The 144,179-nt window shown below is 32.9% G+C and overlaps 9 protein-coding genes and 1 long non-coding RNA gene across 14 annotated transcripts in view; 5 read left to right on the forward strand and 5 right to left on the reverse strand.

The window, feature by feature from the left end:
* LOC127256089 (uncharacterized) overlaps positions 1 to 2,140 on the reverse strand; it is a 3,363-nt gene extending 1,223 nt beyond the window's left edge. The window contains exon 1 of the mRNA XM_051281921.1: positions 1 to 2,140. This exon is cut by the window's left edge and continues 1,223 nt beyond it. Coding sequence (XP_051137878.1) covers positions 1 to 2,140 — 2,140 coding nt within the window.
* A 14,037-nt stretch (positions 2,141 to 16,177) lies between these two features.
* On the reverse strand, positions 16,178 to 17,365 carry LOC127256442 (uncharacterized). 2 transcript variants are annotated; one of them, XR_007839852.1, is made up of 3 exons: positions 17,037 to 17,365; positions 16,630 to 16,742; positions 16,178 to 16,422 (listed from the first exon to the last, which is right to left on the reverse strand). It is a non-coding gene; the product is annotated as an uncharacterized LOC127256442 (long non-coding RNA). The 2 variants fall into 2 exon arrangements; XR_007839851.1 differs by having other exon boundaries at positions 16,976 to 17,365.
* Positions 17,366 to 20,580: 3,215 nt separating this feature from the next.
* On the forward strand, positions 20,581 to 25,161 carry LOC127256331 (B3 domain-containing protein At4g34400-like). Its single transcript, XM_051282298.1, has 4 exons — positions 20,581 to 20,810; positions 22,694 to 23,393; positions 23,798 to 23,970; positions 24,707 to 25,161. Exons 1-4 carry the CDS (start codon positions 20,742 to 20,744, stop codon positions 24,968 to 24,970), a joined length of 1,206 nt encoding a protein of 401 aa, XP_051138255.1. The 5' UTR covers positions 20,581 to 20,741; the 3' UTR covers positions 24,971 to 25,161.
* A 20,222-nt stretch (positions 25,162 to 45,383) lies between these two features.
* On the forward strand, positions 45,384 to 47,479 carry LOC127256112 (mitochondrial import receptor subunit TOM5 homolog). Of its 2 annotated transcripts, none has more exons than XM_051281949.1 (3): positions 45,384 to 45,420; positions 46,354 to 46,473; positions 47,212 to 47,479. In XM_051281949.1, exons 2-3 carry the CDS (start codon positions 46,387 to 46,389, stop codon positions 47,287 to 47,289), a joined length of 165 nt encoding a protein of 54 aa, XP_051137906.1. In that variant the 5' UTR covers positions 45,384 to 45,420; positions 46,354 to 46,386; the 3' UTR covers positions 47,290 to 47,479. The 2 variants fall into 2 exon arrangements, with proteins under 2 accessions (XP_051137906.1, XP_051137905.1); XM_051281948.1 differs by lacking the exon at positions 45,384 to 45,420 and adding an exon at positions 45,489 to 45,638.
* Positions 47,480 to 49,009: 1,530 nt separating this feature from the next.
* Positions 49,010 to 81,796, forward strand: LOC127256090 (glucan endo-1,3-beta-glucosidase-like). The gene is made up of 6 exons (XM_051281922.1): positions 49,010 to 50,250; positions 53,128 to 53,386; positions 65,337 to 65,443; positions 65,727 to 65,828; positions 65,948 to 66,013; positions 81,518 to 81,796. The coding sequence occupies exons 1-6, from the start codon at positions 49,171 to 49,173 to the stop codon at positions 81,794 to 81,796; spliced, it is 1,893 nt and encodes a 630-aa protein (XP_051137879.1). The 5' UTR covers positions 49,010 to 49,170.
* A 5,038-nt stretch (positions 81,797 to 86,834) lies between these two features.
* Positions 86,835 to 89,587, forward strand: LOC127256143 (ABC transporter G family member 6-like). The gene is made up of 2 exons (XM_051281990.1): positions 86,835 to 86,916; positions 87,085 to 89,587. Exon 2 carries the CDS (start codon positions 87,131 to 87,133, stop codon positions 89,321 to 89,323), a length of 2,193 nt encoding a protein of 730 aa, XP_051137947.1. The 5' UTR covers positions 86,835 to 86,916; positions 87,085 to 87,130; the 3' UTR covers positions 89,324 to 89,587.
* Positions 89,588 to 112,368: 22,781 nt separating this feature from the next.
* Positions 112,369 to 113,209, forward strand: LOC127256092 (uncharacterized). Its single transcript, XM_051281923.1, has 2 exons — positions 112,369 to 112,539; positions 112,742 to 113,209. The coding sequence occupies exons 1-2, from the start codon at positions 112,369 to 112,371 to the stop codon at positions 113,207 to 113,209; spliced, it is 639 nt and encodes a 212-aa protein (XP_051137880.1).
* A 4,280-nt stretch (positions 113,210 to 117,489) lies between these two features.
* On the reverse strand, positions 117,490 to 120,968 carry LOC127256260 (uncharacterized). Its single transcript, XM_051282163.1, has 3 exons — positions 120,721 to 120,968; positions 118,680 to 120,448; positions 117,490 to 118,156 (listed from the first exon to the last, which is right to left on the reverse strand). The coding sequence occupies exons 2-3, from the start codon at positions 120,267 to 120,269 to the stop codon at positions 117,779 to 117,781; spliced, it is 1,968 nt and encodes a 655-aa protein (XP_051138120.1). The 5' UTR covers positions 120,270 to 120,448; positions 120,721 to 120,968; the 3' UTR covers positions 117,490 to 117,778.
* An 11,816-nt stretch (positions 120,969 to 132,784) lies between these two features.
* LOC127256105 (uncharacterized) lies at positions 132,785 to 136,129 on the reverse strand. Of its 2 annotated transcripts, XM_051281939.1 has the most exons (3): positions 135,631 to 136,129; positions 133,530 to 135,544; positions 132,785 to 133,349 (listed from the first exon to the last, which is right to left on the reverse strand). In XM_051281939.1, exons 2-3 carry the CDS (start codon positions 135,054 to 135,056, stop codon positions 132,987 to 132,989), a joined length of 1,890 nt encoding a protein of 629 aa, XP_051137896.1. In that variant the 5' UTR covers positions 135,057 to 135,544; positions 135,631 to 136,129; the 3' UTR covers positions 132,785 to 132,986. The 2 variants fall into 2 exon arrangements, with proteins under 2 accessions (XP_051137896.1, XP_051137895.1); XM_051281938.1 differs by having other exon boundaries at positions 133,530 to 136,129.
* Positions 136,130 to 137,382: 1,253 nt separating this feature from the next.
* LOC127256410 (diphthine--ammonia ligase) overlaps positions 137,383 to 144,179 on the reverse strand; it is an 8,049-nt gene continuing 1,252 nt past the window's right edge. Inside the window, exons 4-13 of one of the 2 annotated variants that reach the window (XM_051282416.1) lie at positions 143,922 to 144,001; positions 143,223 to 143,448; positions 143,076 to 143,108; positions 142,669 to 142,751; positions 142,521 to 142,593; positions 142,048 to 142,393; positions 141,649 to 141,980; positions 140,171 to 140,514; positions 139,590 to 139,944; positions 137,383 to 138,203 (exon numbers count right to left, since the gene is read on the reverse strand). In XM_051282416.1, the coding sequence (XP_051138373.1) occupies positions 137,988 to 138,203; positions 139,590 to 139,944; positions 140,171 to 140,514; positions 141,649 to 141,980; positions 142,048 to 142,393; positions 142,521 to 142,593; positions 142,669 to 142,751; positions 143,076 to 143,108; positions 143,223 to 143,448; positions 143,922 to 144,001 (2,088 nt within the window). In that variant the 3' untranslated portion in view covers positions 137,383 to 137,987. The remainder of the gene's footprint in view (positions 138,204 to 139,589; positions 139,945 to 140,170; positions 140,515 to 141,648; positions 141,981 to 142,047; positions 142,394 to 142,520; positions 142,594 to 142,668; positions 142,752 to 143,075; positions 143,109 to 143,222; positions 143,449 to 143,921; positions 144,002 to 144,179) is intronic. The other variant, XM_051282415.1, reaches the window with a different exon arrangement.

Raw genomic sequence — 144,179 nt, forward strand, 5'->3', positions numbered from 1 at the left:
AATCTAACATTGGTTGCCGCCAATCTTCTTCTTCTTCTTCAATTTCAAACACCTCGATGAGGTGATTTACTTCTTTTTCAACACATTCTTCTTCTTCATACTTGCAGGAATCCACCCAAACTTTGCGTATCGGAATATACACCTGTTGATCCGGGATGGATAGAGTCGATGCCAATTTAGCCAGAGCGTCAGCTTGCCCATTCTCTTTCCTTGGGACATATTCAATAGAGACATCCCCGAGTAACTCAATGAGTGCCTTAGCATACTTTAAGTAAGGCATTAGTTCTGGTTTCTTCACTTCAAACTCTCCAGTGATTTGATTTACAACCAGCTTGGAATCCCCGTATACTTGAAGTTGGCGTTGCTTGATATCTACCGCCATTTTTAGGCCGAGGATGAGTGCTTGATACTCAGCCACATTATTTGAACACTTTTCTTTTAAGGCAAAAGAGTATGGAAGGACTTCTCCTTGTGATGTGACAAATATTACTCCGGCTCCAGCTCCATTTTTGTGTGATGAGCCGTCAAAATACATTTTCCATGGTGGGGTGATTTCGAGAAAAAGCGCGTCTTCATCAGGGAAGTCGTCAGACAACTCCCACTCAGCGGGGATGGGATGATCAGCAAGGAAGTCAGCCAATATTTGTCCTTTTACAGCTTTCTGTGGTACATATATGATTTCGAATTGTTGCAGCTGCAGGTACCACCTCGCGAGTCGATCAGAAAGGACAGGCTTTGACATGACATATTTCAAGGGATTTGCTTTGGACACCAACCGGATAGTGTGCGCTTGGAAGTAATGCTTCAACTTTTTTATGGCGAAGATGAGCGCCAAGCATATCTTTTCCACCGGTGAATAGTTTAGTTCATTTGGTGTCATCATTCTGCTGAGGTAGTAAAGGGCATTTTCTTTCCTTTTATTGGCTTCCTGTGCTAACAAGGCTCCAACTGAACGCTCTTGTGCAGCGATGTAAAGCGTCAACGGATGTTCAGGAATTGGGGCTGTCAGCACTGGTGGCTTTGTCAAGTAGTCTTTGATACTTTGGAATGCCTTCTTGCATGCTTCATCCCAATGGAAAGGCACTCCCTTCTTCATGATTCGGCTGAAAGGTTGACATCGTCCAGCGAGGTTAGAGATAAATCTTCTTATATATGCTAATTTTCCTTGTAAGCTTTTTAGCTCGTGGATGTTACGAGGCTCAGGCATTTTTGTGATGGCATCTATCTTTGCCTGTTCAATCTCAATTCCACGACTATGGACAATGAATCCGAGGAATTTTCCGGAGGTGACTCCAAAAGCGCACTTGAGAGGATTCATTTTTAATTGGTAGCGCCTCAACCTTTCAAAAACCTTTCTTAAGTCTTGCAGGTGATCTTCTTTTCTCTTGGATTTGACAACCAAGTCGTCAACATAGCACTCTACATTTTTGTGTAGCATGTCATCAAAGATCTTTTGCATTGCTCTTTGGTAGGTTGCCCCAGCATTTTTCAATCCGAAAGGCATAACTTTGTAACAGTAGATACCTTTCGGTGTACGAAAGGCGGTTAACTCTTCGTCTTCAGGTGCCATACGAATTTGGTTATATCCAGATGATCCATCCATAAAAGAAAGCGCTTCATGTCCTGTCGTTGCATCAATCATCAATTCAGTTATGGGTAAAGGAAAATCATCTTTTGGGCATGCTTCGTTTAAATCTCGGAAATCCACACAAACTCGGATTTGTCCATTCTTTTTCTTTACAGGCACGATGTTGGAAATCCATTGGGGGTATTTGACTTCCCGGATGAACCCCACTTCAATGAGTTTGTTGACTTCATTTTCAATTTGAGGGATGAGTTCAGGACGGAATCTTCGTTGCGCTTGCTTCACAGAGCGAGCTCCTTTCTTCACACCTAGATGGTGGACCGCAACTTTCGGGTCTAAGCCGGGCATTTCTTTATATGACCAAGCGAAGACATCTTGGAATTCGTTGAGAAGTCGGATGTAGGCATTCATATCATCCTCACCCAGCTCTTTGTTGACATAGACAGGTCTTAGGTGATCTTCATTTCCCAAGTTGACTTCTTCTAACTCGTCCACTGCAGCTTTGATCCCTTCTTCAAGCGCGGCGGGTGCATTTCCTGCATCTTCTTCAATCATTGTTTCTTCTCCCCCTTCAGTGATGTAGCAGGATGATGCAACACTTTCTTCATTATCTTCTTTGGGTTTGGTGAAGACAACGGTTTGCTATTTAGCCTTTAAAACTTTACCGCAATGTATCGTCATTTTTGTTTGACGCGTCATGCGGGATGGAAAGCGGCTCTTGATTTCTTCATCCATCTCCACATATTTTGTTGATGTGGAATTCGTCTTGTTTTTCTCTTTATTGATCTTTGGTCCTAACCTTGTGAAGACAGAAGGTTTTAGCCTCTCGAAAACCGATACTCTTGCATTCTTCCCCTTTTGAGGTGAATTGGAAGACAATGTCTCGCTTTCGGTGATATGATGATTTGCAGCCCTTTTGATAGCGATGCGTACGGGAGCTTGTGGCATGTACCCAAGACCAGCCCTCGAACCTTGGGTTGTCTGTGGTGGTAACCTTCCCAGCAGTGATTCCTCATTTGGATTATATCCAGCTTTTGTGAGAAGTTTGTAGGCTTTTGGGCCAAAGCTTTTGTCCTTTTGCAATCGCATAGCCTCTATTTTTTCTTCTTTTCCATTCCTTGTCTGTGATGGGGAGATTGGGTTGAGTGGGGTCTTCGGAAGAGTCAAATCTTTCAGAGGCTCAACTAATGAGTCTGCAGAACCTGAGGCAAGTGTTTTTTCTTTATCTCTTAAGTTTGCCCCCAAGTTTGGTTGTGGTGCTTTGACATCTTCATGTACCTTGGATTTTTTTGCTTCTGTAGAGAAATATTTGGCGTCCGCAAAGTGTGACTCGGCTTCTTCATATGGCTTTGTGTCTCCAAGAACTTTCTTTGTCATTCCATTTTGAGTGTATTTGAAGCATTGGTGCCACGTTGATGGAACTACACCATTCTCATGTATCCATGGTCTTCCCAAAAGAACGTTGAAAGATGTCTTTGCGTCTATCACGTAGAACAAAGGGTTAGTTTCCATTTCATCGATTAAGAGTCTCAATCTTATGGTGCCAAGTGCTCTTTGCCCCTCTTGATTGTATCCATGTATTGTCATACGACTCTCGAACAACTGATCTACTGGTATTCCCAATTTTTGCAATGTGTATAGAGGAAGGACATTGACTGCAGCTCCTCCGTCTAAGAATATCCGGTTAATCCTTTGTTCATGGATATAACCCACGACCAGTAATGGACGATTATGGGGTTTGGATCCTAACACCAAATCTTCATCAATGAAAGTTATCGTGGCACATTCTTCACTCGATTTGTCTCTGATCGCCTTGCCACCTTTCTCGGTAGTGAGACAATATGATTCTTTGTCTTTTATGTCAACTTCGAGAGACCCGAACGTGATTGAAGTGACATTAACAGAAACAGAATCGTCTTCAAGGGTGATCTTTCCTTCATGAGCCAACTCCATGACTTTGTCTTTAAAGATGAAACAGTTATGGATGGGATGTCCTACGACACGATGGTATTTGCAATATCTTGGGTCATCAACCTTTCCAGCTTCCTCCGGTCTTTTTGAATTCGGAAGTTCAATGAGGTTTTCTCTGAGTAGATCGTCAAAGATTCCCGAGACATCAGAATCCAGGAAAGGATAAGTTTTGGATTGCAACTCTTTAAGGGTTGGCCTTGGCGGTCTTTCTGTCTGAGTTGATTGTCTTTTCCTTGCAACTTCCTTTTCTTTACTTTGGATCTTCATAGGTGCTTTGGTCGTCGCTTTTATGGCCAAGGCTTCTTTTCCAAAAGACTTGATAGGGGCGTTGTTCCCCTTCTTTGCGGCATCATATCTTTCGTATCTTTTTGCTTTTGAAGATTCTTGAACTGGTGGTCCGTGCATCCCGCTTGAAGCCATACTTAACTCCATGTCATGAGCGCGGGTAGCAAGTTCTTCGAAAGTGTGGGGTCGGATCCCTTGCAGGATGTATTTCAACCCCCAGTGCATTCCTTGGACGCACATCTCTATACCGGAGGCCTCAGACAACCGGTCTTTGCAGTTCAAGCTCAAACTCCTCCAGCGGTTGATGTAGTCGATTGCTGGTTCATCTTTCCATTGACGAGTATTGGTGAGTTCTGTCATACTGACGGTCCTTTTTGTGCTGTAGAACCGGTTCAAGAACTCGTACTCCAACTGCTCCCAACTGTCGATGGAACCAGCCTCCAGGTCGATATACCAGTCGAAGGCGTTGCCTTTTAATGACCGTACGAACTGCTTTACCAAGAGATCGCCATATGTCCCAGCGTTGTTGCATGTTTCCATGAAGTGTGCCACATGCTGTTTTGGGTTGCCTTTGCCATCAAATTGTTGGAACTTTGGTGGTTGATATCCCAACGGCATCTTGAGGGCGTCGATCCTTGAAGTGTAAGGCTTGGCATACATATTTGTTGGCCTTGAACTTCCTTCAAACTCCCTTTTGAGAGCTCCTTTGATATACTCGTCAAGTTGGGATAGATGGATGAAAGAGTCAGATGATGCTTGAAACGGCATTAGTCCCGCCATTTTTTCTTTACCGTGGCGTTGATCCATGGATGTTTCTGCTTCATTTTGGGCCTCCGAAGCATTCTGGTTGGTTGGTTCCGGCTTGTCCAATTTTGCAAGTAGTTTTGCGATGACATTGTCTTGTTGCTGCATGTGTTGAGACATCCCTTCAACAACTTTGGCCAGTGCAACAAGTTGGTCTTCTAAGTTTGAGGCGTTCGTGGTCATCACTGGGGCATAACTCGATGCAGTCGAACGAGTTGCAACTTCTTGAGGGGTGCCCGGTGCGGAGGTACTCTTGAAGATTTCGTCCTCCTCATAGAGTGAGTTTTGCTCTGTGATTTTCGGATGGGCATCCTCGGAAAATGACAGTACTCTTTTAGCCATACTTCGTGTCATCACTCCAGCATTCATTGAAGCACTTGAGGTTCTTGATGTAGTAGCAGCGACTCCTTTGGCGGTGGCGGCTAGAGCAGTAGCTTTTGACACGGCATTGGAAGTCTTGATTTTGTAAGAAGCCATTGATCTTTTGAGAATTCGACGGAAAGAGAGATGAAACGTAGAGTCGTCCCACTGGGCGTGCCAAAAATCTGTAGACAAAAAAATTGTGTTATATTTTTATAAACACAAAATTTGTACAAATTATATTTGTATTTAAATTTAATGCGGGTCCTATTCTCTATTCGGATCCTTTGATTCTCTCTCCGGGTCGATCCATTTTTCCAATTTGGATTTGGGTGGCTTCTTTGATCCGAAGGGATTTTGGTTTTCGGTTTGACTTCGCCGGCTTTTGAAGGACTTTGGTATCCATGTTGGCGATTTTGATCGTCGGCTTCGGATTGATGCCTCCTTTGGATGATCCGACGGAATTTGATCTTTGAGGGAGAGATTTAGTGCTCCATAACGCTTTTGGCGGCGTGTCCCTTTGACTTTTGGATCGAAGAGGGCCTGGTTTGCGCCTTTTATGAAGAACGCGACGAACATCTTCAAGCTTTGGGAGCGACTTTGGAGGCTCTTCCTTGGCTTTGATGGATTCCTCGATAGCTTTGAGAGATTTGATCCTTCCTCCGGCTCGGACATACGACGAAGAACGTTAACTTCATTGATTCGTCAACCAATATTGGATCATTTGTCCAAATCGGTGACTTTTCGACGAAGAACGCTTCGAAGGACACGAAGAACAATGAAGAACATTGCAGAGAGTCTAGAGAGACTTACCCTTGCGCGAGTCTTCAAATGAACTTCGGTGTCTAAATGAATTGGCCAAGGCTCCTATTTATAGGGGAGGGTGGCATTGGCTTCCTTTTCGGATGGTGCTACGTGGATGGAAAGATTTTATAATCTTTCCTTTTCCCTCGGATGCCGTTTTCCATTTTTGACGGATTTGATTATGCACCTTCCTTTCTCGTCAAAATCTTTGTATCATTGCCTTTTTTGGAAGATATTAATTTATATACTTCCTTTATTGACAAGATCTTTATATCATTGCCTTGTTTGGAAGATATTAATTTATATACTTCCTTTATTGACAAGATTAATTTATTTTGCTGCCAAATTTATTATGGCTCTATTTATGCACGTAATATTTGTACGATATCTTCCATTTTAAGCAGATTTTGCATTAATGGTTGATATTTATTGTACAAAAATTAACATATGTGCATAATTAAATACCATATATTTATTTTATTGGAATTTTATTTTCTTCCAAAATACATGATATTTAATTGATTTTAGACATATATTTTTAGTGTCTACACCTAGCAATTACCTCATTCCCTCCTACTCAAGTTGAGGTGATTTTGGAGTAAGTTTTATACATTCTTCTTCTTCACCTTAAACTTCGATTTCATCGCATATGTGCATTATTTTAAGTTATTTCGTTTATTTAAATCACGGATTACTGTTTTCAAACCATATTCATATTCTTCATGATTTTATGTTCATTTTGACATATTATATGAGTTATTTGAAAGTCACATAAAGTTTATATGATTTTCTAAAGTTATACACTCATTTTCTTGACAGAAAAACATTACAAAGTGCTCGACGGATTTTTTGTAACTTTTAAATTTTATTTTCACACTTCTAATTTATTTAAATGTGTATATTTGTGTTACCTTTAATTAGAGACCAAGTTTGTTCCATTTGGATATAAAATGAATTTTATATAAATTTTTAAAGTAACACATTCTATTTCTTGACGAATGATCCATTTAGTATATTTAACTTCTATTCTATTCTTTTTGGAACTTCCTTTTTGGGTTTTTGATTAATTTTGAATATAGATATATATTTTATCTTTTATTAGAGACCAAGTTTGTCCCATTTGGGTGAAAAATAGATTTTTAGTGATTTTTATAATACAACTGCTCTATTTTTCCGAAGTGAACGGACCAGTTGACTTAAGATGATATTCTGGATGTAGTTCAAATTAATAATTCCAACTTTGGACTTTGAAATATAATTTAGGAATGTTAGCTTTGATTTGGCACTAGTTTCATAATGTTTGAGCCAACGATGAATTTATGGTGAATTTTATAATATATGCGCTAAATTTGAGTAAGTTGATTGATCGAATTTGATGATTAGGTGAAGTCCGACCGAACCAAGTCCCACGAGTCGGTGGTAGTAGAGTTGGTAGCTCCCCCTAAGTAAGGTAAGTGGTTGAATCATGCATATTTGAAATAGGACATTATAATTATATCTTCTTATGTGATACGTGGTGAACTTGCTATTAAGAATTGATAATTTGTGTATATCGTGAATTTGGCTAGACTTAGCCGTTGATTGGAAAGTCGATTATTAATTTGTGTATACCGTGGATTTGGCTACACTTAGCTGTTGATTGGCAAGTCGATTTAAGAAATTGTATAAGCCATAGATTTTGTTAGACTTAGCCGTTGATTGGAAAGTCGATTGATAAATTGTATAAGCAGTAAATTTGGCTAGATTTAACCGTTGATTGGCAAGTCGATTATAAATTGTGTGCCGTGGATTTGGCTAGACTTAGCCGTTGATTGGCTAATTGATTGATAAATTGTATAAGCCGTGAAATTTTGCTAGACTTAGCCGTTGATTGGCAAGTTGATTGATAAATTGGATAAGCCGTAGATTTGGCTAGACTTAGCCGTTGATTGGCAAGTTGATTATTAATTTGTGTATGCCATGGATTTGGCTAGAGTTAGCCGTTGATTGGCAAGTCGATTGATAAATTGTATAAGCCGTAGATTTGGCTAGACTTAGCCGTTGATTGGCAAGTCGACTATAAATTTTATGCCGTGGATTTGGCTAGACTTAGCCGTCGATTGGCAAGTTGATTGATAAATTGTATAACAGCAATTGATTGGCAAGTCAATTGATAAATTATATAAGCTGTAGATTTTGCTAGACTTAGTAGTTGATTGGCAAGTCAATTGGTAAATTGTGTAAGTTGTGGATTTGACGCAAGTCAATTGATAAATTTTGATAGCCATTAAACTATTTTGGGAAGTTAATTAATAATTGTGTGAACTGTTAATTTGGCTAAACTTAGCGGTTACTTGGCAAGTTGGTTGATCAATTGAGTGATGCATGAATTTTAGATAGTTGTAGTTGTTGGTTTTCTAACGCTTATTGTTGGTAATTTATTTCATACATTGTATATTTAGTTTCTTACTTAATTCTTATTCATGTTACTATTTTCTTCTATACATAGTTGAAATCTAGATATTCATGACTTGATGCATCATAGGGATGGACTATTATAAAGCATGCATGACCTTCTACAATTGTATATTTTAAAGTAAATGTGGGTACTGAAAAAAATATTTTATGACTTCCGCAAAACAAAATGCTTGTACTTATTTTTTTATTATGTTAGCCTTGACATTGAGATACGGCACGTCTATATGTGTTGTTGTTTCGGTGTCGGCGTGTGACTCTCCCATAGAATTTTTGGGGTGTTACAGTTAAATATGTTACAATACTTCTGCATTATTAATAATTATATATTATTTATTAATATTAAATTTTATTTTATAAAAATATAGTAATAACTTATTATATTTATAAAATTTGTGTTTGATATAAATTTATATAATTATATATTTCAATAAAAAAATTATTCTATAGTTGTATCAAATCCATATAAATCCATAAAGAATTCAATCAATGCTGTAAAAATTTATGTAAATCAGTTACTAAAATCTATCAAACTTAAGCAAAAATTCATAAACTTTTTAAAATCCAAAAATATTCATTGAAATCTCAATTGAATACACCATCTTAGTCTCACAAATAGTTTTAATCATTTTATTCTACCGTTAAAAAACTAACAATGAAAGCTGAAGTTGACACAATGGCACTAACATGGCATTTGATATCGACCAAACACGATCATGTTTTACATAACACGTCTGTGTTCTAATTAAAATAACTGAATATACATTATGATTGTTAGATCTAAATTGGTTGAATTATACTGGATCGACGGTTAAAAATCGCCACTAACGTGCCGGGAAAATAAGTCGAACAAATCAAACACCGCTATTACCTCTGAGAAGACAACGTCCTCTGAATAGAATCCAGCTTCATCGCCGGAAAATCCTCCAAATCCGATAAGGAACGCTGCAAAGGAATCGTATAAATAATTAATTACTTAATTTAATAAATAAAATGTGTTATTTAACTACTCCCTCCGTCCCACTTAATTTGTCCATTATTTCTATTTTTGTCGTTCCACATAATTTGTGTTTTCCTTTTTGAAAATATAATTATACACTTTAATCACATTTTAACATTCATAATTTATATATATTTTTTTATTTTAATTAAACTAATTACTCACTAATTATAGAATACCTAAAACTCTATGTCTAATCTAAATGAGACAAATTAGTCGCAATAGAAGGAGTATTTAACTAATTGCAAATTCAAATCATTCAATGATAGCTAGAAACCCTAGTTTTCTAGTTTTCCACAATTCGATTGAGCACCTTAACTCTCCGTTTCCATGGCCGCCGGCCAGCCGGTCACAGGCTGTTCCTTCTAAGTCTAGACAAGTACAACAAAGGTGACATGGCAGAGCATTTCCCGGTAGAGGCGGAACCAGAGCGGGATGAGAGGGGGGCTAATTTTTCAAATTTCGAAATGAACATAATCTACTTATTATCCAATAATTTTATTAATAGAGTTATCATATTTCAAAAATTTTGCAAAATATCAACTTACCTACATATTACAAGATTAATTTTCTATTATATGAAATTGATAAATTATTTATTAAAAAAAAAAGCTCTTAAAAATATCATCTCCTATGCATTTACTTTAGAATTTTGTGAAAAATTATTATTATTATTATTTCTTACTTTTTTTGTTTATATTTATTTTTATAGCTATCAAACAATTATTATGGTATAATTTTTTTTATTATTTTTTAGCAATTCTTTAATTTATTTATTATTTTTTATATTATATATTATAAAATAAAAATAGAAAATTAAAAAAGGGGGTGGGGGAGGGGCCCCCTTGCTCGGCCCCTGTCTCCCGGCACACCCACGCAGGTCGCCAGCCACGTACAAAATACAATTGTAATTTTCATTGGAACATAGCTATTCGAAACACAGCCTTGCTTGGTCTACATCAGATGCCACATAAGTGCTCTTACGTTCATGTCAGTTTTCAACATTAGTTTGTAACGGTGAAACTAAATATAATTATAATTATTTGTAATGAAACTAAAATTGATAAAATTATGACAATGAGTTTTGATCTCAATGGAATCTTTTTATGATTTTTTTTTTCTTATTAATTATATAAAAGTTTAAAACTATGATATAAAAATAAAATATTACAATATAGTTTTACATAAAATGGCCGTGCATAACAACACATATTCTTTGCTACTTATGATAAATTATAGGCTCAAAGTTGATATGCTAAGAACAACAACAATGACCTATTTGTAAAGGCCAATTTTAGATTTTAGAGACTTTTATTGTGTCACTTGAAAAATACATTACACAATGAGTCATATTGCCTTGTGGAGTCGAAGAAACATCAACTCAAATTTTTTTTCTCAACATACACAAAAGTTTAGTAATAGATTTTTGTTGGCTGTCCATTTGATCAACACAACTCAAAAACCCATCTGCTACATATATATATATATATATATATATAAGAATTTGATGGAAAAGAAGAAGTTGGGGTAAAAGAAGAACTTGGTTAACCCTTCTCTCTCTTCCGACAAAATATAATTTTCTTTTAACGATGAAGTTGTTAAAGCTATTGTACAGTTTTAACCTAACATTCCCTCGAGATTAGAATAAAGCTTCAATATGCAATTATTTAGAGGCGTTTTTCACGTAGAGCATTTTCACTTATCAGAAAAAAATTACACGTACCATCTATTTTATAGTTTAAAATATTATTAATTTCTATTTACTAAAAAAGTACAAACATGTCCTTCATCCTCTTCTTCCTCCGACTGGAGATTTCTTTTTCTTCTTCTTTTAGGCGTTTCTTCGGACGCCTTGCCTTCTCAGTGATGGATGACACCGATTGTAGCATCATAACACGTGTTACAAATAATTAAACAAAGGAAAAAGAAAAAAAGCGCGCACACACACACATTTTATAATTTGATTGGCACACAAGATTTGAAAATTTGCGCCAAATGTGTTTTTATTATAATAGGAAAGATATATTTTTTAATGGAACAAAAAAAAAAATTCGTAAAAAAGATAATTTGAATTGAGACGGAAGAACTAAGGAGTATATTGTATAGTAACAAATTTTAATAACAATCGGATCTACATTTTTTGAATGTTAATCCAACATTTATTACTATCAGTTGTGTAACATTTACATTAATCAAAAAATCATCAAAACTATCAAATTTATATTTTCTAACCTTCAACATTAAGACAATCAACACAAACAAGTTTCAGCCTAACAACTGATGATGTGTCTTCAATAATTGAACGAGTTTCTCCAATATCTCAACCAATAATGAACAGTATTGTAACAAGAATTCACTATCATCAAAATATTGAATTTTTCGAAAACAAAATCTTTTAAATTTTTGAAGTGAAATTTTTTTGGATGTAATGTTTTGTATAAAATTTATATGTTGAAAATGAAACTTTTAGGAATGTTTTCTTTTTTTTTTAATGAAAGCCTATATATACATTATATATGTATATATATAGGATTTGTTTGAGTTTGATTTTAAATTGGATTTTGTGTTCGAGTTTTGATTTAAAAAATATTTAAATATGATATTTTATGAACTAAAATAGTATATTTTTATCGAGAATTATGGGAGTTGAATAACATTGATTTGTGTTAAAAACACAAACCACACACCCATATATTTCTCAAATTTGTCCAATCATTTTTTGATAGTGTATTTTATTCCTATAAAATGTATGATGTTTACCATTTTATCTATATTCATTCAAATGCCACATAATAGTTTATGAGACAAAACTACCAATTACTAATGAGTATAAACTAAAATAGGATCGCACAAAATGAGCAAAAAAAAAAAAAATTGAAAAAAAACAAAAGGATACTAATCAAGTTTGAATTTAAGAACTTTCAATAAAATTTTGATATTGAACTTAATTAATTAATTTGCATATTTATGCTAGGTGAGTAGAAAGGGTAATATTAAATTGGTGACGTGACTAAAGATTGTAAGAAAATAATGTAGCCACTACTTTTTATAGTGGCCTAACATGATAAAATATATTAGGTAAATCATCACTTTGAACCCATAATTTTGTAGTCATAAGTTTTTTAAAGTATTATCTAAGGTTGTGTTTGTTTATAAAATTTCTTTAAAAGTTTACTATTCATCCAATTTTTTCTTTTCAAAAATATCAAATCAAATACCTATGTTTTATTTTTTATGTTATGTTAAAAATTAATTTTACATTCAAAACATAAAATCAATACCTATTTATATTACATCAAACAACTATTCAAATTCAAAATTTTTACTATTCAAATCCCAAACCAAAATTCAATCTCCAAAACAAACACACCCTAATTTTGCATTACCATCTTTTTGCATAAGTTACTGTATTTTATTCGCTTTTGCATAGTGAAATTCAAAGATGGTGTGATTGTTACACAAAATTAAAGACAAAATAATAATTATAAATAAATAATAAGTGTCTGTAGTTTAAGCTATGACTTTTGTAAATTGGGTAAACTGTTTTTTTAGTCCCGTAATTAGACTCCCATATTATTTTAGTCTCGTAAGTGGAGCCTGTCGCAAACTAGTTTCATAAGTGAAGAATTTTCGCTGTTTTAGCCCTCCGGCGCCGGAGATGCCCGCGTGGCTCGCCGAAGGTGACGTGTCTGCAGATCAGCGACACCTGGCGGACACCTAGATTTTTTATTTTTTATTTTTCATTTTTCTAAATTTTTTTATAACTTATTTTAAATTTATTTTTAATTTTATTTGTATTTTTTTAATTTTTTTATTTGGTCCAATTAAAAAAAATAAAAAAAATAATAAATCCACGTGTCCGCCAGGTGTCGCTGACCTGGCGGGACACCTGGCGGACACGTCACCTCCCGCGAGCCACATGGGCGTCTCCGGCGCCGGAGGACTAAAATAACAAAAAATTTTCACTTATGAGACTAGTTTGCGACAGATTCCACTTACGAGACTAAAATGATAAGGGGGTCCAGTTACGGACTAAAAAAACAGTTTAACCTTGTAAATTATAAATTCAAAGATGGTCCATTATGTGATCCAACAGTTTAACCAATTTTTTAAAGTGTTTTTATTGGTTTAGATTAATATATTATGTACGTTTTTTTGTTGCTTGTATTTTTATTTGTATTTTACATACAGTCTTAACTAATAAAATCATTAATGAAACAATAACCTATATAAGACAACAAAAATAATTGGCTTACATTAATAATCATGGGACTTTACCTATCATTTTTCTATGCTAAAATATTAGATATATAGAGAGAGAATAAAAGCAAAAATAATATACCACTAGTCTATAGACGTTATTTTGGCGTAGAACAATGTTAACGTATATTGAGGCTCTTTTTGACGCCACAACTTTAATTGGCTCGAAAATCTATGTCATTATACTTAAATTCATATTAACGTGGTGGTACAATATTTTTTACATCAAAATAACCTTTATAAGATAATGTATGAAATGTAACCCCGATTTTCCATTAACTAAAAAAATCAAGATCGTCATAATATAGATAAAAAGTTGAAAGAATTTTAAAAGAGTTCAGGATATCAAAACAAAATAATACTTGTGCATCCTAATTGTAAAGCAAATATAGTTTTGTTGGGATATAAAGTCTGATTATATCCTAAAATTTAGGGATATGATTTGGATATTATATTCTAAATTTAGATATATGATTTGGATATTATTGGCATAAGTTTAGACTATAAATATCCATGCATTCTCACTTTAACATGTATCTGCGTACTTTATAATAAAATTTCTGGCTTGGCAGCGCCCCCAGACATATATCATTCTGATCGAACTGGGTTACTAAATTCTTGTGTACTTTTGTTCTTGTTGTCTCATCTTAATTCAATGGAATTTCTGTAACAAGAGATATTAAAGTCTAGTTCGTTGGTAGGGTGGATTGGGAGGCATAAGATATTTATTGTGGCTGTGGAAATCCCTTGTGATCTGCGGAGGTGTCTTGTGTCGAAAGTCTCCTGGCGGTGTTGGGTCGGTCCCGACAATTGTGGTAGGTCAGGCAGCAGGTCCCTTTGTGATAGGCGGTGCAAGGTGGGCAGAGAAGGATAAGGATTTCGGCAAACGCAACGGACGAGATATTCGATGTGCTCTCACATCAAGTAAGCCTTGGGTTTGTTTGTGGGAGTCAAGATAGATGATCGTCGTGCTGTCAAGGTATTCGATGTAATTGAACTTTGGTTTTTTTTAAGATGCAGATAGAAGATTACCTGTATGGTAAAGATCTAGAGGCGCCGTTGAAGGAGAAACCCGAAGATAAAGAAGATCGACAGGAAGACGATTGTGCGGTTCGACTAACCCTTTGGGAGAATGTCTCGACTGAATTTAGATCTGAGACAAAGTGAAAGGGTGAACATCAAGAATGGTCAAAGTTGAAGCCGAATAACAACAACAAGGAAGATGCAAGTCAAGTGGCATGTTGGAACTGCAAGGGGCACTTGAAACGACAGTGCAGGGCACCGGAGAAGGATTAGGATTTAGCAAATGCAACGGAGGAGATATCCAATACGTTGATTTTGAGCGTCTGCAGTCCAATTGAGTCATGGATTTTGGTCTCAAAAGTGTCATTCCACTCATGCACTGATTCGGGAATCACGGAATCAGGTAATTTTGGTGTTGTTTATCTTGCAGATGATGAGACACTAAAAATTGTAGGTAAATGGATGGTTCGAATTAGAACACCGAATGTTGGGGAGTGAAGACTGAATAACGTGAGACTTGTCCCGGGTCTCAATGGAATCTGATTTTCGTGGGACAATTGGATAAGGTAGGTTACTCAATTGTTTTAGAAACTAAGTCGTGGAAGGTAACTCAAGGATCCATTGTAGTGGCCCAAGGGAAAAGAGATGGAACTCTCTACATTATGAAAATCATGCAAGACGGAATCAGTTCTATGGCCATAAATAATGACAAAAATTTTTTTATGGCATTCTCATCTTGGACACATGAGCGAGAAGGGGATAGGGGAGCTCATCTCAAAGGAAAGAATGTCAGGTCTCAAGTCCGTCGATATTGGAGCATGCGAGGACTAGTTATTTGGGAAGCAACAAAAGGTGGCATTCTTAAAGGGTATGAAAGACCTGGAAAAGGAAAAATTGGAATTGGTTCATACGGACTTACCGGACTAGCTCCTGTATCGACCCTTGGAGGCGCATAGTACTACACCGTGTTCATTGACAACGTCATAAGGGGGGTATGAGTATATCTCCTTAAGCGTGAATATGATGCTTTTTGATACGTTTGAGAGGTGCAAAGCACATGCAGTGGGAGCAGTGAGCCGATTTATGAGCAATCCTGAAATGAAGAAATCTTGCATTTCACTACTTCAATAATTGTAATGGTTGCCTTCAAAGATTGGAACCTCACTCGGCTGTGATTCCAAGTTTGTTGGGTATGATAGATAGTAGAAGGATTTGCAGAAAAAAACAAATCACGTGCTGGACACTATCCTTTGAAGATAACTTCTTTATTTTCTCCAAAATCAAGTAAGGAATACATCCATATGTATAACCAAGAGACTTTCTAGAAAACTTCATAGGACTCTTGATTTACATGCTATTACTTCGGGGGTGTTATTAATATTGGCAATTATTAGAACTTAAAAATCATATTAATTATTTTGAAAGTTAAAAATTATTGTTTCAACAGCAGATGAGGTTCAGCCATGACCTTAAGAAGACTTCTCTGACTTGCAACCATATATTGCGAAATACGGGTAAGAATCATCTTTGTGCATTGCGCTACAGTGATGAATGACTGTATTGTTTGCTTTATTTCAACCAACCAATGCTTTTTGGTGGGGCAAATAGTTTTCCTTTATTTATTGCTTGGCAGACAATCCTTTTTTATTTGAAAATGTGTGAATTAGAACCAACAAAAGTCACATTCTTTTAAAGATGGAAAAAAAAAAAAAAAAAAAGAAGGCATCGATAGTTCATAGATAAGTAATTGAGAACCATGGTTGAATGACTCTAGAGCAGCTCCCATTACAATCCTCAATATTCCATGTATGGTGATGAGCTACAGAATTCCTTGCTAGATATTTTTCATTTCTATCCAAACTTTGTCCGCCTGAATCTGGAGACATTTCAAAGCAATTAAAGCATTTCAATTTTTATTAAAAATAGGACAGGGCATAAGTTTATCAAGTGAGGGTTGTCTTTAGGACATAAACAAAATGCAAACATGTAGTTTGAGTAGTTTAGAATAAATTGGAAAAAATTAAATCATCCCAAGTGTAGAAAATCTACAGAATGGCGATGGATATGGAAGGAAGATGGTTACCCCCATTTGCCATAGGAAGACAATGTACTGATTCATGTGTTTTTGCATCTTCAATCTCGTGAATGCTTTGATAGCCTCATTTTTCAGCTTGCTTCCCGACAGCACCATGTTTACTAAAAACACATGAAAAGGTAGCAGCAAATAAAAATCAATACATGGCCCTAATCCTGATTTAGATAATCCGTCCATCTCAATAAAATATATACATTTTGAAGAGAGAATTGAAATACAAATTGCAAACTTTTTATAACTTGACAAAAACAATAAAAATAATTTAAAAGAAGTTGAAGATAGCCTGTGTGGTTTCATATATCTACTTGAGCTTCAGGTGTTGGAAGACGATCACCTTTCCATTGGCGATCCACACCCAAGGGAAAATACAAAGGAAAGAGAAACAATAATCTTACTAATATTTAAAAAACCATAGTGAAAAATGACAATATCACATCGAATTCTCAGGGCAAAGTCCTTCTTGGAGTCATTGAGCAGTTCAGCAACTACGTTCAACAAATTAATAGAAAAGTAGGTCCTACAAGTACAAATTATTGACGTTAAAAACATATTCATCAGGTAATCCGAAACGCCACAATGCAAACATCTAAAATAATCACTAAGATGGGTTTATCGATATATATATATATATATTGATATAAAAGAATAAGAAAAATACGAACACAATGCCAATGAAAAGCTATCATTGGATTACAAACTTGTTGGAAAATAAAGATAATACAAATACCATGTGATCTCAAGCAAAGAGATTACAGAGATTAACATGCTACATAAGTAAGGCCAAGATCAGTCAAAGTAGATGAATTGTCACCATTACTGGTGGAAAGACTTTGTAGTTGGTAGTTTGTTAACTTGAAATTAAAGGTAACTGTTAAAACCTCTGTACAAAAATAAACAAATTAATGTCTAAAAAGAACACGAATTGGAGTAATATATAATATTTGTCTGTTATTTTTATTAATATTAACTATAGTATTGTAAAGCTGTTGTTCGGCTGTAAAACAAGGCATGGTACAACTGCCTTCTTGTTGCTCTAACGATAGTGAAATTTCAATTCCTAATGAGAATAGTTTAAGAATCCATGTAAGACTAATTGACAAAGATGTAAAATTAAATCTACACAATTATATATACAAAGGTGTTTTGTGTCCTAATTTGTAATCAAATCAAAATTTTCTCAGTTAACTGAAAGATTGATTTGGTTCAGTTTGGCCATTCGATTTGAATTTTTTGCTCACCACTCTTTTGTAAGTAGAATGAGTATACTTGTATTAGTACTAATGAGATTGTATAATAAAAAAGAAAAAAGTCAAAGAAAAAATTATATATATATTTCAAATTAATTTTTTTTAGATATTATGAGTGGCCCATATATTTTTTGTCAATCCAATTTTTTAACACTTTGCACTAGAATTATGACCCAATCCAGAAAATCCATTATTTACCGAGATCAAATCTCAGCCATTGCATCTAGAGATATGAAGTGAGCCGTTGGATATGATTGGGGTTGTATATATTTATATCTTATGTTGTGCATTACTCCTTTGAGAATGCTCAATCTCCCTTGATTTGCAACAATTCAAGCATTAGAGCATAGGTTTGGCAAACGACTGCTGATTGAGCACCCCAACTGAAAATTCCAATTCTTTGAGGAAAAAACTATGAATGTTGGAGTATGAAGATAAGGACGTTCAAATCGCAAGAATGTGAGACTTTGTTAAGTCCGGATACTTGGAGGAAGAACCTGCTGAAACGAGATTGAGGGAGAATAAAATAAGAATTACAAGGCGTTGTTTTTCATATAACAAGTAGTTAACGACTCAGTCTTTCCGAAGATTTCGACACCTTCAATAGTGAAAGAAGCATGGAACACCTTGAAAATGGCATCTCAAGGATCTGCAATGGTTCTTATTGTGAAGCTTCAAATTCTCAGATGCGATTTTGAAACTGGGCATATGAAGGAGAAACAATGCACGATTTTCTTACTAGAGTCTTTGACATTGTAAGTCAAATGAAGTCCAATATTGAAACAGTCAAAGATCAAAATATAGTTACAATAATTCTTACGAGTTTGACTCCCAAGTTTGATCATGTTGTTGCTGCTATTGAAGAGTCAAATGATTTAGACATATTTCTTTGATGAGTTGATGGGTTCATTGCAATCTAATTAAGCGAGGCTAAGCAAATCGGAAGAAAAATATGAAGAGAAAGCTTTTCATGTTTAGGGTGATTCATTGAAACAGAAAAATGAGCCGAAAGATGCAGACATTAGAGGACATGAAATATGTTGATACCAGGGTAGGACTGGTCCTAGGAATGCACACCTTAGTGATAGGAGCAATAACTACCGTGGAATAATTTACAATGCTATTACTGTAAAAGGTTTAGACATGTACAAGATGATTGTTCGAAGAGAGAAAAACAGGTTTCTTATGCAGAACAATGAGATGACAAACTCAAATTTTTTATGACCAGTTGAGGCGATACAACCACTTCTTATAATATATGCTTTTTGGATAGTGGTTATTCTAATCACGTGACAAGGTTAAAGTCATTGTTTAAGGAGCTTGACAACACTTAAAATTACAAGTGAGGCTCGGAGATGATAAACATGTACAATTTGAGGTCAGAGGCATCACTGAAGTCATGAATAATTGGGGTAATTTAAAGCTCTTTTATGATGTTTACTTTGTTCCTAAGTTGACTCAAAATTTATTGAGTGTTGGGCAACTAATTGATACCGGATAACCCATCTTATTACAAATCTTCATGTCTGATTAGACATAAAAAATCTGGTCAAGTGATTTCCAGTATTCATATGAAACCAAACAATTATTTCAACTTGAGGTGTCGAAAGTTGACGAATGCATACTTTCTGTCAAAGTAGCATGCGAGTCTAAATTGTGGCATTTACGGTATGGGCATTTAAATATAAATGGTTTGAAATTGTTGAGTCAAAAGAATATGGTTTATAGCCTACCTAAAATTGAATATTTGAAGTTATATGAGGTCTATGTTATTGGAAAACAAAGAAAGAGATTTTTTTCCGTAGGAATTTCTAGATTTGCATCTACTACCTTGAGCTTATACATGAAATTTCGGTAGAACCAATGAAAACAAAACCTCTCAGCGGGAGCAAATGGCCTATCGACCGGATCCCATCGGAAGATTTTTCAATTCAATTATCGTTGATGGTGTTGATAGAGAACATTTCGGTTGAGAAAGATTATTAGAACTGCTTCCACTTGAACCATCAAAAGATACTTTTCTTTTTTAAAATTTCTCCATAAAGCATAAAACCTTATTTTATAAATGTTAAAAAAAAAGAAGTAGAAAATTATCAAAATCCATTATATATTTTAAATTTTATTCTAATTTAATAATAAATAACATAAACTCTCTTAATAAAAAAAATTAAAATAATTTAAATCGAAATAGAAAAAGAACAAATAATTTATGAATTAGAATCGAAATGAAAATAAAGTATAAGAAATCAATAATCTCGTCTAACCAAAGGGAAATCTTCAAAGATACTTAGATTGAACCGAAGAAAAAAGCAAGAGAGGGGGTCAATGCTAATGAGTTTGGGTTATTTGATTTATGCCCAATTTTTATATAAATAATATATATAATTAAATTAATTATATATTTTTACAATAATATAAAATAATAATACTGATATTAATAAAAAAATTATTGATAATATAAAATATAATAATATTTATTTTATATTTACTTTTTTATAATTAATTAGTTTAAAATTTCACTTTATTTGAGTCATTCATTGAATATGTATTGTTGGATTTGCATTTACTTTTCAAACATGACTTTTTGTAATAAATATATTTTATCTTAAAAATAACATCGGTCTTATCGATTAAAAATATTTTTTCTCTCTCTATATAAGTAGCAGTTTTCTGTCTTGATATATATACCCTATGTTCACACTTGAAGAAAGGAGATCTAAAATATATATTCCTTGACATTGTTACAAATTTTAATCTCCTTTGCTCTAAGGAGATTTGAGTTTCTTTCTATTTACTTGCGGGCCTTTAACGTTCTTTACTGTTCTTTCTCGTGGATCTAACAAAACTGAGGTCATGCCGATCAAAATGAAGTGTCCTGCCTTTTTCACGTTTTATTTTAAGAAAATCGGAAAAAGCAAACAGGTATGTGTATTTTCCATTTTATTTCATTCAATCTTGTTTTTCTATTGCAAACGAGTTTTAGATCTATAAATCTATGATTCAACCTACGCATCTAGAGATATCTTGAATTAAGTTTGGGTTTTAGGGTTTGTTTGGTTGATGAAGATATACTTTCTTGTTTTCTTGATATATTATTTGGGATCTTTTCAAAAGTTGCAGAAGGGAGCGTGAGTCTTGTTCATTGTTTTCGCCATCAATTTTGTATTTGATCTATGAATTTGAAATTCAATTTATACCTTTAAATATATGTCAAATGAAAGAGGAATTCTGGCATTTGTTAGCTTGATTCTTATTTTTCAATGTGTTATTTGCGATATTTTTTTAAACTTATACCAAGTTGATGTGATTTCGTTTTTATTTTCCTCATAAATTTAATATTTAAAATAAATTTTTTTATGGGCAAATCATTTGTAAGAAAGAACTTTCTAGATCCTCTCATTTTTTTTCTTTTATTTTTCATTTTAATTTATTTTAATACCAGTTGTATTTTGTTTCTCAGAGTATATACATTATTTCAACATTTTATATTTTATTCGTAATATAATTATAAAAGGAGTATAATATCCTCTTTATTTTTAGTTCATAAAATGACAATAAAACCCTTCATCCTTTTCTTTTTCCCTATCGGTTCTCTTTTTTGAATTGAATGGATTATGTTTTCTTCTTTGTTCACTTTCTTTCAATTGCAAGGATATTCAAAATAATTTTCTTTGTAAGCGAATGTAAGTCTTGATTTAAATTTCAGAATATAGTTTTGGCAAAATGATCCACAAAACCCTTTATTCCTTCACCTATACATCTCTTCAGTTCGGCTACGGTGCTAATATTAGCACGATATTAATTTTTTCAAATAACATTAAATTCCAAAGTTCAGGAAATAACGATTGAGAGTCTAAAAAGAACACATTTTAAATATACCATATGCTTTTATTTGATGGAGCATGTACAATATGGACTCTTGATTGATGTCTGAAAAAATTAAGAAGTTTAAATCAGCACCTCAAATGCCGCCCTCTATATATATATCACATAACTTTTATATATATATATATACGGTCAAATTCTCTGTCTTCCTTGGGCCGTTTTAATTTTTCTTATTTTTATTATTTTATTTTCAAGATTTTACCATACTTGTTCGGGTCATTAGGGATAAATTTTCTCACAAATTTTTTCTTTAAGAAAATAAATTTCATAGAATAGTTATCCTTGAATAATCATAAATAAAACCAATCGGGGAAATGCAATGACAGATCCGGACGGGCAAATATATATATATATATATAGGAGAACTGAAGAATAAACTTATATACTACTATTTTTACTACTGAGTTTTTCTTCTTCTTCTTCTTATTCTTTTTATGACTAAACTTATATACTTTTTTACTATTCTTTTTTTTTTTACCTTCCCTTCCTTTCATCATTATATCTTCAAGAACACATCAAAATAATTAGAATTTTTTTTACGGTGTTTAAATTTTAATATAAAGGTACACAATATTTTGTGATTGTATAGTACTTTTCATCTTGTGTTAGTTTGAGTTATGCATATTATATGCACATTTTATTTATACATGTGGCTTGTAAAATCAAATTTATAAAATACTCATACAATTATATTACGTATATATTTTTCAAGAATATCTTGAATAGTTGAATTTTAATCTTTATTTATTTTTTATTTTTTTAATAGTAAGTTAGATGTGATGTTTTGTGGGGTGAATAGTGTGTTTTTACCAAGAATAATGAAGAATGCATAATAATAAATGGAAAAAAAAAAAGAAAATCTTAAAGTAGACAGATATTAATATTGCATACTCTAACATGGAGCATATATCTTGCAACAGAGCATTCCGAATGAATTTATAACTCAGTTGGATGAACCGTTGCCGAAGGCAGTATGTCTACTTGGTCACTACAACATGCCATGGATTGCATCTGTGCAAAACGATGAGAATAAGTGGTGTTTGGTGAAAGGATGGAGTAAATTTGTGAAGGACATGAAGATTGAGGAGGGAGACTTTTTGTTGTTTGAATATTTTATTAGAGGGTTTTTCGATGTGAAGGTATTCGACCCTTCTGGGATGGAAAAGGTTATAGAAAAAAATTCATGGGAGACTACTAATAAGGACAATAAGACTGCTGATGAATGTGACTATAAAATAAAAGTAAGAAATTCTAACAATATTGATGAAGAAGTGGATCATTACGCAAAATGGGATCATTATTTTTATGATGAAGATGAGGCAACAAGAGTTCACGAGCAAACCAAGAAGGATGTTTGTGTGCCGGAAGATAATCTTCAACTGACTGAAGAAGGTCAGGAAGTCAATGAAGGGGCCGAGGGACATGTCCCCAAAGATAGTGTTGAAATGATCGAAGAAGATAATGAAGACGATGAAGAAGCCAATGAAATCGATCAAGAAAGCGATGAATATGAGCCTAGCGACGATGTTGAAGTGTCTGATGAATCTCTGCCTGTTGATAGTGTTGAAAGGACCGAAGAAATTCAAGAAGCAATTGAAGATACTAATGTTCAAAACATGGGTACTTTCGATACTCTTTTTTTTTTCAAATATTTAGCGATTGAATAATAGTACATAATCAATCCATTATAATAAACATGGATATTTTAAAATATTTTTTCTTATAACTACAAATAGTTTATTGGATATTTAATTTGATTTGTTTTTCAAACTGTCTCTTATAATATAATTTACTAAATAAAAAGATTTTTTGCATAATTTTGTTTTTTTTTTTTTTGTTATTTATTTATTTTCTTTCCAGTTAGATAGACTTCATTATGATGAAATTTATCAATTTCTTCAAGATATGTAGATTAACAATATGACGCAAATATTGTATTTACATTATATTTTGGAATATGAGAAGTCTCCATGTTCGATATAATGAAATGGCCATTTCATGGTTAATGCTGGTTTATTTCATAGATGAGACTTTAGAAAGAACAGTAAGAACAAGAGATCAGCAAGATTCACAAAGAAGATCGACGGACCTGCTTTCGCTGCGCTACGGAATAGATATTTTCAGGGCTGGTCTAGCTCCAAAACCTCAAAACCCTTACTTTGTCACGGGACTAATGGATAAACGAAAGGGCAATTTGGTAAGATTATGTAATTATATTTTTAATAAGTTATTCAATATTTAGTTGGCCGCAATATTTTCAATTGTTGTGTTTTGATACATGCAATGGTTTACAGAGATAGAAAAGGAGCTTTAGGTTGTAAGTAAATACTTTCGTAGTTTATAGGCAGTTGGTTTGTTTATTAGCTACAACTATTTTCATTACCATTTTTATTGGGAAGAACTAGGTATGGGAGTCAATACCTTACTATATGTATATACAGAGCATGATATACTACTACTTCAAAAGTGATTTGGTTGTGTTGTTTTAGCGTGTTACGAATAATGAGATTTTTTGTTTTTTGTTATAGTTATGGAAAATTAAGAAAATATTTCGAAAAATTATAATATTGTTTGGATAAAGTAATTTTTTTATATTTTTAAATAATTTTGCAAGAATAAATAGTATATTTTTATTAAAAAATGTGATTTTTTTTTTTTTTTTTTGGTGGGGAAGATAAAAGAGTAAACTATTTATTTTTCTTGTGTTTTTATTTCATTTTGGTTTTGATCTCATTTTCATATATGTGTTTATTTTATGTAAGAACTTTAGTTATTTATTGTTTGTGAATAATAGTATATTGTTGCATTGCTTGTTTTGTTTTGACATGTTCATCTTTTCCTATATTTTAGTACATAAATCAATATTGTCTTTAAATTATTGTTTCACTACTCTATATTATTGTATACATAACATTTATCTATTCTTGTCTCAGTTTGTTCCCAAAGATGTAGTGAAAGATAACGATGATATAGATTTTTCGAAAAAGGCGTATTTCATAGATCCAACGGGAAAGAGATTTGTGGCAAAATGTAAAAAATGGAAGGATGGAAGGGTCGCAATATCAGGAGGATGGAGAAAACTATGCAACTTGAATTTTATAGAGAAAGGTGATAGATGCATTTGCGAGCTCGTGGAGGGAGAAGACGAGCTAGTCATCCATGTTACTGTTGTTCGTGGCAATGATATTCGAGGATAAGTTGGAGATGTTATCTAGGAGGATGCAAAATTATTTTCGATTAACAACTATGATGCATAAGTTTTATATTGTTTAGACATCAAGAACTCTTTTAAAATTATTGCAACTTTCTATCTATATTATGACAGACTTGCTTTATTTTGTTCATGGAAAATCGGGATTATATCTCATACATTACCCTTTCTATATTACCACAGCTTTTGGAGCTAAGTTAAGTTGTGGCATATAAAAGAGCATTGATATAACTTAGCATGGTTGTGTGCCAGAAAATTTTTTATAGACTACTGCTATATTATTTCTACTTTTATTCTCTCTATATATATATATATATTATTTTTCAGCACAGGAAAATGGTAAGAAAAGTCTTACATTTGATTATTAATGTAAGTCAATTATTTTTGTTATGTAATTGGTACGTTATTGTTTCATTATTTATGTTATGAGTTAAGATTTGATGTAAAATACAAATAAAAATACAAGCAAAATAAATGTACATAATAGATAACTTGTGTTCAGGTGAAATCCTATAATTGAGTTTGAAACAAAATTTTCAAAAAGTGTATGCCAATGAAATTATAATATTGTTTTTTTTTTTTTAAGATATAACACATATTACAATTGAATGAGAGAAGCTTTTTGCAAGAGCATGAGACGATGCTACGATCGGTTTCATCATTGAGAATGTGTCCAGAGAAACGACCAAGAGAATATAAAAAAAAAAAAAAAAAATCCAATTGTGTGATGAAGAAGAGGATAAAAAGGGTGTGTATTTACTTTTCTGTAAAAATAAATAAATAATATTTGAAACTATGAAATAGCATATATATACAAAATTTGTATTCAAATTGAATTTCACTACAAAAAACATTAATTTGCGAAGGAAAAATTCCTCGCAAATCAAATTATTTCACTCGCTAAATCTATTAGTGAAGAAAAACGCAAAGGAATAAAATCCATCGCCATACATGTGGTAGCTAATCAGGATTCAAGGAAATATTCCTCGCAAAAATAACAATGGATTTTTCCAAGTGAATATTCTGTTGGAAATTTTTGCAAAGGAATTGTGTGAGCGAATAGTCACTACAAAAAAATAGTATATTTGTAACGGAATTTCGCTCCTAAAGTTCACGTAGCTAACGTAATTCTGTCCCTAATTTTGTCTCTAATATCATTAGTAACAGAAAAAGTTGATTTAAGAACGAAAAAATCTTGTTACAAAATTGATATTTTTTTATTGAGTCCTTCGCAAAATTCAATCTAGTATGGCCACTTTTCCTTCGCAAAATATTTTTCCATTGATTCGAATTTTCAAGGAAATGAATTCTTCCACAATAAAATAAAAATATATTTTTAAAATTTTTATTTTAAATCCTAAATGTAATAATTTATTAGAAGTCATAACATATTTTACAAACAATAAAATTTTAATATTAAAGAGTAAGTGTAAGAATAAAAAATATCTAATTTACCTATTATTACTTACAAAAATCTTTTTCTTCAAGCATTTTTTTGAAGCAAATTCATCAATTAAATCTTCGTAACCAATCGTATCCAAAATCTCGTTCTCATTTGCCACCAAAGCTAGTCCATTAAGTCTTTCATGTAACATAGACAACGCAAGTAAGATTAAAATAATTTTATTTTTGGAAAACTTCTTTCAACTGATGTAGTTGTTACTGGAATAGTTAATAATTTTAATTGAAAAACACTTTTGGTTATTTCGGAAACTACCTGTATGGTCCTTCTGAAAAAGTGTTTTTCAGCTTCAAAATTGCGTCTACATTTAGACAGAATTCAATGCAAACACATATAACGTGCTTCTTTTAAAAGTAAAAGCCAAAAGACCCTAGCAAAAGTCAATTGAAACAGGACTTTAAAATATGTTTTTAAATATTTCAAAAACTATATGTGAAAAAAATATATATTATATGGATATTATTTTGTTTATAGAGTAAAGTTTTATATGTAATGAATAAATAGAAATAAATATTTATTTATAATTAATATAAACTAATTTTATAAAATATGAAAAATTTTAGATGTATTTAAAAATATTTTATTATTGAGGAGTAAGATAGAAATATATTGGTTTTTAGTTGGTCTTACAAAATGTATGATGTATTTTTAAATGTAGTTAAAGATATTTGATAATTGAAGATAGAAATAGAACGATTTTGAATAGGTCATATGATAACAAGAAAGTTTGTTTTAGGCAATATTAGGGATTTTAGATGAATTAAAATTGGATTGGATACTTATTTCAATTGATCAGATATAGAATTTATGGAAGTGATGTTGTTATAAACTCTAAAATGTTATATCATAATTGATTTTATATTCTTTAATTGATGAGTTTCTAGGTCGAACACATGGACTTTAAGTCGTGAAATTAAACCAAGAAATACTTACTGAGTCTGGCTGAATCAGAAAACCAGTAAGGGTTGCTCTCTAGCAAGTGAGCCAAGAGCTGTAAAATGCCAAAAAATAAATAAAGCAGTAAAGATGAGCGGCAGCGGTAGTGAGCGGAGTGACCGTTTGCGAGCGGTGGATGCTTAGAATGCTTAGATGAGCAGAGTGGTAAGGATGGTGAGTGAGCAGCATATATGTTTACGAGGGATGATTGATGGTGATAATGGACATGTGAGCGATAGTAAAACTATGGATAGGATAAACATAGATGTTTGTGTGTGATCTATGCATTCTTTAATGGCTAGATTCTCATGGATGAAATGAGCATAAGATGAAGGTAAAACAGTGAAACATATATGTATAATGCGAAATGACAGAAGAAATGTATGTGATCATACTTGTTCATTAAAGTCATATTCTTGATTCTCTGGTACTTGACTATAAGGGATTTACAACAAAACTTCAATGACATCCAAATTTAGAACATTATAAGCAAGAAAAGCTACTGTCACTGGACGTTTCTGAGACCCAATAGACAAGTGTCAATGTCCAATTAATCATTCCAAAATATGTTTTATTAGTGGTTTTACCCTTATGATACCTCTCTTTAATCAAAATTGAGTTCAAATAAGTAATTAAGTAGGTCGAAAAGGCTCCCGCATACTTAACTACAATGAACTATCTAAAATCTATTAATGAATACAACACAAAATTAGAATTTGATAATAAATTATTCAGAAGAATTTTCCACAACAAGTGAAAATTCTAGACTTAAACAATTAAAAACATACTTGAATTTGGGAATGAAATTGCAAATGTAGAGATCATGATATTCATTTATCAACTATGAAAGCAGTGAATCTACATTAAAAAAATAGTAAGCAAAGCGATAACAAAAGCGATAAATTTTCCTACAAAAGCAACTAAAGTGGGTGGTTAGGGGATGAGAGAATCTCAACTCCCTCGACCTCCTCTAACTAAAAGAACTCCCTTACAGATTGGAGCTCTCAAAAATTGAATAGAGTAAAAAAAGCAAATAAAACACTTGGATGCAGAGTGTAGTGTATGGTGAGTTGTATATTTAAAAAAAAAATTGGTCCTATTTATAGAGTTTTTGGATCGGCAGTTGGCAAGAGTTGAACGGTTACCGAGCGGCAGTTGGAAGTAGTTGAAAGGCTATTGCAACCGTTGAGCAGTTACGCGGTTGATCAGTTGGAACTGCCCTAACTCCCAGCTCGCTCGCTCGCTTGTTGAACTGATACGGCCAGACACAGATCTTCCTTGCTTGCCATTCTAAACTTCGCTTAGTTGGAGGGCATCACCGCAACTAAAGCGGTATTGTCGTTGCTAGCCGGTAACTAAATGGCTAACTATTTGAAGATCAATACTTAGACAGACTTTGATACTTCAAGATCTTGCTCGTCAGCGATAGATGTTTGGCTGGACTGGCTCGGGCAAAAGCGGAAAGAGCATTGCTTGCCACAGATAATTGCACCATCGCTCGTCTTTCATACTTAGACAATTTCTGGGCTAGCATATCGCTTAAAAAGGCTAAAAACACCAATAATCTCCACAAGTGGATTTTCGATCATATCAAGCGAAACAAATCAATAAAATATGCCGTAAATCAGATATTGTGATACTTTTCACATAAAAATTCAAGAAATGCACAGTTTTATCAAGCAATAAATATGCTATTATTTGGAGTTAATACCATACCTAATGTCTGATATACTATGAAGTTAATTAATTTGATCTATATTTTTAAATATATTTTAAATTAATATAATTTACTATAAATATAAACATGTCAACTAAGATGGAACATACTAAAGTGAAAAATATGTCAATTGTGTTGGGACCGAGTGGAGGTGCCTATATAAATGATCTTCTCTTTGATTCTTCAACGCAAACTCAAACATTCAAACTCTTCCTCTTGTTATTCTCTCAAATCTTTATGGCCGTTCTTAATATTCCGTAAAGCCATCTTAGCCTTCTAGAAAAGCTCGATTCCTTTCTCATTTTTTTTCGTTATAGCTTTTGACTTATTGCGGTGCCATTTAGCCTGGAGACGAAATTTTTTTTACCTTTGTAGACAAAACATCATCATCAGAGACACTATTGAGATGTAATTTGTCTTGCGGGCTGAGGGTATCATCTACTCATCTTTATTTTATTTACAGTCATCCGCAACATATTCTTATTCTGCATAGCATATCCTCTACATATAGGACAAATTTTCTTTATTTATCAGCAGCATATAATCAACTCCAAGAAAGCATCACTAAATTTTGTTGCTAATTATTTTATTGTATTATTTATTTTTCTTTATTTTATTATGTTGCATTGTATTATTACTATTATTTTTCAGCAATCACAACACAAATTATATTATCATTTTCTAATATTGTATTGCGAGATGGCATACGAGCAAATATTTAATGTTGTTGAAGCTCTTGGAAATCTCACTATAGTCTTCATCAATGCTAATGGAATGACACAAATGCATGTTGATCCAACATTATAATATTCTCAATAGTTCACTCGTTATGACTCATTATGGGCTCATGGCATTTATATGGTGTATAAGACAACTTGGGTAATACTTATTATTTGATATAATGTAAATTATTAAATTAGGTTAGTCAACGGGCCATTTCAAAACAAGTTTAAGTAAAATATTTATTTTTGATCGGCTTATAGGAAATGGCATGGTAGATGGTTGTTATCGTTAAAAATGTGGAACATTTTATCATTTTGGCCATCATGTGTTCGATGAACATTTGTACTCCCTAGATCATTCATTATGGATGTGATGATAAAAAATAAAATAAAAAAATAAAAAAAATTACTAGAAAAGAAAGACTAAGTCATTTGAATTAATCCATATTGATGTGTATGACTTAAAATATATTTTATCGCCTTTGTTGACGATTGCACAAAATATTTCTCTTTATCTATTAAGAAAAAAAAAATGTTAAACAATTGAAGCCATAAAAAACTTCAAAAGTGAGATTGAAAATTAATTAAGTTGTAAAATAAAAAATGTTTGAAGTGATATAGATGGTGAGTATGTGCATTGTTTCAAGAATTATGTAACAAAAGTGTTGTAATTCAGTAGACAATGGCTCCTCCTTCACCTCAACTTAATGCCATTGTTGAAGGAAAGAATCGAACACTTAAAGAAATTATTAATGCTTTGTTGATCAGTTAAGGATCACCACAAAACTTATGCCGGAACGCAATACTAACTGCAAACTACATCCTAAAAAAATTCTACTTATAGATAAGGATATTAATCTTTACAAATTAGGGAAAATAAGAATTCGCTTATAAATATTTGAAAGTATGAGAGTGCATGATGAAAGTGGAAGTTCAGTCTCCTATGCAAGTAGCTATTGGCGTAAATTAGTGTATTGCATATTTATTGGGTATGCACTAAACAATAGTGTTTATTGTTTCATATTTCACAAATCGGACATTTAACCAAGGGAACTACAATAAACTAAAAGAATGTTGCGTTGTTTGACAATATCTACCCTTGTAACAAAAAGATCATCTCAACCAAACACCAGTAGATAAAGAACTATGAGGTGAGAAGAAAGAAATGGCTAATACTCGTGATTGAGAACTCTCATAACCTAGACATAACAAGGCATAAGAATTTAAAAATCTTTTGGTCTGCATTTTGTAAAGTACTTAACCAATTGTACAATATCTCAGCTAGCATGTTTAGTAAAAAAACTAAGTCAATACACTAGAAATTCAAATCACGAACATTGCAAAGTTCTAATAAAAGTCTCGAAATATCTGAAATTTTTTCTCGACTTTGGCATACAGTATACAAGATATCCTACAGTACATTAAGGTTACTATGATGCTAATTGAATATCGAATATAAAATACTCATTGTCTATGAGCGGATACGTAGTAACTATCGGGGATGAATCTGATTTTGAAAATTCACAACAACAAAAAACGTGTATTAGACGATCCACTATGGAATCGAAGTTTATCGCTTTAGATAAAGCTTTTTAAGAAGTCAAATGGCTTAAAAAATTCTTGGATGGTATTTCATATTAGTCTAAAACGAGACCTCCAGTAATGATTTACTATGATAGCCAAGTTGTGATAGCTTTGGCTAAAAACATAAATTACAATGATAAATCTTGACATTTCCGATGTAGACACAATTATGCAAGACATTTGATCATGAGTGTGGTTTTAACTATTGAGTATATGAATTCAATAGAAAATTTAGAAGATTCACTAACCAAAAGATTACATAGAAATAATACGTACAAACTACTAAAATCAATGGACTTGAAATACACAAGTTAGAGACAATTTCAGTGATAATATAACCAAATAACTTGGAGATTCCAAATGGTTCAATGGGAACACTGAGCTATAAAACTATGGCACGAATACTTCATCATCATTCCCTAAAAATCAACAAGTCTTAAGAAGTGCAAAAGTTTTAAGGTTGAGTCAATGACTCTTAACAATGTAAAAGTATAAGTTGAATGTTTTAAGATAGGAATAAATATGTAAGTGTGAAGTGTCATTCACTTGAAAGGAAAATACTTATGAATCTACAGATATGCTACGTGGCTGAAACAAATCAGAATGTTAAAACAAAATGAGGTAGAAATAGTGAAAATCGTTTTACTTTTGGGGACAAAACTTCATCACTGGAGCCACTACAAGGACGTAGTTTGTCTTGCGGGCATAGTAACATGGATAGGATCTATTCCATGATTCTAATCTCAATCCCAACAAAGAATCAATGCGAAAAAATCGAATAAACAAACTAGTGGATAAATTGAAATTAATTGACGAACACTTCTCTCGAGCACACATCTTCATGATTCCATACGAGTTGTTTGAGGCTTGCAAATACTTCTCCGTCTCTTACGCAAGTTGTATTCCGAACGCTCAAACAATAACCCTCTCGGTTGATTGGAATCTCTTCAATGAATGGTTGGACTCTATAAATATATGCTAAAAAGGCCTAATCTAATCTAAATATCAACAACTCACAACCTCTAAACAAACTAATGTCATTGAACATGTACGGGTCGCGGTTGGTCCGTCGACATTAGGGTTCGGGTCACTCGATACCGTATCATCCTCTCCCCCTTCAGTTGCCTTGTCCTTAAGGCTAGGCTCCACCTCGGTAGCAATATCATTGGCATGATCAAATAGACTTAAGTCGGCAACATTGAAGTTCGCGTTCACACCAAACTTAATGTGGTAGGCATTGTCGTTAATACACTCCAATATGCGAAATGGACCAGCTCCTAAGGGGAAAGTTTCTCATGCTGCAGCCCCAGAAAACGTTCTTTATGCAAGTGCACCTACACCCAATCACTAGGTTGAAATACCACACACTTCCTTCAGCGATTAGCATATTGTGCATACATCGTTGTTGCGTTGTCAATATTCTCCCGTAACTTGGCACGTATCTCCTTAATCGTTGTAGCGTGATTCCTATCATTAAAATCAAGTGCTCATTACTATATAGTGGCAAAACATCTGTAGGAGCTAAGGGGTTAAAACCATAAACTACCTCAAATTGAGACAAATGAGTAGTGGAGCTAACATGTCTATTATACGAAAAATCAACATGGTGAATGCACTCATCCTATGTCCGCCCATTATCATTTACCATAGCACATAACAGATTACCTAACGTGAAATTCACCGTTTCCGTTTGGCCATCTATTTGAGGGTGACACGTGGTAGAGAAAAGCAAATGCGTCCCAATTTCATGCCAAAGAATCTTCCAAAAATAGGACAAAAACTTCACATCCCGATCTGAAACAATGTTTTTGGAAGCCCATGCAATCTCACAATCTTCCGGAAAAACAACTTCGCCACATGAATCGCATCATTTATCTTTGCACAATGTATAAAGTGTGTCATTTTAGAAAACTTGTAAACCACTACAAAAATTAAATCTTTAGCACGCGATGTCCGGGGTAAACTAAGAACAAAATCCATAGAAATGTCCAACCAAGGTCCCTCCGGAGTGGGAAAATGAGTATACATACCATAGGGCTTCAAAGTAATCTTTGCCACTCTACAAGGAAGACACTAATCAACAAAAGAATCAACATATTTATGCATATGTGGCCAATAGAAATAAAGACTAAGAATATCAAAAGTAGCATGTCTTCCAAAATGTCTAAGCATTTGACTACCATGACTCTCCTCAATCAAAACATCTATAATGCTACATCTAGGAATTGACAACTTATCACCATGAAACAAATAAACATCATGGTTATAATAATCATCAAAACCATGCTTTTCACATTCCTAAATATATCATCAAAATCTACATCATGCTCATACAACTCACAAATATGGGCAAATCTAACCAAATGTGCACGAGTATGGTTAAGTATAACATACCTCTGAGATGGTGCATCAGCAACTACGTTCTTCTTCCCTTGTTTATACTTAATCACTTATGGAAATTGCTCAATAAAGTTTACCAACTAAGCATGACGTTGATTGAGTTGTTGTGCTCATGCAAATGCTTGAGGGTTATATGACCCGTGTGAATTACGAACTCCTTTGGCAGCAAGTAATGTTGCCAAACTCTCAAGGTTTGCACAACCGCATATAATTCCTTGTCGTATGTTGAATAATTCAGGGCTGCCCCATGAACCTTCTCACTATAGTATGCAATTGTTCATCCTTCTTGCAACAACACGGCAGCTATTCCAACTCCACTAGTATCACACTGAACTTCAAAAGCCCGCTTAAACTTTGGTAACGCCAAAACTGGAGCATGTGTCAAGCTATCCCGAAGCTTCTATGACTCGTCTCTTACTTAAAATGAACTTTCTTCTTCAAATGGGAGGTTAGTGGGGCTGCTATCATGCTAAAATGTGGGGAAAAAACACCTAAAGAATCCACACATCCCAACAAATCTCCGAACTTCAGCCACACTTGTGCATTTTTTTTCATTCTCGAATCACAGCAACCTTAGCTTGATCAACCTTAAGACCATCTACACTTACAACAAAGCCAAGGAAATAATTTCATTACTACAAAATATGCATTTCTTTAACGTACCATAAAATTTAGCATTTCTTAAAGTATCAAAAACCTGTGTAACATGCCCAAGATGATCCTCCAAATACGTATTGTAGACAAGTATGTCATCAAAGTATACCACAACAAACATTTCAATGAATTCTCTCAACACATGGTTCATCAATTGCATGAAATTGTTGGGCGTGTTTGTCAACCCGAATGGCATGACTACCCACGTACAACCCAAACTTGATTTTAAAGGTTGTTTTCAATTTGTCTCTCAGATGCATACGAATATGGTGGTAACCACGTTTCAAGTCAATCTTCGTGAACACCTGTGCTCCATGCAATTTGTCAGGCATATCATTCATTTTACAAATTGGATGCCGGTATTTCACAGTAATTGCTTTGACAGCCTTGCAATCAACACACATACGCCATAAGTTATCCTTTTTAGGAACAAGTAGAACAAGTACAACACAATCAAGAAGCTCTTGGATTTGTTTCCGAATTTCTTCACTTTCTTGTGGATTACACATATAAGTTAGCCTATTGGGAATGGAAACACCCGGTACAAAGTCAACATGATGTTCGATGCCTAGCAATGTTGTAAGCGAATGTAAGTTTGATTTACAATTCTGAATATAATTTTGGCAAAAAGATCCACAAAACCCTTATTGCTACGCCTGTATCAGTTCGGTTACGGTGCTAATTTGGGAAAATTAGCATGATATTGATTTTATCAAATAACGTCAATTCAAATGTTCAGAAAGCAACGATTAAGAGTCCGAAAAATATACATTTTAAATATATCATATGCTCTTATTTCAGCATGTGCAATATGGAGTCTTGATTGATGTCAGGAAAAATCACAGGCTGAAATCAACACCGCAATTGTCGTCCTCTCTTTATATATACTACATAAAACAAATCGAGGAAATGCAACGACGGAAGCACAGCCAACTATATATATATATATGTGAGAACAGAAGAATAAACTTATATACTATTTTTACTACTGATTTTTTCTTCTTTTTCTTTTTTTCTTTTTTTATTTCATCATTATATCCATGAAGAATAAAAAAATATATATATATTTTACTATTGTTTTTTACCTTCCCTTCACTTTATCATTACGTCTAGTTGAACACATCAAAATAATTAGAATTTTTTTTTACGGTATTTAAATTTTAATATAAAGATACACAATATTTTGTGATCGTACAATACTAGATTCATCTTGCATTAGTTAAAGTTATGCATAATTATTTAGACATGTGGCTGATAAATCAAATTTATAAAATGTTCATACAATTATATTAACTATATATTTGTCAAGAATATCTTGAATAGTTGAACTTTTATTTTTATTTATTTATTATTTTTTAACAGTGAGTTAGATGTGATGTTTTGTCGTGTGAATAGTTTGTTTTTACAAAGAATAGTGAAGAATGCATAAAAATAAATGGGAAAAAAATAACTTGAAGTAGACATATATTAATATTGCATACTCTAACATGTAGCATATACCTTGCAACAGAGCATTCTGAATGAATTAATAAGACAGTTGGATCAACCATTTCCAAAGGTAGTATATCTTCTTGGTCACTACAATAAGCTATGGACTGCATCTGTGCGAAACGATGAAGAGAAGTGGTGTTTGGCGGAATGATGGAGTAAATTTGTGAACGACATGAAGATTGAGGAGGGAGACTTTTTGTTGTTTGAATACTTTATTAGAGGGTATTTCGATGTGAAGGTATTCGACCCTTCTGGGATGAAAAAGGTTATAGAAAAATATTCATGGGAGACAAGGACAATAAGGCTACTGATGAATATGACAGTAAAAATATGTAAGAAATTCGAACAATATTGATGAAGAAGGGGATCATTATGCAAAATGGGATTATTATCTTTATGATGAAGATGAGGCAGCAAGAGTTCACGAGCAAACCATGAAAGATGTTTCTGTGCCGGAACATAATGTTCAAGTGACTGAAGAAGGTCAGGAAGTCAATGAAGTGGCCGAGGGACATGTGCCTGATGATAGTGTTGAAATGATCGAAGAAGATAATGAAGATAATGAATGAAATCGAAGAAGAAAGCGATGAATATGAGCCTAGCGATGATGTTGAAGTGACTGATGAATCTCTGCCTGTTGATAGTGTTGAAAGGACCGAAGAAATTCATGAAGCAATTGAAGATACTCATTTACAAAACATGGGTACATTAAATACTCTTTTTTTATTATTATTTCAAATATTTAGCGATTGAATAATAGTACGTAATCAATGCATCATAATAAACATGGATATTATAAAAACATTTTTTCTTGTAACTACAAATAGTTTATTGGATTTTTAATTTGATTTGCTTTTAAACTGTCTCTTAGAATATAATTTACTAAATAAAAATATTTCTTTGCAAAATTTATGTTTTGTTTCTTTTTTTATTATATATATATTTTATTTTTTTTTCAGTTAGATAGACTTCAGTATGATGAAATTTATCAATTTCTTTGTGATATGTAGATTGACGATATGACGCATATATTGTATTTACATTATGTTTTAGAATATGAGAAGTCTCCATGTTCGTTATAATGAAACGACAATTTCATGGTTAATGGTGGTTTATTTCATAGATGATGGCGATGGTGGGACTTTAGAAAGAATAGTAAGAACAAGAGATCGGCAAGATTTACAAAGAAGATCGAGGGACCTGCTTTCGCTGCACTATGGAATAAACATTTTCAGGGCTGGTCTAGCTCCAAAACCTCAAAACCCTTACTTTGTCACGGGAATAATGGATAAACGAAAGGGCAATTTGGTAAGATTTGATATTCAAAACAATTTCTTATGTAAGTATTTACTTAATAAGCTCTTCAATATTTTGTTGGCCGTAATTTTTTCTATTGTTGTGTTTGGATACATACAATGGTCTATAGAGAAGGAGCTTGAGGTTGTAAGAAAATACTTTTGTAGTTTATAGACAGGTTGTTTGAATATTAGCTACAACTTTTTTCATTACAATTCTCATTTGGAAGAACTAGGTGTGGGAGTGATACTCTACTATACACTTAGTGGAACAATGGCGCATATATATATATATATATATACATAAAGATAGATATATAAAACATGATATACTACTGATTTAAAAGTGATTTGGTTGTGTTGTTTTAGTGTGTTAGGAATAGTGAGAGTTTTTGTTATTATTTATTGACAATTAAGAAAATGTTTCGAAAAATTATAATATTGTTTGGATAAAGTAATTTGTTATATTTTTAAATAATTTTTCAAGAATAAATAGTATGTTTTTATTTTAAAAAAAAAGTGATACTTTTTTTGGTGGGGAAGATAAAAGAATAAACTAATTATTTTTCTTGTGTTTTTATTTCATTTTGGTTTTGATCTCATTTTCATTTATGGGTTTATTTTATGTAAGAACTTTAGTTCTTTATTGTTTGTGAATTACTATAGTATTGCACGGTTTGTTGTGTTTTGAAATATTCATCTTTTCCTATATTTTATTACATAAAATCTATATTGTCTTTAAATTATTATTTCAATACTCTATATTGTTGTATACATACCATTTTTCTTTTCTTGTCTCAGTTTGTTCCCAAAGATGTAGTGGAAGATAACGATGATATTGATTTTTTTAAAAAGGCATATTTCATAGATTCAACGGGAAGGAGATTAGTGGCAAAATGTAAACAAATGGAAGAACGGTCGCAATATCAGGAGGATGGAGAAAACTATGCACCTTAAACTATATAGAGAAAGATGATAAATGCATTTGCGAGCTCGTGGATGGAGAAGAAGAACTAGCCATCCATGTTACTATTGTTCGTGGCAATGATATTCGAGGATAAGTTAGAGATGTTATAATGAAGGATTCTGCAAACTCATTTATCATACAAAAAGCTAGGAGGATGCCAAACTATCTTTGATTTACAATTATGATGCGTAAGTTTTATATTTTTTAGACATCGAGAACTCTTTAAAATTCTTGCAACTTTCTATCTTTATTATGAAGGACTTGCTTTTGTTAGTTCATGGAAAATGGGGATTATATCTCATACCTTACCTATTAAAGTTATTATGGTGTAGAAGATATTGTACGTCTGTACCAAGTTAGTATCACTTTTAGTATATTAACACAGCTTTTGGAGCCAAGTTAAGTCGTGGTGTACAAAAGATCATTAAAATTACTTAGCATGGTTGTGTGACAATTTTATTTTTTTTTTAGACTACTGATATATTATTTCTATTCTATTCTCTATATATATTTTTTATTTTTTCAGCATAGAAAAATGGTAGGAAAAGTTGCACATAATTTGATTATTAATGTAAATAAATTATTTTTGTTATGTAATTTGGTAGGTTATTGTTTCATTATTTATGTTGTGAGTTAAGATTATATGTTGTAAAATACAAATAAAAGTACATGCAAAAAAAAATGTACATAATAGATAACATGTGTTTAGTTGAAATCCTATAATTGAGTTTGAAACTAAATTTTCAAAAATCCTATAAGTGAGAGAAGTGTTTTGATTTTGTGTTCATGTCTTTTGGTATGATTTAATAGGAGCATTTTAAGTTTAAATCGTGTCCAGATAATTTCTTCTGTATTTTAGGGTTTTTCAAAATACTTGTACTCATAGCTTTAAGAAATATATATTCTTAATTTTATCTATCCTAATTTTAAATATCTAAATAGTTTGGTCCTAAAACGTTACCCATCGTCATCCTTGCAATTTTCGGTATGTCATGACATTGCCACGCCAACAACTTCAATACCCGATGACCATTTCCACCAATTATTTTATATATATATAAATTTTGGGACTACTTTAATATATGATCTAGTTATGGTCTTAAAATGATGGAGTAAAAAAACACAAAGTTTTCCATTTCTTTTAAGTAATTTTGCCCCCACAAATACAAAATATTACAACAATGTCATTAACATAGTTGTTTTACATTACAAAAATCACATAAAAAATTATATTTTAATCCCCCTATTGTACTACCTATATACAAAACACTAATATTTCGAAACGAAAAAATAAATAAAATACATTGATGTCGGATGGAAGACATATCATATTTGAAATGCTAATTTATCGTTCGCATTTAATTTACTTGTACACCACATGGAACATGTATTCTTGACTTGTCATTTTTTAAAGATAAATGGAAAGTCTTTATTGACTTAATTAAGATATATATTTTAAAGTTGAAGATCATACCAAATTTCAAAATAGAGCATAGCAGTTCAATGTCTCAAATAAGGTGTATATCCCCCCTCTTTTGTCAATCCAAGCTAAATAAATTGGTAAAATATTCAAAATCGATATTAACCGTCATCATTTAATATCCAGAATTCTTTATATTCCCGACTTCAATTTAACTATCCTATATATACATTTTCATTTTCTACCACATTACCATTTTATACCATCTAATCCATGTCATATAACTAGATTTTATTTCATTATTTCTTTTTTTTTTTCATTTCCATCCACATTCATGTCTTCATTGTTGATGAATCATATAACTAGATTTTATTTCATTATTTCTTTTTTTTTTCATTTCCATCCACATTCATGTCTTCATTGTTGATGAATTCATATTTTGACACTAGAATTCATTTGCATAACGATTTCATCCTTTTTATTTAAATTCATTTCAGTAATCTTTGTCATATATAATCTATCCAATCAATTACCCTAATGATCAATATAATGAATTGATATTGAAATACAAGTGAATATTGAAACACCGAAACTTATATCATTACAAGCTACGAAAACATTGTATGGCTGGTACCATTGAATGCAATAGTTATTTTCATATAAAACAATCCAACTCAAGGTGTAGACATAACAAACACTAAAACCATGAAGAATCTTGATATGTTCAAAGAGTTTATACAATAATATCAATTGCGAAAAACCCTCAAATCTAATGAGGGAAAAGAAGGTTGGAGAGGATTGAAAATATCGAACATATCCGAATGTTAAAAGCATGATTGTATAAAAAAACAGGGATGTGCATTTGCATAACATTCTAGTTTGTCATTGTCAATCAAAAGTAAATAATAAATAGTAGGTTAGTACCTCTCCGGCGTACGATCTTGTCTCATGGATCATCTTAGTGTTATCGTTTTGTTCAGGTCAACTTCTATCGGGATCTCAATATTTTCTGCAACGGGGGTAGGTGGTTTGACCTCATTAGCCGTACTCCAATTATTTTGAGCTTAACTGCTCAGGCTCATGTTGGAAATATCCAACTCAATGATCTGTAATTTTTCCTACCTTCGGCACTTGACTTGTCCTTATACAAGACCTTCTCGTCAAAAATAACATCTCGAGCACGTAGGATCTCGCGAGCTCGTGGAGACATGTTGTGTTTCCGCTAAAAACAGGTATTTTTCAACTCCAGGTACCAGATTTGGAATGCTCAAGTACAATTTTATTCCTGTGTATGTACAACTTTGAGTTTGTATAGGTATAATTACCTTCTATTGTAGGTACAACCTTCTGCATACCATTTTTTAAATCGATTTTACTACCTTATAGTGCTCGATCAATATACATGTTCAAAATATTTTTTCTTGTGTTCCACATGAAAGGTGGAGATGAAAGTAGGTTTAGGGATTGTTAAGGCACATTTAACATGAAAAATGACGTTATATTGTTGATGATTTTTCTTGAATTTATGTATACATTAATATATAATTGTATATACAATACTTATAAACATCTTTCATGAATAGATATTTTTACATAAATATTTATATTTATACTTGACTGATATTTATAAACAACAAAATATACATTTATATACAATTAAAATTTTTATATTTACATATAATTTACACTTGACGTGAAAAAGGACATTATATTGTCGAAGTTTTTTTTTTTTGTAATTTATGAGATATATGCTCCTTCTTAAAGTATATGTACAGTCACATCCGAATACATTGGAACCCAAAAACATCATTTTTATCTTGAAGTACAAGTTTCTTCTAGTAGCCTATGCAGGTACAATTTTGAGCTTGTGCAGGTATAACTGTCTTCTATTGTAGGTGCAATTTTCCGCGTATCATTTTTTTTAGGCAGTTACAACATATATATATTTATGTATACATTAATATATATATATATTGTACATACAATATTTATAAATAATTTTTAGCAATAGATTTTTATTTACATTTATATTTACATTTATACTTAATTAATATTTATAAACAATATTTATATACAATTACAATTTTTATATTTACATATACATATATACTTGGCATGAAAAAGGATGTTGCATTGTCAAGATATTTTTCTAGTAATTTGTAGGATATGTGCTTCTTGTTAAAGTATACGTACGGTTGCATCTGATACAGTGGAAAAACAAAAAATTATCGAATTTGATCTCAAAGTACAAATACAAGCCTAGCGAGGGCCAAATGCAACATGATTCCTATGTACGTACAATTTCGAGCTTGTGTAGGTATAATATCTTCTATTGTAAGCATATTTTTTTGGGTGCTATTTTTTCGAGATAGTTACAATACATATATACATTTATATATACAATTGATATATGACGTAGACACAATATTTATAAATAGTTTTTACAAATAGATATTTATTTACATATATTTATATTTATATTTGACTAACATTTATAAATAACACTTACATATACATTTATATATAAAATTATAATATTTATATTTTACATATACATTTATATTTTTCATGAAAAATAGCATTGTATTTTAAAGAATTTTTCTTATAATTTTGGAGATAGGTGCTCCTTGTTGAGTATACATGTGGCACCCCGACCCGCAAGCCACGCAAAGCCGTGCGTGTCGGGATGTTGTAAACTAGCCCCACAGGTCAACACAAGTGTTTTCAGCACGCTTTTGTCCTTACTCACGCGCAGAGGCGGAACCAGAACTCGAATAGAGGAGGGGGCTAACTTTTTTTTTGAAAATTTGATATACCAAAAAATCAATATGATAAATGTATATATTAAAATCGTACATAAATTTTGGTACAATATCGATGTATACAATTTCATACCCAAATACTAAAATTTAAAATAATAATTCTAATATCAATATATTGAATTATTTGTATATACCGATATACCAAATACTAAAATACCGTACTTTGATATTTTTATAATAAATAAACAAATAAATAATTTTTAGTACAACAAAATTTATATAGCAAAATTTTAATATTTCTTTACTACAAAAAATTTAAAAATTCTATAAATAATAAAAATTAATTAAGGGGTGGGGTGGGGTGGGGTGGGGCCCCTTGCCCAAATGTAGGACTCCCAAAAAGAAAAGTTCACATTGTTGACACGAGTAATCTACTAAATCCATTTGACTTATATTCAACTTCGAATGGTCTGGCATCAGCTTGTCCATGAGAGTTGATCTAGCAATACGTATGGTTACATCCGAATATGGTGACAAAATCCAAAAATTTCGAATTTAATATCGAGATACAACTTTTTTCTAGTACATGTACAAACCTAGCGATGGCCAAGTGCAACATGATTCCTATGTAGGTAAAAAATTTAACTTGTGTAGGTACAACTGTCTTTTATTGTAGATACACTCTTCCGCGACTATTTTTTCGAGAAGGTTACAACATATATATACATTTGTGTATACATTAAAATATATAATTGTCTATACAGTATTTATAAATATTTTTTACGAATAGATATTTATTTACATTTATATTTTACTAATATTTACAAACAACACTTATATATATATACAATTATAATATTTACATTTACATATATTATTTACATTTGGCATGAAAAATGGCTTTGTATTGTTCAGGATTTTTCTTGTAATTTAGGAGATATCTGCTCCTTATTGAAGGAAAAGTCTTGTAGTACAGGTAGAAGACTAGCGAGGACCAAGTGCAATTTGATTTTTATATAGGTAGAACTTTTCGCTTATATAGGTACAATTGTATTCTATTGTAACTAAAAATGTTTTTAAAATTTATTGTATTGTGTTTCCGCGACCTTGCGGAAACATAGTATGTTTCTATGTGTCTGCAAGAAAAGTTTATCTCAGGTAAAAAAATACTTGTTTTCAACGGAAACCAAAGATGTTTACAGTCACCCGGGCCTGGTCACTGCAACCCCCTTACACACTTTTTTCATTGTTTTATTGGAATTACGATGATTTTCTTGTCGTCATTCTTTTTATACATTATTATATTGCTATAAAAAAATATCAACAATGTATTAGAATATATTAACCTTAAATCTCTTATAAAAAAATCAAATAAAGAGTATAAAATATACAAATAATTTACAATTTCAAGTGTAAAGAATACCCAATTGACGAGAGAAAAACCGATCTACGAATGTTTAGCAAAAACTTTATGCAAACCTGCGACCCAGTACGTGCGGGTTATGCTAGGTGAGAATGGTGGAACATTTTTTTTTTCTTTTGTTTGTTTGTTTAAGATTTGGAATCTAGGGGCATATAATTCTTTTGACATGATATGGGTATTTAAGTCTTTTTAATAATAATAAGAGTGAAATAAATTAGTAATTTAGAATAGAGAGTTAATGGAAAAAAAAATTAATAGTTGGGAGTTATAAAGAAATTGATTTTGATGGTGTTCGAGAAAGAGTTTTTTTTTAAGAGCTTTTAGATTCTTGAACAGCTTTTAGCTGTTTGACCAATCAAAAAGCTAATTTAGGTGTTTGGGAAATTAGTTTTTGAAATAGTTTTTTGGACCCAAAAAGTTAATTTCTGAAAAGTTAATTTCTGAAAAGTTAATTCACCCAGCGTTTTGGAAAAAGCTTTTTTATTTTAATTTCTGTTATTTCTTATGTACCCTTAAAATTTAATTAAAATTTTAGACCGAAACAGAAATGTATACGGCCGTGTAAAATTATACATGGTCGTGTAACAACATGGTCATGTATAATTATACATTGAAATATACATAGTCATGTAACAACATGACCTTGTAAAATTGTAAATGGCTGTGTAACAACATGACCATGTATAATTATACACTGAAATATACATGATCATGTAACAACATGACCGTGTATAATTGTACATAGTCATGTAACAACATGACCCTGTATAATTATACACTGAAATATACATGGCCATGTAACAACATGGCCGCGTATAATTGTATATGGTCGTATACTTTCCAGGTCAACTGCCACGTCACCTCGGTCATGTCTATGTCAGCAATTTCCATTATTTTTTTAACGGTAGGACCAAAATTGATTAAAATTGTTATAATTGGACCAAAATTGATTGAAATTGTTTATATTGGGACTAAAATTGATGAGTTTTTTATATTGGGACCAAAATTGATAAATTTTGGTTATATTGAGACCAAAATTGATGAGTTTTTTATATTGAAATTAAAATTGATAAATTTTGATTATATTGAAACTAAAATTGATTTTTTCCCTAAATAAAATTTGATAAATCTATCAAGACAAAAATTGAGTTTTTCTACATATAGCATTACACTCAGTCGAGCTGAACATCTTGGCTCCGCCGCTTAGTGGAGCCAAACTTATTAAAGAAAAATAAATATTTTTGTTTGAACATTAAAAATGACAAAATATATTTACGAGGTGGACCAGAGAAATATTATTTTTTATGTTGCAAAAGTAATTTTTGATATAAAAGATATCTTACATTAAAATAATAAACAAACAAATTTTACATTAAAATAATATTTAAACAAAATCGAACTAATTTCAAATAAAAAATCAAACAAATTCAAAAAATAGAGCATCAATAACCTAACCGAACCGGCAACTAAATAGACCAAAAAACGGCCCAAATTGTTTATTGGGCCAGCCCACTAGAATCCTAATCATATATATATGAAAAAGGTTTTGGGTTTCATTTTTAGGTTTCGGACGTCTGTTGGAAGAATTCGCTGGTCAGCATTGGTAATCTCCTCCGATCCAGTTTGAGCTTGTTTTCGTCTTCGTTGATATTGATTTTGCTTGCAGTTAGGTCGTTCATTTAATTCGACGATACATGTGAATTTGTCAACTGGTTTGAGCTTGATTTCGTCTTCTTTGGTGCAATTAGTTGGTTCGTTTGTATTCGGCCGTGTTTGTGAAATTTCTAAATTGTAGCTTAACAGAACTTGAGCTTCACAATGGTAGGGTTTTTTTTTTTGGTGCTATTGGTTAAGGAGCGTTGAGGAACTTAACATTAATCGTTATGACTGATAATTTCTTAATTTGTGCTATTAATGGTTTTGTGTTCCTCCGAAGTGAAGTTACTTGTTGCGAAGCAGAGTATATATGTTGTTCTGTAAGTGGCGTTTTCTCTAAACTGCAGTAATTACGATTTGTATTGCGCCGTGGGGTGTATTTGCAAAATGAATTTATGGATTGAGTTGTTTTTCTATGGCCAAATAGCCAATCGAGTTATTTTCTGTAGATAATGATTCTATATGTACTAAGGGAACCTCATTACTCATTAGTTTCCTTGAGATGGACAGAGTGTATTAAATTTAGTCTCACTTGCTTTTACATTTGCTGCTTTTGAGTTGAAGTTGATCTGTTTTGTGTGTTGAATTTGATTTTAGTTCTCCATTTAAAAAGCCCTAACGATTTGTTTTCTCCAAAGGTATTTATAAGAATTGATTGGTTACTGAACTCCTATGTTCTTGAAGAATGATTGAATATAAAAATTAAAACTTAGAATGATCATGTTATTTCATCATACTAACATCGATATATATTTTTTTGAGGTGCTTTGGCCAGAAGTTTATGTTCTGGAGTGTTTTTGTTTCGGGTGATTTCTGTTACTCGCTGATCCACTTCCAAACCAAAGCCCTAATTAATTAAACACTATTGTTTTGTCTGAAGCATAAGGACATACAAAAGGGGGGAGAAATTTCAATGGCGGACAAAGTGATCTCAGTGGAGAACATGAAAGCTTTTTGGCACTCTCAGGTCCATGATCCTGAGAAATGGGATCTCAATATGGTACTTGCCCTTTATTTTGTTCAATTGCTGCTTCTTGTTACCCATCTGCTCTGCTCTTTGTATTCTTGAATTCTTTCGGTCACAATTATTGATTATTGTTTTCTGATTGTTACTTTGATTTGCATCTGATTTTCTTTGGGCTTTACGTATGGCTGCAGAGGTTAGGATGTGTGGTGATTTGGCATCTCTGCTATATGTACACTGATATCGTTGAACATATAGTTGAATTTGGGATATCAGCAGGAAAACGATAATTCGTAGTTGAGGTGGATAATCAGAAATTAGTAGATGTGACATCAAACGATAACATTGCATTTTGAAACACATCATCGATGCAAGTAAAAGCAACCCCACAAGTTTCTTCATCCGCAAGGATACGTCTTTCCTGATTTCAATCTGCAACTTCACAGTAGATAAAGTTTTAGACCTCTAAACCTTGATATTGAGCATAGAGTAGAGATAACAATATCCCTAAGAAATATAGGGGAATTCTTTGTGTTCACCTAAATTGGATGATAAGTGTTAAAGGTATTAGTGTTTGTCGGGGATTTAAGATTTATAGTGAAAAACGTTTAATTTTATGGTTTTGGAGGGAAAAAAAATGGTGATGAATATCGATTTTGAAACCCCATTCAAAAAAGGATTCTTGGAGTGAGTTAAAAGATGTAGTTTGGTGCTTTGAGTTAGCCTATTTTATTTGCTCATACTTGATCGATCTTTCATTTCCGCTTACTGCAGAAACTACTTCGTGCACTCGGGCTTTTTGCTGGCTCCATTGTCTTAATGCGGCAGTATGGTGATATGATGGCCATATGAAAAATCATGTGCCCTGGTTTGCATTTTTTCATTTTTATTTTCCTTCTGCCCCTTGTCTCTCTGCTTTGACATAGATTCTACCATTTATTGAGAGGGTATTTGAAATTGTGATGAATCGTTGATTACTTTTTGGAATCTGCACCCTTTAACGATGATCCTTTTAGAATCTATACATCTTTTTGATTGTCGATGTGGTTTTGGTCGTGCTGAAAGGTACTCCTTACTTGCCATTGCTTTTACTCAGATTTTTGCTATAATGATGGTTACGATTGGTTCTTGATTCTTTTCATGAACTTTTTGTGTTAATTTAGCCCAAGAACTTTTTTTATATGTCCCAGCCTTAAGGGGAAATTTATATTAATAAATATCTTCGTGTATATCCAATTGTGTCTTTTATTTAATTCACTGCCAACTTTTGCAAATATCTAGGATATATTTCGCCAATAAGATAAATAAATCTTTAGATATATTTGAAATGTAGTTGCATCACATGAAGATGTACTAATTTATAAAACAGTTAAGAGTGTATTTTTTTGGGGTCGCGGTTTTAGCCTGCGAGCCGAGTTCAACTTGGTTCGATAACTCAGTTCTGACTTATAGAGATAAACGAGTTGAGTTCAAACAATTATTATTTCCGTAAAACTAGTAGCTTGATTGAATTAGTTAATAATTGTATATTTGTATTATTTTCTATATATTAATATAATATATATATTAGTTTTTATTTCAAAATTTACATTATTAATGAGACTTGAATACTTTATTACTCTCTCCGTTTCGGGGCACGGTTGGTATTTACTTTTTGCACGTGGATTTTTTAATATTAATATTATAATGGGTTGTAGTAAAAAAGACGAAAATATTCTTATTAGTATTGTGTAATATAAAAGTAATGGCATTTGTATAATATAGTGTAAATTGAAAGGTATTTATTATATTAGGTAGGTAGTACAATTATTAAATTAGGAAATAATAACTTAATTTTGAGATGGACGAAAATAGAATATGACGACTATAAATTGTGAATAGATTTAGATTTATTTAATTTTTATGTTTATTATATAATACTATATAACTTGAATAAAATTCAAGTCTAGTTCAAGCTTTGTCAGCTGTGCTTGAGTCTGAAATTGACCTTAATGAGTTGAATACTGATTGTCTTTATATTAAAATTAATTTTTAGTATAGTACTGAAAAATAGTTTGAGCGAGTTGAACTGTGTTTGTCTCTATCGTAAAATTAATTTTTAATATAATATTAAAAATAAAAAACTATGGGTTTGAACATATTGCCAATATTTAAATTAAACTTAATCATATAATTGATATATTATATAATAATAAATCATACTAGCTCTGTCTAAGAAGAAGAGGGATACGTTTACGTTTTGTACATACATTTTTTAATATTAGTATTATATTAATTTATATTGAAAATAACAAGAATGTCTCTATTAGATTGTGTGATATAAAAATAATGACATTTGTATGAAATATTGGAAATTGTAAAGGTATTAATTATGTAGGTAGATAGTACAATTACTGAAAATGATATTCTTATTTTGGGACTGACAAAAATGAAAAATAGTATCTTCTTATGGAACTGAAGGAGTATATGATTTTTCAAAATCTTAATAGAAGTAAATTAATTTATATTTTGAACATTTACATATTCATTATATAATAAAAATGTTATAATCAACACGAGATTTCTCAAATAAATGCCCAAAATATCCAAAAAATAGCTACCCTCAATCTTTGAGGATGTCCATATTTTCAGTTGTCAAAAGTTTCGAAAACCATTAGTATCTTCGCTTCCAATACACAAAAAATTTCATCTCACATTTCCCCCAAATTCCCTAAACAAACTTCAATTCCATAAATGGCCGTCTCCTTTTCTCACGGCGGCGCCGCCGCCGCCGCCGCACCGGCCCTTCTCCTTCTCCTCGCCGCTGCCATGACCACTGTTAATTCGATCGGCGTCAACTACGGTACCCTAGGCAACAACCTTCCTCCCCCCGCCCAAGTCGCCGCTTTCCTCAAATCCAAAACCACCGTTGACCGGATCAAAATCTTCGACACCAACCCCGACATCCTCCACGCATTCGCCGGTACCGATATACTCGTCGCCGTCACCGTCCGAAACAACGAGATCCCGAACCTCACCACCGTCCGCGGGGCCCGCCGTTGGCTCGCCGCCAATGTCAAGCCGTTCTACGCCCGAACAAAAATAAATTACGTCCTCGTCGGCAACGAGATCCTCCACTGGGGCCCGCAAACCCTCATCGACAACCTCGTCCCCGCCATGCGGGCGCTCCACAGAGCGCTCCGCCAGGAATCGATGGAGATGATCAAAATCACGACCGCGCACTCCCTCGGGATCCTCGAACCGAATGAGATCCCGAGCGCGACGGCGTTCCGCGCCGGGTGGGACCGGGCGGTGCTCGCGCCGATGCTACAATTCCACCTTGACACGAAGTCGCCGTTCACCGTCAACCCGTACCCGTTCTTCGGGTACGGCCCGGATAAGGCGGGCCTAGCCCTATTCCGGCCGAACCGAGGCTTCGTCGACCCGTTCACGAAACAAATTTACGACAACATGCTAGACATGCAGCTTGACGCCGTCTACTCGTCGATGACGAAACTCGGGTTTCCCGACGTCGAAATTGCGATCGGCGAGACCGGGTGGGCGTCGCTAGGGGAGTCCTACGAGGAGCCCAAGTGCTCGGTGGCTAACGCCGCGGCGTACAACGGCGGGCTCGTCAAAAAGTACGAGTCAGGAAAAGGGACACCATTGATGCCCCGGCGGAGCTTCGAGACGTATATTTTCGCGTTGTTTAACGAGAACGAGAAACCGGGATCGGCGGCGGAGCGAAATTTCGGGCTTTTTCAGCCAAATTTTAGTCCGGTATACGACATTGGGATCCTTAGGACAGGATTTGCAGCTCCTATGATGATCAAGGTAAGGATTCTTACTTGGAGTCTTTTAATTTCATTTCCTACGTTGATTTCGGATGATAATAATAAGGATGTGTTTGTTTGTATTTTTTATCTTGTTTTTTTCATTATATGCTTTATAGTACATTGATTAAGATCAAAAAGTGGTTGCTTTTTATAGTATTGCATTTTAAATTGTTATGAATTAATTTAGTACTAGTTGTTGGCATAATTCTAACATATTATATTACCACAAGTAATTATCATAAACCCTATTAGATATATGTCTTTTGAATTTTTAAGTTTTTAGAAAAAATTTGAAAAAAAAAAAAAGTGAAGAGTATTAGCGTAATGTTTTTTTTTTTTTATATATATATAAATATTTAATATAATATTTTTTTAAAAAATAGTATAGATGATCTAGTACCAAAACTTATTAAAAATATTTATCTAAACATAGCTTTTAGGTTCTGTTTATATATATTTATAAATAAGTTTTTATACTCTCTCCGTCAATTGAAGTTGCGGTTTACCTTTTACGGCTAAATTTTTTAATATTAATATTATATTGGATTGTAGTAAAATAGACACAAATAATATAATATAATATAAAAGTAATGACATTTATGTAATATTGTAAATTGGAAGGATATTTTTTTTTATCACGTTAGGTAGTATAATTATTAAAATATGAAATAATAATCTTGTTTTGGGATGGACGAAAATAGAAAATAACAATATTTCAATAGGAAGGAAAGAGTACTATTTATTTATAATATTATTTTAAAAATATTATACCCTTTCCGTCCATCCAAGAGTAAATTTTTCATTTTGTTATTTTAGTCAATTTTTTTTTAAAAAATAAAAATAAGTATCAATTAAATATCAAAATATATATACATTCTATTTTTTACATTTTTTTTAATTTTAATGTCAAGAGTAAAATAAATATTACACTACTCTAAATACTAATTTACTTTCGTTTCGCATGCAAAAGTCAAATCAGAAACTTACCCACCATAGATGAAGAGAGCATTAAATTTTTATATTATATCACATCAAAAACTTAATTTTTATTATTTTTTAATATTTCAAAAACTCAAATAAAAAAAAAAAAAAAAAAAAAAACTCAACTTAGTGAGGTTCATTCTACTCGTTTTAAAAAATAATACGCTCTCTTTTTGGAAAAATTATGTAATTTAGGTTGTATATGAATATTAAATATAATAATAATAATAATAATAATAATAATAATAATAATAATAATAATGATAATATATTTAATATTAAAATGGGATAAATAAAAAGTAAAATAAAAATATTATGAAAAATTCATTTAGGTATTAATAAAAAGGTTGTGGGGAAATTAAAAAATTAATGATAAATTGATTAATATTTATTAAAGTAAGAGTAATAAAATTATAGGTAGATAACATTATCTATTATGAATGAAATAAGTCTAAGTTTAGGGTAAAAAAATAATGATATGATTTTAGGTGAAAAAAAAAAACAATAAATTTCAACACAAATTTTTATTATTTGAATTTCATATTTTGTGACAATATATATATATTATTCTTTTCTAATAAAATATTATATAAAATACTCTCCCCGTTTCGGTGTTTCATTTACTATAAACACAAAATTTTAGGAAGGTATAATTAGCAAATAATTAAGAATATATTAGTAAAAATAATTATTGTATAATAAAATTAATTTTAAATTAATTAAGATAACTAATTAGTATAATTAAAATTTTAAATTTTAAATTGAGATTAAATGATATAATTCTTGTCCAGAAAAGGAAGTGACAGGATAAGTGATATACATAAAAATTGAAAGATGGACACGATAAGTGGGACGGGAAGAGGGTATTATATAAGTTCAAACCTCTTGAATTAATTGTGATTGAAAAATACACATTTACAATATTATTGGAAGATTTTTAATAGGTTGAATATTTTTAGATAAAATAAATATATAAATAAATGTAAAATTGATTAAATTTATAAATTAAAAATTATGTAATTGTTTTTAATAAATGGAAATGACATGTTTTTTTATAATAGACAAAAAATAAGAAAAGAAAAGAAAGAAAAACAGTAGAGATATGTGTTCTTTTGGCAAACTTTTCACTATTTCTATTATTTATAAAAAAAAAAAAAATTAAAAATATCAAATCAAATATCTATTTTTAATTTTTTTTATATTGTACTAAAAATTAATTTTATATTAAATATCACATCAATATCTATTTATATTATATCATATTACTATTCCAATTTAAAAGTTTTACTATTTAAATTTCAAGTGAAAATCCAAACTTCCAAACAAACGATAGATGAATGAATGTTGTGTTTGTTTGTTTGGGTGTTTCTCTGCACAATATATGTATGGGTAAAATTATAAACACCTTATGTATAATTTTTTTATATGCCTAAAATTCGATTATAATTGATTGCATGGAGTTGTGTATATATATATATATATATATATATTATTCTATAAAATTGGTGTTATTTTCTTGAAGTTTGATTTTAGTTTTTTTTTTTTTTAACAGTATTCGGAATATGTTATTTTATAAGATAAAATAATATATTTTCATAAAATAATCGCAATAATTGTACAATAAAAAAATTAAATCAAAATCCAGAAAAACACATCTAAAAGAACTCGACATTAGATATAAATGTTTATATCGAAGTAGAGTACTACAAATACCGGTTACCTTTTTACTTTTTTATTTTTTCAAAATGATACTATCCGAAACACTAATTAAATTCTTCGGAACTCTCAAACTAAATTTTCTACACAACAAATTTATAGTGTATCCCGTCAAAATCAAGTGATCATATACTAACACGTATTACGTATGTATGTGTGTATATATATATATGAGCAGCCGGCCGCAACATCAAGTAAAATGTGGTGTGTGGCGAAGGGAGAAGCTTCCAACGGCGCATTGCAGAAGAACATAGAGTATGCGTGTAGTCAATCCCAAGTCGATTGCCGGCCCATTCGACAAGGCGGCGCATGCTTCATTCCCAACACCGTGGAAGCGCACGCGTCCTTCGCAATGAACTCTTATTACCAAACGAGCGGGCGCAATAACTTCAACTGCGACTTCTCCGGCACGGCAATTCTCACTTCTACAAATCCTAGTATGTTTTCGTGTTTTCTTCTCTCTTGTGTGTTTGAATTAATACATGTCATTAATTTATTATTTTTTTACTATTCAATTTGCACGGATATTTTGTTGGGAATCGGCATGAGAATTAAAGAATAATACTCCTTCCGTCTTATAACTAAGTATCCATTTACTTTTTACGTGTTGATCTTTAGATATTAATTATTATATCAAAACGTATTACAAATCAAGGAAAAATTGCAAAAATATTTCTATTAGTGTATAAAAAATTATACAAATACAATGATATTTTTAATATTAAGTACAATGACGCAAAAGGTAAATGGATACCTTGTTATGGGACGGAGGGAGTAGTATTTAATTGAAAGTGGGTATAAAGTATAATGTAAAATACTAAATTACCTTTCTTTTTGAAGAGTTTTAGTAATAACCACGGATAGTTGTAAAAAAATATGAATAATTTTGTTGTAAAATAGGGACTACAATTACTAAAGAATAAAATATGACAATTGTTCTGTGACAGACAAAAATAGAAAAACAAAATAATTCTTTTGAAACCGCGAGAGTATTACGTATTACTAGAAACAAAACAAAAAAAAAAAAAAAGAAAATCTAAAACCAAAAGAAGAAGCAAATAATCATATAAAAATGCCTCATTATCTAACTTTTTGTTTTTTGTAACTACATTACGATGCATTTAGTAATATATACGTTATTGTTCCCAAGTTTCAAGGACCTTGGATGAAAGCAAAAAAATGAGAAAAATTGATTATTTTTATATAAACAATAAATATTTTATTTAGTTATTTATTTTAAAACATTTTATTATTACTTTTAATATTTTTTATTATATATTTATAATGGGCATGGATAAGGTGCTGGTGATTTGACCGGATCAACATATACTTTATTAATGATCAACATGTATTATACATATCTATAATATAATATATATATTATTATAACACACATATATTAAGATACGTATAAATATATATTTGTCATTCTTATAATATATGCTGATCCGATCAAATAAGTGTCATAATTCTGACTTGACCAAATCAACACAAATTTGAAGCCATTTATATATATTTATAACAAATATTTATTTTTTTTGTAATTCATGCAAATGCAAAGAAAAGTGTGGGCTATTCCTTTTACTATAGGATAAATTATATCAGTATTATTTGAAGATTTTATTCTAATACATGAATATTTTATATAAATATTATTACATAGTTCATTACTTTATTGGCTAAAAGAATCCAATAACATTTTATTTATGCATAAAGCAGGAGTTCTATGCATATTTTTTATACTTTAAAATGTATTATGTAATAAAATTTATACATAGTTCAATTTTTGAATTCTTTTAAAATGTATTATGTAACAAAATCCAAATCCCTAAAAAAACACAATCTAAATAGATGTTGAATGGTTGTATGATGTGATATAAATAGGTGTTGATGTGATGTTTTGAATATAAAATTAATTTTTAATATAATATAAACAATGAAAAATAGGTGTTTGATTTGATATTTTTTGGAGAAAAAAAAAATGAATAAATAGTGAATTTAATATCCAACCCCCCAAACAAACACACTTATTGATACGATTAGATTAATATATATATATATATATATTCACTTAAAATTTAAAAAACTCTAGGGTATTATAAAAAAAATATATTTTATATATTTCAATCTAAATTACTTAGTTTGTTTTATGAAATAATTTGAAGGGATAGTTTTTTACTTGAGGTACAGAGAATTGTGTATTTAATATAATAATAATGAATGTGTGTAATTTATTAATTTTTTAAAAATATATATAAAAAAAAAAACCAAAAGAAACACATTATTTAATTGCTTGTATTTTGACCTATTTCAATATTTTTTGTGTGTTAAGAAATAATAATATATTTGAACAGAAATATGTTTGACGTGAAATAAATAATATGATATTTTGAATAAACATCAAAATTATAAAATACTTAATATATTACATTAAAATAAATGTAGTATATAATATTTTTTAGGAAAAAAATAAATAAATCACCATAAATGCATAGTGTAGAAAAACACAACCACTTGTGCAAGTTCATGTATTTAAATTCGAACTCTCTTAGTAAAATTCATAGTTTTAAATATTGAAATTTTTTATAATTGGCTTAATGGTATTATATATATATATATATTGAGTTCGATTTTCATTGAACAGTAGTTTGAGTGTCATGTTGTATGGTATTTTTATAGAAAATTACAATGATTACTTAGTAAAAAAGTTGAAAAAAATTTGACAAAGTGAGAGTTAATCTGCCTAAATTTTTCAGATTATTTTCATTCAATATGTAATTACATTCTTAATATATATATATATATTTATTTATTTATTATCAAATGCATATTAAAATATATACACAAATTACATATCCTAATTTTTGCAATATATATATATATATATATATATATGCTTTTGATTCATATTGTCTTTGAAGGTACTGCTAACTGCCAATACCTTTCTTGATCAAATGCTGGAGAAAAATTTTGATTTTGAAGTCCCTCTCAGGTATGAAAATTTTTTATGGACATTGTTTTTTTTAATGCATTCTTTCAAGTTTTAATTTGGATTTTAACAATATAATACTCCCTCCGTCCGCACAATAAGTATACATTTATTTTTAGCACGAAGTTTAAGAAATAATAGTATTTTAATTACAGTGGGCAGGTAAAAGTAGTGTAATGACATTTTTGCCCTTACTTTTGGTATGAAAGTAATGATGTGATGTAAAGTAAGGGTATTTGTGGAAAAAAGTGGGTATTCAATAAAATGAATACTTTGTAATTTGACGTCCCAAAATAGAAATATGCATACTTTGTAGCTGGACGGAGGGAGTATGATTTTTCATTAAAAAATTTCATGATGTTTCAAATGAAAGTTTATACATTTCTTCCTAGGGTGTGTTTGTTTGGGAGTTTGGATTTTGAGTTGGGATTTGAATAGTAAAAATTTTGAATTTGAATAGTTGTAGGTGTTGATGTGATGTTTTGAATGTAAAATTGATTTTTAGCATAATATAAAAAATAAAAAATAGGTGTTTGATTTGATGTTTTTGAGAGAAAAAATAGGATGAATGCATAGTGTATTTAAAATCTAATCCCCCAAACAAAGATAATATGTTCAATAAAATTGCAAAATATAGATCTATATATGTTCTATTATGAGCATTATCACTTTTATTTAGTATGTTTCCACAACTTTTTGGTATTGCCAAAATAAGAAGGTACAAAATCAAGGCATTGTTGTGGAAAATTATTACATCCAAGATATATTCTATATCTATAAATAGTTAGGCGATGGTTACAAAGCCCATTGGGCGCAAATCACGTGTTGACATCACATAAAAGGATACAATATATATTATGTTATAAGATATTATATGTTGAGTTATACCATAACATATGTTGTATATTAAATATATTATTATACACTGTGCTGATAACACATTAATATATACTCAGATAATAAATCTACAATACATATATCTAAAATATACCCAAAAACACATACTAATACCTCATACAACATGTATGATCAGTTATATTTTTATATGTTATTTATAGTATTTGTATGGTGTTGATTGGTGGTGATAAATCCCCAATCACATTCTGAAGCGCTATAAATATGATAATTAAGTCTATTTTTTTTTTTTATTAATAAGTCTATCGTATCTGAGATTGATTTTTTTTTTTTAATTAAAATAAAAACTCAAAACTATAATACTACACATATAGACAAATACATCCGTGTGTGAAACTATTTGTTCTTTCGATGATTTATAAAGAAATATAATGTATAGTAAAAATAATGTAAGCATACAAATTGACGTTTAATGACAATTTAATCTCGTACAGTGCTAAGCTGATCCATGACTCCATCCTTCACTCGGACATCCAATGCGGCATCGACATCGTGAGAAGAAACCGAGGCAAAAACTCGTACCGAAGAAGCCGATGATAGAAAATAGGTAATAAGATTACTATGTTGGCGTAATTTTCCATGAAAGAAATTGATCGTTGATGGATAATAAATATGGGGTCCATGCGGTTGGGAAGGTTGATAAAATTACTATGTTGTTGCGAAAAGTCGAGACAATTAAATGAAGCATACGGCGGTTGGGAAGATTGATAAAATTATTATGTTGTTGCGAAAAGTTGAGACAATTAAATGAAGCATATGGCGGATAACAAGTTATGTAATTACTATTCTAGTGTGAAAATTAATAAGAAAAAAGCCTGATTGGAATGACAGGAAACATGTACTAACAAACGAGGTTAGGGCGTAGCTAAATATGCAATGAAATAATTAGAGCTGGCAAAAACTAATACAATATGATCATTCGACACAAATTTAACATAAAATAATTAGGTTTGGGTCAAATATTTGTGTTGAGATATTTTAGATTTAGATTTCATTTAATATTTATTTAGATTAGTTTTGATTGGTTTATTTAAAATTTGGTAAGTTTAGATTACGAATTGATTTTATCCATATGTTGGATTATTTTGTTTAGAGCCAGTCGAGTTTGTTTTATGGTGCGTATATATAGAACCTTATTTTGATGATTAATAATAATACAATTTTTGAGTTTTCATAAAATATTTCTAACAATTTGGATCTAATTATGTATACAAATTAATACGAACCCAATACTATAAAAAACGGATCGGATTAGGGGTGACGATCTGAACTCGAACCCGCCACGAAAACCCCATTATAATATATTAATATTAATTAATATATTTATTATATACAAAATAATTTAATTTAATACATTTTTTCAAAAAATTATTAATTTAAAATGATGAGCCCAACTCAAATATAATAATTTTAATATGTTTACTATTTATTGTGTAAGTGTGTGCAAGTATTTTTATTGACTTAGTGACTTTTAATTATCTTTTGGATTGAAAATATCATCGGACACTATCTCAAACCATCTCTAATTGAATTGTATACACCGTATTAGAATATAATATTTTACGTCAAATACCGAAATTAAAAATAAGTTTATAATTTTGCATTATAAATAAGTTCTATCTTTTTTTTTTAACAAAGAAAAAAAAATCAATATCAAATATATTTTTAATTAATTTTTCAACCATAAATTTTCAAATCAAACATCAAATTTTTATTATATATTACATTAAAATTTAATTTTAAAATTAAATGAATATTTATTTATATAATATTAAATATTTATTATTTTTATTATTCAAAATTTTAGCCCAATTTCTAAATTTACAATTAACAAATAATAAAACTAAAGATATTAGTAAGTTAATAAAATATAGTTAAGTTTTTTTAATTAGAAGTATTAGTTATTAATTATTATTATAATAGGAAAGTGAACTAATTTCATGAGACCCGCTAAAAAAAAAAAAATGGACTAATTTCGGGGAAGGAATGAAGTAATTTTTATTATATTACTACTTATTATATTAATTTTTTAAAATTGGTTTGAATTGTTAACATAATTTTATTATATATGTATATGCATTATTAATTTAACAAATTTAATGGAAAATAGCAATGAAATATAATGGATATTGAGAAGAATAATATCTCATCAACCAAGTGACTTGGGTTCAAATCTTTTCCATATCCTTTTTAATTAAATTTATATAGATATTTTTTTTATGTAATAGAAAATAAGAATTAATAAATTAGAATTTTCAATTAAAAATATATTTTTTTAAAAATTATGGTATAATTTGCTATTATATTTTACTTTTTTGAAATTATTATTATTTTTCACTAGTATATTTTGAAATTACTATTATTTTATTAAAACTTTAAAATAATATTAATAAATACTATCATATTATTTATCACTTCTTCTAATAATAATAATAATAATATATTTTTAAAAATCCATCAAAATCTCAGGAGAGATTTTATACTATATAGTTTTTTCATAACTTTCTATTAAAATTCAATAAAATCCATAAATATTTAAAATCTATGTATTGTTGAATACCGTAAAATTTTAAAAGACTTTTAAATGTTTGAATTGAATACCTTCCGATTTTAAAACACTTTCAAAAATCTGGATTGAATACACTCAAATTTTAAAAATCCAAAATCCAATAGAATCTTACAAAATCAAGAATGAATACACCCCTATAAGAGTCCGCACCTATATTCATCGTCTTTAATTTATCCAAATGAGCAATGCAAACAACGTAGGATAAGATCATTTCTAACTCATAATTATATTTTAGTAGGAGCTATAATACATATATCTATTTTGGTATGTCCTTCTGTAGTAACTACCTTTCATCATATTTTTTTATTTTTGAATGGTCAAAGAGTATTATCTCAATATTCCATTTTGGTATGTTTGTTTGAAAGTTTTGATTTTTTTTAATGGTAAAATTTTAAATTTGAATAGTTATTTAATGAAGTGGGGTTACATGCTGAATCAAATTATTCAGCACGAATGCTGAACGCATGAAACTTAATTATTTTATTTTATATAATTAAAATTTATTATTATTATAATCATGTAAATTAATTTTAATGAAGTTTAGCACCGGTGCTGAATTTTTTCATTCAGCACCGGATCTTCTCGGTTATTTAATACTCCCTTCGTTTCAAACACCCTGCAACATTTTCATTTTGGTATTTCCCAAACATTTTGCAATATTTCCAAAATATGAAATAATTAATTATACTTAATCTCTACCCCACACTTTATCCCCTCGCATCATCCAAATAAAAAAATAAAATATATATTTTTCTCTCCATCACATCACTTAATTTCTAAATTATCCTACTTAATACTACCCACCTAAAAACCCGTGCAAAAAACAAATGTTGCACCTTGTTTGAGACGAAGAGAGTATTATATAAACAATTTTGGATTTGCGGCCTTTAGTTACGGGCATGACTAAGCAACATTTTTTTTCCATTCTTTTTGTTTTTCTTTCTTTACATGTACACTTTGGATTTGTGCTCAAATAATATAAAAGCAATAGAAGTCCATCTAAACTATTAATATATGCATATCAAATATGCACGCAAAATGTAATGTATCGTCTAACTTGTAGTTTTGTATTTTGTTTTACTTATAACGTGGGAACTTGCAGCCGCTACCTGAAAGTGTGCACTGGGTAAACTTTCCGACCGAACCTAATACTCTGCAAAGCAGGCCCGACGGAAAAGTCACACTAGTCGAACCATGTGTGACAGGTGATTTTTATTTTTGTTGCTAGCATAAATAATTGCTGATGTTTTATCTTGTTCTTAAAATTTTAAATTTGTGTAGGACATTAATTATATATATATATATATATATATAAAGGGTAGTTAGGGTGTTGATTGAGATCAATCAATACATATCAATTATTTTTAAATATATAACTTTAGCTAAATCAATGTGTGTACTCATTGTTATCATGCACTCATAATTTCTACTACATAATATCCGTGTTATATTAATATATACATTGTGCTAAAATTGTGATATATATCGCGAATTACATCACCGTGTATTATGTGGATTGTTACCATGGGCGAACATTCATACCATACATTGGTGATATGTTAACATATATTTTGGGTTGAAATCAATCGCACAATGTCATGTGAATTATTATATAATACTTTCAATTCATATTATGCATTTATATTACGTGTTATGTGTTAATTACTTTAGTCAGAATTATAATTGTAATTATATAAATATATAATAAATTCCTCATCATTTGATGTCTAAAGAAAATAAAATATCATGCATGTTCACCTAACAAAATGTTTTGGTGCGATTTTTACATAAAATATAATATATACACATATTTACACAATATATAATATGAATATTTTATTCAGTCATAAAAAATAAATAATTCAATACAAAGTCTTATTTGTATATTATCGATACAATTTTTTTATATACTTAAGATAAAGAATACCTACACCAAATAAATACAAGGCGAACATTTCTCAATTTGTATTGAATTTAAAGGATTTGAATTTTTATTTAAATAATATTTAATATAATGTTATATAAATATCTCTTTCGTCTTTTATAATTATGACATGTTTCTTTGTTTTATACACAATTTATTTATAGGAAATAATTTTATTCATCTATAATTTTATTACTCATACTTTAACCAATAATAATCAATTTGTCACTACTTTTCCTATTTATCACATTATTTTTTCATCATTTCTCTTAATATTTTTTATATAATACTTCAATTTACTTTTTATTTATCATATTTTTATATTATTGTTTCTTAATCATTATTCCCAACCAAAGTGGCCTACTTAGCCCTAGGGAGGGAGATTTTTTTTTTCAAAAAGTAAAAGTTCAAATAGTAAAATCTATATAAAATTTAATGGATCTATATCTGTGCTGATCGAGTCAAATCAATTATGTTGATTTCTTCCATTCAACACATTTAAGCAAAATAAACGGTATATATTTGACAACAAATAATAATAATAATATAATATAATATAATATATAATACACTATATTACTTATTTCATTGTAATAAATATATTTATACATTATAGTACAATATATAAAAGAGAAGGATCATCCCTTAGATTAAATAATATTTCCTCCGTCTCTTTTGAAATGGACTCTTTAGGTTTTGTAGTAGATTAATAAATAATAGTATTTTTATTAGTTAGTTGAAGTGTGCAAGAGATTTTAATATTTTTGCCATTTGACTTTTTGAATAAAGTAATTATATGTATAATGGTATATTTGTAATTTAAGTAAAAGTTAAGGGTATTTTGATATTAGTGTATAATTATTTTTTCTAAAATAATAAAAAAAAAGTTACTTTAAAATGGAACAAACGAAAATGGTAAAAATAGTACTTTGAATTAAGACGATAATGAGTATATAATTATAGTATTTTATTATATTTATTAGGACAATTAATATTTAATTTATTCAGTACGGATCCTGAAATTATGATTTCTATCAGCTGATCCTCCTTCGCATATAACATGTACAGTGTGTTTGTTTGGAGGATTCTTTGATATTTTTATTATTCATCAAATTTATTTGTTTTTCAAAAATATCAAATCAAAAATTTATTTTTTATTTTTTATATTATATTAAAAATTAATTTTATACTATTTCAATTTAAAAGGTGTACTATTGAAATTCCAACTCAAAATCAAAACCCCAAACAAACGCACATGAATGCATTGTATAAAAGGATATATTGTCTCTCTTCCTATTAGGTGCTGACTGGGTGCCTAATAAACACAACCATGTTTGACTTCCCAAGTCAAAATAAATATGTCAACTCCTAATTAAAGAACAGGTCAACCAAAGAAGAGTGGGTAAACTCAGACAACAACAAAATCCATGCAGGAACGACAACTATCACAAATCGATGCAACCATGCAATTTGGTGTTCTTTTTTTTTTTTTTTTTTTTAATCTCAATCTCTTTTAATAATACATAAATATATAAAAAATTTATCTAATGTTTAAAATGGAATGTATAGAGTTTAAAATAAAATAATCACATGTGTTTTTATTTTTGTTTTGAATTATTTTGGTTGTTTTGGATTTGAAATATATATATATATATATTATATATAATGACTTATAATTTATTTTTATTTTTTAAAGTTGAGTTTTATTAATTATGGTTGGACAATAATTGTACAATAAATATTGATTAAATTGTAAATGGTAGGAAGAGAATTAGTGTGATAAAATATATATATATATATATAAGTAAAATATAAGTATATAATAATATAAGTCTGTTTGTTTAGTTTTTACTGTGGGATGTTTTATTTTTTATTTTTATTATTTTTTTGAGGTTAGTTGAATAAAGTTGATAATATAAAAAATAATATTTTTTTGTTAATTTTTTATAAAAATATATAATATAAATATTATATATATTGAAAATTATATTAAAAAAAAATACGAATTCATAACTTAAATTAAACACACCCTAAATTCACATAAAAGTAGTATACTGTTGGGATGCCTTGAATCTAGTGTTTCGACATTTGTTTTCATTTACTGATTTCGCTTAAATCGTACAATGTCAAACGGTATGGACTAGTTCCATATTTTATTTTGATTGTTGGACTTATTTTTTTGTCCAATTACCCATGTTTAATTTAAGTTATTATAAATATTTATTTTGATGTAATGTTAGGTGTCCAGTATTCTTTTAAACTCTGATAAGATTATTTTTCTTCTGCTTTTGTCTATCTATTCTTTTCTATTTTAGTATAATTGTGACAATATATATATATATATACACATAAATAAATGCAAACGGAATCAACTCTATCAAGTCTTACTATGTCTGCAGTTTTCAAATAGTAGATTCCTTTGATTCATCTTTCTTCTTTTTGTTTGGACTAAATACAAAAGTCAACCAGCCGACCCAGCCGCCCTTAGCTATTTTTTTGTCAGAAGAAGAAGACATTAGATTAGTTCAAACCAAAATACAAATTAAAAAAATAAAAAACTCACTTTTTTTTTTTCCTACAAGATCTACATTATTATTATTATTATTATTTAGAAATTATATAAAACTTCTTTATCTAAACAAAATAATATTGTGAAACTTTGTTTAGGAGATCTATGCAATTTTCACAAAAAATAAATCTTATACTCTCTCCGTCTCGGTGCAAGGCTGTCGTTTATGTTTTGCACTTAAATTTTTAAATATTAGTATTATAATGGATTGTAGTAAAAAAGACGAAAATGCCCCTATTAGTATTGTTTAATATAAAAGTAATGACATTTGTATAATATAGTATAAGTTGGAAGAGTATTTATTATGTTAAGTACGTAGTACAATTACTAAATTAAGAAATGATAACCTTATTTTGGGACGAACGAAAATGAAAAATGACAACTTTTCGATTGAACGGAGAGTATATACTTTCAAAATCGGAGAGTATATACTTTCAAAATCGTAGAAAGAATAATACAAATTTAAAAAATCAGTACTAAACAGTTTTGCTAATAGTAAAAGTATGGACTTTTTTTTTGTACTACAATAATTATAGTTTTCTTTATAAACATATTATTTTATCAAACAAAATATAACATGTAGTACTATTTTTGTAAAAATAAAAAAGTCGAAACTAAAAGAAAAATAAACTCTACTGTCAAAACCAAAATACATTATATTTATAATTTTGTTTGACTGTGGTTTGAAACTAATTTGAAATAGAATTTTGGCTTAAGTTTTTTAAAATAATATTTGATATGATGTTTTGTGAGATGAAATAATATTCCCCCCATCCCCTCTGAAGGTCATATTTATGTTTTCTGTCATTATATTTAACATTAAAAATATCCTTATTTTGTATAATTTTTTTGCAGAAACGACATTATATTACTATTAAAAGACACTAATAGAAGTATGTTTGATATTTTCCGTACTATATTTTGATATAATCATCAATATTCAAAATTAATATACAAAAAAATAAATGTGACCTTTAAAACAGAACAAAAAGTATACTTTTATTGAAAACCGTATCTAATAAATAGTATTGATTACGATCTGTAATCACAACCAACCAAACAGCTAATTTGTTTAGAAATAGAAACAATATGTTATTTTCAAGAAGCAAACTGCACTCGTCCATCCAGTATCCATTATTTTAACTTTGTGAGGTGTGTGTATTTATATGTATAATGTATGTATGTAAATACATATATATATATATATGAACAAGTACTCCATTCTTCATAACTAAAATTTCAGGAGCTAAAAGTGATCACACTGGTAACTATGTATTCCTCCATCAATTTCCCTATGGAAATTTGCATCATGATTTTATGCATATATACATATATATATATATATGTGTGTGTGTAAATTTCTTGCTTGAAGATGCTTTTTGTTTTTTTTTTTTTTTTTGAACTATGTCAATTTAAATCAGGATCATTGATGTCGAAACGAAGTTTTCTTGACCATGCCGGCCACCATAATCTCGTGCTCATCGATGACATATTGGCCCAACCGTGGAAAGCCCTAGTCGAACGTAGAGTATGATCATCAATTTCATTTTTTTGATCATAGTCAATATGTCCGAGTGTTTTCACTTCGATTTATTAACCATTTATATATATAACAGTTTGAACCTCAACCTCAACCTCAACCTCGGCCTCAAGTCATTGGAAGTGCAAGAAAGCGACCTTTAGAGGACTACAATGATGTCCGAAAACCAATGATATATACTAAGCTATATATGCTCGATCACAATCATATAGCATCAAAATTTTGTTGGATTCTTGATAAATCGCCATTTGGCTTATCTATGCTCATGCAGGTTTCGATTTCAGTTCCAATTCCAGTTCTAAAGTCGAGGAATCGCCAAAAATTAACAGACAAAATAACAAGTCTACAAAAGTTAGTTTCTCCTTATGGAAAGGTGGGATCGGGTCGAAACCTATAGACCTTTTTTGGCAAAAAAAAAATCGCTACGGCTATGTTGTGTCCGACTCTAAAGTCTAATTAAACTAAGGTTTCAATTCATCCATTCTTATGTAGACCGACACAGCCTCGGTGCTTCTCGAGGCTTCTATTTCGATCAAAGCCCTTCAAGATCAAATCAAGGTAATTTTCGCGCCTTAATTAAATGTATTATGTTCTAAGGGAAATAATGTGATATATTCTCGAGAAAATATTTATAAGGAACAAATTGTAATGAATATGTGTATACTTGATATTCGATTCGATTCAAATATGATTTGCTTAATTGCTTATGGGCCTAATTACTTGGATATAGGATATGGTATAAGTTGGGTATCAAATAATAAAACATGATCCAAATCCATGTTTAAGTTGGACTAATTATATCACAATATTCGAATATAAATATTAAGAAATAATAGTATTTTAATATAAAAATAAGATAAGTAAAAAATAAAATAAATGTATAATAGAAAATTTATTAAAGAATTAATAATAGAGTAAGGAGGTAGATTCGGATCAGGTGTCTGCGCTGATGGTTTGATTTAATAATTAAACATATTATTAAATAATTAATTATTAATTATATAATGTAATTATCATTACTCATCAAAACAGGTGTTGAATTTTTTAATTCAACACCTGATCCATTTCTATAGAGAAATGAGATAATCAGAAAAAGCAGTGGCAAATTGATTATATTTGTTAAAGTATAGATAATGAAATTGTGAGTAGATAAAGTTGTTTACTATAAATAAATTATACATAAGTTCAATAATAGTAAAATAAGTCATATGATTATCCTGGATGTAGAAAGTACTATTCTTTACATCAATGAAAAAATTGCATTAAATTATATCTATTGTTTAACATATTTGCTCATCTCAATGTAGAATATGCTTCGCGTGCAATTCAATCATTCCCTAAAAAACGAGGTAATAAAAAAGATGACTATCGTGAGTTATTAGATATCTTTCTTAATTATCATCTTCACGACGGCTTTGCTTTTACACATTAGCGACTGGGAGAAAGATTCGCGCTGAGAAGCATCGGCTTTTGCTTGGTTTCGACTACACTTTTCAAAGAATCAACTTGACCGGAAATTATTGGTTGGCATGGGAAGTTTTTCGACAAAAGAGCTGCCAAAAATTTCTTTACCAATATTTTACTTGTATGAAATTATTAAGAATTTTGTATTAGTGAAGTTTATTTATATTTTCAATTTTATTATAGTTTTTGGTTTTGCTTCTATTTTTCCATTGTTATTATGTGATTTCAAATTGAAATCAACTCTATTTACTTTATACAATTTTTAATAAAATATAATATTTCTTCTTACAAAATATTATATTTAAATATTATTTAAATAAATATTTAAATCAATATTTTATTTCAAATCAATTAATTCAAACTATAACCAAACAAATAGTCTAATTAAGATTTTATCATTTCTATTTATTTCTTTACACATAATTTATGCCTTTTTTTATCAAAGTAAATTTCAAAAAATATCGTCAATACTCAATTATCATTTTTATCTCGCAAAATATATCCTATACGTTTGCAAAAATCGTTATTTATGTCCTTTGACAGCGGGTGATGTTCACACAATTGCTGTCCCGCACGTGGCCACGCACGGTTAAAAAATAGAAATAGAACTTTCGTAAGTATGTGAGATATATTTTGTCAACTAGATGAATAAAAAATAAAATTGATAATTGAATGTACTTGGAGAATATTCTTTGTAATTTTTCCTTTTTTATCTTTATATATCTATTAATTTATAAAATTAATCAGATTAAATCGTATGATGCCAAAATGAACAAAAGTTACCTAAATTATCATTTTAATATATTTTAGACATTTTTTTTTTATTAACACACCCGCAAAAATACAAGAACATAAACATAGATAGATATGTAAACATTTTTTATATAATATGATAACAAATACTTTCTCAATTATAAATATATCAATAATAATAATATTATGATTAGTCCTTCGATGATGTTTGTTTAGTATTTTAATTTAAATATTTTTTTTTCTTTCTTTTTTTTTTATGTAATTATTGATATTAAAAAATAAATGTCTAAATTCAATTAAATATCATATTAATGACATGTCTTGCTTGGGGTCCGGGGGCGCAAAGTGGCCCCCGGCCGACGGTATGCAGTATTAGGTTTTAGAGTTAGTATTGAGCTGAGCTCGTATGATATATTTTCTTGGTTTATTTAAATAGACTTAGGGATACGAAATCTCTAATATGTAACATTGTCGTCGTGAATAAATTTTTTTTCCATTTTTGCCCGTGGATGTAGCCAACACGTTGTTGGTGAACCACATAAATTTGTGCATTTTTTTACGTTTTTTGTTTGTTATTAACCCTAATCCGTCACAACACATATATTTTGAAAGAAAATAAAATTTTAATAAAATAAATATATGGTATTTGATCATGTATATATATTAATTATTGTACAATAAATATCAATTATTAATGCAAATTTTTTTTTAAAATAAAAGATATCGTACAAATATCATTTGCATATATATAGTCATAATAAATTTGACAGTAAATTAAATAAATATTGTCTATAAATGAAGTATTATAATTAATATATTTCAAAAAAGAAAATAATATATAAAGATATTGAAGAGAAATGAATATCTGCAATTAAATCCTTAAAAAATTGAAAACAACATTCGATGAGAAACGAAGAATTACAAAATCTTCCCATCAGCCAATCAGAACGCGTCACGTGGCATCATCAAAAAAAGAAAGTCGAGTTTACCTCTCCTCTATAAGTAATGGTCAATTTATTTGAGACACCAACGTTCATTCAAAAACTCGAGCAAATGGATAAGTCTCTGGACTCTCTCTACGATGTTCTTCGTGTCCTTCGAAACGTTCTTCATCGAAAAATCTCCGATTTGGACAAATGATCCAATATTGGTCGACAAATCAATGAATTAACGTTTTTCGTCGTATGTCCAAGCCGGAGGGAAGATCAAATATTCAAAATTCGTTGAAGAATCCGTCAAAATCAAAGAAAAACCTTCAAAATTCAACCTAAAACTTTAAGACGTTCTCCGCGTTCTTTATCAAATCATCAAGTCGGCCCTCTTCAATCCAGTAATTAAAAAAAAAAAAAAAATCATTATAGAGCATCAAATCCACCCTTACAAAGATCAAGACCTCAAATTCATAAAAGAGTAGTCTTCAAATTCAAAGTCGATGATCAAATATATCTGCACAGAGACCAAAGTTCGAAAAAAATCCGTCAAAGAAACCGAATTAAAAATCAAATTCTTAAAAGCCTTTGAAAAAGCCTTCAAATCCAGGTTGAAAAATAAATCAACTCGAAAAGAGAATCAAAATACCCAAATATAAAATATGATCCACATCAATTCAAATTATATATATTGTATTTAAAAAATTAACACATTTTTTTGTTTAAAGTAAAATATAGATAATTGTGTCGGTTATATAGAAAATGACATTTTGTATTGAATGTTAATTTATACGAAGGATAAAACATATATATCAAGAGTAAAATATATATAGAGAATAATGTCTAAAAAAAATTGAGGAAACAAACCCTAAAGATTATATAAATTATCTACCACTACAATAAAATATCATTTTTGTAACGAAGTTTTTTTCTCCCTAAATTCACTTTTTCCGTTACTAATAAAATTAAAGACGGAATTAAGGATGAAATTACATTAACTATGTGAATTTTAGCGACAGAATTCCGTTATAAATATACTATATTTTTGTAGTGTACATAATTGAAATAAAGATGTTTTAATAAAATAAATAAATGAAGAAATAGGGAAACATGAGAAGGGCAAGGAGAAAGGGACAGTGGAAATAGCCATAATTATATTCATCTGTTATTATTAATTTTTAGTACTCTCTCCGTCCCGAAATTAAGTATCCATTTGTTTTTTCACGTAGTTTTAAAAATATTAATATTATATTAGGATATAGTAGGAATAAAGTATAAATGACTAAAATAATCTTATTAGTATGTGTAATATAAAGGTAATGGCATTTGTATAATATATTATAAATTGTAAAGGTATTTGTAATAGAAAATACAGTTACTAAAAAAAAATCAAAACTTTATTATGAGACAGACTAAAATAAAAAAATAAATACTTTATTATGAAACGGAGTGAATATATCAAATTTAATCCACATGCAAAGAAATGACAACATTAATGCCTCTTCTGTCACAAATATTTTATTATTAATATGTATTAATTTAAGATATCTTAAAATCAACACCATCTTACTTTAATTACACACATAAAAAAATATATATATATATCTAATTAGTTACAATATTTTTAACTAAAAATATTTTTTTTAGTTGAAACGTGTTATTGAGTATAAAAATTAAGTTTATCACTAAAAATAAATTATGCATTACAAAATTAATTATGTCACTAAAATATTTTTGTTAGAAAATTCTATTTTCATGTCAAAAAAGTTTTAGTTACAAAATTATTTTTCATAACTAATACCATTTGGTTAAAAAAGTCATACATATTTTGTTGCTAAACTCTTTTGTTATGAATTTTAATTTTATAGCAAAAGAACTTTATCTACGAAAATATTTCGTAGCTATATAAATTTTCTAATTTTCATTGTGAAAAATTTATTTCTTTTTACGAAAGTCATATTTTTCACCAAAGACCTTTACGAACGCAACATTCGCAAAAACATTTTTTTTATAAATTATCTTTTGCTAAGAATTATTTTTGTAGATAAATTTTAACTTTTTTTTTGTAGTGACTCTTAACTTTTATATAAATTAAAAATATATTATAACACGTATACATAAAGTATAAATAATTAAAATATCAAAATCATCTTGCTTACATTCACTAACAAATAAAATATTATTATTTTTTAATTTATTATAAAAATTAAATTTAATACTTTTATCCGACCGGAATAAGTATTATTTTCTTTTATAAAAATTTAAAAACAATAACAATTAATCAATTCAAATAATATCACAGCTTCTCAAAATAGTTTTGCAATTATCAATAACTAATAATTTTTCTTTAATATTTTTACCATTCTAAAATACAAATGTAAATACACAACCAAATTTTCCATTTTCCCTTTCTACATAAATAATTTAGAAAAGCATAAATCTAATAAAATAGGAACAACATTCCAACTTGTTCGAGCCTAGTTTACAGAGTATCAAGTTCGACCGAGGGTTTATTCAGTGCGCACTTTCGAATAGCGGCTGTGGATCCCAACGTTATCAAAAAAATTATAGATTGATTTATATGAATATATAAGTCATGTTACTGTTGAATGACAAGTTTTTCATTTTCTATTTCTAGAATACTTTTTATTTTTAATATCATTCAAAAACATTTTGAATCGATCAGTATTCGACCAATTATTGGTAATTCAAGATTTCATACTTTTAATAAATGAGAGATAAAAACAAAGAAATAAAAAATTATATCGAAGTCAAAATGCCATGAAAAAAGGTATTATTTTGTCCCATAAAATTAGCACAATTTTTTTTTTACACGTAATTTTTTTAATATTAGTATTAGATTAATTTATAGTGAAAAGAAAAAAAATACCCTTATAAAATTGTGTGATATAAAAGTAATAATATTTGTGTAATATATTGAAAGTTATAAGAGTATTAATTATGTTAGGTAGGTAATACAATTATTAGATTAGGAAATGATATCATTGTTTTAGAACAAACAAAAATGAAAAATGATATACTCCCCCTGTCCATTAAAATTAGCCCATTTGGGCTTGGCACGAGAATTAAGAAAAATAAATATTTTATTGAAAAAGTGACATGCAGTTAATGGTATTTTTGCAATTTTAGTTAAAAAGTAAAGTAAATGAAGAGATAATGTAATAAAGTTAGTTGTATTTGTTGTAAATAAATATTGAATGAAAGGTAATAATTAAATATTGATTTGTTGACTTTGCCAAAATTAATAATGGGATAAATTTAGTAGACAAACTAAAAAGAAAAGTAAGAATCAATTTGGTGGACGGATTGAGTATTTCTTATAGAACGGCGAGCGATTATCAAAATATACTGAAAAAATTAGTAAAAAAAAAACAAAAAAACAAACAAAAAAAAAACAATTATTTTTCTTAAACCACCAAATATTCACCCTTCCAATATTTCATGTATGTTTAATCTGCTCATAAATTTTTATTATTATGCTTTAAACCACAATATTTACCCTTTCAATACTCCTATTTTGAGCATTCCTGCAAATTTCAAAAATATTTTAATTATCTTCGAAACATTTGAACCTATTTGAATTAATCACGGAGATTCCGAGATTTTCATTACTCTTAGAAATTCCGAACCTATTTTAATTAGTTTTGGAACTTCCGAAGCTATTTCAATTCGTCTCAGAACATTCGAGCCTATTTTGATTAGTCTCAAAAATTCCAAACTTATTTTAATTAGTTTCGGAACTTCCGATCCTATTTTAATTAGTCTTAAAGATTCTGAAATCTTTATTAGTCTTAGAACTTCCGAATCTATTTTAATTTGTCTCAAAACTTCTGAACCTATTATCATTGATCTCGAAAGTTATGAACTTTTCTTAGTCTAAGAAATTTTGAGACCATTTGGAAATCCAAAGCTATTTTAATTAGTCTCGGAACTTCCGAACAAATTAAAGTTAGTTTTGAAAATTCGGAGCCTTTATTAGCTTTGAAAATTTTGAACATTTATTAGTCTCAAAACTTACGAACCTATTTTAATTAGTTTCGGAATTTTCCGAACCTATCAAATAATTTAAATTTACCCGCCACTACAAATTAACTAATTATAATTTTGATTTTATTTAGATATATTCTTCATCCATCTCAATTTAAAGTACCATTCTTACAATTTTCGTCCGTCTCACTTCAGAGTATCTCTTTTCTATTTAAAAAAAATTAATCATACACTAATATCAAAATACTCTTAACTTTGACTTACATTACAAATATATCAGTACACATATAATTACTTTATACATAAAGTCAAATGGCAAAAATATCAAAAATTCTTAGACATTTCCACTAATTAATAAAATATTATTATCTTTAAATCTAATACAAAACCCCAAAAGGTCAACTGAATTCGGACGGAGGGAATATATGTTTATAATTTATTTATTTGTAAAAATATATAAACAATATTCCATTTGTCTTAATTCAAAGTATTATTTTTACTATTTTTGTTTATCCCACTCAAAAATATTTTTTTCTTTTTTAGTAAAAATATTCATACACTAATACGAAAATATCATTAACTTTTATTTAAATTAAAAACGTATATTTACACATACAATTACTTTATACAAAAATTAAAAGGACAAAATTGTCAAAATCTCTTACATACTAAGTAATAAAATACTATTATTTTTAAATTCACTATAAAATTCCAAAGACTCATTTCAAAAGCGACGGGGGAAGTAATTAATTAAAGTGTTACAATATAAAAATAGTTTAAATTATAAATTTAATAATTAATTAAATTAAAGGTAAAAATACATTTTTTGTCATTTTTATTAACAAAATGTGAATTTTGATTTTAAATAGGAATTTTTGAATATTTATTATATATACTATTATTTTATTTTAATAGATAGTCTCGAAATTTAATGAGACTATAAAATAATTCAAAACTTAAAAACAAATTCGTCTAAACTACGTTTTTACTCCTGTTTCTCTTTCTCTTAGGGTGTGTTTGTTTGGGTGATTGGATTGAATTTACACTATTCATTCCATTTTTCTCTCCAAAAATATTAAATCAAATACTTATTTTTTTTTTTTATATTATAATAAAAATCAATTTTACATTCAAAATATTACATCAACACGTATTCATATCACATCATTCAACTATTCAAATTCAAAATTTTTACTATTTAAATCCCAACTCAAAATCCAAACCCCCAAACAAACACACCAGAAAATTCTATATTTTGATTTTTATTTCGTCATGTTTTGGAAATTTTTATAATGCAAAATTTAATATTAAATTTATTTATATATTAAATTGGCGGCTTTACCCCTCTTTCTCTTTCTTTCTCTTCTTCTCTGCCAACTTCTCCTCCTTCTTTGGCGGCGCCGGCGGAAGCTGCAGCGTCGTAGGCTGTTTCGTCTTCTTCTTCGGAGACGGTGGCGGCGGCGGATCAGCGGGGCAGTGGCGGAGGCTCTGGAGGGTATATATATATTTTCTTATAAAAAATTAATCTGCTTCAAAATTTTACAATTTAATTTGGATAGTCTTGAAATTTCTGAAACTATTTTGAATAAATAGCCTCGGAAATTCCGAGGTCAAATTAACCTCGAAAATTCTGAGTTATCCAAAATAGCTTCGAAAATTTCAATACTTTGCAAAACAGCTACGAAAAATTAGCTTTGGGTATCAATTTAGACAAATTTCAAAACTAATTTAAAATAGCTTCCGATGTAGTTTAAAATCCGAGCATTTTTTCCGAGACTAATGAAACAATTTATGGTAGTGGTAGTAATATATTTAGGTTTATGTATAATATATGATTTTATATTAAAAAAAAAAACTAAATTAATAATTTAGTGAATACTATAAAGACTATAAACAAAAATGTGATTTAAGTGGGACAATACTAAATAGAAAATGTATCTATTTAGGTGGGACTTAGGATGCGTTTGGTTGTTAATTAAAAATTATGGTTGAAAATTGAGTTGAATGAAATCAATTAAATTAATGTTTAATTTGTAATGTAAGTAGTTACTGCTGAAAGTGTTTATTCTGATAGACTGTCGAATTTTTGGCCTGTTGAACAAAAATTACGGTAAATTTTTCTGTTTATTTTTTTTTTTTAAAAAAAAAAAAAGTCTGAAATAAAATAATTGTGTTTCATACGAAAGAAATAAAAAAATAAAAAAAATTCAAAATGCAATAAAATAAGAATTGAATGCTTGATTAATGTGCATAAAAGGAAATTAGTGGTTTTCTATCAATTGTTCAATAATTGTCCTTTATCATGTTCCTATCGAGACCTTTACTTATTTTGTAAAACTGACCAATTAAGAGTAATCACAACGATCCATTTCTAGAATCTCTTTTATAATATTGTAGAGGTGTTTTTTTTGGGTGTTAAGTTAAAAATACAATACATAACAATACGATTTTAGAGGCCAAATCATAGTGTCAAAAGTCTACATTAGAGGTCTGATTGACTAGAGGCTCAGAGCCGACCGGTATATCCTCTGAGATGGCCGGACCCGAAGGCAAGTCCCGAAGGACCGTCTCAATGGAAGCCTTAAGCAGCACGTCTGTTGGCACTAAAGAGAATCTTGGTTGTGGTAAAGCCTCTTTGGACACGGACGGGGGAGATAGAGGCTTGATAGGGGAATTAGAGTCTTTCTTTAAATTCGAATGAGCAATCTCCTATAGGGCCTCACGAGAAGCCGCCTAATCGGAAAAAAAAAAAGAAAAAAGAAAAAAGTGTCATCTAGGAACCGCATCAGAAGTTTGTTTGGCCTCAACACCAAGGTGAAAGCGGGGAGCGAGATCAACAGAGGTTATCCTTCTCCAATCAAAGCCTTCCGGATTCTTTCTCAACCTACATCAGACTCAGCCGCTAAGCATAGGATCCATCCCTTCATGTAGGCAGCCAAGCAGATAGGGAACTCAATAGGAGGTTTAGAAGCGGAAGGAAAAGAAGTCATGAAAAACAAATGGGGATGAAAAGTAAACGGGTGGTCCAAAACAAAAGGACATGAGCTCAGTAGACGCGATCATCAAACTCTTTTGAGGAAGGCATTGTTGGACATGAGTACAAAATTACCCAATCGAGAAAGAGGCGCAGCTAGGCTCGAACAAGACCCAAGTCTTTAGAAATGACCAGAACCTCTCGAATGCGAAGCCTTCCAATCCGACGAACCTCATGTTGTCAGGTCCCTTCGGTTTCAAGAAAGGGTCCAACATGGCCTAGGGGGTGTCGGCAAAGTATGACATGCAAAAAAAAAAAAAACAAAAAAAACCAAATGATAAACTTAAATAGTAAAATGAAAAATTGAATCAACAACCAAATATATACAACCTAAAAACTTTACCAACAAACTATATTTTAAATTTTACCTTTGTTTCAAAGAAAGAAATAATATACATAAATTTATCAAAATTTAAATATTAATTTTAAAATTCAGGCTGGGCCAGACAAGACCCGATCTTCATGACCTGGGCACAGTCCGGTTCATTAGCGTCTCGGGCCATGCACGGTCTAAAAATTTTCGGGCCTATTTTTAGAGGCCCAAGCACGATTTTTTCGTGCCGTGCTCAGACCGTGCTTATTTTTGTCAGCCCTACTTGATCACATTGTTAGAATTTAAGGTGTAATATTAAAAAAGACCTATAGCTTGTCATAAATCAAAATTTTAGTTCCAATTGTTTGAGTTTTAAATTGAAATTTGAAACTGTAAAATTGAATTAGAACAATTTTTTTTTACGTAATATAAATAAATATTTCTTCAGTTCCATATAAAGTGTTAAAATTTTTTTTTGTTAATTTCATATAATTTGTTCTTTTTTTTAAAAAAAAATTAATTATACATTTTAATCACATTTTAAATTTTATAATTTATAATTTTTAAATTTTAATTAAATTATTTAATTATCTGAATCTTAATTTATAATTATTTTTATAATATAATAATTATTTTTATTAATACACATTTTAATTACTTACTATATATATTTTTTATAAATTCTTGTGTCTTAAAGTAATATTGACATCTCTAATGGGACGGAGAGAATATGTAATAATTTTTATATAAAGTTAATATTTTAATTTAATATAAAACTAAAAATAAAAAAAATAAAAAATAAAAATTTATTTGATATTTTTTAACAAAAAGAAACCAATACTCCCTTTGTCCCGCAACAAGGGTGGCGTTTGCTTTTTGCACGTATATTTTTTAATATTAGTATTATATTGGATTGTAGTAAAAAAGACAAAAATACCCCTACTAGTATGGTGTAATATAAAATTAATGACATTTGTGTAATATATTGTAAGTTGAAATGGTATTTATTATGTGAAGTAGGTAGTACAATTACTAAATTAGGAAATAGTAATTTTGTTTTGTGACTGACGAAAATGGAAAATGATAATCTTTCAATGAGACGGAAGCAATATATGAAATAATTTGGTAGAACCTTATTGATTAAAAAGTTTGAAACGTTAATGGCTCTTATTCATTTCCGAATTAAAACTATCAAAGTATCGATAAGAGTTTGGCCAATTTAGGATAGAACCTAGAACCAGGAATAGTAATAAAATCAATTAAAACTATTTTAAAAAATAAATCCTATGTGCATAATAAGCTGACAAAAAATAGGCATAATCTAAAAATTCAATTCAAATTTGTCATGAAAAAATCATATTTAGACTTAAGAAAAAATCATATTTAGACTTAAAAAAAAAAAAAAAATAGACTAAAAAATTTTCGAACCATAATTGATCCTCCCCAATTTCATAAATTAAATATATTTAAAATAAATTATTTTATAAATATATTAACAAATTAATATATATATATATATAAATAAAATAAAAATATAGTTCTAGAAATAATACGACGGACGGAAAAATATTATTTTTCATTTAGGATTATCCACATAAATAGGTTGTTTATTTATGTGAGTTATATATTGTTATGAAATTAATATATATGGTGAATTGGTAGTACATAAAATTATATGTTATATTATATCTTATATTAACATTTGTTACGTGGGTTATATAGCGTGATATATTGTATAATTTATTTATCGTACAATTGTACTGATGAAATCAGAATATATATATAATGTGCTATCAAAATATATGTTATATATTATATTAATACGTGCTATTTTTTTTATAAACATGTGCTGATTGAATTAAATAAACATGTACTACATATAACTATATAATGTATTGCATATAATTATATAATATGCTATCATGATATGTGTATATTATATTAATATTGCATGTAATTTATAATTCTTAAGTTATATTAGAACATCTCTTATAGTCATTACTTGTATCACATTGTCTCTTTTATTTCTCTCATCAACATCATTTTCACCTCAATATTCAAATTATTTCATTTATCACCCGTTATAATAAATCACCTTCAACTCATTACCTTTACTATTTTATAGATACACAATAATTTATTTATTTCTATATATTTTTATTATGTAATAATATACATAAACAACATATAAATAATTTATTTATCTATACATATTTCTATAATATTTTTTTAAACATGACCGTATATAATTGTACATTGAATTATACACGGACGTGTGACAACATGACCGTATATAATTATATATGGCCATGTTATGTTCCGGTCAGCTGCCACGTCAACCTCGTTACGTCTATGTCAACAATTTCCGTTATTTTTTTACGATAGAACCAAAATTGATTGAAATTGTTTATAATGAGACTAAAATTGATGAGTTTTTCATACTATGATCAAAATTGATAAATTTTGGTTATATTGGGACCATAATTGATTTTTTTCCTTCTTTTTATTTTTATAATAATTTAATTTATATATTACTTTTTATTAAATATATATTTTTGCTCTAATTAATTACCAAGTAAACATTCACATTCAACACTCAGCCGCCGCTTGCAGCAGGTTCTTTTGTCCTCTTTCTTTGTTTCCCGATTCTTTTCTTTATTCTTTCTTCTTTTCTCCTCCTTCTTCGCACTCCCCGCCACAGCCGCACTAAGTTCTTTCTGTATTTTCTTCTTTTTTCTCAATTATTTTATTTCTTCCTTCTTTTTTCCCCATCCTTCTTCACAGCCGAAGACGGTTCAAAATAACTCTTATTTATCTATTTATTTTCTCTTTTGATACAAATTGAAGTTGATATGATTTGGCTTAAATTTTACTCATTATGTCTGTTTCTAAGAGTCTCATTTACCTTTGAGTCATTGCACTTAATATTAAAAATATTTTTATATTTATATAATTTTTTACACAAATATCATTGTAATAGTGTTATAAGACACTAATATACGTATTTTTACCATTCTCTCTTAATTTGTATTACATTTTCATATAATAATTAATATTTAAATATCAACACGCAAAAAATAAATGAGATCATTAGAGCCGAACGAAAGTAGTATTTATTTTCTCTTCTGACACAAATTGAAGTGGATATGATTTGGCTTAAATTTTAGCATAGTGTGAGCCATAGCTCAGCTTTTTCAAAATATTGGGTTGGTTGATTTTTTTATGTGAATATTTATTATTTCTGTATAGAGTTTTGTGGATGGATCTCTTCCCGTGTTACTATCTAACACAATATACATATTGAATTTCAAGTTAATTTTTCATTACATTTAACTTATGAATTATGATGGAACCACAGGTTCAAACCGTAAATCGGCGGTTGAACCGGATGGGCAAGTTCTTATGTCATATTGATTTCTTAAATTTTTTGGTTGGGTAAAATAGAAGAAATCAATGGTGAGCAAAATCGATGGTGAGCAATTTACAACATTCTTGTCTTCGTTTGATTAATTCAGTTCTAAATTTGGGAATCGATTTCAAGGTTAATTTTTCTCCATTTTTGGTAGCCCTAAGAGCACAATAGAGTGATTAGTGGATTTAAAATAAATAAATAAATAAATATTCTAACATATTAGTTTCTAAAAGACTTGCAAATAAGGATGAAGACAACCGTGAAATAAGGTAGAACGAAGATACATTTAATAAAGTTAGAGAGTCATTTTAGTAAGTTCACAGAGATTTATAACTTTTTGGACCAAAAATCGTATTGAGGTGCGTGACATACACTCTCTGTTAAGTCCTAACATAGGGGGTTTTTCCTGCAACATTTTACAAATCACAAATAAATTTTTCTGGAGTTTTAAAATCAAGAAAGAGGTTTTTTTATCAAATTCATCAAATCACATGGGGGGTTTTTATATTTTTTTTGTCTATTTTATGTGATATTTTGTTAGAGTAAATAATACTATATTTTTATTGTAAATCAAAAGTGAACTTATTACATGAGGTCATGGATTAGACTTCTTCTGTGGGACCTAAGTCTTGATGCCGGACAAAAGTATTTTATATATAAATAATACTATAACATTGTTTATTTTAGAATATTTTTAATTTATTTATTTTTATTAAGAATAAAAATATATTATTATTTTTTGATAAAATATCATATCAAAATATATTACTCCCTCCGTTCTGACTATGGTGTCTACTTTACTTTAAACACGAGAATTTTTTAGAAGTATAATTACTAATAATTAGGAATATGTTAGTGAAAATAATAATTATATAATAAAAATAATTTTAGATTAAAATTAAGATAACTAATTATTCTAATTAAAATTTTAAAAATTATAAATTAAAAATTTAAAATGAGATTAAAGTGTATAATTTTTTTTTTCAAAAAAAAAAGTGACAAAGTAAGTAAGACAAACGAAAATAGAAAGATGGACACGGTAAATGGGACGGAGGAAGTAAAATTAAAATCTAGATAGAAACTTCGAAATTAAATACAATTAAATAAATTAAACGTTGTTGTACACATAATGACAACATGTAGAAGGTGTGGATGATTTAGTATGTAGCATATACGGGTTCATCTTGTGGTAAATCAACAGCCGCAACTTTCATTCTGCATCGCGGCTATAAATATGTACAAATGCAAATGGAATAAAAAGATCATCCTTTATCTTATCTCTTCCTCTACTTTATTGTTAATTCATAAATTCATATATAACATACATACTATTATAATATACACATTCCTACCTACTACAATATATATATATCTCTTGCCTATTTTATTTTTGGTAAGTTTTATTTGTATACTATCTATATTATCTATTTTCTATACTATGAGAAATTTTGCAAAATTTTCTTTTAAATCTCTATCTCTCACCGGTAATAATTTTCTGACTTGCTCCCTAAATGTAGAAATGCATCTGGTTTATATGGGCCTTGTTCATACAATTGCCAGCGAAAATACGACTACAAGCCAAGATCGGGCTAAGGCTATTATTTTTATTCGTCACCATCTGGACATTCCTTTACAGTCCGAATATTTGACGGTGAAAGATCCACTTGATTTGTGGAATGAAGTAAAGGAGAGATTTGGACATTTGAAATATATCACTCTCCCGAAAGCTCGACATGATTGGTTTAACCTGCGTTTGCAGAATTTTAAAACTGTTACAGCTATCCATCAGATTACATCTCAGTTGAAACTTTGTGGAGAAATTGTTACTGAGAATGATAAATTGGAAAAGACTTTATTTACCTTCCATGCTTTTAATGTTATGCTACAACAGCAGTATCGTAAGAAAAATTTTCAAAAGTACTCATAGCTCATTGCATGTCTTTTATTAACTGAGCAAAATAATGAGTTACTGATGAAAAATCATGAGCCCCAGCACACTGGTTCCAGTCCATTCCCTGAAGCGAACGTGACATTTTCTGAACGAGGTTGAGGACGTGGTAGAGGCCGTAGACGTAGTCGCGGTCGTGAGAGTCAACGCGGTCGATATACCCTTTACAATCACCACGGTTTTGACATTAACAAAAAGTAGAGTAAACCCCAATATGGGGATATAGCCGAAAAGGCTAAACAGAGAAAGAGACAAATCGACATTTGTAATCGGTGTGGCATTGAAGGTCATTGGGCCAATACCTGCAGAACAACCAAACACCTAGGCGAACTTTATCAAGCCTCACTGCAGAAAAAGGGAAAAGAGGTCGAGACTAATCACGTTGATAACAATGACGACCCTGATGATGATCTTCTGGATTACGACACAACGCATCTTGATATAGTGAATTTTCTTGTAGATCCAGCAAATCCCCAGTGATAGACATATTATGTCATTTTATATTATGCTATTTTATATTTTGTAATATTTAATTATCGCATATTACCTTTTTGCAATGCATTTTGTAATAGTTATATATGTCTTTATTAATACTGCATTTATTTATGTTTGAAGGTTAAATGGATGCCAATCGAAATTATGCAAATATGTGTTTCATTGACAGTGCAACGATACGTACTATATTGAAATACGAAAAATATTTCTCTCATTTGAAAAGGGGAATGATGAATATCAATACAATAAGTGGTAGTGCAAAATTAATTGAAGGCTCTGGAGAAGCCATTATATTTTTCCCCGTAGGGAAGAAAATTGTAATACAGTATGCACTGTTGGCCACTAAAGCTCGAAGAAATTTACCGAGCTTTCATGACATTCGGAAAAATGGTTGTCACATTGAAACTATGAGTGATACCGATAGTGAATTTTTATTGATTACCAATATCTTAATAAAAAAAAGTATCATTGAGAGATTACCCTATCTCTCTACTGGCTTATATTATATCAGATTAGGTGTTGTTGAAACACACCTTGCGGTAGATCAAAAGATTACCGATTTTCAGATATGGCATGATCGCCTTGAGCATCCTGACAGTATAATGATGAGGCGAATAATTGAGAATTTGCATGACCATTCATTAAAAGGTCAAAAAAGTGTTAAACTCAAATGAGTTAACATGTGTTGCCTGCACTCAGGAAAATTTGATAACCAGACCATTGCCAACTAAAGTAGGTATTGAATCACCTACATTTTTGGAAAGAATACACGGGGATATATCTGGACCTACATTTTATGGTGCTTATTGATGCATCTACCAGATGGTCTCATGTTTGTTTATTATCGACTCGAAATATGAGATTTGCGAGATTGCTTGCCCAAATTATTAAATTACGGGCACACTTCCCCGATAATCCAATTAAGACTATACGTCTAGATAATGTTGCTGAATCTACATCGAATGCATTTGATGATTATTGCATGTCGATTGGAATTAATGTAGAGCACCAAGTTGCTCATGTTCATACACAAAATGGTCTGGAAGAATCACTTATTAAAAGATTGAAATTGATTTCTAGACCAGTACTGATGAGGTCTATGTTGCCCATTTAAGCTTGGGTGCATCCAATCTTACATGCAGGAACACTCATAAGAATGAGACCAACAAGTTATCATAGTTATTCCCCTATGCAATTAGTATTTGGTCACGAACCAAATATATCTTATCTACGTATTTTTGGGTGTGTTGTTTATGTTCCTATTCCACCACCCAAACGTATAAAAATGGGTCCTTAATGTAGATTGAACATTTATGTCGGATATGAATCACTGTCAATTATAAAATATCTCGAGCCTATGACGGGTGATTTATTCAATGCAAGATTTGCATATTGTCATTTTGGCGAATCATATTTTCCGACATTTAGAGGAAGACATAATGAACCAAAAAGGGATATTAATTGGAAATCCCATTGAATTTTTGTGATCCTCGTACAAAGCAGTGTGAACTAGGTTCAACGCATTATAAATTTGCAAAATATTGCAAATCAGTTACCAGATGCATTCAATTACTCGAGTAAAGTCACTTGATCATATATTGAAGCTGCTAATGCTCCGGCTAAAATAATTGTCCCTGATGGACAAATTAGAAGTGCTAATAAATCAGTGAAACGCTTGAAACGTGGTGAACCACTGGTTTCAAAGACAAACATTCTAAAAAAAAAAAGATGAATTAAAGATGATAGTCATGAAAATATCAGCATTGACAGTGATAAACCTCAATCTAATGAGGAAGCCAACCATGAAATAATTGCTCTAGAATAGCACGATCTTGAAAAACATGATGAGATTATTGAAAACTCAATTAAATATGTTACTTCAAGAAAATGTTGGAACCGTAAAAAGACAATTATTGATAATGCCTTCGCATACAGTTTAGCACTTGATATACTGGAAGAAAATGAGGATCCAGAGCCAAAATCGGTTCATGAATTTCGACAAAGAAATGACTAGCCAAAATGGGAAAATACGGTTCAATCAGAGTTTGACTCATTAAGCAAAAAGGAGGTCTTCGGACCAATTGTTCAAACACCAAATTGTACAAAACCAGTTGAATACAAATGAGTGTTTGTACGAAAAATAAATGAACATAATGAAATTGTGAGAAATAAAGTCCGTTTTGTAGATCAGGGATTCTCACAAAGACCTGGAGTAGATTTTGATGAAACATACTCTCCGGTTGTTGATGGAATGACATTTAGATACCTTGTGAGCCTAGCAGTGCGAGAAAAGCTCGACATGCGTCTTTTAGACGTAGTTACTGTATATCTTTATGACTCTTTGGATACTGATATTTATATGAAAGTTCCTGATGGACTCAATATGCCTTAAGCATACAAATTAAGGCCAAATGAATCATATTTCATCAAATTTGAAAAGTCATTGTATGAACTTAAATAATCAGGGCGAATGTGGTATAATCGTCTTAATGAATGTTTAATAAAAAGAAGATTATATTAATGATCCAATATGCCCATGCTTTTTTATTAAGAAAAATTGATCAAATTTTGTCATTATTATAGTATATGTTGATGATCTCAATTTAATTGGAACTTCAGAAGAAATCCAACTTGCAGTTGAATATCTAAAGAAATGATTTGAGATCAAAGATTTTGGAAAGACAAAATATTGTCTGGGATTACAAGTCGATCATGTTAATAATGGAATATTTATCCATCAGTCCACATATACCCAAAAGGTATTAAAGCAATTTTATATGGATAAATCTCACTCTTTGAGTACACCAATGGTGGTCAGATCCCTTGATCCCAGTAAAGATCCATTTAGGCCAAGAGAAAAAAATGAAGAAATACTTGGCCCCAAGGTACCATATCTCAGCGATATTGGCGCATTAATGTACCTTTCAAATTGTACCAGACCAGATATATCTTTCTCAGTAAATCTACTGGTCAGGTTTAGTGCATCCCCCACAAAGCGTCATTGGAATGGTATCAAACACATTTTTCGTTATCTTTAGGGGACTCATGACCTAGGTTTATTTTATTCGAGTGAATCTCGAAATGAATTAATTGGTTATGTTGATGTTGGTTATCTGTCTGATCCACATAAAGAAAAATTTCAAACTTGTTATTTATTTACTTATGGTGAAACTGCAATCTCTTGGAGATCGAATAAACAGACGATAACAGCTACTTCTTCAAACCATGCTGAGATTTTAGCAATCCACAAAGCCAGTCGTGAATGCGTTTGGTTGAGGTCTATGACTCACCAAATTCAGAAAAATTGTGGCTTGATTAATGATAATTATTACCTCTTACAGTTTTGTTTGAAGATAATGCAGTTTGTTAGCTCAATTATAGGGGAAATATATTAAAAGCGATTGAACAAAACACATATCTCAGAAGTTCTTTTTCACTTAACATTCTTCAGAAAAATGGTGAAATTAATGTGCAGCAAATTCGATCGTCTGAAAATTTTGCAAATTTATTTACGAAGGCGCTACCGATTGCAACATTCAATAAACTGGTGCAAGAAATTGAAATGTGTCGAATGAACGACATCAAATAAAGTCCAAAACAGGGGAAGTACATTAATACAAGAATGATGTATTCTCTTTCCTTCATTATGATTTTTTTCCCACATAATTTTTTTTCATAGTAAAATTTTAACGAAGCACATTTTTCATATAAACCATCCAATGGGGAGTATTGTACACATAGTGACGTGTACAAGGTGTGGATAATTTAGTACATAGCATATACGTGTTCATCTTGTGGCAAATCAACAACCTCAACTTTCTTTCCGCATCGTGCCTATAAATATGTACAAATACAAATGGAATAAAAAGATCATTCTTTATCTTCTCTCTTCCCCTACTTTACTATTAATTCATAAATGCATATATAACATACATACTGCTCCCTCCGTCCCATCGGAAAGGTGACGTTTGTTTTTTGCACGTAGATTTTTGAATATTAGTATTATATTGGATTGTAGTAAAAAAGACAAAATACCCCTATTAATATGGTGTAATATAAAAGTAACGATATTTGTGTAATATATTGTAAGTTAAAAGGGTATTTATTATGTTAAGTAGGTAGTACAATCATTAAATTAGGAAATAGTAACTTTGTTTTGGGACGGATGAAAATAAAAAATAATAACCTTTCAATTGGACGGAGGGAGTATTATAATATAAACACATTCCTACCTACTACAATATATATATAAATATATGTATTGAATACTTACTAATTATATTATATTATTATATATAACAAATATAAATAGTTTAAAAATTATACATATATTTATAATATTTATTTCAAATATATATTGATAAAAACAAATAAAAAGACCAAAAAAGAAAGAAAAAGTGTGTTTTTTTAGCTAAAATTTTAAATTTTTATTATTTAAACTTCGTATTTTTTTTAAGGTAAAAATAAAAAAAAATAAAAATCTCCCAAAATATGTAGTCATATTTCAATGCCAAATTTAACACACTGTTTGGGTCTTGAATGTGGGTTCAGGTAGCCTATGCCCAGCCGGCCGTGATAAGGTTCCACGTCATTAAAAATATTAGTATAACTTATATACAAGATTGGCTTCTAAAAATCAAACAAACAAACCGTGAATAATTGTAATTTTATGGAGTAATACAGAAAATAGACACAACCTACAAAGAAAGAGAATTAAATATTTATAAATATAAAAGAGAAAAAAAAAAAAAAAAAAAGAGGTGGCAAGAATCCAGCGTGGATAGCCAAATTAGGAATAGAAATGAGCAGTAGACACCCTACAAGGGCAACGGCAAATACCAGTAGCAGTAGATAACCATCCATACCTAATTAATTGTACGCCGTCCAATGGCAACCCTCCACGTGGCGCATTAAAGTAAAACCAGGCGTGTAGATAAAAGATTAGGAAGTGTAGGTCACCTCTCTCCCCCTTTCCCCCCCAACATTTTCAATTCCTTAAAAACCTCCCTCCCTCCCTCCATCTCTTCCATCAACTTCACTTACTATTCTTCACACCCACAAATACAAATACAATCGTATTTTCCGACAACCTCGTCTGAGCTGAGGTGGGGTTTGCATTTTCATCTACATACATTCTCCACTGATTATTATTATTATTATTTTTTTCTTTTTCTTGATTCTTGTGCTGCTGTACAACCTTCCACCTAACTGTAACCAACTGGATATATTTATAATTGTATCTACTCTCACTCTCTCTCGTCTCGATTTTATAGGAATCTGCAAAAGTGGTTCTTCTTCCATTTCGATTGGTGGTTAATCATGTCGAGAGTTGTCGCCGACGATACGCCGCCGCGAGGGGACAGCTACCCGTTGCGGGATTTGGGTTCGGGTTTGGGTTTGGGTTCGGGTCTGTCGCCGACGCTGGGGCAGCTGCTGAAGTGCGTCGGAGATGTGAGGAAGGAGGTCGCCGGAGACGAGACACCGGTGCATCAAGTGGTGGAGATGGGCGACGCGGCGGTGGTGCCGCGGGCGGTGCCGTTTGTGCTGTCGTTTAATAACATTACGTACAGCGTGAAGGTTCGCCGGCGGGTTAATTTCTGCTTCGGGCGGCGGGCGGCGACGGCGACGGCGACGAAGACGATTCTGAATGACGTCTCCGGCGAGGCTCGCGACGGCGAGATTATGGCGGTTATGGGGGCGTCGGGGTCGGGGAAGTCGACGCTGATCGACGCGCTGGCGAATCGGATGGCGAAGGAGAGCTTGAAAGGGAGCATCACGCTCAACGGAGAACAGCTGGAGTCGCGGATGCAGAAGGTGATCTCAGCTTACGTGATGCAGGACGACCTGCTTTTTCCGATGCTGACGGTGGAGGAGACGCTCATGTTCGCGGCGGAGTTCCGGCTGCCGCGGACGCTGACGGCGGCGAAGAAGAAGCTGCGAGTGCAGGCGCTGATTGACCAATTGGGGCTGCGGAACGCCGCCAAGACGGTCATCGGAGACGAAGGCCACCGCGGCGTCTCCGGCGGGGAGCGCCGGCGAGTTTCGATCGGAATCGACATTATCCACGACCCGATACTGCTCTTCCTCGACGAGCCGACCTCCGGCCTCGACTCCACCAGCGCTTTCATGGTGGTCAAGGTGTTGCAGAGGATTGCACAGACCGGAAGCATCGTCATCATGTCGATTCATCAACCGAGCTACCGAATCCTCGGGTTGCTGGATCGGATGATCTTCCTGTCGCGGGGACAGACTGTTTACGGCGGCGCTCCGCCGGCGCTGCCGCAGTTCTTCGCCGACTTCGGCCACCCCATCCCCGACAACGACAACCGTACGGAATTCGCCCTCGACCTCATCCGCGAGCTCGAAGGCTCCGCCGGCGGCACCAAAAGCCTCGTCGAATTCAACAAAACATGGCAGTCAATGAAACGCGAAAATCAAAATCAAAATCAAATCCCTAATTTGACGAACCTGTCGCTGAAGGAAGCAATCAGCGCGAGCATTTCACGGGGGAAGCTCGTCTCCGGCGCCGCCGCAACAACGAACGGAGGAGCAAACACTCCGGCGTCGCTAGTCCCGACCTTCGTAAACCCTTCCTGGATAGAAATGGCGGTTCTATCAAAACGCTCCTTCACAAACTCGCGCCGAATGCCGGAGCTCTTCGGCGTCCGTCTCGGCGCGGTGATGGTGACCGGATTCATCCTAGCGACGATGTTCTGGCGGCTCGACAACTCCCCCAAAGGCGTCCAGGAGCGCCTCGGCTTCTTCGCTTTCGCCATGTCCACAACCTTCTACACCTGCGCCGACGCGCTACCGGTCTTCCTCCAGGAGCGGTACATCTTCATGAGAGAAACCGCGTACAACGCCTACCGCCGGAGCTCGTACGTGCTCTCCCACGCGCTCGTCTCCCTCCCGGCGCTGCTCTTCCTCTCCCTAACCTTCGCCGCCATAACTTTCTGGGCGGTAGGTCTGGACGGCAGCTTCGTCTTCTACTTCCTGATAATCTTCGCATCGTTTTGGGCGGGGAGCTCGTTCGTGACGTTCCTGTCAGGCGTGGTCCCCCACGTGATGCTAGGGTACACCATAGTGGTGGCGATTCTGGCCTACTTTCTGCTATTCAGCGGTTTCTTCATCAACCGCGACAGGATTCCGGCGTACTGGATCTGGTTCCACTACATATCGCTGGTGAAGTATCCGTACGAGGCGGTGCTGCAGAACGAGTTCGGAGATCCGGCGAAGTGCTTCGTGAGGGGGATACAGATCTTCGACAACACACCGCTGGGGGCGGTGCCGGCGGCGCTGAAGGAGAAGCTTCTGGAGAGCGTGAGCAGGTCGCTGGGGATGAGGATAACGCCGGCGACGTGCGTGACGACGGGGGCGGACATTTTGGAGCAGGAGGGGGTGGATGACGTGTCAATGTGGGGGTGCTTGTGGGTAACCGTCGCCTGGGGGTTCTTCTTCAGGGTGCTGTTCTACTTGTCGCTCTTGATGGGGAGTAAGAACAAGAGGAGGTAAATTTATTTAATAGTAATTATTATTAATTATAAATAGTGAAAATATATAAAAGTATATATAATGAAATATGAATAACACACACAAGAAGTTTTTCTGTATCTATTTTAATGGATATTGTTGTTGTTGTTGGTAAGTGGTAAGTGATATGATATAATTGTTGTTGTGGTTGTATACACTAATGACTGGGATTTTTGTTGCTTTATTAGCTCCAATCTTGCATGTATGTATTTTTATGTGCTTAGCTTGTTGAGATGACACAATGAATAGGGGTATGAAAATCTTAATTGTTTTGTTTCGGTGTAACATCGAATTTATAAATTTTATGGTTCGGTTATAACTTTCAAATTTTATTTCAGTTAAGTGAAATAATCAAATTTTAAGAGAAATAAAAGAAAATTTGAGTACTTTGGTTTGTAGCGTTAAATTCTTCAAAATAGGATATGATTTACAAAAAATTATTCAAAAAGTTTAGAGTTTATACCAAATCGAATTACATAAGAATTTTCAATCCTTTGCTCTATTCAACTGAGCTACCAGAACCACTTTCTTAAAGTCTATTTTCTTTATCGATTAGGGCCTGCTTGCCAGCCTCGCAAAGCTGCAAAATAAAGTATCAGTTCCTACACCACAAAAAAACTTGCAAAATGCAGTAGTTCGGTGAGTAGGGTCGTCTCCGCAGGGAATAATAATAATATTGAATATTCGGTTATCTAAAATTATACAATATATATAATGGGGGTTGAATTTATCACACTAAAATAAGAGAAAATAAATTCGCTCAACTAAATAAAATAAAATAAAATAAAATGCACAGCAGATTACCAAAGATGATTAGACTCTAGCATATGCATGAATTTTTCATTCGGGATATGAAATTTGATCATCGACTAAAAGTCAAATTCATCGACTAGTTGGATAAATTGGTTAAAGTTGATCTACACGCGTTCAAAACCAACCTTTCCTTACTTTTTCGATAGCTAAGGTACGACCGTTAGCTATTTTTCTAATCGAGAAAGAATCCTAGGTACGACTGTAGTTTTCTAACTCGACAGCAGTAAAAACTAGAAAGACCCAATTCAATTTAACAATCTCCTACGACGATTTGTTTAAAAACTTATTTTAATTCTTCCCTAGAGTATTCTTCTCTAGGTTGCTATGCTAATTGAAAAATTACACAATTTCGTATGTCAATCCCCAATATAGCTATGAAATACTAAATTGATACGGGCGCAATAATCAATTCAGGATTTCTAAACTCATCAATTAGAAAAATTAAAAATACCCAACATCGATGAACACCAATTTTAATCGAAACCAAGTCTCACAATTTCAATCCCGAAAATCAATTCATACCTACACTAGAAATGAAACTACTCGCAATCCATAGCAATTAAAAAAATAAAATAAATCAAAGAGTTCATCATGCCCTCAAGTTTAAAAATTGACAACAAACCAATTTTAGAAATGAAGAAAAATGGTGTCCGAAAGTTCTTCTGCGTTGCTCTCCAAAGTTCTCGTACGTAGTGTTCTTCCTTCGTTTCTCTTCTCTCTTAGAAATAGGTTGTAGGTGAGATCGTGGTAGAGAACGTGGTAGTTCCCTTCTCTTCTCCTCTTCAATTAAAAAAATCGTGTCTCTTCAAGTCCATCCCAAGATCCCCTTTGCACTTTAAACCAAAACAATTCTAAAATTGCTAATTAACCCCGGAGGACCTTTTGCAATTTTCATTTTTTTCTGCTTCGTGATCACGCTTAAGGACTTCCTGCGTTCTGCTTTTCTCTCCAATATGCCCAAAATTTGTCAACTCTTCAACGCCTAGTAGAAAGTTCAAAAACACATCATTAGGAGTATATATACAAACTTCGCATCCAAAAACCGTCTAAAATATAACAAAATATTTGTCTAATATCGCATATATCAACTCCCCCACACCTATCTCATGCTTGTCCTCAAGCATATATCCAAACCAAGAATTGAAATACTCACTAGCGCAAAAGTCACTCAACCATGCCACCAACTACGTCGGATTCAAAGCATACAAGAACCAACTAACCTCACTAAATGAGGAATTTATATAAGTAAAAGCTCTCACCCTTAAGTGTTTAGGCTATATTCACTCAATGCACATGAAGTAAACGACGAACCCCATAGGCTTGCAAGCAAATCAAATCAACTCCACAATTCATCAAGAAGTCAATGTTCATAATCAAAGATCTTAATAGAAGGTTTGTAATGGGGCTTTGGTTCTGGTAGGAAAAGGGAAATTAGTGGCTAATGGGACCGAGGAATTAATCTATCAATTCATCACATCAAAATGAACGTAATTCGCACTCATGTATGAATAAGAACAACATAACAAGAACAACACAATACTTCCCAAGATTTGATCAATGCAAGACAACATCATACTTACTTTTCTTTTCACGAGTCCCTTTTTTTTTTAGGACTCGGAATATTTTTTTCTCTTCTTTTTTTTTTTCACACAACCTCTTTTTTTTTTTTATAGGAGGTTGGTCAATGAAATGCTTTTGGCAAAAATATATATGAATTTATTATTGTGCCACATATACGAGAACTTCCAAATGCAACTATCGAATAATATACTGATAATATGCAACTCTAAATAATCTAATGTAATGAATAAAAGAACAATCCCTCGAATTTCCATGGGCTCAAGTAAACGTTCGGCTTATTCCAAGAAAAAGGCATATCGGCTTGGGTTAAATATGAACCAAGAAAATAAGATAATAACATTAAACTCAAACTTTGGTTCACTAGGGGATAATAGGGGTGAAGGTATGAAATTAAGGCAAACAAGGGTAAACCTAGTGCCTTATCATTTTAATCCCATCAATTCTCAATAAACGCGGAGTAAATAAGCATAAACAAGCAAGTTCTAGGTAGTCAAATACAACATATGTTCACACAATCCAAAAAAATTGAGCATATATGATATGTATAAGTGAATTTTCTCAAATAAGGCTCAAATAACTCACTTAAGGGTTTCTTGTTAGAAGGCTAAGCACACTCGTCATCTAACTTCATCAACAAACATGAAAAGATCCTAATAAACTAAGTAAAGCACAACAATCTCAGCTCGACATACACAAGATGACATGCAGGGAAGTATATCAAAATAAAGCATTATAGAGCATCAAAAGTTCTAATCTCCCCCCACACCTAATTGAGGCAATGTCCCTATTGCAAGAACAAAGATGAAATAAAGGAAAGAAGAAAATAAACTTCCCTGGAATAGGTGGGGGCGACCGGCCCGCTTAGGACCGGCTACGGGCGCGCAAAAGTTTTTCAATGGAGTCTAAATGTCCTTTTAGAGTCGCTTGTCTGGCTAAAATCGCATCAAGCTTGCCACAAAGGTCATTATTATCCTCATTCAGTATTTTAACATCAGATGCCAACGTCTGTAAAGTAAAGCCAGTGGCGGAGCGCGCAAGAGCACCATCCTCAGTAGAAGCAACGATAGGGAGTTCCTCTCGGTCATCATCAAACTGGACTACATCGCGATGGGACGGCCGACGCCACCGATTAACAAGGCGATATCCAGCATCATCTTTCACTACCATACCCATGCGGAACAATACCACCATATCCAAGTACTCGATTGGTCCCACTTTATGGAGGCGCCTCCTAGAAATAACAGAAGCATCAATACTAGGGAGAACACCCAAACTAATAGCAAGAGTAGTTATAAACGAGGCACCAATCAAATCTCTTTTTTTCTTAAAAACTTCACTAAACTGCACAGCCAACCAGTACCCAAGATTAACCCTAATGCCACTAGTCATGCACCATAGAAAGAAAAATTCAGTTTTAGTAACAATACTGGAGATACCCCTACGCCCGGATATAAATGAAGTAATAAAACACTGAATATAACGAAGGGCGGGGTCCTTCAGTCTACGGGCAGGCATATTATTGTCAAAACAAACTTTTCCATCAACAGAAAATTCACTCCATAATCTCTCGATTGAAACAGAAAAGGGCTCAACAAATGCACATGCAGCGGTACTGAAAGAATCATCCTCAAGCTCCTCGGAAGTCACAAAACCTAAATGTAAATTAAATTCTGCTAAAGAAAGCTTAAACACTTTACCAAGCAAACGGAATCTAATTACATCATTACATCAAATTGTTTAGGCAAGTCAAACACAAATGTAGAGAAGAACTCGAGGGCAAGTTCAATGAAACCAGGTTGTTGACAAGTAAATAAACAACTCCACCCAATGCTAGATATATAATCAAAAACAGCATCTTTAATGCCTAACTTCTCAAGTGTTTTAATGTGAATGCACTTACCCGAGAAAATGCTCTTAGTGCACAAAAGTTCGTACCTTGTCTGTTCCTCGGGTGTGAAAGAATGTAAATGGCCCCCAACTTGAGTTGGAGGCAACACTTAAACTGAGTTACCTTTTCGTGCCCGTGCATTGGTGGGTGCAAAAGTAGGAAAATCGACTGGAATTGTGGGCATTGTATTACCCGCATCTCTACCCTGCAACTGAGAAGATGTCTGTTCCCTCAGTGCCTGTTCCTTTGTTCTTTTGCATCCTCTCGTCTTTGAAATAGTCGACGACCACGTAGCTATTGGAACCCTTGCGGGAACCGAATCCGATGCCCGCACTTTAGTCATAATGCATGCACGCCAAAAAATTCAACAACTAAATAACAAGTCCTCAATTAACCCCAACACCAAAAATAATTTCACAACAAACATTCAAATATTATTTGACAATATCAATCACCCAATAATCTATATGCATCCACTTATCGATTGCATCAAACAACCTCTACGAAAATCGCCCAAATTAAAATTCTTCATCATCAACTTATTTTATATCATATCGAGGCAATAATCGATAGAGATTTCTCAAGAGAATGCAATATAGATTAAGAGTAAATGACTTCCCTGAAATTTCCACTGGTGACTCGCGGCTGATCGTCAGCGGCAGCGCAGAACAACCGTATAGCAGTAGTTTGAGATTGGGAGCAGCGCGCGACGGAGGAGGCTGCTACTGGCGGGCGGCTTCAGCGCGCCGACTTGGCGAAGGAGGCACGCTGAATTGGCGGACCGGAATCGGACAGATGGATAGTGGCTGGGCGACGGCTTAGGGGCAGCGAACTGGCGACTTCACGGACCGGCGTCTCGACTGGCGGAGGAGCAACGGCTGCGTGAACTGGTTCAGGGCGGAGCAAAGAGGGAGTCAGCGGCTTCTGCGAGAGAATGAGGGAGAACTGATTTGAATCAAGAGGTTGAAAGAAAAGAGAATAAAGAATTAGGATTAATTGGGTGTAATAATAATAATAATAATAATAATAATAATAATAATAATAAATATAAATATAATAATAATAATAATAATAATAATAATAATAATAATAATAATAATAAATATAGCAATAATAATAATAACGTATAACTATTATAGCAATATGGAAATAAAAAAATTAGGACTTAATTACTAAAAATAATAATTGTAGTTATAGAAACAATAATAAATATAGTAATAAATATCATAATAATTATAATTATAGATATAGTAATAAATATAATAATAAGAATAAATATACTAACTATAATAATAATAAATATAGAAACAAAATATATATATAATAAAATTAAATAAAATTATAAAATAAAAAAATAAAAAAAATAATAAATAATAAAATAATAAATATTTATAAAAATATTACGAGTATATATATATAAATAAAATAAAATAAAATTAATAACTTTTATAATATTTATTATAGAAATAAAAATAAATATACTAATATTAAATTTAATAATAATAATAATAAATATAATATATATAATAATTTCCCCAAAATAAACCTTCTTTGCACAATTTTTCAGAATATAAGACTTCATTATGCGTGATCACGCCTAAAGAAGTTGTACGTTCTGATTTCTTTAAAAAAAATTCCCTCTCATCAATCACAACACACTGGATGCGTGGCCACGCCTAAGAATCATTCTCATTCTGCTCCACTCAACCACAAAAATTTCACCTGTCATCAGATCACCAAAAACAAGGCATGAAATTGACTCCGAAACACAACAAAACTAAAAACACACAAAATAAAATTAAAACACTTGGGTTGCCTCCCAAGAAGCGCCTTTTGTTTATTGTCGTTGGCTCGACATAGCATCTTTTAAGCTAATCACGCGGCTCAAAGAGAACTACGCACTCCACTTCTTTGCTCTGGAACCCCTCATAGTAAAGTTTAAGACGATGCCCATTCACAACAAACCTCTTTTCCGTGCTTAGACTTTGAATCTCAACTGCACCATACGGAAAAACGTTAGTAATAAAAAACGGACCTATCCATCGAGAGCGAAGCTTACCTCGAAACAGTTTAAGTCGAGAATGATAGAGCAAAACTTTTTGGCCAACTTTGAATTCTTTCCTCAAAATATTATGATCATGAAATTTCTTACTTTTCTCTTTATAAATCATAGCATTCTCGTAAGCTTCGTTTCAAATCTCCTCCAACTCTTGCAACTGTAATTTCCTACATTCTTCAGCTTCACTCAAATTCATGTTACACTGTTTAATCGCCCAAAAAGCCCTATGTTCAAGTTCAACAGGTAAATGGCAAGGCTTACCAAAGACTAACCTGTAGGGCGACATCCCCAGTGGAGTTTTGTATGCAGTTCTGTATGCCCATAACGCATCCTCTAAGCGTAAACTCCAATCCTTCCTATCTGGCCTCACAATTTTCTCCAAAATTCTCTTTATCTCTTGATTGGAAACCTCTGCTTGCCCGTTTGTTTGCGGATGATATGACGTGGAGACTTTATAAAGAACTCCATACCTGCGAAACAACGCTGAAATGGTTTTGCTGCAAAAATGTGTGCCTCGATCACTTACTATTGCCCTAGGCATTCCAAAACGAGTGAAAATCAAAGATTTCAGGAAATCTGCAATAACCTTAGCATCGTTAGTTCGGGTAGCCTTTGCTTCCACCCACTTCGACACATAGTCAATAGCAAGTATGATATACAAAAAACCATGTGAAAATGGAAATGGACCCATAAAATCCATACCCCACACATCGAATACCTCAACAAACAACATCGGTGTTAGGGGCATTTGATTTCTAGCGGAAATATTGCCTATTCTTTGACATTTATCACATGCTTTGCAAAATTCATAAGCATCCTTAAATAATGTAGGCCAATAAAATCCACTATCGAGTATCTTTCTTGCAGTCCGTTGGGAGCCAAAATGACCTCCATATTCTAATGAATGACAAAATTTCAAAATGGACTCATATTCACTGTCTTCAACACAACGTCGAATAACTTGGTCCGCACATTGTTTCCATAAGTAGGGATCATCCCAAACATAGTTTTTCAGCTTGTCTTTCTTTGCTTTTGTCCATCCTGCTGGGAATTTATTAGTGACCAGATAGTTCACTAAATCAGCATACCAAGGAGAAGAAAAAGAAATCGCAAGTAATTGCTCATCCGGAAAATACTCCCTCGAATGTAATTCATCATGAACCATAGGAATACGACTTAAATGGTCAGCTACCAAATTTTTGCTTCCTTTTTTATCTCGAATCTCCACATCAAATTCTTGTAGGATTAATATCCATCGTATAAGCCTTGGCTTGCTTTCCTTTTTCGCCATTAGATACCTCAAAGCTGCATGGTCAGAAAATACAATTACTTTAGTACCCAGCAAGTAATATCTAATTTTTTCTAAAGCAAAAACAACGGGTAAGAGTTCTTTTTCAGTAGTGGAGTAGTTCAATTGGGCTCCATTGAGTGCTTTTGATGCATAGTAGATTGCCCATGGAATATTTCCACTTCTCTGTCCAAGTACAGCCCCCACTGCCGTGTCGCTTGCATCACACATAATCTCAAAAGGTAAATCCCAATTCGGTGGTTGAATGATGGGCGGTGATGTCAACAACTCTTTAATCTTGTCAAATGCCTTCTTACACTCTTCATCAAACTCAAATTGAACATCCTCTTGTAACAATCGGAAAAGAAGAGCAGCCACCTTCGAGAAATCTTTAATGAACCGACGATTAAATCCTGCATGCCCTAAAAATGAACGCAAATCCCTCACCAAAGTGGGATAGGGTAAAGCAGAGATAATATCAATCTTGGCTTTATCTACCTCTATTCCTTTTTATGAAACTAAATGTCCAAGAACTATTCCCTCTTCTACCATAAATTGACATTTTTCCCAATTCAACACTAATTTGGTTTCTTTACACCTTTTTAAAATCACTGTCAAATTGTCTAAACAAGTGTCAAAATCATCTTCTTATACACTGAAATCATCCATAAAAACCTCAATAATCTTACCTACGTATTCAGAAAATATGCTTACCATACACCACTGAAATGATGCAGGGGCATTGCACAAGCCAAATGGCATCCGCCTATAAGAAAAAGTGCCAAAAGGACATGTGAATATCGTCTTTTCTTGATCCTCTGGTGCGATGGCAATTTGAAAATAACCAGAAAAACCATCTAGGAAACAAAAATGAGACTTTCCCGCTAACCTCTCAACCATTTGATCAATGAAAGGTAATGAAAAATGATCTTTCTTTGTAACTGAATTTAGCTTACGGTAATCGATGCATTGACGCCAACCGGTTTGTTTCCGAACCGGTATCAACTTACCATCGTGGTCAGCCTCTATAGTAACTCCCGCCTTCTTGGGAACAACATGAATTGGACTTACCCATTGACTATCCGAAATTGGATAAATGATATCGGCATCCAAGAGCTTCAAGATCTCTTTCTTTACGACTTCCATCATAGCATGATTCAACCTCCTTTGAGCTTGCCTTATTGGCTTTGCATTTTCCTCAAGCACAATTTTGTGGGTACAAAGAAATGGGCTAATGCCCTTGATGTCAGCTAATGTCCATCCAATAGCCTCCTTGTGCTCTCTCAAAATTCGGATCAACTTTTCTTCTTGGCTAGAAGACAATGTAGCCGATATGATTACTGGTAATTTCTCTCCAACTCCTAAGAAGGCATATTTCAAGTTCGAGGGCAATGGTTTCATCTCCAAAGCCGGTGCCTGCACAATAGATGGCAACAACCCCTTATCAGATTTTGCTAAAACTGAATTAACCACAACATACCTTAATGGTTCATGCGGCAGAGATTGCAAAGCTAGAATCATTTATTCCAATGCACCACTTTTGGGAAATTCATCCATAGAGTTCATGTCCAAGCAGTTTGTGAGTGCAACCTCCAAGTCATCCTTTCCACTCAAGTCAAAGACTTCCTGCACATTTTGAGTAAGAACATCTACACAACACAAAGTATTAGGCTCCACAGGATATCCCATTGCATCAAAAATATTAAGATGAACTTTTACACCTTCGAACTCCATAGTCAGTGTCCATGTTTTAACATCAATCTTTGTTTGTGCGGTGCACATAAAAGGCCGTCCAAGCAAAATGGGGGAGGGATTAGGTGAATTGTCATCATGCATATCTAGAACATAGAAATCAACAGGGAATATTAACTCATTCGTGCACAAGAACATCCTCAATTATCCCTTCCGGGTAAGCGTTGGTTCTATCGGCAAGTTGAATTATTATCCCCGTTTCTTTCAAAGGCCCAATGTTCAAAGATTTAAAAATAGACTTAGGTATAACATTTATAGCTGCTCCTAAATCCAACATAGCCCTTTTAATTTCCATCTTACCTATTTTGCACGGGACTACAAACATACTTGGATCTCCGCACTTTTGTGGCAATTTCCTTTGCAGCACAGCAGACACAGTCTCTCCAGCTAGCACCTTTTCGTCCCCTCTCAACTTCTACTTCTTAGTACACAACTCCTTCAAAAATTTAGCATAACGGGGGACTTGCTTAATTGCATCAAGTAAAGGGATGCTTAGCTTTACTTTCTTAAACATCTCCATGATCTCTTTGTCTTTATCGCTTTTAGCCGGTTTCACTAACCTATGAGGAAATAGAGCACTATTAAGATTGGATTGAATAGAAGGATCAGAAATTACCTAATCAGTAGTCTTGTTCACTTCATGCTCAATCTCCTTCTCAATCTCCTCTTCACCTCTCTCTTTTTCAGTAATCACCTTCGAACCCTTCAGCTCCATACCACTCCTCAAGATCATTGAACTAACATTGCTCGGGTTCATGTGGGTTTGAGCTGGCAGCTTGCCTTTTTCCTTTTCTTTCATCTCACGCACCTCTTTCACGACTTGAGACATATGATCTTCCAAGTTCTTTATCCTTGTTCTCGTCTCTTGCTGAAATTGCAAAACATTAGAGGCAATTGTTTTCACCATATCATGCAAAGAGTTACCAGGAATGGGAGCTTGGTGCATAGTCCTTTGTTGCTGCTGCCGTGCTTGTGGTAGAAAACCCGGTGGTTGCTGTTGACCAAAGGATTGCTGATTCTGATTCCCATATCGAAAATTTGGGTAGTCTCGCTATCCCGGATTGTATGTGTTTGAATATGGATCATAAGCCCTTCTTGGTGCAAAACCTGCAGCATTCACTTCCACTTGTTCTCTTAGTGTGGGACAAGCATCCGTGGGATGCTCAACACTCCCACAAATTCCACACGGCTTCATTTAAGCATTACCTACAACAAGTTTCCTCACAAAAGCAGTTAGCTCATTCAATTGTTGTTGCATAGGAGAACTTACCTCAACAGCTTATTTCACTCCCACGACATCCCTCAACCCAAATTGTTGAGAGTTCATGCCCATATCATTCAACAATTCCCAAGCTTCTCTCGGAGTCTTATTCATTAAAGCGCCTCCACTGGCAGCATCGATGATCCTTCTATCAATAGAAGTTAGTCCTTCATAGAAATAGTGGATTAAAAGTTGCTCAAAAATTTGATGTTGGGGACATCGAGCAATTAATTTATTGAATCTATCCCAATACTCGTATAAGGACTCCCCTGATGCTTGTTTGATGCCACAAATCTCTTTTCGCAAATTCGCAACCCGGGATGCGGGAAAGAACTTCTCAAGAAATTTGCGCTTTATATCCATCCATGTGATAACACTTCCGGCCGGCAAGTTAAACAACCAATCTTTAGCTGCATCCTTCAAAGAGAATGGTAAAGCCCGGAGCTTTATTTGATCCTCAGTGACTCCCGGAGGTTTCATACTCGTACATACCACATCGAATTCCTGCAAGTGCTTGTGTGGTTCCTCCTCTGCCAAGCCATGAAAAGACGGCAATAAATGAATTAGTCCAGATTTAAGTTCAAATGCCGTATTATCAGCTATAGCAGGAAAAGTAATACAAAAAGGTTGCTGAATTAAGTCGGGAGCAGCTAGCTCCCTCAAGGTTCTTTGTGCCATTGGATTTATCAAAACTTCTTCAACTTCCTTGTGCTCTTCACCCTCGTCAGAACTAGAGGTATCCGTTAGTTGGATAGCTAAGTTAAGTCCCAGTGACTCAACTTCTTTCTCGGCCCTTTTTCGCTCTTTAGCTTCTTTCCGCAAACAATGTGCAGTTCTTTCAATCTCTGAATCAAAGATTAATTGACCTGTACGACTAGTTCGAGGCATAAACCATTAAGCAAATATTAGAGCTAAATAAATAAAAGAAACAACCAAATATCAAAAATCAAATTTCTATTCCCTGGCAACGGCGTCAAAATTGCTAGCCTCGTAAAGCTGCAAAATAAAGTATCAGTTCCTACACCACAAAAAAACTTGCAAAATGCAGTAGTTCGGTGAGTAGGGTTGTTTCCGCAGGGAATAATAATAATATTGAATATTCGGTTATCTAAATTATACAATATATATAATGGGGGGGTTGAATTTATCACACTAAAATAAAAGAAAATAAATTCGCTCAACTAAATAAAATATAATAAAATGCATGGCAGATTGCCAAAGATGATTAGACTCTAGCATAGGCATGAATTTTTCATTCAGGATATGAAATTTGATCATCGACTAAAAGTCAAATTCATCGACTAGTTGGATAAATTGGTTATAGTTGATCTACACGCGTTCACAACCAACCTTTCCTTACTTTTTCGATAGCTAAGGTACGACCGTTAGCTATTTCTCTAATCGGGAAAGAATCCTAGGTACGACCGTAGTTTTCTAACTCGACAACAGTAAAAACTAGAAATGCCCAATTTAATTTAACAAGCACCTACGAGGATTTGTTTAAAAACTGATTTTAATTCTTCCCTAGAGTGTTCTTCTCTAGGTTGCTATGCTAATTGGAAAATTACACAATTTCGTATGTCAATCCCCAATATAGCTAGGAAATACTAAATTGATACGTGCAATAATCAATTCAGGATTTCTAAACTCATCAATTAGAAGAATTAAAAATACCCAACATCGATAAACACCAATTTTAATCGAAACCAAGTCTCACAATTTCAATCCCGAAAATCAATTCATACGTACACTAGAAATGAAACTACTCGTAATCCATAGCAATTAAAAATATAAAATAAATCAAAGAGTTCATCATGCCTTCAAGTTTAAAAATAGATAACAAACCAATTCTAGAAATGAAGAAAAATGGTGCCCAGAAGTTCTTCTGCATTGCTCTCCAAAGTTCCCGTACGTAGTGTTCTTCATTCGCTTCTCTTCTCTCTCAGAAATAGGTTGTAGGTGAGATCGTGGTAGAGAACGTGGTAATCCTCTTCTCTTCTCCTCTTCAATTAAAAAAATCGTGTCTCTTCAAGTCCATCCCAAGATCCCCTTTGCACTTTAAACCAAATAAATCTAAAATTGCTAATTAACCCCGGAGGACCTTTTTGTAATTTTAATTTTTTTCTGCTTCGTGATCACGCTTAAGGACTTCCTGCATTCTTCTTTTCTCTCCAATATGCCCAAAATTTGCCAACTCCTCAACGCCTAGTAGAAAGTTCAAAAACACATCATTTGGAGCATATATACAAAATTCGCATAAAAAAACCGTTTAAAATATAGCAAAATATTTGTCTAATATCGCATATATCACTGCTTTACCACAAAAAACGTATGGAAAAAACCCTTGACTTTACTAAAATAATAGTTAGGGCTTTTCTAGCTTGTTTGTCAAGCTTTCAAGCAATTTTCTCAACTGTCGCCTAATCTCCTAACATGCTCAAGAACTGAGAGCTGCCCAGGGACTAGACAGCTGGAGCGAGCTTGCAACTAGAAAGAAGATAGGTCGGTCAAAGAAGAACAAAGCGCAATGGGCTCTCTGCTCCTAGTCACTAAGTAGTGCTATCTGATGGGACAAATGCTCGTAAAGTACGAATTATCCCCTTGTGTGAATCTAGTAGGAAACAATAACAATAGAATAATCACGCCGAAAAAGTAATGCAACTAATCAACAAGGACGCAAGCAATTTTACGTGGAAAACCTCCTCAATGTGAGGAGTAAAAACCACAGGATAGAAGTCCACAAAATCTCCACTATAATAATAATAAAAAAGGGGTACAAATTGTTCAACACAAAAATCAACCCAAGTTCCAACTCACAACATATAACACTAATCTTATCAACGAATATATGAGTGAAATATAAAACTCACAAACAGTACCCTTCCGTTCAGATCCAAATACTTGATGATCCAAATGTCTGATCACGATCTCCACCATTCTTAATTTACTCCACGATGTCCCTAACAACAAACTGCAAATTCCAGCCTGATCCAACAGTTAGATCTTCCGATTCGATATCAACACCGAAACTAGTTTGAAAGAATCCGAGAGGGAACAGAGCTCTCTGATCGTGTCTATATCATAACTTGTGATGTTATGATTCTGATCTCCACCGTTCAGAATGTAGAAATATGAGTGACAAACCTTCTGCGTAAATTTGGGGACAATCAGATGATTGGATATTCGTAGATCGTTGTTTCATCGAGACTGCGCACAGGGTGAGCAAAGTGGCAGCTGCACCTTTTTTCTTAACCACTGTCAAATACTAATCCACTCAATATCAAATTTATACCTAGGTTGATTATCTATATGTGAAGTTACCGAAATGCCCTTTCACATTAAGGAAAAATAAGTCAACAAATCTCCCTTTTTTCCGACTATGTGGAGCAATCCTCAATTCTGAATGACTATGTAGAGAGATTCGCCATCCCGGTGATCAATCTACAAACCTCAAGCTTCTCCCTTGGTAAAGATTTCGTCATCATGTCTACACCATTATCATCCGTATGAATATTTTCAAGTCTAATCAATTTATCACTGATACCATCTCTTATCCAATGATAAGGCACATCAATATGTTTCAATCTACCGTGAAAAGTAGAATTCTTTCTCAAATGAATAGCGCTTTGATTATCAAAAAGTACTAAGTACCTTTCTTGCTTGAACCCAAGCTCCTCCATAAATTTCTTCATCCACAACAACTCTTTACAAGCTTCAGTCACTGCGATATACTCTGCTTCAGTTGTAGAGAGTGCAACACATCTTTGCAACCTTGGTTGCCAAGATATAGCTCCACCGGAAAAATTTATCAGGTATCCTGAGATGGATTTCCTAGTATCCACATCAGCTGCCATGTCTGAATCCGTGTGGCCAACTAACAAAGGTTTTCCACCACCAAATGTAAGCCTTGAACTAGAAATGTCACGTAGATATCTCAATATCCACTTTACTGCATTCCAATGCTCCTTTCCTAGATTAGACATGTAGAGACTGACAACACCAACTGCATAAGCTATATCTGGCTTCGTGCATACAATCGCATATATCAAACTTCCAACAGTTGAAGCATAATGAACTCTTTTCTTCATTTCTTTCTCTTTATCTGTAGAAGGACTATGGTGAGCACCAAGCTTATAGTGAGTAGCAAGAGGAGAAATAACCACTTTAGCTTTGCTCAAATTGAACCTCTCAATAATTTTCTCAATGTAAGATTCTTGATATAACTGCAGTCTTCTGTTTGCTTTATCTCGGGAGATGTCGATGCCCAAAATTTTCTTGAATGATCCCAAATCCTTCATAGCAAAGGATTTGCTCAATTGCTTCTTTAATTTGTCAATTCTCAAAGCATTTTTGCCAACAATCAGAATATCATCAACATAAAGCAACAATATAATAAATCATCATACGAGAATCTCTGCACAAACACACAGTGATCAGAAGTAGTCTTATGGTAGTCTTGCTCCCCCATAACCAACTCAAATTTCTAATACCACAATCTAGTTGCTTGCTTCAAGCTGTAAAGACTTTTCTTTAGCTTACACACACAGTCTTCTTTCCCCTTTGCTTCAAAACCTTCAGGTTGCACCATGTAGATTTCTTTATCGAGTTCACCATGAAGAAAAGCCGTTTTTACATCCATCTGCTCAATCTCCAAATCATGACTGGCTACTAAGCCAAGCACAAAGTGAATTGAAGACATCTTAACAACCGAAGAGAATATTTAATCAAAATCAATCCTTTTCTTCTGTCTGAAACCCTTCAAAACTAGTCTGGCTTTGAATCGTGGTCGTGAAGTGTGCTCTTTTTGCTTCACTTTATACACCCATTTATTTTTCAAAGCATTCTTCCATTTTGGAAGCTTTACTAGTTCACACGTGTCATTCTCACGCAAAGACTTCATCTCTTCTTGCATAGCCTCCAACCACTCATTTTTGTGTGAGCTTTGTATTGTTTCTTCATAACACTCTGGTTCTCCCGAATCAGTCAAAAGTACATATTGATATAGATTATACAACTTAGAAGGTACATGAGCTCTGATGCTTCTTCTAAGTGGTTCTTGGGCTGGTTCCAGAACCACTGGCGGTAGTGTGTTTGTATCCTCTATTTTTTCAGAAGTGACATCATCACCACCAAAATTAGGCTGATCCTGATTCTCCTCATGACTCTCCTCGTGAACTTCCACTAGAGTGTGATTATGAAGGACTATATCCAAGTCTATCAAATCATTTTTGACTGCATGAGTTGATTTATTCATTTTTTCAATGTTCTTTATCGTCTGGTCCTTAACAATATAGCATCTCGACTTCTAATAAGTTTATTCCCCACTGGATCATAAAATTTATAGTCAAACTCATCTTGTCCATACCCGATAAATACACATTGTCGAGTCTTCATGTTCAATTTAGACCTTTTATCTTTGGGATGTGCACAAATGCTTTACATCTAAAGACCCGCAAATGATCATAGGAAACATCCTTCTCATACCAAACCCTATCTGGGACATCAAAGTTTAGTGGAACACATGGTGTAAGGTTTAAAACATGCACAACAGTACTTAAAGCCTCACCCCAAAAAGATGTAGACAAACCTGCTTCGAACAGCAAGCATCTTACTCTCTCGACTAGTGTTTTATTCATCCTTTCAGCAAGTCCATTCAACTGAGGAGTCTTTGGTGGAGTCTTTTGATGTCGAATGCCTTCCTTCTTGCAATACTCATCAAAAAGACCAATGTACTCCCCACCATTATCTGTTTTGATGCATCTCAACTTCTTCCTAGTATGCCTCTCAACCAAGGCCTGAAATTTCTTGAAGACATCAAGCACTTGATCTTTCGTCTTTAATGTGTAAGACCACGTCTTTCTTGAATGATCATCTATAAAAGTTACAAAATAGAGAGCACCTCCAAAAACAAATCCGGGCTAAGCCCAAAGCGGACAATATCATACTAGCGTTGAGTTGATCCAGTCCTAACAATGGTATCAGAGCCCGGTTATATGGTGAAGTGGACTGGGTGGCATTGGTTTACATGATTGTTATTGTATTCGTTTCTATTTTATTTCTTGTGGTGAATATGGAAACGAATACAAATAGAATGGTGAATCTTAATGGTTCAAACTATCATGTATGGAAGGAAAAAATGGAGGATCTTCTATATGTAAAAAATTTCTATCAACTAGTTTTCGAAACCGACAAGCTTGAGGATAAAAGTGATGCCAAATGGAATATCATGCATTGGAAAGTATGTGGTTACATTAGGCAGTGGGTGGATGATAATGTTTTGAACCATGTTAGCATAGAAACAAATGCACGGTCATTATGGGAGAAGTTGAAGCAATTATATGCAAGGAAAACTGGGAATAATAAATTATTCCTGATCAAGTAGTTGATGAATCTGAAATACAGAGACGACAGCCCTATGACTGATCACTTGAATTCATTTCAAGGCATCATTAACTGGCATTAATGAATATCAAGTTTGAAGATGAAGTATAAGGATTACGGTTGCTTGGTACATTGTCGGATTCGTGGGAGACTTTTAGGACATCTTTGTCAAATTCAACCCCTGATGGTACCATTACAATGAACTTGGTTAAGGGCAGCGTGTTAAATGAGGAAATGAGAAGAAAATCGCAAGGCTCTTATCAGTCAGAGGTTTTGGTCACTGAAAGAAGGGGAAGTATGCTCGATGTTGCCGGGCCAACAGGGCCGAGCTTTGTTCGTAAGGGCAAAACCACGTTAAGGACGATCTTCGAGCGAATATCGCTCAAGCCGCAACAACGGATGTCATAGATGGTATGTGGAGATACGCAGCAGAATGTGGGTCGCATGTGGGTTGTCTATGGCAAAAGACCTCGCTGGCTGTTGGTGAGCACAAAGAGAAGAGTACGCAGGAAAAGGTCGACGAAGCGACGCTGAGGCATACCGAGGGTGCAAGAGACAACGTCAGTGCACTTAAATAGCATCGCACGAGGGCGTTGCGACTTGAAGTGGGGGAGTATTGTCACGGGTTGACATTCATGCCTCAGGTTCTCGGCCATAGTCCGTCTCATGTGTGCGAGCCCCTATCCTGTACGGCTTATTGATGGCATATATCTTGGTGCAGGTACGTGTTCCGCATGAGTCTCATATATTTTATGGTATATATCGGGCGTATTGCGCACAGGGGACGGCTGGTCTAGGCCTCAGCGCAAGCGTGGCCTAAGCGCCGGGCGTGTCAGTTTCCGGACACATTACATATGGTATCAAAGCGGACCTTGACGTTGGTGGCGAAGGAAGCGACGAAGTGGGCATTGCTCCGGGAGCATGCCTGTGAGCACATCAAGGATGAGCACGTCCTAAGGGAACTGGACATTTCAGAGTGGAGTGCTCCCAGAGTTGGGGAGTACGCTCGACGTTGCTGAGCACGTCAAGGAAGAGCATGTCCTAAGGTAACTGGACATCCCAAAGATGAGAGATTTGTTGGTTGCAAACCCAAGTCCAACATGGGAAAATGTGAAAAAAAAATCCCACTTTATAATTCCCACATAAACTCCACTAGTGTGAGGCCTTTTGGACGAAGTCCAAAAACAAATCCGTGCGGGCTAATCCAAAAGCAGACAATATCATACTAGTGTTGAGTTCGCCCAGTCCTAACACTATTCTATCCTCCGGGGGACTCTACATTTTTTCTCTCACGCCCGCCTTACTTTACTTCGGATGCCGGAGGAAATGGGATTCGAACCCATGATACAATCTTTCTTGTATGTCAATTTAGGAAGCCAATGCCTTAAACCACTCAGCCATCCATCCAAGTTCTTGATCGGAATTTGATGTGCGTTTGGTTGCTTGTGATGTAGATTTGATGTAGAAAGGCTATCTGATTGATCAACAACCACCTAAGCTGTAGCGCGACAGCGTACGTATGCTTCTTCTATGGCCGAGACTCTTATCCAGATCTCTCACTCATTTCTTGGGCGACGCCTTCTTTTCTATGAATAGACCACCATTGTATGATGAACTTTCTAGTTTTCGCCTCCGACCTGAGAAAAGACACAGTCAAGCCAAGCCCTTACCCACTTGAATGGAATGAATATCGCCTTCATCAGGTCGAGAAGGGAGAAAGCTCGAAGAACCAGGCTTGCTTAGCAACCAAAGCTAGCTTACTAAGGCGAAGGAATTTGTCGTTGGTTTCAACTTTTTTACAAAGCGATAATCGATCAAATTTTAAAGTTCAGTTCAATTTGAACTAAATCAACCAAATGCACGCCCCTAACTATGAATATTGTTGAATGGATGTCGGATTTATATCACAACTTAAAGTATATGTATACCGCAGTGGTTGGTAATAATACATGTACCATAATTGATCTCGGGAATAAAATTATTGTATATGTTTGGAATGACAAATCAGCACGCGTAATATATACAAACAATATATATTGTGTGTGATAAAAATGTGTTGTTTGTTCATAATTACAAGTATTTTGTATAAGAGTATGTTGTTTGCTAAAATTAACTGTTGTGTTGCATAAGACTATACCATGTGTTATTAGTTCATTTGTTATACTCCCTCCGTCCCCGGTGCAAGGTTGTCATTTACTTTTTGCACATAGATTTTTAAATATTAGTATTATAATGGGTGATAGTGAAAAGGACGAAAATGCTCCTATTAGTATTTTGTAATATAGTGTAAGTTGGAACGGTATATATTATGTTAGGTAGGTAGTACAATTACTATATTAGAAAATGATAACCTTGTTTTGGAACGGACGAAAATAGAAAATGACAACTTTTTAATGGGACGGAGGGAGTATTTGTATTATATTAACACATAGGATATGTTATATGTAATAATACTATGTGTTTTTTGTTAGCACATGGTGTGTTGTCGGCACGGTGTTAAATAAACCATTGCTTTGTATGTTATTATCTTTTAGGAATATCTAGTATCATACAATAGTTGAGCCAAAACATCACGATTGAAAGCTTAAATTAGAGTTTTAAGATAGAGAATTAGACGTGGTCACCATTAAAAATATTAATAGAAAATAAGAAAAATACTCTCTCCGTCCTTGTGTAAAATATATATTTACTTTTGGCACAGTTTAAAAAATATTAGTATTTTAACTAAAATGAGTGGTTAAACTAGTGTAAAGACAATTTTATCCTTACTTTTTGGTAAGAAGGTAATAATGTGCTAGTAAAATAAAAGTATTTATGTAAAATAGTTGACTTATAATTACTAAAAAAGAAAATGTATACGTTAATGCAAGATAGACAAAAATAAATATATATATATGTTGAAATGGAACAAAAAAAATTTAAATTTTCGTTATTCGGGACGGCGATCCCTCAAGCTCTAGTTCCACTCCTAATAATTTAAAATTTGGGCCAATCACCATTAAAAATACAATCAAAGATAAAGAATTATAGTCCCGTAAGGATGGCCTGGTGGTGTAGGGGTTGGACTTGTGACCGTGAGATTATGGGTTCAAAACATCAATACCTATTTATATCACATCATACAACTATTTAAATTATGTACCTCTAAGCATTCTCATATGTGTATATATAAATGGATGGATAGAGTCAAATCATCACCCGAAGATAGGGTGTAGATATCTTTATACAGTATAAAACAATGTTAATGTTATACTCTATCCGTTCCACAAAATTAGTCCATTTTTTCTTTTTTAGCCGTCCTATGAAATTAGTTCACTTTCTAATAATTAGTAACTAATACTTCGAATTAAAAAAAATTTAACTATATTTTATTAATTTACTAATATATTTAGTTTTATTATTTGTTAGTTGTAAATTTAGAAGTTGTGCTAAAATTTTAAATAATAAAAATAATAAATATTTAATATTATATAAATAAATTTTCTTTTAATTTTAAAATTAAATTTTAATGTAATATATAATAAAAATTTGATGTTTGATTTGAAAATTTATGGCTGAAAAATTAATTAAAAATGAGATTTGATATTGATTTTTTTTTTGTTCAAAAAAAAATAGAACTTATTTATAAAGAAAAATTATAAACTTATTTTTAATTTCAGTATTTGACGTAAAATATTATATTCTAATACCGTGTATACAATTCAGTTAGAGATGGTTTGAGATAGTATACCGAAAATATCGAAGTATATTGTATACCATACCAAAATTTTAAATTTATTTAAAAAAGATATCGATATTGTATCAAATAATCAGTATATATAAAATTACCAAATTTTGTTAATTATCTATATACACTGAAAATATCTTATTGTATACATTATCATACAAAAAAATTCATATTGTATTGAAATTTTGAAATTTTTTCAGTATTTTTTTTACGAGTATGCATGTTATTTCTGTAATTCAGTATTTTTTATACGTAAATTCGGTATACCAAAATATTTGTACGGTACGGTAAAATATCATACCAAAAATTTTGTACCGTACGTATGCGATGTGGTATTAAATTTGGTATGTCGTAATGAACTATCTCTAACAACAACCAAATTCGAAAAATTTTATGTATTGTTTATATAATTTTTTATTATATTTTTTATTGTATAAATTACATTAAAGTTATTAAAATTATTTTTTTAATCTAAATGCATGTATTGATTTACAATAAATACAACTATTATTATTTTAAAATAATATCAGTAAATAAAAAATTCAATAGTCAAAAATTAAACTAAAAAATATTTTAACTTTTAATTATAATTTTATCAAATAAAATATATTTAATATAACACTTTATTACATCCATTAATCAAACAAATTAACTACTTAACACAATATTTCTTAAACTAAGTGCCCAAAAAAAAAACTGGACTAATTTCATGGGATGGAGGGAGTACTACATAGAAGTTTGTCTTGTATATTTTATACTCCCTCCGTCCACTTACAATGTTGACGTTTACTTTTTGCACGTTGTTTAAGAAATATTGTATTATAATGATAGCTATGATAAATTTAATGTAAAAAGACCAAAACACCCCCTATAGTACTTTTACTTTTTTGCTTTGTAATTAAGTGGTGATTTTGGGTAATATAATTAATGCAATTTACAAAAAAAATTAATTAAAGCTAGAGTGTACAAAAAATTAGCAAATTTATAGAATAATTAAAATTATTGGGATACTTACATAATTACTAGAAAAATCACAAAATACAGAAAATAACTAATGTAATTAGAATTAAAAATATAAAATTAAATTTATGGATTTAAAATTAAAATTACACAATTAAATTTACAATTCACATAATTAAATACATTGCAGAAATCTTAGTAAAGCTGACAGTGTTCAAATTAATAAAAAGTGTACATAATTAGAAAAAAAAAAAAAAAAAACAGTGTACAAATAAAAACTGTACATAATTAGGAAAAAAAAGTGTATAAAATTAGAAAAAAAAAATCAGTAGACAAACGTATAATATCATACATTGAGAAGGAAAAATCAGTAGACAACACGATATATCAGTAGAAATCGCAATAAATCATCATGGCATCACACAATAAAAATCACAGTGAATATAGATAAAAATCAGTGCACAAAACAGCCTCCAAAACAAATTCATTTCCCTCCCAAAGAGGGATAATCATATCACAGTCACATCATGTTAACCCTTCTCATCAAGGAAAAAAATTCCCTCCGTTACCAAATGCAGATTTCCCCCTTAAAATACACTATATATACATCATTAAATTCACATATTAAGCCACTCATTTTCACAATTGTTGTAAATATGAAAAAACAAAATTTAGTAGTCAATGATCTTAATAACATTGCACAATTTCTGTTGCAGGGGTCTACCAACGGGAAACCGGTTCATGGAAAAATTACTAAAGCAAGTTTAAAGTATAGTGTAAGCAGACAAGTCATCCACAAAATCTGGAAAAGAGCACACGAGCAAATTCAGTCATGTCAGCTCATATCTTTAAAAAATAAGAAATCAGACCTTCCTCGGATTAAAAGGAAGGAGTTTGATAAAACTACTTTACAAAGTATAGTTGTGCACAAGAGAGGCACTTATAGAAATATTGCTAAAGAGATGAATGTAAGCAAGAGTATTGTCAAGAATTGGGCAAAATCGGGGCTGATCAGGCCACACACCAACGCTATCAAGCCTTCCGTTAACGGGAAAAACAAGATAGAGAGGCTAAAGTTCAGCCTCAACTCACTACAGATTGATAGTGCATCGAAAGTCATCAAATTTCAAAGCATGTCACAAGTTGTGCACATAGATGAGAAGTGGTTTAATCTTACAAGGGAGACAGAATGATACTATTTACTCCCCGATGAGCCAGAGCCGTACAGGGCCTGTCAACGTAAAAGATTCATCACGAAAGTAATATTTTTATAGATTCATCACGAAAGTAATATTTTTATGTGCAGTTGCTATACCGATGTATGCTAGTAATGAAGAGTGCATATTCGATGGGAAAATAGGCATTTTCCCTTTTACAAAAAAGGTTCCAGCCCAAAGAAGTTCAAAGAATAGAGCAGCTAGGACAATGGTTACAAAACCATTAGAATCCATCACAAAGGAAGTCACAAAGGAGCTTTTAATCAACAAGGTATATTGTTTCACTTTGTATTTCTACAATTAGACTTCCTTATCCCTCAGAAACATTTCATCATTGGGTTATTGATCACAAGTATAAGTCTCCTAATAAAAAATTACGCGAGTAATACTCATTGGTGACTTTATAACAAGTGATACCAGCAATAAAGGAGAAGTGGCCAACCAACATGGACAAAAATATCACTATTCAACAGGATAATGCAAAGCCGCACATCAATAACTCTGATCTAGATTTCAGACGGGCAGCAAGTGCCGATGGATGGAATATGAATTTGGTGTTTCAACCACCAAACAGCCCAGACACAAATGTGAATGACTTGGGATGGTTCTGGGCACTACAATCTTTACAAATTACACAGTCAGGTACCACAGTTGATGACATACTTGGAGCAGTTCACAAATCATTTGAGCAGCTATCACATACAGCTCTAAACTCAGTATTTCTAAGTTTACAAGCATGTCTTGGTGAGATAATGGCTAATTTTGGATCAAACAATTATAAGATCCCTCACCTAGGAAAAGAGTCTTTGAGAAGGTCAGGGAATCTCCCGGAAGACATTGAAGTTGACCATGAGATGATCAAAGCATGTATTGATCATTTGATGGAGTTAAATGAAGTGGAAGGCCTGAAGGACTTTATAACTTCTCTAGAGGAGTTTTAGCAATAGATAAATGCGTAGGTATAGTAAAACATGTTTTTGATGATGGGATAAGTTATGGTTATTGCTATAAAACACCTCTATTTAGAGAAGTTGTTTAAGCAATAACCAATAATCTCTTTTGTAGGATAACTAAATCGATTTGTACACTCAACAAATCTTTGGATGGGATAATATGCATATGTGAAACATTTTGTATGTCTCTTTTCACAATTTATCATCATAAAGTGTCATCAACTCACTCTCAGAAATTAATTGACATTTATCGGGTGCTCTAAGATACTAATCATTATCGAGTAAGGGCTGGGGTGTACAAATTTCAATGCATATGTGGCTGCATTACTTTAAAAGTAAGCCTTCAAATACAAAATGCATCATATGGCCATCAAAGAGCACAATTAGTAACTCTCATAAGATAATTTTCATCAAGTGGGGCGCAATGCCTACGAATTCAAATGCACAGTGGTTGCATTACTTTAAAAGTAAGCCTCCAAATACAATATGCATTATAGGACCATCAAAGAACATATTCAATACACTCTCAGACGTTAGCCTTCATCGATGGGGCACAGTGACTATGAATTCAAATGCACAGTGGTTGCATTACTTATAAAGTAAGCATCCGATACAACTATGCACGATCGGGACACTCTCGGAAGAAAATCATCATCGAGTGGAAGCTAGTTATGCAAAAAGTCTTGCACATATATGGTGCATTACTTATAGAGTAAGCCATCCATAAACAATATACACTACACATAACCAGCAACTTATATTGCACATAATCAACACGAAAATCATCATTTCAGCCACTAAAATTGAAATTCTCAACTCCAAGTACTCGTAAAATAAAAACCATAGAAGGTATACCTCAAAGTACTCAGGCAAGGTGGTCGCAAGAAGACAGTAAATCATCAGGAACTGAAGGAACACTTCACGGCGGCTACGAGCATCGATTCCAGCTACAAGGGTTTTTTTGGCCATGTCGTTTTGAACGACAACCGGCGACAGACACACAATGGCATCCTCGGAGTCTGGCACAACCCAGCCGGAGTACAGGTGGGGCGATTCCGGCACCTCGGAGGCCAAATATTCCGAGCCTGTACAAGAGTAAGGCATCTCAACAGACAGCCGACGGCCCCCCGTCTCGAAGGTCTCAAGCCCACCGTCGAAGGTCCCGCACGTCTCCGGCACCATGGATCTGTAAAGATCAAAGTCGAAGAGTGAAAGATCGGAATATGGCTTCTCGGGCGACTGCCAAACAAGATCGACGGGCAAAGCCGGAGGAGGATCCATTGATAAATCCTCTGATCGATCGCGATTTGGGCGATTTTGCGCCATTCGGTGGTCGACGGAGACGGTGGAACCAACATCCAGAGAGAACGATGAAGACGAAGATCACGAGAGAACCCTAGGAGCGAGAGGGGATCGACGAGAATGAAAAGATTCAGATAATTATTTTAATTTTAGAAATTATTTTTTGTTTTTAAATATTGTGTTTTATTTTAAAAAACGTGTTTTAGTTTTAATAGTTGGGTTTTATGTTTAATAATTGTATTTTAGTTTTAATTATTGTGTTTAAATGTTAATAATTGTATTTATTTAAAAATAGTTGCATAAATAAATATAATGGTATTTGTGTAAATAAGTGTAAAAGTAAGGGTATGAGTAATATGGGATGGGGTCCATACTTACTAAAAAAAGAAAATGTAAACTTTGTAATTGGACAGCCCAAAATGAAAAAAATGTAAACTTTGTAAGCGGAGGGAGTGAGTATATTTTATTATATTGTATAAAAAATACTTATTCTAATTCAATTAATAATATATTATGTTATGTAATACTTTATCCGCTCGCCTCTGAGGGTCTCATTTATTTTTTATGTTTTCATACTTAACATTAAAAATATATTTATATTTATATAATTTTTTGTACAAATGTACTTCTATTAGTATTATAAGACACTAATAGAAGTATTTTTGCAACTTTTTCATAATTTGTACTACGTTTTGATATAATAATTAATTTTAAAAACTCAACACGTAAAAAGTAAATGAGACCCTTAGAGCGGGATGAAAGTAATATTATATAATGTATTATATATTATATTAAACATGCTGTCAAATACTCCATTTTTCCTTTTTATCCGTGCCACAAAAGATGATTCATTTTTATTTTTAATAAATTTATTCATAAATATACTTAACAAATATAAATCAATTTAATTAAATTTTCAACATCTTACGCGTAAGACTTACTCAAAACTCCTTTATTTATATCCCTCTTCAATAAATTAATAATTTTAACTATATTTAAAACTCCTTATTTTTCTATAAATATTAATTTTAAATTAATTATAAATAAGCAAATAAATTTATTTATTTATTTGTATTATATAAAATTTTATTATCTACAAAATAATATCCATATTATATATACATATATTTTATTGTGATATAATTCTAAAAATATTTAATATAAAATTAATAAAATAATAATATAACTTAGTAATAATTTATTAATTTATACTATGTAAAATACTGTGTTCTTAATTAAATGATCATCATGACCGAGGGAGTATATATTACTATTTTATTGTATGTGTCCTAACTGGGTGCTAATTTGATTTGGACCGGAGCTGCCTCCTTCTAACACAATGTATATATTATATTTTCTTCGTCGAGCATATTTTGTCTGTTTTACTTTAAATATAGTAATTTAGAAGGGGTATAATTAATAAATAATTAAAATATATTAGTGAAAATAATTATAGTATAATAAAAATAATTATAAATTAAGATTAAGATAACTAATTAAAATTAAAAAAATTATAAATTAAATTTTTAAAAATAAAATTAAAGTGTATAATTTTTTTAAAAAAAGAAAAGTGACAAAATAAGTGGGACGTACAAAAGTTGAAATTGAACATGAGAAGTGGGACGGAGAGAGTAGTAAATTAAAAAATAATAAGATTCTAATTGATTAGGAAAAGTATATAAAATAATTTTGACACATTTTTTCTTAAAACTATAAAAGAAACAAATATTTTTTAAAAAAATTGAAGATATTTTTATTTTAAATACAATTATTTTTATTATAATTGAAAACAAATATTTTTTTTGAAAACAAATATTCCCTCCGTCTCAAATACCACGCAATATTTGAGTTCGGCAAAAAAATCTAGGTGAGCAGTATTAAGGATAATTTGAGAAAATTTAGAGATTAATTGATGTAATTGGATAGATAAATGCATTTTTTTTTTTTTTATTTGAGTGATGCTATAGGATAAAGTGTATATTTATATATGTGTTTCTTTTGATGAGTTTGGAAAAAAATTGATTTGAATTTGATATAAAAAAAAAATGTTTTATGGAATATTTTGTATGAGAAAAAAATATATTTATTTCGGGAATCGCAGAATTCAAATAGTAAAATTTGGAGAAACTGCCGTAAAGAAACAAATATTATAATTAATTATTTTTAAATTTAAAAATATTACAATGAGTTTGAACAAACAAAAATATTGCAAGACGTTTGAAACCAAGATAATACTTTTTTGTAGGACAAACATAAATAGTTCAAAAGTGTGTTTGTTTGGGGTTTGGATTGAGTTGGGATTTGAATAGAAAAAAATTTGAATTTGAATAATTGTACGATGTCTTAATTTGATGTTTTCAATGTAAAATTAATTTTTAGTATAATATAAAAAATAAAAAATAAGTATTTGATTTGATAATTTTTTTTTTTTTTTTTTGTTAAAAAGTGAATAAATAGTGTATTTAGGAAAAATCACCCAAACAAACACACAAATTACTCTAAAACAAAAAGCAAACACACCCAAAGTCCATGATGACAGCTAAAATACTAGTAATGTGACTTTAGACTTTGTTTACAGAAGATACTTTCACTTATTTCGCACATTCATTTTTCAAAAAACATTACATCAAATACACTTTTTCTCACACAAAATATCAAATCAAATACTCACTTTTTACTTTTTGTAAATTTTCAAAATTCCAAAAACCTACAAAAATTTCTATCTGGACAAAGCTTTCGAAACTTCTGCAAGGAAAGGAGAACAAAATTGAGTCTTTCTGAAGCAAATTTTCTGATCAGAAAATTCAAATTTAAATGAAGCATGGATTTGAAGATGGGATTATATATATGTGTGTATATATATATATATATATATATATATATAGAGAGAGAGAGAGAGAGAGAGAGAGAGAGAGAGAGAGAGCAGGTAACAATATTAGTTCACGGCATATCATCAAACCCCAGCAAAACTAAAAAACTAAATACATTTGAAAAGAAGCAGTAGAGAGAGAGTCTGTGACGGGTAGAAGAGAAACAAGTACCCCAAAAACACAAGAATAAAAATAAAAATGCAGCAAGAAACAGCAACTGCATAATAATATCTCAGACAACAACACAAACTCAAGAAAACAGAAATATTAAAATACCTAGTACAACACAACAATCGGCTTCGACAAAAAGCTTTATGAATGCTCCCCCTCCCTAAGATAATAATCTCAACTCCCAGAATTAGGTCTCGTCCTCCTGTCCTGTCCACTATTCGAAATCCTCGCCCAATCTTCGCGCCCCGTCTGGATTTCTTGCAGCGCCATGCCTTTTATGTTTCTTGGTCTTTGCTTTCTTGGCCTTCAGCCGACGCTTTTTCTCATTGGCGTCAACCCATGCGTAATCGGAGGGAATGTGGAATGGGTCGACTTCGTCTTGAAAGCTACGGCTCTCACTATCACTGGATTGGGTCCCCCGGTTTCTCATCCATGAGATCCACGAGGTTGAGCCCTCGGGCTCTTTGGACTTGCAATCTTGGAAATGAGCAGGGCTGGAGGGAGGGGTCGAGAACTCCTCCATTGGCGGAAGCTCCTCGAACTTTGTGAATGTCACCAGGACACGAATTGTTGGGACTATAGGAATTGCAATCTGCACGCCATCCAAATTATCAGCTATCAAAGTGGACAAAGCATCAAAGAAATTTGACTTCTCGAGCATTTTTCATAGATCCAATCAAGCTTTTATAACAACACAATCTTTAATGGACGAGTTAAGAATAAGGTTACACATAAAAATAAAATTAGAAAACATTATGCGCCCCCATAAGCAGTAAGAAATGTAAAAGTGGGGAAAAGTTAGACAAGTTAAGAATTGCAGTGTCGCAAACCCGGTGGCAGCATGTTTACTTCTTATCAAAAAGAATACTGAAGAAAGGCGTAATATTATACCCGTAAAGAAAACATCGAAATGACTAATGTTTGCTAAGCAACAAGGAGTGACATAATTCAAGGTTTCTAGCATCGTCGTATTTATTTAATGATAGTGTAAAGCTATCAAAGATTATCTCAGAAGCAAATAAACAAAACGAGGCTCGTTGCAAGAAATCTGTTCAGGAACCAGCTCAGAGATCCAAAATAACTGCATTAAAAATCATTCTAGCGATAAAAAGTACCTTCACAGGAAACGTTCCTGGAGGAAGTTTAGTAGTCAAAAGCTCTCTCAACCTTCTGACTGCCTTAACCTTATTCGCCAGTATGTCGAGCAAAGGCAAGAGCTCCTCTGTTTTCAAAGGAAAATCGGGCGTTAACCATAAGACGGGTCTCAGGCCTTTCTTATATTCACTTTCATTCTTCGACTCAACAGCAGCCCCCTTTCTCTTTTTCTTTTTGACACTTTTATCTTTGGACTTTCGATGGTCCCCTGTATCCTCCATGGGAAACTCAGCTGATGATCTGCGACTTCCATTAGACTTCTGCTTGGTATCATCGGGTGCAAGCTTTGAGAACTTCTTTAAAATTTTTGAATCCTCAGGTTCTTCGCCCATGTTCTTGCTACTCTTCTTATTCCAGGAAAACCAACTTTTCTTCTCCTTGGTAGTACCATTGGACTCGCAGCTTTCAAATGAACCAGTATCGAAGTTTTCGTGACAATCCTGCACCTCGGTGCCTTCATCCTCGCCTAAACCATCCCCCATTCGAAGTGCAGAATCTAACTGCATTCTTTCCTCAGCTGTCAAAACATCATCATACTCGTCGTTTTCACCTCCATTAGCCAATCCATCGTCATCATTGGCTGAAAAAAGCTCTTCATCCGTCATGGCACCAGGAACTCTCCTCGACTTCACACTCACTTGAACATGAAGCATATCGTAAACCTTGGCCTTCCATGCCCCAACCATCTCACTTCTTTCCTGTCTCCTCCAATTCAAATGTGGTATAAGCTCGGCCTGTGTAACATCGATTCCTGGTCTATACATATTCGTTTGAGACATCAAAGCTACTTCGTGTGCAACTTCAGCCTCTGTTGGCTGAACCCCGGCTCCTTCCAATGCATTTGTGATCTCCTTCTCTTTATGTGCAAGAACAATCAACGAACCAGGGGGTAAGGATATATTCCCATCCTCCGAAGAATGACCCTCTCCAAGGAAAAGAAAAGTCTGATCTGAACGTTGAATACGGAATCCATCAAACCCTGCAAGCGTCATATCTGCACGTAGATTAGAACCGCGTTTCCATATCCGATATGTATCCGAAGGGGCGATTCTTCCGATAAATGGTATCACCGAGCTCTCAAAGTGGAAGGTTATCTCCATATAAAAATCACGAATTCGAGCTGCAGAGGCTACAATCCTGGGAAGCCTACGGCACCACTTCGCCCAAGCAAGAGGCTGATAATGCCGAGCAATGATCATTGCGATATTTTCCTCCCTCGTACAAACAGCCTCCTGGAGGGCACTCCATCCATTATCGTTTTGAAGACTCCAATCAGCACCAGCTGCCATTAAAATCTCAGCCGAGACGGAATCATGTAGCCGCACAGCAAGGTGCAAGGGAGTTTCCCTTCCCGGAACATCCCGTCTGTCTATCACTGCAGACACAGCATCAGCATCTGCTTCAGCAGCCAAAGACTCTGCCTCTGTGTTAACTTCTCCGGCTGTTGCCAACTTAGGCAGTGCTGTAACTATCCGTTTCAGCGTCGAATAGTCGCGATTCAGTACAGCCAAATGGGCAGGACTGTGTGCATACTTTGATGAATCCTCCATTAATTCTTTCTTCCTAGCTCCAAACTACACTCTGCACCCCCTCTGATTCGATACAATGCTAAGGAATTCCAACTTTCACCTGCTATTACTGTTACCCTAAGCTCAGAATCAGAATTTTCCACCATTTCCCAACAAAAATGGCCAACCCATCCCAATCAGCAGCTTCTAAAGGCTCCCGACTGTAAATGCCAAAGTTCATCAACGCATAAAATTCAGGTTCTCTTCACCGAATCTTTAAAAATTAAAATGAATAAAATCCCAACAGTTTCAGCTCAAACTCACCGACGCAAACCCTAAGAAAATCCCGATCTCAATTATACACAGAGAAAACGAAATTAACATCCCCAAATCACAGGAGTATCTAGATCTAACCACCCTTCCGATTTCAAAACTTGGTACCCAAAATAACATTAGGGAAAAAACAAGCAGGAAGACCTAATCGAGAAATTACCCGAGCGAAAAGGCGGGGAGGATACTGAGAAGAGTTGTCGTCACGGGGATTTGAATCAGTCCGCATTCATTTATTCAGATCTCTTCCCCTCACTTCCTCTATCCATAAGACGGTAGGGAAAATCGCACGCAGAGAGAGGAGAGAGAGAGAGGAGAGAGAAAGAGGCGTTGTGGTGGTGGAGCAATATTTATTTATTTATTTATAGAATTTATTAAATTATTTAATTTATATGATGACGATGATATGATATTGTAGAGAGAGAGAGAGAGAGAGCAATTGGAAATGGGCATCTGCCATAGCAGGCAAGCTACCTTTGCTATTACTGTTGGCTGGAGAGATACAGATACAGACAGAGACACAGATCTAAACATCTGCCCTTCGATGAGAATTATATTACCAAAATGCCATCCAAAACTTCCATTCAATTAATTTCAATTTAATTATTTGCTAATAAATATATATCCGCCTTTTGGACTTAGACACCTCCTTCTTATTGTGAAGTAAATTATGGTAATTCAAATTATAAATAAATAATTCATTGTTATATAATAATTATATAACATAATATTATTAAGTATATATATATCAAATATTATAAGGCAATGTGTGTATATATATAATATAATAATGTATGCAAATGTTGTAAAGCAAATGTGAGGAAATTGAATGCGAAATTATATGTTCATTGAATATTACATCGTCGTATTTATAGGCAGAAAACTTCGATATGCAGAAAACTTCGATATGAAAGAAAAGCAAACATATGCTACGTAGTTACTTCGTGTAGCTACGTATGTATTTCGTAACACTCCCCATTGGATGCTTTTATACAAAGAATGTGTCTCGTTAAAACCTTACTATGAAAAAACCCTGTCATAGTGAAGGAAAAAGAGTACATCATTCTTGTATTAATGCGCTCCCCCTGTTCTGGACTTTATTTGATGTCTTTCATCCGACACATTCCAATTCCTTGCACCAGTTTGTTGAATGTTCCAGTCGGTAGCGCCTTCGTAAATAAATCTGCAAAATTTTCAGACGATCGAATTTGTTGCACATTAATTTCACCATTTTTCTGAAGATCGTGAGTGAAAAAGAATTTCGGAGATATGTGCTTTGTCCGATCGCCTTTAATATATCCTCCCTTTAATTGAGCTATACAAGCTGCATTATCTTCATATAATATTGTAGGAGGTAATATATCATCGGTAATCAAGCCACAATTTTTCTGAATATGGTGAGTCATGGACCTCAACCAAACGCATTCACGACTGGCTTCGTGAATTGCTAAAACCTCAGCATAGTTTGAAGAAGTAGCTGTTATCGTCTGTTTAGCAGATCTCCAAGAGATCGCGGTTCCACCAAAAGTAAATAAATAGCCAGTTTGAGATTTTGCTTTGTGTGGATCGGACAGATAACCAGCATCAGCATAACCAATTAATTCATTTTGAGATTCACTCGAATAAAATAAACCGAGGTCATGAGTTCCCTGAAGATAACGAAAAATGTGCTTGATACCATTCCAATGGCGCTTTGTGGGGGATGCGCTAAACCTGGCCAGTAGATTTACTGGAAAATATATATATGGTCTGGTACAATTTGCGAGGTACATTAATGCGCCAATAGCGCTCAGATTTGCTACCTCGGGGCCAAGTATTTCTTCATTTTCTTCTCTTGGCCTAAATGGATCTTTACTGGGATCAAGGGATCTGACCACCATTGGTGTACTCAGAAAGTGAGATTTATCCATGTAAAATTGTTTTAATACCTTTTGGGTATATGTTGATTGATGGATAAAGATTCCGTTGTTCACATGATCCACTTGTAATCCCAGACAATATTTTGTATTTCCAAAATCTTTGATCTCAAATTCTTTCTTTAGATATTCAACTGCAGTTTGGATCTCTTCAGGAGTTCCAATTAAATTGAGATCATCAACATATATAGCAATAATGACAAAATTTGATCCATTTTTCTTTATAAAGACGCATGGGCATATTGGATCATTAGTATAACCTTCTTTTATTAAACATTCGCTCAGACGGTTATACCACATTCGCCCTGATTGTTTAAGTCCACACAATGACTTTTTCAATTTGATGGAATATGATTCCCTTGGGTTTATTTGGTATGCTTCAGGCATATTGAATCCCTCAGGAACTTTCATGTAAATATCAGTATCCAAGGAGCCATAAAGATATGCAGTAACTACGTCCAAAAGGCGCATATCGAGTTTTTCTCGCACTGTTAGGCTCACAAGGTATCTAAATGTTATTCCATCAACAACTGGAGAGTACGTTTCATCAAAATCTACTCCAGGCCTTTGTGAGAATCCCTGAGCTACAAGACGGGCTTTATATCTCACAATTTCATTATGCTCGTTCCTTTTTCGTACAAACACCCATTTGTATCCAATTGGTTTTATACCATCTGGTGTTTGAACAATTGGTCCGAAGACCTCTCTTTTGTTTAATGAGTCAAGCTCTGATTTAATCGCATGCTCCCATTTTGGCCAATCATTTCTTTGCCGACATTCATGAACGGATTTTGGCTCTGGATCCTCGTTTTCTTCCATTATATCAAGTGCTAAATTGTATGCGAAGGCATTATCAATAATTGCCTCTTTACGGTTCCAACATTTTCTTGAAGTAACATAGTTAATTGAGTTTTCAATAATCTCATCATATTCTTCAAGATCGTGCTCTTCTGGAGCAATTATTTCAGGGTTGACTTCCTCGTTAGATTGAGGTTATCAATGTCATTCCTGATATTTTCATGATTTTCATCATTAATTCCTCTTTTCTTTCGAGGGTGTTTATCTTTGGAACCGAGTGTCTGCCACGCTTTAAGCGTATCGTTGATTCATTAGCACTTCCAATTTGTCCATCAGGGACAATTATTTTAGCCGGAGCATTAGCAGCTTGGATATATGATCGAGTGACTTTGCTCGAGTCATTGAATGCATCCGGTAACTGATTTGCAATGTTTTGCAAATGTATAATGCGTTGAACTTCTAGTTCACACTACTTTGTACGAGGATCATAAAAATTCAATGGGATTTTCCAATTAATATCTCTTTTCGGTTCGTTTTTGTCTCCCCCTAATGTCGGAAAATATGATTCATCAAAATGACAATCTGCAAATCTTGCAGTGAATAAATCACCCGTCATAGGCTCAAGATATTTTATAATTGAACGATTCATATTCGACATAAATGCCCAATCTACGTTGAGGACCAATTTTTGTACGTTTGGGGGGTGGAATAGAAACATAAACAGCACACCCAAAATTACGTAGATGAGATATATTTGGTTCGTGACCAAATACTAACTGCATTGGGGAATAGCTATGATAGCTTGTCGGCCTCATTCTTATAAGTGTTCCTGCGTGTAAGATTGCATACCCTCAAGCTGAAACGAGCAACATAGACCTCATCAGTAATGGTCTAGAAATCAATTGCAATCTTTTAATAAGTGATTCTGCCATGCCATTTTGTGTATGAACATGAGCAACTGGGTGCTTTACATTAATTCCAATCGACATGCAATAATCATCAAATGCATTCGATGTATATTCACCAGCATTATCCAGACGTATAGTCTTAATTGGATTATCGGGGAATTGTGCCCGTAATTTAATTATTTGGGCAAGCAATCTCGCAAATGCCATATTGCGAGTAGATAATAAACAAACATGAGACCATCTCGTAGATGCATCAATAAGCACCATAAAATATTTAAATGGCCTACACGGTGGGTCTATTGGTCCACATATATCCCCGTGTATTCTTTCCAAAAATGTAGGTGATTCAATACCTACTTTAGCTGGCGATGGCCTAGTTATCAATTTTCCCTGAGTGCAGGCAACACATGTTAACTCATTTGAGTTTAACATTTTTTGATCTTTTAATGAATGGCCATGCGAATTCTCAATTATTCGCCTCATCATTATACTGCCAGGATGTCCAAGGCGATCATGCCATATTTGAAAATCGGTAGTCCTTTGATCTACCGTGAGGTGTGTTTCAACAACACCTAATCTGGCATAATATAGGCCAGTAGAGCGTGATGGTAATCTCTCAATGATGCATTTCCTTTTATCAATGATATTGGTGATCAATAAAAATTCACCATCGGTATCACTCATAGTTTCAATGAGATAACCATTTTTCCGAATGGCATGAAAGCTCAGTAGATTTCTTCGAGCTTTAGTGGCCAACAGTGCATACTGTATCACAATTTTCGTCCCCGCAGGGAGAAATATAATGGCTTCTCCAGAGCCTTCAATTAATTTCGCACTGCCACTTATTGTATTGACATTCATTCTTTCCCTTTTCAAATGGGAGAAATATTTTTCGTGTTTCAATATAGTATGTGTCGTTGCACTGTCAATAAAACACATATTTGCATCATTTTGGTTGGCATCCATTTAACCTTCAAATATAAATAAGCGCAGTATTAATAAAGATAGATATAAGTATTACAAAATGTATTACAAAAAGGTAGTATGCGATAATTTAAATATTACAAAACATAATGTAAAATGACATAATATGTTTATCACTGGGGGTTTGCTGGATCTACGACAAAATCCGCTATATCAAGATGCGTTGTGTCGTAATCCAAAAGATCATCATCGGGGTCGTCATCGTTATCAACGTGATTAGTCTCGATCTCCTTCCCCTTTTTCTGCAGTGAGGCTTGATAAAGATCGGCTAGGTGTTTGCTGTTCTACAGGTATTGGCCCAATGGCCTTCAATGCCACACCGGTTACAAATGCCGATTTGCCTCTTTCCCTCTTTAGCCTTTTCGGCTATATCCCCATGTTGGGGCTTACTCTGTATCATGTTAACGTCAAAACTGCGGCGATTGTAAGGGGAATATCGACCGTGTTGACTCTCATGACCGCGACCACGTCCACGGCCTCTACCATGTCCTCGGCCTCGTTCAGAAAATGTCACGTTCGCTTCAGGGAACGGACTGGAACCAGTGGGCCGGGACAGATGATTTTTCATTAGTAACTCATTATTTTGCTCAGCTAATAAAAGACATGCAATGAGCTGTGAGTACTTTTGAAAGTTTTTCTCACGATACTGCTGTTGCAGCACAACATTTGAAGTATGAAAGATAGAGAGAGTCTTCTCCAATTTATCATTCTCAGTAACATTTTCTCCGTAGAGTTTCAACTGAGATGTAATATGATGGATAGCAGAGTTGTACTCTGTAACAGTTTTAAAATCCTACAACCGCAGGTTAAGCCAATCATGTCGGGCTTTGGGGAGAGATATATTTCAAGTGCTCAAATCTCTCCCTCAATTCATTCCACAAATCAAGTGGATCTTTCACCGTCAAATATTCAGACTGTAGAGGAATGTCCAAATGATGACGGATGAAAATAATAGCCTTAGCCCGATCTTGGCTTGTAGCCGCATTTTCACTGGCAATTGTATGAACAAGGCCCATAGAAACCAGATGCATTTCTACATCCAGGGACCAAGTCAGAAAATTATTGCCGGTGAGAGAAAGAGGTTTAAAAGAAAATTTTGCAAGGTTTTCCATAGTTTAGAAAATAGATAATATAGATAGTAAAAATAAAACTTACCAAAAATAAAATAGGCAAGAGACCTCGTGCTGATAACGTGTTATATAATAATTATATAACATAATATTATTAAGTATATATATATCAAATATTATAAGGCAATGTGTGTATATATATAATATAATAATGTATGCAAATGTTGTAAAGCAAAGGTGAGGAAATTGAATGCGAAATTATCTGTTCATTGAATATTACATCGTCGTATTTATAGGCAGAAAACTTCAATATGAAGGAAAAGCATACATATGCTACGTAGTTACTTCGTGTAGCTACGTATGTATTTCGTAACATTCATAATTTTATCAACAATCCGGCAATTGTATCCAACCAACGAACACTCCCTTTGATCTAATTCATTGGGTCTCAACTTCGTCCGGCTTGATAGATATTATTCTGAGCTCTATTTTGAAATCATAATTCTTAAATCGTGGGCTGCAACTTCTAAGGCCTATGTTCGACCTAGCTGGATTTCACTATACGCGGTTGGACTTCGCTCGATGCGCTTGGACCTTACTTGACTCTCCTAAATCTCGTTCGATGCGGTTGGACCCGGTTGATGTCGCCACACCTCGCTCGTTGTTATTGTACCTTGCTCTCAAGTCGAGCCTCGATTTTTCTTCATCACCTTGGGTTTTGTCAAGTAAGTCCCCAACGACCCGAGACATATCGAGACGAAGGTAACAAATGTCCCCCCTAAAAACTATCAGATGAATTGAACCCCTCAGGAACATCCGATATAGTTTATAAATGGCGTGCCTCAATCAATTTTAAGATTTATTATCATTGTAAAGCACTTACTCTTTAAGACGTAAGTCGACTTAGTTCACACATTGAACTTTCAAATTATTGGATTGCCTTTTCGATCAGGCCTAACTTCTTATAGTGTTGTTAACGATAGAAAAACATTCGAATGGGCAGTATCGTATCGCCCTTATCACTAGTGAACATCGCAAGGTTGATCTCTTTCACCGCAACACCAACATACAACAACTGTAGCTAGTCGTGAGAAGTTAGGGATTCATTCGCTAATAAACCAATCATATTGACCGTAAAATTGCCTAAATATTGCAAGGCTCGCACCAAATCTTGATCATACGCAATGAGATCGAAGCTGGATTTGGACAGCTTGTCATCCTTGAGAGCTACTAATTTGGGCTTGTTGTATGGCATCTCGACTATTAGGAAAACACCGAAAGAAGAAGAAAATGCAAACAAAAATCAGATGTAATGTACTCCTTAAGCGTGGTTACGCCTAAGCAGGCTGTTCAAATTGTCCTACCAAAACCTTTCACTCAAATAAATTATTCTTTCTACCAAAATACGACGAATGATAACCACCAACAAACAACAGAAATAACAATATGAGACACCAAAACTTTTAAAGTGGAAAACTCCTTCAACGTGAAGGATAAAAACCACGAGGCCTATCATCCGACCCAAGGCAAAATGTACTATATCAAAAGAGGTGTTCGTACAATAAAAAATAACCACAACAAAAAAGGCTATCAAACTCCACACCCAATTACAAGAATCGAACATCAATAACAAGAGATCTTCCTAATACAAAAAATCCATTCCAATCACCAAACAACAAGATTCAAAATCGATACAAATAAGTAAATAATGAAAAATCAAGGATACCACGAAGAACATCCAAAGTTGATAAGACCGTTAATCGGAACCGAGTTGATAAAATTCTCTCTTGCTTTTCAATTCTTTTTTATGTGTGGATAACGATTGTCTATCTCAATCTCTGCATCCAAAATGACTCTTCTCCCAACTATGAGGGCTATGACAACAATTGGCAAAATTGGATTCTCAATTCTTTTTTGAGCTACATGAATTGTTGGGCCTCCTACACATAGGAGGAACCCAAACCCAACATCGACAACATAAGCATTTGCTCACGTGTCTCTATTGTGTTTCTAATTTTTTATATGTGAATCGTTCCTTGTGGACAAGCTGCTCTTAGTGCACAAAATGCTCCATACAGGCGGGTTGCTCATTTCATGCAAATTATTCCTTGTATGCAAATTGCTCGCTTTCAAATCTTGCTTCGGTTGTTCAATTGGTGCAAAAACTTATTTGGTGGCGCTTTGGGATGCATAAATGGTCTCGATTTTTCTTTAGATGTTCTTGTTTTCCCTAAATCATGCTCTTCTTGCTCTCACCTCTGAGCTTGTTGCTAACTCCGACGATGTCTCTTTTGGAATTGAGACAGCAACGTCAATTTTTCGGGAGCTCGATTGACTGTCCAACTTCCTTCCTTTAGCATGTTACAGGGTTTTCGAATCGAATAAAGATTAATAGAAACCTGATCAACATATGTGACCCTCCATACTTCATCTTTTTTTTTATGATGATTTCGGTGATTGTATTAAAGGTTGCGAATCTATTTCGAACCGAAAAGTCTCTCAGAGGCTGATATGTTTGCTCGAGTTGCTCGAATACAAGCCTTTAAGGCGTAGAAGACTTTTGAAATTTCTCCTTCGGTGGAGGCAGCAACGCTGCAACCGACGGATGGCAATTTCCGATCTCAGCCGTTAGAGGCTGTTGCGTGCTTCCTCGAGAAAATCATTGTGAGCTGCCTTCATTTGGAAGTCTTTTAGTTGAAGAATTCAATGGCACTACACTAAGCCCAATTGAAAATGGATTTAAAGGCTGCAACGAGCTCGGGTCTTCTTCATTACTTGACAGTCCCACAAAAGCATGCGAACCTTGTGGGATCATGCTTGCAGGGTTGTACATCTACCCCCTAGCCACATGATGAGGTTGTGACATTGTTGTACAACATATGGTACAAGAATTTTCTGGCGAGAGAGCCATGGCATGGGTCGGCAATACATAGGTATTGCCAATCGCAGTTGAACTATGATTTGGGTTCAGTTGTGGTTGTGGCGATGTTGGAACAGTAACTGTGGTGAGTCACAGGATTTATGAGATACAAGCGTCCCCCGGAATAGGATGTTTTTTCACGACACCATCGGCGAATGACCGCTGACGATGCAGAAATATCGGCAAACATAACAAATCTCCGCAAACTTGACTATGATCTCCACAATCGTCTTGTGGTCGATTCAAGTAGGCTTGATGTGAGGGTCCGTTGGTTGTCCCACATCACCGTGGCTTGGGGGACGCACATGGGACCTTAGTTGGGTGGCCACATCACCGGTGGTGGAGGCAGTGTCACCGAAGGTAGAGATAGCTGTTGTGGACTGATTTGCTTTATACAATGTATCTCCATGCCGACTCGCTTCGGGCATATGCCTTCGGAAAAGAATCAACAAAATCACTGTAAATTGAGTATGAGACGTGCTTGGCATAGTTTACGAACGTTCGTCAGATTCTATCCCCCTTGCGCATATGTAGCCGCAAGATTAAACGTTTCACCTCTTTGGACATACGTACTTGCAAGGATCGCACACCTGCCCGTTTTGTGTATACACGTTTGTAGGATAGAACACTTTCCCTTCTTGCACATACAAAATTGTAGGACTGAACGTTTTCCCTCTTTGCATATATGTTCGGACCCGCCTCCCTTGCACATACGTAGTCACAGGACCGAACGTCTACCCCATTTGCACGTACACAGGAGTAGAGTTGATGTCTGTCCAAAAAAGGCTTGCATTCATCATCGACGACATCGTATGAGAGACTGGTTGTGTCTACTTGTCCTCAGTGAAGGCTAAATTTTACCACTAGTACTTTTGCAACAACGGGGTTGTGGAAGTAGCCGTCATTGTGACATATGGAGTAGTTGAGGCGAAAGTAGGGTTAAATCGCCATTGCGGAGGTGCCCTCAGTGAGAGCTAAATTTTTTCACTAGTAGATTTGCAACGACAGGGCTGCGGAAGCAACCGCCACTGTGACATATGGAGTAATTGAGGTGAAAGAAGGGTTAAATCACCATTGCAGAGGTTTTTCATTGCCTCCCTCCCGCAACATCCTGGTTGCTCCTTCCAATGCTAGTGTAATTTTTGAATCGCCGACATCCTGGCCCCTCTTGAGGATAGCGACATGACCGTACTGCAGTGAAGACGACGTCGGATGGTCAAGGCCGATGGATCTATGTGCCTGAATATTTGGGGCTGTTGCAATCAGATTTGAATCCATCTCAAGGAGCTTCGTTCTCGTTGAATCCTCTTCCCGAAACCATGCTATTTTGTTCTTCAAACGTTGGTCTTATGAGGTTGGTAGCACATTGGAAGGCATCAGTGTGAAATCTCGAAGAGATTCTCGAATCGCTGAACGGATTTTTATCATGGAGGACATTCAAAAGCTCGTCATCATCCTTTCCTTATTGCATCGTCTACGAATATGAAATAACAAAATCTTCGGTGTCCCACTGGGTATGTTATTATTGTTGTTTGATTTTGACTTTGACGTCCGATTGGATTTGTCCAGTCAAAAAATCGTTGTTGTGGATTCCTCGGCCTACTAAAAAAAAGCATTTTGGCTTGATCTCACATCGATAATTTGAAAATAAGCAATGGAATAAAAATTACAAGAATTTAATGAAAAATAAATGCATAAATTGAAATGAAATTTTTGAATTTTAATGGAACAAAGGCTAAAGATATGCATGAACTCAAGAAAGAAAACAAAAAAAATAAAAATAAAAGAAATAAAATGCAGAATTTTTTAAGTGAAGACCATCGTCCTCCTTCTTGGCTCTTATCTCTTTTATTGTGCTAAAATTGTAGGATAGCTTATGGTGTCTAAAAATCGTGGAGAAAATTATAATGATTCAAAACGAATAAACAATCCCACAATTTTATCCAACCAACTCACTCCCCTTTTTGACCTAATTCCTTGGTCTTCAACTCCGTCGAGCTTGGTGGATATCATTTTGAGCTTGGTTTTGCGGCCACAATCCTTAACTCTCAGGCTGCGATGTCTAAGGCTTTTGTTTGACGTCTTGGGCTTTCACCAACGTAGATGGCCTTGCTCAACGTGGATGACATTCGCTCAATGCAGCTGAACCTTGCTCGGCGCTACTGGTCCTTACTCGATGCTGCTAAACCTGGCTTGATGTGGCTGGATTCGTTCAATGTCGCCACACCTCACTAGTTCACTTGTTGCTATTGCACTTTGCTATCAGGTCAAGTTTCAACTCTTCTTCATCGTCTCGAGTTTTGTTAAGTAAGGTTTCATCGATCCGAAATGTTTCAAAACGAAGGTAATAATTATAAAAAATATGTATAATATATTTATAAAAATATATAGTATATATTCTATAGACTTTAAAAAGTCAATAATTTAATATAAATATTGTTATATTTTATATTATTGACATATTTTTCAAACTTAAAATAAAAAAAATAAAATATAAGACTACTTGGAACTCAAAACACAAAACTAACACACTCTATGATTTTAGCTTTATTAATAAACAATATTTTTTATATAAAAAAAATTCATTTTGTTGCAATTCAATATATCATTTTTATTATTTTTGTCCGTCTAATTCAAAAATATCAATTTACTAACAAATAATTTCTTTTTAAATATCTAAATGCCCGTAACTTTTACTAAAAATATATATTTTATTATTACATACAAGACAAAAGTGTCAAAATTATCATACATATTTTTATTAACTAATCAAATAATATCACTTTTTAATATGTTAAAAAATAATATATTAAATTGGAACAAATAAAGTATAATATCAAATACCTAATCTTTTTTATTATTTATATTTTTTTATTTCATAACTTTCAGAATTTGTATGTAAATTTAAGCTTCTTGTGATGGTTTTGGGCCTATGACTGTTGGAGGCCCAGCAGCACTCAACCCGACCCGTCCATCCGAAATCCGGATCTGGTATCCGCAACCCGTCTATTCTATGCGAGACTCAATGCTAGTCGTTGAACGAGAGGTTTTTATCTGATCCATTGGATCTGCATTACTTGATCTGATATAAGATTCTCCCGAACAGCTGCAGACCGATTCAAGCTCATTCTACACATCGCAACTTTCTTTATCTAAAAGCCCTAATCTCTTGACGGCGATTCCAATCGATCTTCCTTGCGATTTTTCCGGTGACGTTGTCCGGCGAAGCTGAGGATTCGATATGCGCGTTGATGTTCAGCCTGTTCTGAGGCTGTCTATTTGTTTGTTTTCTCAATTTTGGTCTGATTTGCTGTTGGTGGTATATATTGTTTGTCCGCAATGAAATTAGGCTTAGAATGTTGAAATTTCCTTAAATTGTGGTTCGATTCGCGTGTTTATGTGTTTCCGTGGATATCGCTTGGGTTTAACTCGTGATTGAGTGTTTGCGTTGGTTTCGGTTGATACATGGGTAAATTGAGTCTGAATTCCTTTGATTTCGAAATATATAAAGGATTCTTTAAATTTCGTTTTTATTTCACTCCGACTGTATGGAAATATTATGTTATTGATCTTGGGATTAGAAATAACAATCCTACTATTCAAACTAAAAATAACATTCTTCTAACGTTTGGTTTCAATTTTTTTACAATGCAACAATAGCAAATTTTCAAAAAATACATTATTCTTTTTTTTACAAAACTATCACTTCCAAATTACTATTAAAAAAATCTCCAGAAGAACAGAGACTAGATTGCCTAATTGAAAGGTACATAAGAAAGTCGACTACGTAACGCACCTACAACAGTAGTAAGAAGAGTTATAATTTTCATGAGCTATTGCGATTCAACTTCCTTCACGTATCGTTGTGCTCCATCCGAATTTTTTCGCGCCCTTTCCCTTTGATTTTTCTCGGCATTAGCCTTCTTGGTTTCCATTCGTCGCCTTCTCTCATTCGCGTCAACCCATAAATAATCCGACGGAATGTGGAAAGGATCGACTTCATGGCTTTCGCCATCGCTAGACGATCCCCTAAAGCTTCTCATCCACGACATCCACGATCTCGATCCCTCCGCCTCTTCGTCGTGGAGCTGCGTTGGGCTTGAAGGAGGCGTCGAGAACTCCTCTGACGCCTGAAGCTCCTCAAACTTTGTGAAGGTCACCAGAACACGAACTGTTGGGACAATCGGGATCGCAATCTACACACACAAGATCGATCGATCGATGAGTTTCATTCGTTCTTATACGCGTAGAAACATCTAATTTGTGTTTTCTTGACATGTATCGCGATTTTCGATAGAATCTTGTTCGACAAACTATAACTTCGCTAATCTCAAGAAATATCGCCAAATGATCGAATCAACAATCGAAGAAAGTACCTTGACGGGGAATGTCCCTGGAGGAAATTTAGTCGTCAAAAACTCCCGCAATCGTCTCACTGCCTTCACCTGATTCGACAGAATGTCGAGGAAAGGCAAGAGTTCGTCGGTTTTCAAAGGAAAATCCGGCGTTAGCCATAGAACTGGTCTCAGAGGCTTCTTTTGCTTGCCATCGCTCTTGGAGTCGACGGCGGCGCCCTTTTTGTTCTTCTTCTTGACCTTTTTGTTGTCTCCCGAATCCTCGGGAGGAAACTCGGTTGATAATTGACGATTTTCATTCGATTTGTGTTTGTCTTCTTTAGGTACCAACTTGATCTTGGTGCTCTTCTTGTTCCGGGCCAACCAACTCTTCTTCTCCTTCGTTGAACCAATCGATCCGCCGCTTTTGAACGAGGCGGGATCGAAGCTTTCATGCGCATCAGCGTCGTCATCTTCGAATAAACCATTCTCCTCAACGGAATCCAACTGCATTCTTTCTTCGGCTGTCAACACGTCGTGATACTCATCGTTGTCGCTTAAATTGGCTAATCGGTAATCGTCATTAGCTGAAGAAATCTGCTTCCCGTCGGGCGCGGCGGCGGCGGCGCCGGGAACTCTCCTCGACTTCACGCTCACTTGGACGTGATGCATATCGTAAACCTTCGCCTTCCAGCCCGCGACGCTCTCGCTCTTTTCCTGCCGTCGCCAATTCAATTGGGGAATGAGCTCGGCCTGAGAAACATCAATTCCCGATCTCGACATATTAACTTGCGACTTCTTTAAAGCGACTTGTCGCCTGACTTCGCCCTCCGATGGCCGAGCTCCGGCGCCTTCGAGCGCGTTCGTGATCTCCTTCTTCTTGTGCGCAAGAACGATCAAAGATCCGGGAGACAGCGATGTCTTCCCATCGAACGACGAATAGCCCTCTCCGAGGAACATAATCGTCCTGTCCGAGCGTTGAATCCGAAATCCATCGAATCCCGCCAGCGTCATGTCTGCGCGCAAGTTGCAGCCGCGCTTCAATATTCGATAAGTATCCGAAGGCGCGATCCTACCGATGAACGGAATCACCGAGCTCTCGAAGTTCCACGTTATCTCCATATAGAAATCGTGAATCCGAGATGCTGACGCCAAAATCCTCGGAAGATTACGGCACCATTTCGCCCACGAAAGAGGCTCCTTTCGCCTTGCTATGATCGTCGCGATGCTTTCGTCGACGCACACAGCCTCCTCGAACGCAGTCCATCCGTTCTCGTTTTGAAGCCTCCAATCTGCGCCGGCTTCCATTAAAATCTCGGCTGAAACAGTGTCGTGTAGCTGAACACAGAGGTGCAATGGAGTTTCCCTCCTCGGAACATCGCGCCTATCGATCACTGCGGACACAGCTTCTGCATCTGCTTCGGCTGCCAAAGACTCTGCCTCTGTGTTAACTTTTCCGGCCTTTGCTAGCTTCGGCAGCGCCGATACTATCCGTCTCAATGCGACGTGATCTCGGTTCAGTACAGCCGTATGAGCAGGGCTATGTGCATATTTCGATATATCCTCCATCGATGTTCTTCCTAATTACCTTTCATCTACTGTTCTTCCCCTTTCTGCAATCAATTAAAATCAATTCTACAGGCTATGTTCATCTTTCGATATATCCTCCATTGATGTTCTTCCTAATTACCTTTCATCTACTGTTCTTCCCCTTTTTCCAACCAAATCAAGTCAATTCCACACAATTATAATTTCGCCTCATTGTAAACCCTAGCCCTAAAAGAACCATAGAAATTCCGGCATTTCACAAAGCAAAAACGCCAAAAATCCATCCTAATCTGTCCCAATATGCGGGTTTCGACTGTAATTCCAACTCGATTAACGCAGAAATTACAATTTCTCTTCACCGAATCTCTAGAACGACTAAAATACGCAAAAATCCAAACGATTTCAAGTTCAACTCACCGATTCAAACCCTAGGAAAATCCCAATCTCAACACTGCATAATTGAAATGGAATCGAATTCCCTTGATTCAAGACGCCCCCCCTCCCCGCATCTAGCCACGGTTATTTCAAACCTCGTTAACCAGAAATTTCAATGTAGGCTATAGATTGCGCGAAATCGACGAAGGCGAAAATTTACCGAGATAAAAGGAGGAGAAATGAATGGGTTGGCAAGCTGATATTCAACTGGTTTTCTTCCATCTCCATAGCATGGAGTCGTTGCCTTCCCATGCACCAAATATCACTTTAATTTGCACCATTAAGTTTCGCCGACAAACAATATGCACCATTGAATATATATATATATATATATATATATGCGCGCGCGCATGGCAATTACGTGTTTTGCTTTGATGTTTTTCACATGTTTTTTCATTTATTCTGAAAATTACACTGAACTTAATTTGGATCTCTAAACTTAAAAAAAAATAATAATAATAATAATAATTTCCAGATGAACAAAACGGATAATCCTACTACAAGTAGGGATGGGAAATTTTTAAAATTTTCTTATTTTTGGCGGAAGGACATATATACCAACTGGGATATCTCTCGTGGGATAACAATATAAAAGTTTGAAAATATTTTTAAAATTTTAATTAATTTAAATATAATAAAAATTTGAATAGAAAATAAATATTTAATATGATATAAACAAATACTAAACGTGATATTTGAATAAAAAAAATAAATTTATTAAACAATATTTTAAATATAGATAAATTTATAATATAATATTTCTTTTTTAGAAATTTAAATTTTAATAAAAGAAACAGAACTTGACTTTACCAACATCAAAATCATCAAATTTTTTCCTTCTAAGTATTATTAAATCAAAGATATAATTTAAAAGTTAATATATTACAAAATATATATATACTAAAAACAAATCATATCATGTTCATCTAAACTTTTCCGAGACGATTACAACAACCACGTCCATTCAATGATGCTACAGTAAAACTAAAAACAACTGTCCCAACTATTTACACACGTTTTAAAACTTTTAACAATATTCTTCGACAATAAGTTTATATAAAAAAATATTACGTAAAATATTACATCAAATATTAATTTTTCATTTTAAATGGAACTTAAATATACTTTATTGTTGATTTTGTCAAGTTTTTCACTATTCATAAATTTTTTTCCCAATGTGACATTGAATTTTTTATTTCAATTTAATTAATATTTTAAATGATAATATACAAGATGAAAAAAAAATTAAAAAAAAAAACCGTACACTATTTTATATTTTTAGATTACACAAAAAAAAAAAAAAAAAAACAAACAAACAAACAAACACACCCCAAACTAAACACTTATTTTATTCTTATATTACACAGATGTATTTTTTCATCAAAATTTCACATCATATTTATTTATATCATATCAAACAATTTCAATTAAAATTTTTACTATTCAAAATCCAAATTCAAAACACAACCCACAACCAAACACACCCAAGTTTCTCAAAAATTGATTAGCAAAATTATATAGGATTTAAATAATTGAATAATAAGTACTTTTCATAAACTTGAATAAAATGGTTTATAGGGTAATACTATGAATTGCCCTCAATTAAGGAGAGATATGTTTTTTTCACAAAAAGCTTCATGGAGTTAAACGTTGTTAAGTAAAGATAATACTTCCTCCGTCTCATAACTATATATCCGTTTGCTTTTTGCACGAAGTTTTAGAAATATTAGTATTATATTAAGATGTAGTAAGAATAAAATAAAAATGACTATTAATACTGTGCGATATAAAGGTAATGACATTTGTGTAATATATTGTAAGTTGCAAAGGTATTTGTAACGTTAGGTAGAATTACTGGAAATTGGACAAACTAAAATGAAAAAAATAGATACCGGGAGTAACACCTTTTATTCAAAGTTGGAAATCAATTTAAAATCAAAAGAAAATTCAAACTATGTTATGAAGTTTATCACACAAGTCTATTTTAACATAAATGAGCAAACATGCGATGGTAAAAAGTACGTGTGCACAAAGAGTATTGTTGGTTTAAGTAAATTTTGGCCCTATTCATCAACACAGTAATTTAGACTCTATTCAGCCAGCATATACGTGCAAACAACATACTTAATGTTTCCACATAAAAAGTAAATAAATCGAATCACCGCAACCAAATGGCCACAACAACAGAGATATTTCAAGAAGATACTTGTGAAAGAAAGAGGGCTCACGATTACGATTTAAACATGTAATTTACACAGAAAATAATAACGCATAGCTCGTCATTGAAACTTACAGAAAAAAAATACCGTGTACGTCTTGTTGCTCGTGCAGCTACGTATTCTGTATGCTTGGGCTAGCGTCCTGCCATGTTATCGTTAATCACGTATGAAGTGTATAGGTTCAATCAAAAATAAATTATAACTGAAATAAAACAATCCTGGTAAAATGTCGTCCAGCTGGTGCGAAGGAAGCCATAATGTTTCTGGGGGGGCTGTTACGGATTGCTAGTCGGTTAGGCTAACACGTGGTGGCAAACATCTCACAGGTAAGTATATCATCCATGGATGTTGTGGACCTACCAGCGCCCAACACCGGAACAAGATTGAAAAATGGCACTTTTAGTACGTCTACTCCCTTGTTCATCTCACCAAATTCATTAAATGCATTGGTGAAGATTGCCGACAATGTTCTGTGGCTGGTAAAAAGATTTGCTGCGAAATAGATCCTCAAATTCTACAAACAATAGGATATGTCAGACATTGATCAAATGGGATCATACAGAATTTCCTAAAGATGTGAACAAAGAACATTTCTAGCCCTTAAATGCAGAGCAACATCACAAATCGACAATTCTAAAGGCTGTAATAACATACACTTTAACATAATCCAGTAGTCTCTTAAAACTTTACCGGGCAAATAGTGGGATGCAATAAAACAAAAAGAATCATAATGCGAGCTAAGCGTGTAGATTATAAAAAGTTGGATAGAAAATAGATGAAATCCTTGGGAGAGGGAAAAGCAGGTTTAGACAGGTGGTTCAGCCATATTCAAGTTAGAAACTATCAATCTAAGCAAAAAATCACTTCAATAGTTAAAAATGAAAATAATGATAATAATAATAATAACTAAAGAAACAAGTCACTACCTATGAAATGTGTTTTGCTATTCAGTAGGAAGGACATGTTTTAGAAGAAAAACAGTCAAACAGTAATACCATTTAGAAGACTAATGAGATAGTTTTTCTATTCTAAAGTTTTTTTGGCTCCTTATTTACCCTTGAGCCCTAGGCTCTTGCTTCACACATTGTGCATTTCTTCAAACAAATATTTTGTGCAACTCTCATAACATAAAAGTAATACTATAATCACATGACGACCTTTTTTCGTTGCATTATTTAGTAGTTATTTAAACATACTTCTATTTTTGCTAAGTTATGGTTTTAATTTTATAAATTTAAAGCAATTGAAATTATTAGTTATTTTACATATAAATTATTTTATTTGTAAAAAATATATAAATTTATTAAAATTAAGGTAACATAGAAAATTTAAATATTACTAATTTATTTTTTATCACATAAATTTTATATTAAATGAATAATATAGAATAACTTTATTTGAAATTATAAGTACCGTGAAATAATGAATTAATCAACAATTAACATAATAATATACTCCTTCCGTCCGCCTCTAAGGTCTCATTTACCTTTTGCGTCATTGTACTTAATATTAAAAATATAATTTGTATATTTTTTTTTGTATAAATTTCTTTATATTAGTATTACAAGACACTGAAATATTTTTTGCAATTTTTTTTTTAATTTGTACTATATTTTAATATAATAATTAATATTCAAAGATTAATATGCAAAAAATAAATAGGACCCTTAGAGCCGAACGGAAATAATATATGTGTGTGAAGATTCTAAAAATAAAATATAAAAATATCATTAATTATAATACCAAATAATTATTTTACCAAACACTATACTACAAATTACTAATATATCCGGCTAGTCGAACTAGATAATTGAATCAGCTAATTCCAAACACCACCTAAATCACAATAATGGCAGAGGAGATGAATGAAAAATCGAGGACAGTGGGAAAGAAAACGAACCATGATGTCAGCCCAAGAAAAACCACTTTCCAGAATGACCCCATCAAGAAGATAGATGCAGAATTGTGCCAGCCTTAGGATTTGTTTTTCATAACTCATTGTACATTCTGAATCATCATCACAAGCAGAGTTATTGCTTTCATGGTTGATTTTTGCTGCAACTTCCTCCGACACAGACACAACGGCTGTAAATAGAGTACCGCTAATAACACATTTCTGAAGGCAATTCTCATGCCAGGTTCTATGCTGAAATCCCCAATAATCTTGCCTCACACATATATCTTGTGAGCTCACACGAGTGGGAGCCTCAATATTTTCCCCAGTGTAAAGCAAAGGCTTTACTTCTACCGAAGCCCTGGGAACAAAGCCACAAAAGCTAGGAATTATTATTTCATGTCATTGAAAGGTACCATAAGCTAAAAGTACTCCCTACACAAACCCTTCGAACGAATAGTTCAAGTAAACTCATAGCATTATACAATAGTTTCTTTTGAAATTATTTATGCAGAAATTGGCAGATGATTCAAAAATCATAATAGCAACTGCATTGGCCACGTGCGAGGAAACATAAAGCAGGTCACCTTTTAGGCAGGTCAGGAACGAGAATGTACAGAACAACAGGATTGTTAACTATATACTTGTTGGATTTGCTTCCACTATTTAATCCCAATTTCATTTTCGCAAGAACAGAATCCTTCTGATTCTCAATAGAACTTCTGTCTGATGTGTTCAAAGACGCTGAACAATAAACAATTAAGGAAATAGAAGATGTTGCCACTGAACAGTTGAAACATTTAGCAACAGCTTCGCTGTTGAGTAGGGCTTGTTGTAACTCAAGTGCGGGACCCTGATCGCAGAGCAACATTGTTGGTGGGTTGAGTCCCAACTGACCAGCCATATACAAAATATCTTTATGCAGAGTTGCCTGGATCATAAGCACAATATAACAGGTTTTAGTGAGTGAGTTGACTGAAAACAATTATATAGCACGCACATTTATAAGGATTACAAATGCACATTTACAATGGATCCTGGTCAAGAGGACTTTTTGAGACCCAAAAAAATAGAGAGAGAGTGGAGACAGGGCCAGCCAGTGTTTAGTTCTTTAATTCCAAAAAAAAAAAGTGTTGCCCCTTTTCCGCTACTTTATGTTGTTTTAAGTATTGGATACTGGTAGCTAAATTTGAATCTCCATAATTTGTAAGCAAGAAGCCATCAGTCCATAGATTGAAGTTTCGATCGAATCTACTATTGAAATTGAAGAGAATAATTTATTGGTAATGTGGGTATGTTGGCCTTACAGAGATTAATGAAAGATATCAAAAAGAGGAAGTTAGCAGCAGGTTCATACAGGATATCGAGGATGTAGGAATTTGGTAGCCAGGACATGTTTCATTTGTCATTCAAGCATAAATAAAAGATGAGAACAGAAAATTGGTATTCTCAATGGAGATGGTTTTAAATATAAATTCAGTACGCCAATTATCATAGGAACAGCAGTTGGCATCCTGGATGGGAGCTGAATAAGAAGCTTGTGACAGTAAGCCAATTGACTGAACAAAAACATTGAAATCTGTGGATTGAAAAGCAAATAGTAGTTCAAATCACTAGTCATACATTTCAATCAACTGATCGGGAAGGTGAAATAATTTCACAAGGACGTTGAGAAGAGAACTTTTCATAGACATCAAATCTCTCCTTAAATAGGAAAACATAAAATAAATATGAAATAATCCCCAAAGAAAAGTCAAAGTTTGATCTTTGAGATAATGAAAAGATACAGAACAAATTTCATTTTTAAGCAAGCAAATTGAGCATATGGAAATGGAGGGGAAGATACTTAAGGGCCTAATTGAAGCTAATACTAATTACCATACCATAAGTACTCAAGGATTTTACTTGTTGTGATATGTATATGCTATACAAGTATACATTAGCACTAATGTAAATTATGTGCTTCCATCTATACAAAAAAAAAAAATGGAAAAAGAAAAGGGATATATGAAGAACAAAATAACAAGAGAGAGCTAATACAAAAGAAATTTGAATGATATCTAACCTGGCTGTATGGACCAATACAACTAGGAGCCCACTCGGAAATACTTTGCACATGCAAAACATTTTTACTTTTATCCTTTGACACCAAGACTTCGATGTACGCTCTTCCCATACCAACTTTTGATAGAGGAAGTTCTATGGTAGAGCGTGATGGCACACCAAATCGACACTTATCTTGAGTAATAAATTTCACATATTCTTCATTCGCTGGCACAAAATCCTTCATGTTGTCTATGTATAGATGGATATAAAGAACATCCTCCCAAGAGCAATTATATTCAACAAGCAGCAGTTCAAGTCTTGTTAGAGCCACCTTAAGATCATCTCGTACATCTGCCGAATTACTGAATTAGAATGATAATGCACCCAAAAAATAACCAAATATAATAAAATGCCATACCAACTGAGGCTTTAGAAGAATCCTGCAACCAGCAAGCAATTGAAATACTGTTATCCTTCGCGGATTTTGAGATGTGAAGTTCTTTTCTCATATCCTGTGCTAAATCTGATACCATATCATTGTTTAGTGATGAAGTTTTCAACATGTCTTGGTAATTTCCCACTACTTCATGTACCAAATTGGATACCCCTGTGGGGACCACATTGCTTTTTCCATCAACATTGGCAGACAGTGAGTCCAACTTTCCTTCCAAATGATATTCCACAGGATGAAGAACCCCAACAGGAGCTATTTGATCTGGTGAATGTAATTCAACTAGATATTTATCTAGTACAATACGAAATTTCTGGAAAAGATGTACAGGTTAGAATATAAACAGAGAGAGGGGTTTAAAAAAGTTTAATGTTAATTACACAGATTGCAAAAAACATTCAAATCCTCAAAAGAGTAAGATCAGAAAAATGCAAGCTTACTTTGAAGAGGGGGCAGTCCAAAGTTAAAGTTTCATATTCTCCTCCTTCTCCACATACATTAATGCCATATAAACTGCCAATAGAACAGAACAACAATGACATGAAATTTATATGCAACAGAATAATAATTATAAGTTCCCTAGCCTACCCTTTAAGCTTCTGAAGATGAGACTCTAAATGTCTAATTTCCTTTCCCAAGTGGTTTGAAGGGTCCAACCCTATAGCTGCAACCTAGCAAAGAAAAAATAGGTAGTTCAAGCATATAATAAGAAGTTAGAAATTAAAACTGATAACGAGAAGGGTTTTATTATTATTATTGCTATTATGACTGAGAATTTCCTCAAATTCACATGGAGTAAATCAAGCTACAGGAGAATAAACAATAATTTTGGGTAAAGTGTCTCTAATACAGAGATTAGAATTACAACTCAGGGACTGACAATTTTCCATGTTAAGCAAGATCTAGATAAACTAAAGGCCAGAAGATTACATGTAAGATGTATGAAAAAGCTAGATCGAAAACCGGTAAACAAATAGAAAGGAAAGCTTGCACACCTTCACAGTGACGGCAATGATTTCACTTTGTATCTGGAACAAAAAAGAAATTATAATGGTTTAGCATTTCAACTATCAACATAGAATAGAACCAAAAATCTAAACACAACCACCACACCTATAACTTATAAAAATTAAAAATTCTACCATTTCTTGAAGCAACTGCGACTGATCTTGCTTCCACAAATAAGCCAAAGAAACAAGCCCTAACCTAGAACAAACACTTTCCACACGTAACCTCTGATAGTCAGATGCAATTGCACCTGAGGAGACTGCAGAAATAGAGGGTATCTGCCGTTTTACTTCCTCTAAAAGGATGAACATATCTTCAACCTCATCACCAGGAGTTGTACTGTAGCTAAGAGCATGATGCCTGTGAAGCCAAAAATAAGTTTTAACGATTGACTATTGATTTAGCTAAAAAAACAAAAATTAAGGCAGCAGGATACACAGTGCAATGTGGCTGACACGAAAGACAGAAGCTAAAACTGAAATGAAATAGAAGTATGATTTCGACTTGAAAAATAAAAAAATGAAGGTAGCAAGTCAGTTACATGTGTGAAAAATTCATTCAATCATGCTTTAAAAGCTTATGATCAAGGTTAAATGTTCCCTTTGTACAACATGGAAGCTACATCAACTCTAAGTAGCATAATACAATCTAACTTGCTTTAGAATCCCAATAACAAAGATTGAATAAAACCAACAATCAAACACAGGTCAAGCTATCAATGAGATTGAAGAGCGAATATTATTTTGGATATCCAATCAAACACAAAATGTGACATAGCTTTCCATGTAGTTGAAAATCTAATTATACCAAAAGCTTCCAATTTAAGGACTTGCCTGGTGGACCCATGAATTCGTCTTCGAAATAATGGAATTCCCATACATTGTGCATAGCTGACAACTATCTGATGCCCAACCTGCAATTGAAATTCAACTTGAACACCTTTAACTAATTAAGATACTACAAACTAAGATATACTCATTGACTATATTTAAATATATATATTATCATTGCAGTTACTTGTCATAGAGAATAGCTTCAATAATATATTCCACTAAACTAGAAATACACATGAGTTTAGTCAAGGTCAATCA

This window comes from Andrographis paniculata, unplaced genomic scaffold (assembly GCF_009805555.1).
Source record: "Andrographis paniculata isolate CXL003 unplaced genomic scaffold, ASM980555v1 Contig55END, whole genome shotgun sequence".
NCBI lineage: Eukaryota > Viridiplantae > Streptophyta > Magnoliopsida > Lamiales > Acanthaceae > Andrographis > Andrographis paniculata.

Bases quoted from the DNA above. Each gene is read 5' to 3' on its own strand.
- LOC127256331 (XM_051282298.1), top strand. From the start codon at position 20,742: ATGCCGATCAAAATGAAGTGTCCTGCCTTTTTCACGTTTTATTTTAAG. The intron at 20,811-22,693 runs GTATGTGTATTT...ATCTTGCAACAG, and splicing joins AAATCGGAAAAAGCAAACAG to AGCATTCCGAATGAATTTAT. The intron at 23,971-24,706 runs GTAAGATTATGT...TTCTTGTCTCAG, and splicing joins ATAAACGAAAGGGCAATTTG to TTTGTTCCCAAAGATGTAGT.
- LOC127256112 (XM_051281948.1), top strand. The intron at 46,474-47,211 runs GTACTTGCCCTT...CGCTTACTGCAG, and splicing joins AGAAATGGGATCTCAATATG to AAACTACTTCGTGCACTCGG.
- LOC127256090 (XM_051281922.1), top strand. From the start codon at position 49,171: ATGGCCGTCTCCTTTTCTCACGGCGGCGCCGCCGCCGCCGCCGCACCG. The intron at 53,387-65,336 runs GTATGTTTTCGT...AATTTAAATCAG, and splicing joins TCTCACTTCTACAAATCCTA to GATCATTGATGTCGAAACGA. The intron at 65,829-65,947 runs GTGGGATCGGGT...ATTCTTATGTAG, and splicing joins TAGTTTCTCCTTATGGAAAG to ACCGACACAGCCTCGGTGCT.
- LOC127256143 (XM_051281990.1), top strand. From the start codon at position 87,131: ATGTCGAGAGTTGTCGCCGACGATACGCCGCCGCGAGGGGACAGCTAC.
- LOC127256092 (XM_051281923.1), top strand. From the start codon at position 112,369: ATGTATGCTAGTAATGAAGAGTGCATATTCGATGGGAAAATAGGCATT. The intron at 112,540-112,741 runs GTATATTGTTTC...ACTATTCAACAG, and splicing joins AGGAGCTTTTAATCAACAAG to GATAATGCAAAGCCGCACAT.
- LOC127256260 (XM_051282163.1), bottom strand. From the start codon at position 120,269: ATGGAGGATTCATCAAAGTATGCACACAGTCCTGCCCATTTGGCTGTA. The intron at 118,157-118,679 runs GTACTTTTTATC...GATGGCGTGCAG, and splicing joins CAGGAACGTTTCCTGTGAAG to ATTGCAATTCCTATAGTCCC.
- LOC127256105 (XM_051281939.1), bottom strand. From the start codon at position 135,056: ATGGAGGATATATCGAAATATGCACATAGCCCTGCTCATACGGCTGTA. The intron at 133,350-133,529 runs GTACTTTCTTCG...TTGTGTGTGTAG, and splicing joins CAGGGACATTCCCCGTCAAG to ATTGCGATCCCGATTGTCCC.